The 122,475-nt window shown below is 39.9% G+C and overlaps 7 protein-coding genes and 4 pseudogenes across 15 annotated transcripts; 5 read left to right on the top strand and 6 right to left on the bottom strand.

Annotated features, from left to right (window-relative positions):
* Nucleotides 1-18,761: 18,761 nt before the first annotated feature.
* Nucleotides 18,762-24,421, top strand: LOC115752974 (annotated as a pseudogene).
* A 5,794-nt stretch (nt 24,422-30,215) lies between these two features.
* Nucleotides 30,216-34,116, top strand: LOC125316474 (annotated as a pseudogene).
* An 8,368-nt stretch (nt 34,117-42,484) lies between these two features.
* On the top strand, nt 42,485-46,700 carry LOC115752957 (GDSL esterase/lipase At5g45910-like). Its single transcript, XM_030691390.2, has 5 exons — nt 42,485-42,728; nt 42,862-43,077; nt 43,763-43,911; nt 45,025-45,301; nt 46,486-46,700. Exons 1-5 carry the CDS (start codon nt 42,485-42,487, stop codon nt 46,698-46,700), a joined length of 1,101 nt encoding a protein of 366 aa, XP_030547250.2.
* A 7,263-nt stretch (nt 46,701-53,963) lies between these two features.
* LOC115752973 (GDSL esterase/lipase At5g45910-like) lies at nt 53,964-59,235 on the top strand. Its single transcript, XM_030691414.2, has 5 exons — nt 53,964-54,329; nt 54,761-54,976; nt 55,337-55,485; nt 57,593-57,869; nt 58,856-59,235. Exons 1-5 carry the CDS (start codon nt 54,095-54,097, stop codon nt 59,068-59,070), a joined length of 1,092 nt encoding a protein of 363 aa, XP_030547274.1. The 5' UTR covers nt 53,964-54,094; the 3' UTR covers nt 59,071-59,235.
* A 1,157-nt stretch (nt 59,236-60,392) lies between these two features.
* On the bottom strand, nt 60,393-61,725 carry LOC115752968 (annotated as a pseudogene).
* A 3,435-nt stretch (nt 61,726-65,160) lies between these two features.
* Nucleotides 65,161-68,641, top strand: LOC115752932 (50S ribosomal protein L34, chloroplastic). 6 transcript variants are annotated; one of them, XR_004016823.2, is made up of 4 exons: nt 65,161-65,453; nt 66,530-66,810; nt 67,312-67,382; nt 68,252-68,641. XR_004016823.2 is itself a non-coding variant. In XM_048285574.1 (3 exons), exons 1-2 carry the CDS (start codon nt 65,240-65,242, stop codon nt 66,784-66,786), a joined length of 471 nt encoding a protein of 156 aa, XP_048141531.1. In that variant the 5' UTR covers nt 65,161-65,239; the 3' UTR covers nt 66,787-66,810; nt 68,251-68,641. The 6 variants fall into 6 exon arrangements, 4 of the variants coding, with proteins under 4 accessions (XP_048141531.1, XP_030547224.2, XP_030547223.2 ...); XR_004016822.2 differs by lacking the exon at nt 68,252-68,641 and adding an exon at nt 67,478-67,665; XM_048285574.1 differs by lacking the exon at nt 67,312-67,382 and having other exon boundaries at nt 68,251-68,641.
* Nucleotides 68,642-69,021: 380 nt separating this feature from the next.
* On the bottom strand, nt 69,022-70,395 carry LOC115752956 (annotated as a pseudogene).
* Nucleotides 70,396-75,284: 4,889 nt separating this feature from the next.
* LOC115752931 (senescence-specific cysteine protease SAG39-like) lies at nt 75,285-76,484 on the bottom strand. Its single transcript, XM_030691361.2, has 2 exons — nt 76,004-76,484; nt 75,285-75,895 (listed from the first exon to the last, which is right to left on the bottom strand). The coding sequence occupies exons 1-2, from the start codon at nt 76,440-76,442 to the stop codon at nt 75,294-75,296; spliced, it is 1,041 nt and encodes a 346-aa protein (XP_030547221.2). The 5' UTR covers nt 76,443-76,484; the 3' UTR covers nt 75,285-75,293.
* A 1,210-nt stretch (nt 76,485-77,694) lies between these two features.
* LOC115752930 (uncharacterized protein YNL011C) lies at nt 77,695-87,614 on the bottom strand. Of its 3 annotated transcripts, none has more exons than XM_030691356.2 (13): nt 87,343-87,614; nt 87,119-87,235; nt 86,464-86,596; nt 85,912-86,008; nt 85,470-85,513; nt 84,528-84,684; nt 83,196-83,267; nt 83,005-83,088; nt 82,141-82,242; nt 80,354-80,401; nt 79,795-79,920; nt 78,717-78,809; nt 77,695-78,166 (listed from the first exon to the last, which is right to left on the bottom strand). In XM_030691356.2, exons 1-13 carry the CDS (start codon nt 87,536-87,538, stop codon nt 78,074-78,076), a joined length of 1,362 nt encoding a protein of 453 aa, XP_030547216.2. In that variant the 5' UTR covers nt 87,539-87,614; the 3' UTR covers nt 77,695-78,073. The 3 variants fall into 3 exon arrangements, with proteins under 3 accessions (XP_030547216.2, XP_030547218.2, XP_048141518.1); XM_030691358.2 differs by having other exon boundaries at nt 78,731-78,809; XM_048285561.1 differs by lacking the exon at nt 83,005-83,088.
* A 543-nt stretch (nt 87,615-88,157) lies between these two features.
* LOC115752966 lies at nt 88,158-92,095 on the bottom strand. 2 transcript variants are annotated; one of them, XM_030691399.2, is made up of 3 exons: nt 91,466-92,095; nt 88,354-89,214; nt 88,158-88,284 (listed from the first exon to the last, which is right to left on the bottom strand). In XM_030691399.2, the coding sequence occupies exons 1-2, from the start codon at nt 91,954-91,956 to the stop codon at nt 88,356-88,358; spliced, it is 1,350 nt and encodes a 449-aa protein (XP_030547259.2). In that variant the 5' UTR covers nt 91,957-92,095; the 3' UTR covers nt 88,158-88,284; nt 88,354-88,355. The 2 variants fall into 2 exon arrangements, with proteins under 2 accessions (XP_030547259.2, XP_048141519.1); XM_048285562.1 differs by lacking the exon at nt 88,158-88,284 and having other exon boundaries at nt 88,308-89,214.
* A 12,049-nt stretch (nt 92,096-104,144) lies between these two features.
* Nucleotides 104,145-108,886, bottom strand: LOC115752967 (transcription factor bHLH30-like). The gene is made up of 3 exons (XM_030691401.2): nt 107,952-108,886; nt 104,470-104,978; nt 104,145-104,425 (listed from the first exon to the last, which is right to left on the bottom strand). The coding sequence occupies exons 1-2, from the start codon at nt 108,252-108,254 to the stop codon at nt 104,496-104,498; spliced, it is 786 nt and encodes a 261-aa protein (XP_030547261.2). The 5' UTR covers nt 108,255-108,886; the 3' UTR covers nt 104,145-104,425; nt 104,470-104,495.
* Between the last annotated feature and the right edge of the window lie 13,589 nt (nt 108,887-122,475).

Genomic DNA, 122,475 nt, shown 5'->3' with positions numbered 1-122,475 from the left:
TATATATCGGCAAATGTCCTAACTTATGTAGTCATGACCTAAGTAGTACCGATATCGATACACGATGCAACACGACACGACACGACGACATATTATTTTTTTCCGTTAGGGATTCACAATTAGTGTTTTTTTTTTCTTTTGCTAGCTGTATATATTAATTTTGAGGTGGTTAAGTATATATATTTTTGATAGATTTGTATTATGACTCATAATTTATTGAAAATTCTTAAAATTGATTAGTGTGTGTCAAAATGACATGACGGGATCCTGGACTCGCATGACGCTAGTGTGTCTGTACATTGACCACGTCTCAGTCGCACGTTGGAGAAGGTCAGACACGCGTTCTATGTCATGGCAAAAAAGTCCATTATTCACTTATTGCTGATGTCCCTTCAGACCAGAAGGACTTATCATAAAATCCCCCGAAAGAGAAGAAAATAGTTTCGGGCTTTAGGGTTAAGTTGCAGGGAAAATTTGTGTGTTTGCGCACAAAAATATATATGCTCCAAATTATTGTTATTTTAGCGTGCAAGTTTAGGATATTGAACTACCCCCTCAGAGGGAGTACATGTAACTTTCGAAGATACTATCCTTCACCTAAGTCAAACGTTCGGATTCAAATTAATTTTCAAAATGAGTAGTTGAGGAGTTTATTTTCTATAGACTACCAAGCCCTCCGTTACAAGTAAGCAAAAAATACGTATTTAACTTTTAAAATTGAAGTACGTGAGAGATGAAACAAAATAGTTCGTTTACACATTCTTCCATTAATATATTATTTACGAAATAACCATTTGATGATATTTTGAGAAAGAAAAGAAAATTTGTGATATCTTAAAAGTAGGACGTTCTCTTTATGAAGAAATTGGCCATTGTAAATGAAAACAAGCGTAGTTGTTCATACATATGTAGACAATCACAATCATTGAACAATAACATACTTGTTTTATCCTCCCATAGGTAAAACCTAACTATTTCGACGAATAGGGTTTAAATTTTCAGAGATCATGTATACTGTGTATGGAGGTTAAATGTTATCCCATGAATGCATGTGTAAATTATTACATCAACAATGAACATAATAATGATTTTTTTTTGGCAAGAACCACAATAAAGATTTTTATAAATGAGTGTCTCCGGGATATTTATCAGTAAAAAAAAAAATGCATAGTTTCACTTGTATTATGTGCGACAACCCAAACCCTAGCGGCGGGCGCAAGAAGAGGGATGTCGGGGGAGGCTGGGCCTCTAGCCTAGACAAGTGCAGGGCACGGCCAATCACATGTTTCTTGTCCCACATCGACGAGGGGGGAGTTTTGAGCTAGTTGATAAGGCTTAGGGTTCTCTAATCTGTGTAACGTGTTTTAAAGCCGTGATGGCTAGTGGGTCCAAAGTGAACAATATTACACATTGATATAGATATTAGGGGTGAGCGGTTCCCGGTCCGGTCCGGTTCCCATCAAAAATCGGGAACCGGATCGGTGATCTCGGTTCCCACTTTTCGAACTCGCAGATCGGACCATCCGTCCGGTCCGGTTCTCGGACGGTTCCAAGGGTTTCCGATCTGCGGTTCCGAAAAGTGGATGCACATTTTAATAGAAGACGCGATCGAGCTCAAGGTCGAAGAAACAAGGTCGGTGTACCACGAGCTCGGCAGAGTCAAAGCCTTTTCAATTGGCAGCTTCGGATCGAACTTGTAAACGTATGCGGCGCTACGTTGAAGTGAAACAAAGAAACCTAAAGGACCTAAACCTAAACAACAAGTAAATGTTAGGTTTATTTTTTAAAAAAAATTTAAAAAAAAGGACCGGCCCGGTCCGGTCCTAGGCCCTGGAACCAGGAACCGGACCGCCCGGTCACCGGTTCCAATTTTAGGAACCGAGAATCGGACTGGACCCCCTAAAATCGGGAACCGGACCATCGATCCCGGTCTGGTCCGGGAGGTCTCGATCGGGGTGGTATTTTTTGCTCACCCCTAATAGATATGGCCATAGGCTGGTTTGGGTTTGGAACCAGCCCGTAGAATAACTGGAACCGGTTGTTGATCGGGACCACCGATTCAGAATCGGGACCGCCGGTTTAGAACCGGAACCGGCCCGGCCCCTCACAGGCCGATTACAGTTTAACAAAATTCGGAACACCAAAAAAAAAAAAGGGAAAGAGCCGGCTCTTCCCCCCTTCCAAACGGCCCAAAATTGGGTCATTGCAATGCAACGATCAATTTTTTTTTTCTTCTTAAATTTTCTATAAATGTCATTCCCTCCTTTCATTTTTTCTCACAATTTCTCTCAATTCTCAATTCTTTCAAATTTTCTGAATTCTCTTCATCCCGGCTCAATTTTGTCAATTTTCTGAATCGGCTTTCCGTTCAATTCTCACGACAAAAAGGCAAGTGGAAGTGGAGCTGGTAATAGGGAAAAGAGCCCGATGCTGATGGGGATGGGAGAATCCAACTATCCTCAATCTCATGATCAATGTGATCCTCGTGAGTTTATATATTGGGTAGACACTAATAATAATATCAACTATATTCCTAACGTCGAGTACGTCCTAACTCAAGAAAGTATTCATCCTTCTACCAACATCAAAACTCAAGAAAGTATTCATCCTCCTACTAACGTCGAAGAAATGTCGACAAAAAAGGTGCTAGAACGGCAGGTCCGGGAGAGTACATCCAATTTATGATAACACTTTGACAAGGTACATGTAAGCGGAGATAAGTACAAAATAAACCGTAAATATTGTACGAAATCATACAATTTTAATAAAGGAGATGTCTATGGAACATACCGTTTGCATCCGATGTAAAAATATGCAACGCAAGCGGGGATCGATACCAGGTACTAACAACCTAGTGATCATGTTCCTGATGATCTCGGGCAACGTGTTGTCCTGGTCCTTTTGGGTTAGGACTTGGGCATAGACCGGCCACGCAAGGGACGACACCCCACACCCGTTGTGGATACCACCGAGGCTCTGCATGAGAGATGTTGTGGCGGTCTTGGCGAAGAGCAGGACCCACAAGTGGACGAGTAGCTTCACGGCAAGCCAGAAGGCGACGCGCAAGAAGGCCTCGCTCTGGCACAGAGTGAGCGCGAAGATGTTGGCGATGGAGAAGAGGGCGGCGTGGTTCCTAGCATAAGGGAAGTGACTGGCCGGTGCGAGGACGAGGGCAACGACATTTAGTGTTAAGCAACCGATGAATATCCGTTTTTGTACCGTGAACATCTCTTGTTCGAGGAGCATGACCGACAGCCTCGACGACTCGTGGCCTTGGGTGGGCTTCAACGGTGGCTGGTCGACTTTCGTGACAGCTCCAGCTTGCTTTCGCTTTGTATGTCCTTCGGGCGCGACGTAATGGCCTATCTCGAGTGCTTCCAAAACAATATCATTTCATTCGTCGTTATTATCATCAAGATCAAGTTCGCAAAAATGGCTACTCTGCTTGCTGGTCGACCGCTGAATCAGTGACGACGGAGTGACCGTAGACGAGCTTCCGGGCACGGCAAGTGGATCAGCATAAGGCTTAATCTCAAACGCCTCGCCTCTATAACTCGAACACGTAACATGGGTTTCCATGAGAACTATGCTTGGTTGGGGCACTACGCTTTGTGGTGCATGGTTCGTGCACTATGCTTTGTGTTTTGTTCACGAGGAAATGGGTTGAGTTCACATAGAAGGTTTGTGAGTAAATGCGAAGTGCAGATTTTGTGGATGAAGGATGAGCTTGTGCATGGTGATTAATCGAGAGAGTTGACAGATTTAGCAATTATTTTCACTTTGAATTGGTCAAGCATTATTTGGGAGAACAATCACCTCCGGCCCGTCATCTTATAAGGTCGACGTATGCAGAAGAAGCTATAAGCATATATAATCGAGACCATGTCAAGTGGACTTGCTAGCGTACCGAATTGTCTAAAAAATTTCTCCATGAGTTCTTCCATAATTCCCCTTAAAAATGTTGAGAAATAATCAGTATCAGAATCAGGCTTGATTGAGTTGAAGCGAATTGATGGCGACAGACAAACAAAAAAGAAAATGATTGAGTTGAAGCGAATTGATGGCGACAGACAAACAAAAAAGAAAATGATTGAGATGCACGTGAAAGTCTCGACAAAAAATGTTCTATATCAAATAATTGGTATAGTGTTGTTGATACAAACTTTGACAACCTACTTAGGCATTCATTCTATAAAAAGTTAGAAATCGACCTCGATCCCCTTAAAAAAATAAAATCATTAATCACATTTGATTATTAGTTGCATTTTTTGTGCACTATTAAACCCACATGGTTTGTGTATTTATAGGACGCGGATGGAAGGGCTTAATGAATGGTTCTGAACGTAATTAATAAACTGGACCGGGGCCTATAAGATCATGAAAATTTAGATTATGGCGACGGAGAGTTGCACGTAAAAAGACGTATGGGTAGTATGCAAAATTAGGAAAGTAAAGGGTTCTCGGAAGGAAAAAGAGAGGAAGAGAGAGATATATTCGGCGGCCAAAGATAGGACATGAAAAAATAAGAATAAGACAAGATCACAACTGGCCATATAATAGTGATATTCACGGCCAAATAAAGAAACATAAAAACGGATTCATTGTGAAAAAAAAAAAAAAAAGAGGAGTGGAACACGAGGCTTGATTGCAATAGTCCCCAATCATACGGCCAGAAAGAATCAATCACGCAGCTTAAAAAATTCGGGAGCAAAGTTGAAGAAGAAAGAGTTTTGTTGGGCGTTAAAAAAGGGAAAAAATTTACAGAAAAATCTTAAACCTCTTGGAATTGTGCCAATTCATTCCTAATTTTTTTTCCCGATTCAGTCCTAAACCATTTGCAATTGTGCCAATTCAATTCATCTGCCAAATTTTGGCCGATCAACACTGATGCGGACGCCAACTGCCTGGCGACCTAATATTTTAATAATTTTTTGAATTTTTTATTTACTTTTATCTTTTATTGTCTTTTTATTTTTTTTTTTCCCTTCCTCTTCCTATTCTACCTCCAGTCGGTTGCCGGGCCTCGGCGACTAGCCATAGGACAATCGGCAAGGCTCTCGCCGGCCTCGCCAGATCGGGGCTGGCAAAGCTCGGCCTCACCTCGCCCGTCGTCCTTTGGCCGATAGTCGAGGCTCGACGACCAGCTAGAGGTAGAAAAGGGAAGAGAAAAAAAAAATAAAAATAAATAAATTCTAAAAAATTCTAAAAAAATTCGGAAAAAATTATTAAAATATTAGGTCATCGGTCGAGCGGCGTCCATGTCAACACCGAATGACTAAATTTAGTCAGATGGATTGGATTGACACAATATATAAAAGGTTTAGGACTAAATCGGCAAAAAATGGAGGTTTGGAATTGAATTGGCATAATTGTAATAGATTTAACATTTTTTTGATAATTTTTCTTTAAAAAAGAGGGTGCTCGCAAGAGGACAGAAAGCGAGATCAAGAGACGAGAGAAGGGGCACCCACCAACGGCACGTTTTGCAAAGTCAAGGGAGAGAAAGGAGGTGCAATATGCCCAAGAGGTTGACAATTTGGAAAAACCCTCCAAAAGTTCACAATATGCAATTAAGGAAGAGAAAATGGGAAAAATATATCATAAGTGTCATAATTTAATACGGTGCTCTCTTGAGTGCTATAATTTTTTTTTTTCGATTACTTGAGTGTCATAACTTATATGTAGCACTCACTTTTTTTTTTTTTTTGGGTCGAATGTAACGCTCACTTGAATCCCTAACTGTTTTTTTTTTTTTTTTGCAATCACTTTAATGCATACAACTTGTCAATCAATCACTTAAATGTCTTAATTTCTTAAAAACGTTCACTACAAGTGTCATGCCACGTTAGATTTTCAGCACTTGGATGAATGCTTTTTAAAACGTTAAGTTACTTATGTGATAAGTTGAAAGTTATGACATTCAAGTGAATATTTTTTAGAAGTTGTGGCACTTAAGTGGTTGAAAAAAAAAATTACGACATGAGCTCCATATAAATGTTATGGCACTTACGGTGCTCTTATTCATAAGAAAAGATTATGGTCTTACATATTGTAGAAACGCAAAAGGAAAACAATGAAGAAGGGGAAGCACACCCCCAAAGAAGGTTTAAAAACACCATCACGTTTAAACGAGCAAGCTCCCAACACACAAGACATATATTTTGAGTTGGGTTAAGTTAGGGTTGAGCAGTTCTAGGATGAGTTCAGGTTTTGCTTGGAAACCTATTTATTAGAACTGATTCTTCAATTTTTAAACCCTGAAGTATACCCCGCATACCTTAAAAATTGAAACCTACCCTGTCACAAGGTGTAAAATCGGTTCCAAGGTCAATCCATATTCCACCTGTATTTTTAATTGAACGATTGTAGTAAATCGTCACATCTAATGACTATTATTTGTTACTACAATTCACTATCCGTAACTCATATTTAGATTCACAAAAAATATGAAACTTTAACAACGTAAAAGTCTTAGTGATGTATATCCTAGTAAATGGAAGCTCACACTAGTGGTTTTGGATTACATACTCGTTATCAAACGCTACCGAATACCACAGGATTGCGTGAAAACATAGAACAAGAAAACACATAAAAACTTGTTCTTGATACCTAGAACCTGGAACTTACCTGTTTGAACTAGTTCCCTATTTTAAAACCTGAAACTTACCACGCATATCCTCGAATATGCAACCGGGCCAGTTTTCAACGATCCAATTCTCAATTCTCTTGAAATCATGCTCATCTCTAAGTCAAGTAAGGTTCATGCAAGAAAGAAAATAATTTAAAATAAAAAGGTTTTGCTTTTATGTTTTCTTTCTTGAGACAGCGGCATAGTAGCTTTCACGAAGGAGCCGGCAGCACGGAGAAGACAAAAAGGAAGGTGAATGATACTCTTGGTTCATCTGTACGTAAATCTTTTAATTGGGCTTGAAAACCTTACTGTGAATTTTGCATCCAATTGAGTTGGTTATTTGTGAACACTATATTTTTGGGCTTATTTTAGATGTTGAAAAATACTCAGGCATGTGAACGATTGGAACTCTGATTCTTTGATTATTAGTATATTATTTTCTGCTTGCTCTTCATGTGGAGTAGATATCGAAAATCAAACCAAACGTAAATCTCCAATATCCTTCTTGTTCCCCGCTTATTTCTCTGGTGATTTTGCATTAATTTAATTCCAAGAATCTACCAATTTTTGTGTTAATTTCACAAATAGACACATCAATAGCAAGTGGCCAACAATCATTGACGACACCGTTGTTGACACCCGATTTTTAATCAATTTTCCTTTAGTTTTATTTTCCAAAATTCATTAAAAATTCACAAAAAATCAAAAAATTAAAAAATCAACATTGGAAATCTTGGCCAAGCCTAAGGAACCAATTTGGAACAAAAAATAATTTTTTTTTTTCACATTTTTTTAATATTTTCGGAAAATAGGAAAATACTTGAAAATTCATTAAAAAATACTTTTCGAGGTCAAAAAATACACAAAAATGTTCAATATTTTTCTTTTAATTCCCTTTTAATATTGACCTCACGAAAAATTGAAAATTGAGTTCAATTTTAGGTGTTCCTTCACAACGCCTAGAGTTGAATTTTGCACAAAAAATACTAATTGAGTCTTTTTATTTACAAATTTTGCACATTTAGAGTCTAGACATTCTATTGCAGTCCCTTTGAACTTTAATTTGATTAATTGCACCCTCAATTGCACGAATTGCGCGAATTAGATAAAAATCCCCAAAAGTTTTGCAATTTAGTCCCTAGATTTTTTTAATTTCTCAAATTACTTTCGATCTAGGGACTTTCTCTGCAAAATTAGACCACCCCTAGGGTTTTGACACATTCTAAAGCGATTGGCATAGGTCTCATGGTCCAATTTAATCAAATTGACACTCAATTGAACTTTTCCCCAAATTGGGAATTTAGAAAAATTTGGGGTTTTTGCATAAATTGGTAAGAACTTTTGGGCAAAGTTGCATTTCTAGATAATATCCAGGCCCCTAAGTGCAATTTTGAGGTTTAATTGCAAAAATTCCCAGTCAATTGTGATTAATTTTGAAAATTATCAACATTGTATTGTCTGAACCGGTTCGGACCGGTCTGACCACCGGCCGAACCGGTCGAACCGGTCCAGAAAAGTGCATCTTCTTCCTCGCGCGACGGTCCCATTTTGCAGATTTGGAAATGAATTTTGATCAACAAATTGTGGCTCAATTCAAACTCAATTGGACTAATTATCTTGGGGCTTTTGATCCTCGGGTTTAGGGTCGTCGATTGCCACCGGCGGCGGGGCCAATGGCCGCCGGAGCACGGCGAAATCGCCGGTCAAAGGTTCGGCGCCGGCAGAAAGTCAACATTTTGCAAAACGCCCAAATTGAAGCTCAATTCGCGTGCGCCGGAGTGTCAAATGGACTTGGACGGAACACTGTTCCGTTCCCGTCACCGTTCAACTCACTTCGCACGCGTGGGCACGTGCGAAGTGAGACGGCGAAGCCATCACCGTGCGCGCCAAACTTTGAAAATCGAGTATAAATAACAAGAAGCTTCGCGAATACAAGGGGGAGGGCTCATTCGCTCGCACAAGCAATAGAATAGAGAGAGAAAGAGAGAGATTAAGAGAGAGAGGCTCTTGCGAGCGTCGCGGTCACTTCACCGGAGCTCCGACCGTGAGCCACCCGTCCGACCATCTCGGGCGATCTCGAGCTTCGAAACCAAGTCCAGAAGCTCGCATTCACTCCAAGGAAGCGATCGCACTGCCTGGATCAACCCGCAACATCAAGAACTGGTAAGTTGAACTTCAAACTTTGCTTCTGCACGATCATGGCATCACATTCACACTTGCACGATCATTGAAATTAGCGTGTGTGTTTTTATCCCCGAGCATCCCCGACCACGACCGCATTCCGTTTTTGCATCGATTTCGCCCGAGTCACCCGAATCGAACCTCCAATATCCCGCGGTCCGGTCGGACTTCGGCCAGACAGATCTGGCAACTCCGGGCTCAATCGGGGCCCAAGGTAAGTTTTTCGAACTTGATTTATGCATGCCCGTAGCTTGGATTTGATTGTTATGCTCTGCTTTTGCTCGATTGAACTTGGTGATGTCGCGATCGTGAATGATCCGATTCTCGCGATTTTGTGAATGAAATTGCTTGATCTTTGAATATGTTAATCTGGAGGTCCTCGGGGCTTGATCCGCGTTGGTTTGAGGTCGTTCCGGCGAGATCTCACCGTTGGATCTCACCGGAGCAACCTCAGCCATCCATTGGTAGTCGTCGCGAGGTTGAAGAAGATGCTGGCGTGGCACGGTCAAGCGGTCAAAAGCCGACGTGTCATTCTGTGATAGGTCCACTTGGATTTGAGTCGGCTTGGCCATTGGCGCGAGCGGGCCGACTCAGATCCGATCCAACGGCCGAGATAAATAGGGTAGTTTGATTCTCAGCCGTTGGATCTCTTTTTTTGTATTTTTTAGATATTAGTATATTAGGCAGAAAATAAAAAATGTGTAAAAACGGTGCCGTTCAATGTAGATGCCGCGACGTCGTTTTGGGTATGTAAAGAACGAACGGCTCGATTTCAACCTAGGTTAGATCGTGACCGTCCAAGGTATTAAATGATGCGGTGCCGTTTTGTGTAAGAAGGCCAAAAGCGACGTCATCTCGTGTTTCAGGAGTTTCAACGGCCCGGATCGGTTCTAGTTTGAATCGCGGCCGTCCAATTAGATGTTTAATATGTCGTCGTTTTGTCTATAATAGGAACGAACGGTTTAGATCTTGTTTCAGATTTAATCGTGACCATCCGTTCATTTCGAAGTAATGCGGCGTCGTTTTGCTTAGTAGAGAGCCGACGGCTGAGATTGATTTGCAGATTGATCTCAGCGGTCCATTTATTTTTGTTATATTCAGAATATTAGAAAATAGCTTAGAAAATAGAAAATAAATATAAAAAAAAACAAATACGGTGCCGTTTTGATATGTTGCGAGTAGTCTGCGGGTGGTCTGACCGGGTTGACCGGTCATTGACCGGTTTGACCCGGTCCGGTTTATAATAAAAAATAATAAAAAATAAAAAGAAATTTCCAAAAATCCAAAAAAAATTACAAAAATACTTAGAAAATTCATAAAAATTCCTAGATTTTCACAAAAAAATTTCTAAAAATTTCTAGATCGATTCGAGACTCATAAAGTCTGGATCGAAAATTTTGAGACTCCGAGGGTCGATCCGTGTCGATCCGAAAAATTCCCAAATTTTTTAGAAAATAAATAAAAAATTCAAAAAAATTACTAAAATTAGAAAAATTCCATAAAATCACAAAAAAATGGGAAATGGCCACATTCAACTGGCCCAACCCCAATTTTGTGATTTTCGGATCCCGAACCCCAAAAAATGACCATTCTACCCCTCCGGGCCTTCCGCCCCAAATTTTTACCGAACCATCCCGAAACCCAAATTGGATATTTCTGTGGGTCGATAGGGCCATCTTTAGATATATCGAGCCATGATTGATTGATTTGTTTGATTTTGAATGTCTTGATTGCACTTTTGATTTTTTCTAATTGTGATTGTTAGGATAGAAAATCCCCATCTGCATGAATACTTAGAATTGTTAGGACCTACCTCACCCGATATCGCATCCGCATGAATTCCTAGGTTAGAAAAACACTTGACATCGATAACCGAAAGGGCGTCAATATGAAATTTGGCGTAACCAAGTCCCCGAACCCAAAAATCTCTGGTTTTCGCGGAACCGAACGGTTTCTCCCGATTGCTCGGTGAGGTTTTCCGATCGTACCTTCCAATAAATCGATCGGTGGCGACTCCAAATTGCATGTACACATCGCACATGCCACCCGACCACACAAGGTCAATTTCGATATTTGATAAATTTTACCCGACATCGCGATTCGAGTAATGGGTCTTGGGAGAGACCCGCGATCGTAAAAATACCCCGCCGACAACCGGGGTCTTCCTCATACCAAAAATTTAAAAAGGGGATCGGCTCGTTAACCCTACTCGCCCTGCCGGAACCGACGGGAGGGTCGCGACAACCGTAAATTATTAGGGCTACCAAGACAACCTAACGATGGGTAAACATGCTAAATGATAGCTATGAAGAATATCGCGGAATATAACAAGTTAAAGCAGCAAAAACAAATTAACGATATGAAATTCAATGCTACTAATGAACAAATACTAATAATAATGAACATGTAATGTTGATATATTTTTTTTTTTTTGGGTTGAAATGTAATGTTGATAGTTAAGGGATAGAAGATATGATAAAAGAGATATAGTGGTTTGAGTTTATCCCAACCCTCACTCCCAACACTATCACAACAAAGCTAGAATCCTTTAGTTAGTTATCTTCAAAGCAAGTTATAATGAGCAAGTATGGCTCCGATCAACAGGACATAGCTATTGATTTTACAGTTATACACTAGATTTTACTATGATTACAATACAATAGCATGTTAAAGAGACATTATTAACAAGACAGAGTTACTATCAACAAAAATAAAGCAATGAAAAACACTCAAAAGGGATAGACTAAATTTGTTCATTTCTACCCAAGCCCACTACGTCTATTAGATTGAATATATAGCCATCCAGCTTCATATGACCATTTCTGACTCAAATCCCTCAAGCGATCGTTGGTGCTACCATCATCGCTAGCAAAACAACTCTTTGCCGCTCACTAGCATCAAAATGGCTCTCCGATAGTGGCGGTTTTCCCAAATGAATGAGTCTGTTAGAGTTTGTCTGCTGCTCAAAATTGCTAGAACTACTGTTGATCCACTCCGGTGCTCCTAATACGAATCCTAAGCCGTTATAATGGCTATTTCTGTTCTGATCAACGTTCCAATCAGAAAAACAAGTGACCAGCATCATCCAGGACTTGATATCAGCATGATCCGTTACCCATCGTCAGAAGTGCATCTTGTCATTAGTCTATTGATGATGTCCATTGCCAAATTGTGTGGAATGACATGTAATCAATCTTCCAATAATCTTTTTGGGTTTATTAGCATCTCAAGACTTCCAAGGATATTAGAATACCCGTTGATTCCTCATATTCACCGATTGATTGAGTCAACATTCAAACATTTCCAAGGACATCCGCATCTCCACTAATTTCTCATCTTTGCTAAACTCACCATGTTCATCGGTGTTGTCACAATCCAAATAGACAAATATATGCACTTATACACCTCAATCCCAACATCAAGACGAGATTTTGACCAAATTTTTTCATCAAATTACTGATGTGAAAACATATATTGTAGATGATCGGTGTGTCACATGAATATGACTTAAAAATTCAACATAAACAGATCTTCTAAACAACGTCATTTTGAGGAAGTCAAATCTAAAGAAAAATGAATTGAGATCGAGAAATATGCTAAAATCTACTAATTTGGCCTTTGGAGCTTGCTCACAATTTGAAAATCTGTTAATGTCATGCCCCGAACTCGACGAGTACGTGAACATCCCACCAAGCTGTTCTTCAATGAGTGATCTTCCAAGATTCTTCGGCCCACAACTTAAAAACTTCCAAAGGATATAAGCATACGGAAGCAATAAAACATCTCCAAGCAAGTTTAATACAAGATGACCGAGGACAAGAAGGTACGTTTGTTCACAACACCAATTACAGGTCCAAAGGTTTCAATTCTAACTTCCAGATAAAAAGAAATCCTTAGGGTCACAAAAGTAAATCCATTTTCTACAATTATTTCCTCAAATATTCACCCTTGTCAAGCTCGATTTCCGTCATCCGGGATCTGAAAATGTTAATCCCACGACGGGATGAGATATAAATCTCGATAAGCTAATCCTAAACCTAAACTAGGCCAGTAGTACCTCTAGACATCTTTTAAAACAGTAGATAATAGTTCATCAAACAATTTAACGTATGGCACTCAATGCATCACAACAAGTCATCATAAATGACATACAACAAATACAATTCCAAGGCATCAATTTTATCAAAATCATGTTCCTCGTGCCAGCACCATAAAAAGTTCATGTGCAAGGATTTCTTCTCAATTTCATCACAATTCTCTTTTCAGCGGCTTTGCCCACGTCAATACGCGTCAGGCTCTTCATGCTTTTGATACCAATGGCCAAGCTTAACCTACTAGTACAATATCAAATCCGTATTCCAAGAATCAATTCACATTTCACCTTCATTTCTCCTTTCTCAACTCAATAATTTGGCCCTCATTCCGACGCATCAAGATAATTTTAATTACAACTCCACAAGGCACAAGACCGAGGGAATCACATATCTCTGCATGACACAAGACTCGGGGTATTACAATTCTTAACCCCACATGGCACAAGACCAAGGGAATCACATACCCCCGCATGGCACAAGACTCGGGATATCATGATTTTAATTCACTTATTCCCGCATGATCAAGACCCAGGGTATCACATATCCCCGCATGATTAAGGCCCAGGGTATCACAATTTCAATTCACTTATCCCCGCATAATCAAGACCCAAGGTATCACATATCCCCGCATGATCAAGGCCCAGGGTATCACAATTTCATTCCTTTTATCCCCGCATGATCAAGACCCAGGGTATCACATTTTCATTTCTCTTATCCCCGCATGATCAAGACCCAGGGTATCACATATCTTATTTACCTCAACTTGCCATCTCATGTTATGTTTCTCGTTGCATAAGGCTCACAAGCCAATCTCGTCTTTCAATAGACCTCATGGTCAAGTATATTTCAATCAACCAAATAATAATGCTTTAGACATGAGAAACCGATTCTTCTTTTACCAAGAGGAGTAATCATGGCCGTATACTTTTATTGCATGGCACAAACTCATCTATATATATATATATATAGGGAATCAATCACACAACTCATTTTCTTGCCATTTCAAGCGTACTTCCTCACACAAATGCTATTCAAGGCCAAATGCCACACGGCCATGCAAACACATGAGTACTAAGTACACATATTGCCAATTCAACTATGAAAAGATCACAAGTTCACCTCAAGGAATCACACAAGATTCAGCTATATTAGGCCACATTTGGCCTCTAGCAATTCAAGCATAATTCATCTCATAAACTCATCAATTAAGTCACAAATTCATCTCTTAGTACCCTAACGTCCTAACAAAGGGTTATGGGTCACTTACGAAGCAAATTGGACTAGCTCAATCCACCAAATGAAACATCAAGGTCCAACTTCAATTCTGTCCAAAAATAGGGCAGTATACGGTTTGAGTTCAATTGCACAAATCAGCCATGAAACCACTTCTAAACTCCAATCCAATTTGTGTATTCCACAATAACACATTATACTATATCCAAAGGTGCCTTACCAAGAATTTCAAAGCCAATTGACACCTTAAATAGCCTCCAACAGCTTCAACCCAAATATGGCAGCAGCTAACCAGAAACTGTTCTTGCAACAACCAACTTAAATCAGCAATTAAACTTCCTCTAAACTACAAATTGGCTCATAATATTTTTGCTAACCTCTCAATATATGATTATAGAGGTCTCACCGAAATTTTGAAGTTAAAATGACACCTTTAAGGCTTCCAATCAGTCCGATTCGTTTAGGCGCGCAAATGGTCAGATTCTATCCTCTAGAATTCACCTCAAACTAGCCATTAAAATTCTTCAAATTTCAACAAAACTTGCAATCCTAACTCAGCCAACTCAAGTACAACATGTTTAGAAGGTCTCACCATAAGTTGGAATCCAAAAGAACTCTGTAAACCGATGCAAGAAGGCTCTCTCTCAAACCGGGTCAGATTTTGCCTCGTCCTGACCTTTGTCCATTCAAACAGACCTATGGGAAAAACTACCGGTCCAAATCAAGCTTATAATATGTCCCTGGAAAGATAAGACGATAAGATTTCAAATGCCGGTGGTTTCACCTCAATCAGATGTTGGACGAAGAAGTTATGGCCGGAACAGTGAAGCAGTCGGGGTAGAACAACGAGCTGGCCGACCAGAATAGATTTTGTTCGTGAGGAAATGAAGAGGAAGAAGGGGGCAATGTGGAGAGGGAGAGAGCAAAAGTGTTCAGCTGAAGTGAAGAGAGAGTGTGTGTGTTTAGCACTAATAATTGGGGTTGGTCAAGATGTGAATAGTAGGTCAATAGGGTTAATTATGGATAATTATCCAAAAATTCATATTTGGCCTTATTTTCATAAATATCTTGGAATTCATTGACCATCATTGACTAATATTTCTCTCACATTTTCAGCAGCCCATGGGCGTGTCAATTGACCAAAATGCCCTTCATCTTTCCTTAATACCAAATTATACCTTCCAGAGGCAAAATGGTAATTTTACACCGACAGTCCAAATTTTTTACTTTTTCAATAGAAATTATCCTCGATGAGGTAACGTCCAATTCGTGTCAAATGTTGGCATGCTTCATTATCCATTGTCCAATTTCGAGATCCAATTTCATGGTCGGTTAACTCAAGATCGATAAGGTCCGAGCGAGATAAGACCGAAATACATCGTTAGATAACTTTTCATTCATTAGTCTCGAAATGACAGGAAATTCAGAATGTCACAGTTAACATCCCCAATTTTGCTGCAATTTTGGTAGAGTTTGTAGATTATATTAGTTTGAGATTTTTTGTGGCATAAAATAGGGAAAATTATCAAAAAACTCCTAAACCTTTTATATTTATATTAATTTAGTCCATCCAACCTACTTTGATCGGCCGGCGCAGATGTGAAGCCACCCGGTGTTGACGGGGCAATTTTTAATTTTCTAATTTTTTTTTTGTTCATCTTCTTCCTCCAATCGATTAAGAGGGCTCGGAAGGCCAAGCCTCATCGAACATTGGCACCACCATTACCGGGCGAGGCCAGCACCATCGTCGCTTGGCTTCGCACAGCCATGGGGGTGTCCATCTCGTCGCTAAACCCCGGAGAAGGATACCCATAATATGAAGAAGAGCATTCCATGTCCGACCCACCAACTTCTCAAATTCCTCCATGATCTCACCTTCTCTCTTGCCCAATTTGACGGTGATCTAACCCCTCGCTGGATTCGCTGCATGGCCAATCGGGTCGTCCCTCCCAAAACAACAACATCCTTATCCTATGGTGGGCCAATTCGGCCCCATCTCCCGTCGTAACGACTTCTGACTTCATCCGGTCCATCGCGTTCCGCATTCTTGATCAAGAACACTCATGAGCGACTTAGGCAATGTCAAGCCACTTTATAAGTTGCTCACGAAATCCTTGCTTCAACGAAGAGGCAACCTAGGATTGCCGGTGACTCCCCGAAACACGTGATTCTATAAAGCATCGACACAAGATATGGCGAGATCGAGCTTGTCAAGTGACAGCCACGCTAGCGAGGCCGACCTCGTCCAACCATGGCATTGTCACCCTTGCCAAATCCGGGCGAGGCCGACCTCATCCAGCTCTAGCCTCACCTAGTGGCAGCAGCACTGGTAGCCAACGAGGCTAACACGAGATCCTATAGAGCACCGACACAAGATTTGGCAAGACCGAGCTCGCTTGGCGAAGGCCATGCCGGCAAGGCCGACCTCGTCCAACCATGGTGTTGTCGGCCTCACCAAATCTAGGCGAGGTCGACCTCGTCCAAGAACGGCAGTGTCGGCCTTGCCCAATAGCAACAAGATCGGTGATCGGCAAGGTCAAGTCTCATTGGCCCTCACCTCTAGCTAATCGCCAATACAACAATCGACTAGAGGAAGAAAATGAATAGAAAAAGAAAAGAAAAGAAAAAAATAGGACAATATTATTAAAACATTATTAAAATTGCCCCGTCAAGACAAGCTGGTTCTATGTCAACGCCGGTTGGCCGGATAGACTCAATTGTCATAAATAAAAAATGTTTAGGATTGAATTGGCTAAAAAAATGTTTAGGACTGTATTGGTATAAATCCAAAAGGTTTAGGACCGAATTGTCGAAAGTGCAATAGGTTTATGACTTTTCCGACAATTTTTTCCATAAAATAATTTTGGGATGAATGTCACACTGATATAATAATTTGAGAAAGATTCACACGATAAAAAGACAATTTATTTTCTCCATGAACTTTTCATGTGATGTTTGTGCCCAGACAAATGTAATCTATCATAGTTTAATTTTATAAAAAAACATAACACCTAAGATGTTCAACGTTGCTTACAATGACTTGCAAGGAACTATCAAGGTCCGATTATTCATTTCCAAGTCAACTCCAAGGATAGACGGAGGCTGGAATCTAGAATCAAGTACACGCCATAAGTAGTACCGTGCACTACGTTCTGATCCAACTCCCAAGCCAATCATTATTTTGTACGACTTCGACAGAATTTGTTTTTTAATTTTTCTACTGAAACCCCAGGCATATGACAATTCCTGGACGTAAAATATACCCAGAAAAATATAGTCAGCGGTCGGAAAAATAAGCTGAAAATGTTGGAACTTGTAGTTGTATCTACATAATTGGTAGATTTCGAACTCTAGGACATCGTGACAATCCATTATTGATCAATCAAGCTTTCTCAGGAATATCGACTTCATTATATTATCTCTTCAATTACGCGAAGGAGTTCTTCCTAGAATATTTATTCCCTATCCTCTTGGTCAAAAGGATTTCAAGTTTTTTCTAATCTTGAAACTCAAAGAATTTATGTTAGCTGTAGCGTCACTCTTCAAGAAAGTGTTTTTTGTTTTCCCAGACGTTCGTGTGCCAAATCAACCCGCTTCTTTTTTCTTTATATGTGCATGATTCTTCACAAGTCATAGACTCGACCATAGCTTTGTTTTCAAAGAGGAAAACGCCCTCGTGCATGGTACCAAGATTATGTTTCTTTTCCTTTAGAAAAGCACATAATTTCTCTTGTTCCTATTGTTCTTTTCTTCGTGCTTTCTCTTCTACTGTTGAGCCAGGTAATTTCAACCAAGCAGTACTGTTTCTTGAGCGGCGAGGAGCTATGGAAACAGAACTGCGTGCATTGAAAACGACAATAAAACATAGTTCCTTGTGGCTAGACCTCATAATGAGAAATCCAAAGGCTGTAAATGGGCACAAAAAATTAAGAGGAAATCACAGGGTACAATTGAGCGTCATAAAGCTCAGTTGCTTACTAAAGAATATGAGCAAGTTGAAAGGGTCGATTACCGCGGTAATTTTACTCGTCGCAAAATAGGCAACCATCCGTGTTTTGTTAAATGTTGCTGCGGCCTGACAGTAAGATCATCTCAACTTGATGTGCAGAATGCGTTTATGTTAATAATATAATTATGAGAGGAAATGAGCCACGGTTGATTATGCAGATGGGACGATAATTGTTATTTGCTTTCTGGCTTTTACTTTGTTCAGCAATCATTTGGAATTTGCTAGATTGGAAGATGTAACTCTAAAGTATTATTATGTTATACGAATGGCATCATTCTTTCGACGAAAACAAAATGCACATGACCGGATTTCACCTTCAAGATTGATATTTTGAGCCAATTCATTCATCGACCTCATAAGATTCATTGAGTATTCTTCTTTCATCATCTAGTCCACTGCAAACTCATTACTTACTCCGACTTTAATTGGGCCAGTTCATGTCACAATCGCACTAAGCGTATCGAAATAGATTTCTTATTGTTCCGGAAAAATTACAAGCTGACATTGTACGACCTATCTATTATCAATCAAGTTTCTGATGTGATATGATTCCATTAGGGCTCTTATCCCTTTAATAAAATGTGCCATTCCTCTCTGAAACTGTGTTGGGAAGGTGGGGTTGCTCTATGAGATAACCTAAGGCTCAAGCTCAGCCCTACGCAGACTCCTCCTTCTCTAGTATTGCTCGACATGAAAGACATGAACATGCTTGTCTTCTTCTTGTTCTGCTGCCTCTCTTCGAAGTCCATTTTGGCGAGCCCCGGTCGCTATGATGCGATCTTCAACTTCGGCGACTCTCATAGTGACACCGGGAACTTCCTCCTTTCCGGGGCGCTTGCATTTCCGGTCATCAAAAACCTCCCTTACGGAGAGACTTTCTTCCACCACGCAACCGGTCGATGCTCGAACGGACGCCTCGCTATCGATTTCATAGGTGAATAATGTCCATTGTCTCTCTTCAATTTGTTCTATACATTTTTCGATCCATTATGTTAAGTCCTACACTATGAATGCATTTTGATCCATTTTCTAATAGACCAAGGGTTTTGGGAAAAATGAAATGACAAATAACTCGACATGTTATGTTTTCTAGAAGGAATTTTCCCTGTTTAATGCTGCTAATAAAGAACTTCTAATCTCACGATGAATGCAAAAATATGAGAATGCAGCTGAAGCATTTGGACTGCCATATCTTCCTCCATATCTAGCAGTAACCAAAGGTCCACCTGTCCGTACGGGAGTGAACTTCGCAGTTGCTGGCGCCACAGCAATCGACTCGTCTTTCTTCTCTGCTCAGAACATTGTGTTGTGGACAAATGACTCGTTGAACGTTCAGCTTGGCTGGTTCAAGAATATGAAGTCGTCTCTCTGCACCAGCAAACATGGTAAATCTCTACCTTTTCTTGTCAAAAAGGAGGGTAAAGGAATTGCTGATTCCTTAAATTGTACGATCGATCTTATTTTTCTCGGTGTTTTATGGTAATTTTATTTGACATCATCAAATTTTGACATCACGGACAAAAAGACGAGCGTTAACCGATCAATTCGGATAACAAAAGTCAGAACCTGTTTGAATTTTCGCAAATTCACACACCAATTGTGCCTTTATCCAAAGCCAAATGATTTGATGCATGCAATATGTACTTTTTGACTCATTAGGGAAATAGCCATGAAAAGTGAAACCTGTACATACTCGTCTATTGAATAAAATACTTGTTGGGATCATTTTTATGGGTTAATCCAAAAAATTCTCAAGTTAGTACACATTGATAAATTTATCCAAAATTAATTATTTTTATCAAACTAAATTTTTTACCACCAAAAATCCTAAATTGGTACATATATGATAAATTTATCTGCCGTTATTTTTTGTTAAATTGAGTTATTATCATGAAAAATTTTAAACTGGTACATCTGTGATAAATGGAGGATAAAAAAATCCCAAACTAGTGCATCCATTATCTGTCACATGTTATCAAACTCAGCAATTTGACTGTAAAATTTAATGGTAACTAATGGAAGGTAAATCTGTCGCACATGTTCAAATTTGAGGTTTAATTTAAAGTAAGGGAGAGCCCCAATTAGTAGGAAAAAAACCCGCAAGCCCTTCGGGTTATCCCGCACTTGAAAGAAGAAGTAAAATAAGAAGAAATATAGTGATAATTGAATTCTTCGTCCCCGAGGCGATGGGCTGTTGCATCCTTCTGTTGCTTCATGCTTATTATAACTTTTATTAAATTCCTTTCATCTCGCCTAGTTAGCTGTGACATAATTTTGATTTTTGGGCGGAGAATGTAACCTTTATGGTGGGGGAGATATGTGGCATTGACTTTTATAAGATATGTTGTGGCATTGACTTTTCTTTGTCATTCACTCTTTTGTTATTTGTTATTCTTTTTTGCGCACGCAGAATGTGATGAGTACTTTAAGAAGTCTCTATTTCTGGTGGGGGAGATAGGCGAAAACGACTACAACTTTCCCTTTCTCTTTGGTCGAACCATTGAACAGCTACGTCCTTTGGTACCACAAATTGTTGGAGCCATCACTCGTGCCATCAGTGTATGTTGCAAAATCTTACTTCGTTTCTTCACATATGTTCCACACGAAAGCAATCTGAATTAGGTCTATTATTGGAGCAATGACACTAGTTTTGGCATCTTTTGCTATCGCCATATCAAGCACACATTACGACATAAAGTCCTGTGGAGAAGTTTTCCATTGGGACGAGCTCAAGGCTAAATTCCTGTAATGGAATTAAGGATTGCTTTGGATCACTACGTTTCATCTACAAGCACGTATTGATGAAACGTTTTCTTTAGTCATGAGCTTAATATTCAATTCTCGCAATCAGATGAAGGGTCGCTTATGAGCGTGTCGAATACGAAATTAAGAGAGCAATAGCTGTAATAACCAAGAGGAAGTTAACATGTCGCAAAGAAACATTGACATAGCTAAAATAGTGACTACCAAACATTGACCTCCCTTCATGGTGACTATGATAGAAGTATGATGATGTGCATGGTGCATGAAGCAGATTCCAAAAGTGATTTAAATATGTGACCCCTATGATTTGTCTCGAGATTTGCTTCTTTTTTTTTTTTTTTTTTTTTGTTAATTTCTCAATATCAAGTTTCCTTTTTTTTCTTATATCATCTTACCATAACAGCTACTAATTGAAGAAGGGGCTGTAAATCTGATGGTGCCGGGACAGTTCCCGACGGGCTGCATCTCTGCGTATCTAACTTTGTTTCCAAGCGCGAATGAGTCGGCGTATGACCCAAGAACCGGGTGTCTCGAGACTTACAATGATCTATTCAAGTACCACAATAACTACCTCAAGCAAGAATTGGAAAAGGTGAGAGAGCAATACCCTCAAGCAAGAATCATGTACGCCGACTATTATGGTGCCTCAATGCCTATCTATCGCACTCCTGAACTCTACGGCGAGCCTTCTTTTCACCTACATTTTTTTTCTCTCATATGTCATTGTCAACGTATATTTTTATGCATGACTTTATTTGCTACAGCACATCCATCGCTATCTATACAAGTAACTATAGATTTGTTTTCAAATAACGCTCGAGATTCATAATTATAAAGATGATTCTGTAGAAAAAGAAGAAGAAGAACTCACACAGTCTGTGCATCAAATGGAAGCCAACTTTTTTTTTTTTTTCTATTTTCCCCACAGTTTTCTCCCTTTTGCCTCTACAGTCAAGATTCTGCTTAATCACGTAGAGCAATTGAGTATTTTCATTTTTTATGCTTGAAAAAGATTAATTTAAATTTGTAATCCATGAGATTTCTATAGGTAATATGGTTGCGTTTTCGACCAATTAAATTACCATTTTCCCGATAGTTTAGTAATATATTTTTGTCATTTATCTTATACCAAATGTGGACTTTTCATGGAAAATTTTGGACAAAATTCGAGTGTAAACATTGTTTTCGGGCCTGTTTTCTCGTGAAGAGACAAGTAATAAAGTACAGCACTGGAACCGATCCTTATGAAAGAGGGAGTGGAAGGGAAAAAGAAAATAGTAATGACCCTCATTTTCCATTTGCAGTTCAATTGCATCAATAAAAAATATTTTTTTCTTTTTTTGGTTATTTTTCTCTTCATGTATGGGCATTTGGCAATGTCGGTAAATAAAGTGCCATAGTTACGTTGCAACTTCTCATGGCATGGGGTGATTAAGATTAACTGACCCACATAATTGTGGAAGCAAGGAAATGTAATTTCACATTTTAATTTGGACTTTGTTACCATAACAGTTTTCTGGTGACACTAAGAATATCAGCATGTCATGAGCTACAAATTCTTGAAAGAGTAGACCCCACAATAGTTTTATTTATTTATTATTTATTTTTTATGGATCACAACATGCTGTCAATCTAACAGTAGACAAAAAAAAAAAAAAAACTGTCACATAAGCATATTTCTATTAGTTGAGCTTCTCATCACACAGATGTTAAGAAGTGGGAGACAATTTACCGACGAACTTGCTTTCTGGTTTCAATTGTATATCGACGTCGTTAATGAGTGTCCGAAACACTAGATAAGCAAACAAATGAAAAAAAAATGTTGTAGTTTTCTTTATCCTAAATATTTTTACTCCAGTAAAAGTGTTATTTGTCTCATATTATGTGTACATAACGATTAAATGTTCCTAAATATTTTTACTCCAGTAAAAGCATTATTTGTCTCGTATTATGTGTACATAACGATTAAATGTTCCTAAATATTTTTACTCCAGTAAAAGCGTTATACGTAGTGCCATGGGAGCTCGTTAACAATTTGTTACATAATTTGTTCAAAAGTCTTGGGATGATATAAATGAAGATGTAGTTCATAGTTATGGAGAAAACTAAGAGATTAACCCGTTCATACATAAATGTGTGCATTCGCCCAGGCTTCTATGGAGGGGCATTAAGGGCTTGTTGTGGAGGAGGTGGTCTGTACAACTTCAATGATTCAGTAAGATGTGGTGGCCCCGGCTCGACAGTCTGTAAAGATCCATCGATTTTCGTCGAGTGGGACGGGATTCACTTCACCGAGTCTGCTCATCATTACATTGCCAAAGGGTTGATTTATGGTGGTTTCACATCTCCACCGCTCCTACCTTAATTTAATTATTTACATTATGCATATAACGTGGTCGGACAGTATCAAAGGTTACTTGCGCATTACCTGAATAAGGAAGATTGGTATGTTATATATATAAACATATCAGAAATATTCTCGATTAGAAATTTATCTTCCAAATTTACACCCTATTTGTCTCCATCAAATTTACTAGGTTCCGTGTTTTCTCATATTTTTCCGTATTGGACATGATATAAGGTAATTGCGCCTATTTTTCTCATTGAAAGTGTCGGCCGTTCTTTAGAATTTAGAATACTAAAAATTTACTCATATACATCTTCATCTTTCGCGAACTTGGACAATGATTAGTCATTTAATAAAATGTAATAGTGTTGTTCTATTGGTCACCATATAAGCGCAAGTACTGGCCTCCAATCCAATCCATGATGAAACGGGTCAATTTCAGTTATCGATCCTGTGAGTTCCATGTGAATCCCAAAATTCAATTGTTGTGATTGCACCTAGTCCTAGATCAGTGTCCAAGCAAGAATATCCCATATATAATGATGAAATTTTTTGTATTTTGTAGTTAAAAAATGTAGATATGTAATTATTGAGCAATCACGAGAAATAGCATGGCTTATGTTGAATTGATTGCACACTATTATCAATCTTAGAGCTTGTTTGGTAAAGCTATGTTTGAGGACTCTACGTAAGTGTTCTCCTAATGTTGGCTTATATTAATTGAGATTGTAATACACCGTTTTATGAAATTAATTTGTTGTTTACGGGGTTGGTCTAATAAGGTAAGATATAAGGATTCTTAAACAATCCAACATGGGCCTGGCAAGTACAGGTTGAGTTCGGCCCAGCCCGTGATGAGAGAGTCCAAATGAAAGCTTTATAAATAATGCTTCAGTTTCTCTTCTAACCCTAATGATTTAGAAACCACCTCACATAAGGAAGCAAGAAAAAAGTGAGGGGCAGCTTATTAAGCCAATCATGCGGAGGGTAATAGATGAGAAGAACTTGAGTTCGGATCTTCGTTTTTCAGCCTTAAGAGACATGAATTCGAAATTAGGTGCATAAACTCGTTTCTTTCTCCATTTAGCATTCTATGTTTTAGCTATGGATATCTAGCGATCACTGGGCTAAGGTTTATAGTGGCCCAAGTAGCCCTAACATGAGACACGCGACACAATTTGACACGACATGTTGACAAGTCATTTCTAAAAAAATAGAGAATTTCGATACGTTGGGACACGTTATAGTTATCATGTACTTATAAAAATATCAGCGATAAGTTTCTCCTTATTCTTCTTCCGTTAGAGATTCAAGATTAGGTTTTCTTTAGTATGGCTGGTCTTTTAATATTGGGGTGGCTTAGTATATGACTTAAGGATGTATATTTTTGATAAATTTACATTTTAATCCCTAATTTAATGAAAATGCTTAAAATTGATCCCGTGAATGTCGAAATGGCATGTCGGGATGTTAGACTCGTGTGTTGCTGGCGTGTCTTAAGTGTTGACCACGTGTCAATCGCATGTCGAAGAGTATCGGGAGAATGTCGGAGTGTCAAAGAGTATCGGACACGATACAAAGACCTTTGGAGAGTGTCGATGCTTCTTAGATAGCGGCTTACTCTCTACGTTGAATCGTAGTTTTGTATAGTTTTAGCTGTGCTATGAAGTGATGTAGCTCGGTGTATTTGACGCGGCAGCCTCTGGAAATTATCACAAGTTGCTGCAGTTATGGTTACCCAACTCTACATAAAAGCTGCAGCACTCTTTTTACGATAGAAAGAGTTGAGAAATGCTATATTAAATAGTGTTTTTAGTTGAATCTCACCATCAAAATACCTCGCAAGCAGCTCGAGTGCTCACGCTAATTAGAATGGATATGAAGTCCTTAAATGAATAAGAAAGGACCAAACACACCGTCTCGCATCAGAATAATTTTCTTAACCCTTCACGGGATGCAAAATGTCACCTGCAATAACTTTTAAATAGGAAAACATCGTGTATAGATTGAATCATAAATTAAGAAAGGGAAATGGAAATTGACTTGCTGGTGTTAATACATTTAGGCTCTGTTTGTTTTACGAAAAACGAGTAATTTGGAAAATATTTTCTTGAAAGTAATAACTAGCTAATGAAAGATGTTTTTAAAACTATTCATTTTTCATAGAACAAACGAAGTTGTAATCATTAGATTTATTCAATAACGTAATGAACTGCTTTTGTTTGGGGACAAAATTTTTACAATATATCAACCGTCATCGTCTTCGTGCTCCATCAGCTTCCAAGAACCATCCGCTTGTTGAACCATGCCCTTATTCTTCGACAGCACCCTGAACCTGGTGCAAAATATTAATCTTTCCAAGCATCTAGGGTTTTATTTGTGAGGGAAGTATCGTGATAACCATGAGATCGAAGCCTCCATTAGTCCCTTGAGTTCCTGCTACACAGTGGAGGTCAACTTCAAGATTATGCCAACTTGAGACATTTCCAGGACTCTTTATGTTCTTGGATTTGCGAGAATCGGCCCCTAGCCATTTGACTATATCTGAATAGCTTAGCAATGGATATTTCGGGACGGCGTCTAAGGCATTGCAGGCTCGCAAAGATTGAAGATCAGCAAGCTTGGAAAACACGTTCCTGAAGTTTGAATCTCCAACACTAGTGCTCGTAAACACAATGGCTGTGACTAAACAACCATTAGTTTGGTCACGTGGGCGCGAATGATGGTCATTGTGTTTCTTTGTTTTTTTATTTGTCGATTTCCAGGTTCATGGTTGGAATAGAAATTTGTTTGGTAAAACAATTTCATTTTTCTATTTCTGGCACAAATATTTAGCTCAGAAATAGGTTTGGAATAGAAAGGAGAAGTATAAATTTTCTACTTTTCTAGTTCTGGAACAGAAACATAAGTAAGAATTCTTCTCTCTCTCTCTCTCTCTCTCTCTCTCTCCTAGACTGCTAGTCTCCATTTGACGGTTGAGGCCCAACAAGTGGCAATCATAGAATTTTTATACTGTTATCAAATGAATTTCTATTTCCAGTAACAGAAATTTTGTGTCTTTATAAACGTATTCCTCTACTGATAAACTCGTTTAGGGAATAAAAATAGAAAAAATCTACTTTTGGCCAGAAATTGCTTCCGAGAATAGAATGGTTATCATTCGTGCTACTATAAGATGTTGGAAAATCATTAATCGGGGAAAAAAGGAAATAGACTTTGAGGCATGAATTTACTTTCTTCAAGTAATTATTTGTCCCATAACTTTGCTAATAGTTATTGGCAAAAATCCTTCGGGATATAAGAAAATCTTGAATGACAATACCAAATAACAACACCACAACGTCAAATTTGATTCATAACATTAGTCTATCCACCAAATCGGATACACCATGATTAGATAATTTAACAAATTGTATCTATCCGAGCATTTCAAACGTCTCTACCCTACAAACTTCACTCCGTCTTTTTTAGGTCAAACGCTAGCCGGTACTCTTTTGGAATGTATATTATCCAACATCTTAATGCTAAGAGATTATCGAAAGTTCTTGATTTTGTGGCAATAGATCTCCTATCTTCCGATCGCGACATTTCCTGTACATGTCACGCGACAGTGGTACATGAAGAAGCGAGTCAACCAAAAGCAAGAGATTTCAAAATTCATGAAAAGTTAATAGCCAAATTTGGTCCACGTGCGTGCAAAGTGCAAAGTGCACCAAAACTGCTACTCGCACGTGGGTATTGTAGGGTCCAACCCACTTAGCCCAATGTCTTCGTTTGTAAGAATGGAAGACTTCCACACTTATATAGTTCGGTGACCTATATAGGCGTGATAAATGCATGTATGGCGATGTATTTTTTCTGTACAACTCAACGAATCTCCTTATCTCTTCAAGAACTTATGCAAGGGGAGAGAGATTATGTCTTCATTTGAGATTAATTATCAAGCAAATAGAGAAGGTTCTAGCAAGCTAATTATCCTAGACAACTTTCATTCACCAAATAATGCATCTCTATTGTCCAATTTGAAGTAGAGTATGACACAAAAAGAATTAAAAAGAATTTTCTCAAGACTTGACTCCAATTCGAGTAGTATCAACATTTTTGGAGGCGGATACCACACTTGTAAAAAGGAATAACTAAAAATAAAACGGGGGGATCACTCATGCCTCAGACTCATGTTTAGCCTCTATCGTGATTAACAAATTTTCATGGAACTCCGATGGAGTTGAGAAGTCAAAAAAGCTGACCTGACCTGAAGGACTCTTCTTGCTGAACGGCAAACGCAGATCACTAGGGGCATGTTTGGTAATAATTTTGTTCTCGGAAACAATTTTTGAGCAGAAATGATTATTTTTTTAATTATGTTCCCGAAAATATTTTCTGAGCATAAGAACACGTTCAGTAACTATGAAGACAAATAGTTGTTGGCACTCAAGCTAATGATTTATAATAATAATATGGTACTAAATGATCGAAAAAAAAAAGTTATAGCCTTGAGTGAGCGCCGTAGAAAAGTTATGGCATATAAGATGTAGTTATCCTTAATTTGACGGATTCGTTGATTAAGTATCGGAAGATCCATCTATTTATAGTTGTTTGGTATGAACACTAACTTACCTTACCATCACTCAACTAGACATACCTTCGCTCTCAATATCTTGAGTCAATTCATGCATCAACCTCAGGAGACTCATTTGGATGTTGCATTTCATCTCTTGCAATGTCTTAAGAAGAACCCTTGGACAAGGCATTCTTCTCTCATCATCTAGTCCACTAAAAACTCAATGCCTACTCTGACTTTGATATTATACTATGACTAGTTCTACTACGGGGTGCTGCATTTTTTCTCGGCTCTAGTCCCGTTTCACGGAAAGAGCGAAAAGCAGACCATGGTATCTGTCTCCTCAACGGAAGCCGATTATCGTGGAATGACCATTTGAGACCATGAAATCATTTGGTCGCGCTTTCTATTCAAGGATCTTGCCATTTCACTACTGTCTTTCCACTCTACTGTGATAATCAAGCTCCTCGTAATATTGCCGCTACTCCAGCTTTCACAAGTGCAATAAGCAGAACCGAATTGATTGTTATTAAACCTGCCTAAATTGATTATAAATCCATTTCTCAGCTATATGATGGATTGATGTTATATGAATTAGTTATATTCAATAAACGGGTCGCAAATGGAAACATAATACAAGTATCAAACGGGTCATAAATTTCGACCAAAAAAAAAAACTAGTCATAAATAGGTCAAAAGGGTTTAAACATAAAATGGGTATTAAATGGGTCATAAATAAGTTGTATGGCTCATAAATGTTTTACAAGGTATTTAAACTCAATCCACTTCTATGACAACCATTCAAAATGAGTCCAAAACCTATGTAAACCCATAAGTATTTAAATGGATCACAAATGGATCATAACAAACTTACATGCTAGCATAATGGATCTAAAAATAAAGATGTCAAAATGAGTGGGTTATAAATAGATCCATTGTGAACCCATTTAAGACAATCCATTTAAGAGACCACTACCCTCTCTTTTAATTTTTTTTTTTTTGTTTTTCTTTCTTTTACTTTTTTTCTTTTAAAAAATCTCATTTATTTATGCTTTTCTTTTTTCCTTTTTCTTCTACTAAGATCGGCGAGGGTCACCAGCCTACCCTCACTAGTCATAGGAGAGTGCTACACAACCCTTGCCCGTAGCCGGCGAGGACTTTGAGACCCTTGCCTAGTGTCCGAAGAGGGTCGTTGGCCCCGGCCTATGTTCGACAAGGGTCGAGCGGCCCTTGTTGGTCTTAGCAGAAAAAAAATTAAAAAAATCAAAGAAAAATAAAAAACAAATCAAATTACTCAAAAGAAGTAAAAATAAAGAATTCATATTTTTTAAAATTATAAAAAAATAAAAATAAAAATCATATATTTTTATTTACAAAAATTGTCCGCAATGATTTATTAATATTTTTTTTTCAAGAATCTCTAAGAAATAAGTTTTCTTAGATTGGATTAAATATAGAAGTGTTCTAATAATATTGATCGGGTCTAATATTAGTCGGGAAATTTGCACTACGCATAAATAGGTCACAAACGGGTTAATAGGTCAATTTGGTTCGGATCATTTATGATCCGATCCACCTATTTGACAAGTCTATCTATGCCTCTCTCTTATTTTCTCTTGCCCTTATGCAATCTTGTGCTCACTCGCTTTGCACCCTCAACTATGTTTGGGTATGAGTTTTCCCAAATTGAGTGGAATATGAAAGAATTCTAGAAATATTAGTTGGGTAATGTTTGGGTCGCTATATTGGCATTGCATGAAAATGAGTCTATTTGAGTCGTGGCATTTTCAAAATCTATCAGAACCACCCGTTTGACAAGTCTAATTGTCATATTGTTTAGGAAAAATTACAAGCCGGCATTGTACAAAGTCTCGCGATATCTACTGTCGATTAAAGTTACTCATGTGCTTGCTAAGGCGCTAAGCAAGGATCAATTTTTCTTTACATTCCAGCTGGAGGTGGAGCAAAGCAAGGGATTTATTAATCATTCTGACTATTTATACAAAGTCGGAACACTTTAACTGGTTTCAAGATACTTTAGTCATATGAAATTGTTACGCGGGATTCCACGGATCCAATATGCGAATAGTCCTTATAATTTAAGAAAGGTGACGTAACTAAATGATGCTTTCGACATACTTTGGGAAGCAGAGTTTCTTTACCCATTTTATAAAAGGAGCCTTTCCTCGTTGAAAATGCAGGCCAGCCGTTGAAGCTTTGTCCACCCAAACTGTAGGCCGGCGTTGACCGAACAATTTTTAATATTTTTTTTTTGGATTTTTTATTTTATGTTCTTTTCTTTCTTTCTTTTTTCCTTCTCTCCTTCTTCCTCTGGTTGGCCATTAGGCTGGCTAGGTCAACCTCGCCAGATGTGGCAAGTTCAACCTATCCTAGTGATGGCGAGGCTCGCCCTTGTCAATGGCCGACGAGGGCGAGCTTCGCCCAAGGTCGGTGAGGTCGACCTTGCCGGCCCTCATTTTTGGCTGATTGACGGGGTTCGGCAATTGGCTAGAGGAAGAAGGAGGAGGAAAAAAAAAAAAAAATCAAAATATTACAAAAAATAATCCACTTTAGTCCCGATCATGCCACGTCAGCGCCGATTGACTAAATGAATTGAATTAATACAAATGCAATAGTACAAGACTCAAAATTCGCACAATTGTAATATGTTTATAACTTTTATGATAAATTTCCTGCCCAAACTTCAGTGCTTATATAGGGAAGGTGAGGTTGCTCTATTATATAACGCAATGGCTGAGGCTCAACCACAAGCAGACTCTTCCTTTGACATTTTCGAGTATTGTTCGACACGAAAGCCATGCAGATACTAGCCTTCTTCTTGCTCTGCTGCCTCTCTTGGATGTCCGTTTTGTCGAGCCCCGGGCGCTACGAAGCAATCTTAAACTTCAGCAACTCTCTGAGCGACACCAGAAACTTCCTCCTTACGGGGCCACTCGCATTTCCAGGCGTAAAAAATCTCCCTTACAACGAGACATTCTTCCACAACGCGACTGGCCGATGCTCAGATGGACGCCTCATTATTGATTTCATAGGTGTTGTATACTCTCTTTTTAAGATCTCAGAAAGAACGGTTTGACTAATAACTCAACAACGAATCACTGCAATGCTATCTCAAACGAACATAGTTTCATCTGGATGCTGCTGAAGCACTTGGACTGCCATATCTTCCACCACATCTGGCAGAAGCCGAAGGTCCAACTGTCCGTACGGGAGTGAACTTCGCAGTTGCTGGTGCCACAGCGATCAACTCGTCTTTCTTCTCTGCTCAGGACAATGTGCTGTAGACAAATGACTCGTTGAGTGTTCAGCTTGGCTGGTTCAAGAATTTGAAGTCACCTCTATGCACCACCAAAGATGGTAAGTATCTACCTTTCATTGTCAAAGAAAGAGAGTAAACTCATTACTGATTCCTTAATTTTTATGATCGATTGAAATTTTTCACATGTTTTTGTTGTCTTATTTCACGTTATCATTTTTTGTCCGGTAAATGCCGGGGGAAAATTGTCCAAAAAGTCTGAAACTAGTTGTATGGCGGTCAATTCAATCTTAAACCTTTCGATTATATTAATTTAGTCTTAAATCTTTTGATAACTTGCTAACTTAGTCCTACATCTTTCAATGTCTTATAACTTCTTGTTTTGTGGGTGCAGAATGTGATGAATACTTTAAGAAGTCTCTGTTTCTGGTGGGGAAGATAGGTGGCAATGACCACTTCTTTCCCTTTCTCTTTGGTCGAACCATGGAACCGCTCCGTGCTTTGGTAGCCGAAGTTGTTGGAGCAATCGCCGATGCCATCCGTGTATGTTACACTAACTTACTTCTGCACGAGCATAACGTGAAATTCTTGTTTATAAAGTTAAGGATCACCATGAATCATTACGTTTTAAAGCCCTAACGTATCGGCATATGACAAAAGTATCGGGTGCACATGTGGAGACCGCCTGCGCTGCGAGATCGCCGCGTGTGCTTCAATTGCTCGTGCGAGTTTTTGATGGGACGTTTTTCCTAGGCATGAGCCTAACGTTTCAAGATGAGCACGTTGAATAAGATAATGATAGAGAAATGCCTTCATAACTACACTGTTTGAAAAAACTTCTTATTTCAATAGTTGTACTAAACAGAAATCCTAAAACAACCAAGATAATTTTTTTTTTTCCTTTGTGGCTCTATCCTATCCTATTTTACTATACAAGTCATTTTGTGTGAGTTATGTACTCTGTGTAGGTTGTGAAACCTGCTCCCTCCTCACGTGTGCCCACCCCTTTTGATAGTATGCATAGATTATGTAAATACAAAACTATTAGAGACGTATGATGATCTCCATGGTCCATGAAGCGGCTTCGAAAAGTGATTCACGTCCATTTACAAAATGATTCACATGATTGTCTCGAGATTGCTTTCGTATTATTGTTATAGTTATTATCATTTCTCGCCATTGTCAAGTTTTTGTTTTTTGTTTGTCCTCCTTTATATTCCTTGAATCATCATAACCATGGCAGATGCTGATAGAAGAAGGAGCGGTGGACATGGTGGTGCAAGGACAATTTCTAGTAGGCTGCTCTGCCTTGCTTCTAACTCTGTTTCAAAGCCCTAATTTATCGGCGTACGATCGCAAGTGCTGGGTGTCTCACCGCTTATAATGCTCTCGCTGAGCATCACAATGACTACCTCAAGCAAGAATTGCAAAATTTGAGAGAAGAATACACTCAGACGCAAGAATTATGTCTGCTGATTATTATGGTGCCTCCATACCTATTTATCGCACTCCTAAACAATACGGTGAGCTTTTTCTTCACCTATTTTTTTTTTTTTTAACTCTTGAATTCCATTAACAATGCATGTTTTTTGCTTGAATTAATCCTCTTGTCGCAAATCATAGATGTATGACTTTTATTTTCCCCATATCACACCCATCACCATTCGCATAAGTAATCATAGATTTTATTTTTCAAATAACAATCAAGATCCATATCTGTAAATGTGACTTTGTATTAATAAAAGGACTTACATGGTCTGTACATCAAATGAAAGCCAACTTATTTTATTTTCTTTCCTCCCAGTTTTCTCCCTTTACCTCTGGAGTCAAGATTGTTCTTTATAACAGAGAGCAAGTAAGGATGGGATGACGAACTGGATCGACGAATATAATGAATCCAAATCTTAAAGCATTAATTTGTGATGGAGTGTGGCTCCAAGTGAATTGACCAAATATACAGTGGAGTGTTTCTTCTATTAAAGATATGCATGTTGGAACCTAGGAGTGAGCAAAAACGACGGGTAGTCCAAAAGCTCGGACTGGACCCAACCAGCCTTATCTTTTGTGCCGGGATCGAGTGAGCCTGGAGGTCGAGCTTGAAAATTCCAGACCCGGTCTATTGGGTGCAGGCCGAAAAAGACTTAAGGCCAGGCCTATGCGACCTGTGCTCACTCCAATTGGAATCTATGAACATGCCATAATTTGGTGTGATTTTAGCAAGATACATAACTTGGAAAAATTGCTATTGCCTTGTATCGTGACCAACACGATCTTATAACAAATGTGGACTTTTCATGGAAGTTTAGGAGAAAGTTTGAGGTGGAGTGTTGTTCTTGGTTTGTTTTCTAGTAAAGAAATTTAGGTCGGACCATTTTTTACCCTGACCCGATCTCACCCGTTTAACATGTCTAACTAATACGTAGATATCTCCACAAGTATAATGTTATGACCCCTCATTTCCCATTTGCAATTCAATGGCATCCAATCAAAGGTACAGTATGTCCTTTGTTGGGCGTGTTTCTCTATAAATTACTCCGGAGATAAGCAATTGTCAATCAAATTAATAAGTGTCCGAGACACTAAATAAGCAACCAAATGAAAAAAAAAATGTTGTAGTTACATAAAGTACACCAAATCGCCTAGATAATATTAGAACATTTTGGTTGATGTCATTGACATGACCACACATGTAGTTGCATAGCATGTTTTAATAAGTCTTGACATGATATAAATGAAGATGTACTTCATAATTATTGAAGACCCGGAGATTAAACCGTTCATACATTAACGCGTGCATTCGCTCAGGCTTCCCCGGAGGGGCACTGAGGGCTTGCTGTGGAGGAGGCGGTCCATACAACTTCAATATTTCAGCAAGCTGTGGTGAACCTGGCTCAACTGTCTGCAAAGATCCATCAGCTTTTGTCGATTGGGATGGAATTCACTTGACCGAGTCTGCTTATCGTCACTTTACCAATGAGTTGATTTACGGTGGCTTCACATCTCCCCCGCTCCTAAGTTAATCAAATAATCTACATTATAAGTTAAATGCAGTCGGACATCTGCGTCTATCAAAGGATACTAGCAAGGATTACCTGATTAATGAAGATTGATATGTCATACATATAAACGTATCCAAATTTGCACCCTATTTGTCTAGATCAAGTTTACTAGGTTCCATATTTTCACATAGTTTGCCGTTTTGGACATGATATAAGGTAATTGTGCTTGGTTTTCTCATGGAAAGGGTTGGCGGTTCTTCAAAATATAGAATACGAAAAATTTACTCATGTACAATTAGGCTTCAAGCATTTACGGCTGTTGACTATTTGGCAATCCTAACAGCAACAAATCAAAATGTAGTAGTGTTGTTATACCGGTCACCATATAAGTACAAGTACTTGCCTTCAACCTAATCCACGATAAAACGGGTCAATCTATGTCCCTTGTGATGGATCTAGAAGAGGGGGACACAGTCGTGAGTCTTATGAATCCCATGTGAATCTCACTAAATTCAATTGTTGTGATTGCACCTGATCCTAGATCAGGGTCCAAGCAAGAATACCTCATCTATGGACAAAAAAAATTATATTCAATATGAAATACGAAATAATTCGTCAATCACAAGAAATAAATTCGCTTATGTTGAATTGAGTGCATGTTATTATCAATCTTTGAGCCTGTTTGTTACAGCGATAAGTAAGGAATCTATGGCTGAACTGCAGTTGTGGTCTGTTATAGCTCTGCTATGAAGTGCTATAGTTATGAAATGTTTATCAAGTAGTTTATAAAAGTTGCAGCACCCTTCTTACACTGAAACTATTAGGAAATATCACCATCCAAACACGTCGCAAGCAATAAGTGCTCACACGAATTAGAATGTAGATAAATTCCTTATTGAACGAATAAACAAAGACCAAACGCAATCTTCTCGCATCAAGAATTAATTCCTCTAAATAGTTCTCTCTTTTCTTTTTCCGTCTTTTCGTTTTTGATGTCACTCATCAGGACTCATACAAGGACACAACCCTACAAAATGTGATTGTTAAACTACCTGGCTTCGGATACCACTTCCCCTTTGGATAGCTAGACCACGGACCTGAGAGCCGAATCCCTTGAATTCTCTCAACCTCGTGATCGTAGTTCCCAATTTCCTACCTAGGAAACTGTTTCTGTCAGCCTTACCAACTTTCCAAGGAAAACATCGCTCATGTGCATTACGTTTTAAAGTGAATGCAGATTAATCGGACACCAACCAAAATCCTCATTGGTAAAACACCTTATGCAACAAATATGATCTTTCGGGACTCACAATGTATTCAATCTTTAAACTCGTTCTACGACAGAAATTCATCTCTACCGTTTAGCGTATTGTGCATTGCGCGTAACTCGCACGTGCAAGTTCAGAATTTTAGTTCCGATAAACCCACACTTCGAAATCAAATTTCGTTAAACCCCACGGCTTCATTATGCCCTAAAACTACCATTTCCACGAAAATCACGGCGTAATAACTGTTCAATGAGACCTCGCATTTCAAATCGACATAGTTTTGAATTTTGGGCCATTACTTCGAGATTTACTTTTACTGGACAAATAATTGGCTTGAATAGCCTGGTCTAAAGTGGACCTCCTCCTGAGATTGTCAAAAAGGCGGTGCAAAAAACCCCTGATGCAAGGTTTTCTCTCTACCGCTATGGGTAGCTTCTCTCTACCGTTTGGGTAGCTTGACCTCATCTTCTTCGTTTCTATATCCAAACTCTAATCCTTAACAATGGTTCTATATACGCTGTGTGCCAACCCTGTACACTCTAGCCTACCCCACAAAGTAAATATCGCCCCCTTCTCCACCATGCCCTCCCTCCCGTAGCCCACTTTTCTTCCTTCCTCCGTCTCTTCATCAGAATTCATCTTATTTTCTGTCAATATTCCGGCTGTAATCCTCTCTTCTTGAACCTCCTGTTCTTCGGTCCAGCACTGCTCTGCAGTCTTCTGAAGTTTTAAGGGGCCTTTTCAAAGTTGGGTGACACCTTTCTTGCTGGATCCTACTTCCAATGGACGAGAATAATGGTGCTGGTGCTCGTTTGGAAACACTCTGCAATAAGCTCGGTCGGTTAATGCATAAACAAGACATTACTATCTGTGATGATGACTTTTTGGAGGAAAAACTGACAGAATGTCAACATTCCCTTGTGGGACACCTCTTCCAAACCCCTAGCATCAACTTTCAGGCTTTCCAAACAGCAATGAAAAAGGCCTGGAGAAATGACACCATCGACATCACACCCTGGGAAGATGGTCTTTACAGTTTTACCTTTAGAAGTGCTGCAGAGAAAAAAAGGGTGCTGGATGGGGGGCCGTGGTCTTTCTCCAATCAGTTATTGCTGTTGAAGGATTGGGAACCGGATCTGCCCCCACAATGCTATGAATTCGATACTTGTGCCTTCTGGGTCAGAATATTAGGCCTTCCCCTTGAGTGGAAATCTGCTGGAATTGTGAGAAAAATTGCTAGTACCATGGGGCAAGTGCTGGAAGTGAAGCTAGAGGACACAGGTTCGGCTATCCAACGGGTTGTAAAGGCCAGAGTAGAGCTGGATGTTCATGCTGAGCTGAGTGTGGGCCAGTCAACCACACATCGAGGCAGGAAAATCTGGCTCGATTTTAAATATGAAAGACTCCCTTTCTTTTGCTACTCATGTGGAAAGATAGGACATTATGCAAGCTATTGTAAAGATGTCCCTTACGATGAAGACAAGTTTACAACAAAAATGGGAAGCTGTTTTGGCAATTGGCTGCGTGCAGAAGTTCAAGACCACAGCCCTTTTTGGGATGTGTTTTATGCTAAAAAAACAACAGAAAATGCAGTTGCTGTTGAAGAGATCATACCTGAAACACAAGAGCAGCTAGGGCAGAATCTTGTATTGGGGGAGGCTCCGCTAGTTACTCCTGATCACTCTGGAATTCCACAGCAACAGGCACCTCCCCAGGGACAGAACAACAAGGTTAACAAAAAGAAGAGCTGTAAAGAACCTAAAACACCTTCAATCAAAAGGCAGCGAAGGTACTGCCCTTACCTTTCTGAGACTTCGACACGTGCCTGTTTGGATGAGACCCAACTACTGGATACACCGGTTCGTACAACTGATACTGCTGAATGGGCTTTGGTGGCTAGCCCTAATAAGCCACCAAAGGAAAAATGAATGCCCTATGTTGGAACTGTCAAGGGTTGGGCACACCCTTGACAGTTCGCGAACTAAGAGCCCTTGTGGCTCGCTTCAGGCCCGCTGTGATTTTTTTGATGGAAACAAAGAACCAGGAGGTAGCTCTTCAGAAAATAAGGCGAAGGTTAAATTTTCCATACTGCAGGGTGGTTGACCCGATTGGTACTGCTGGGGGTTTGGCTATCTTATGGGATGATAGAGTTGAGCTTACTTTTGACACAGAATCGGAGAGTTATATGAATCTTAGATGTAAAGACTTGATGAGTGGCAAAAGGATGAGAATCACCTTTATTCATGCTCCTTATAACTTCCAGAGAAGACTTCAACTTTGAGAGAAGCTTCGTGAAATCAGTTTTTCCAATGTGTTGCCTTGGGTTTGCTTGGGCGACTTTAATGAGGTGTTGTTCTGTTGGGAGAAATTGGGCAGGTATATGGCTGAAAATTCTCGAATGACAAATTTCCAAAATATGCTGGAAGCTTGTTCTTTGATGGATTTAGAAAGTAAAGGTTGTGCCTTCACGTGGTCAAACAACAGAAATGGAGATGAGAATATCAAAGAACGCCTTGACAGAGTCTTGTGCAATATCGAATGGAGACTTTTGTTCCCCGAAGCAGAAGTTTTCGCACTTCCTGCTGTAGGGTCTGACCACAGTCCCATAATTTTGTCAACTCAGGCTGATAAGAAGAAAAGAATACGAGAATTTAAATTTGAAGCATTTTGGCTTGAGAACGACAATTGCAGAGAAGTTATTCGAGAGGCTTGGGAGTCACCCGCGCATGCTATGAAGAATTTAGAGGGCAAGTTGTTGGCAACCTCTGATGCTTTATCTAGATGGAGCAAGAAAGCTTTTTGGAATGGGAAAGAAAGAATAAACTGGCTGAAACAGGAAATCCAGCACCATATGAACAGCAGTCACAGGCCTTTTGAGAGAGAGAAAGTGAAGCAGTTGCAAGGGGAAATTGAATTTTTGTGGAGGCAAGAGGAGATGTACTGGGGGTGAGATCACGGATACATTGGCTGCGGTGGGGGGATAAAAATACTAAATTCTTTCATGCTACCACAATCCAGCGAAGACAAAGAAACAGACTATCAATGATTAAAGACTCATCCAACGAATGGATATCTGAACCACAACAGATTAAACAAGCTACTGTGCAGTATTTTAAGGAACTTTACCAATCTGAGGGATGTCGTCCTTTCTCCCCTATTCTGGAGCAATGCCCCAAGGTCGTTACTGAGGAAATGAACAACTCTTTGCTAGCTGAGGTGACTATTGAAGAAGTTCAACAAGCTATTTTTCAGCTTGGGGCCACTAAAGCACCGGGACCAGATGGACTAAATGGCCTCTTTTACCAACAGAATTGGGATGTGTTAAAGCCGGATATTTTCAATGAGATTAAAGCATTTTTCAAATCTGGAAACATGCCGCATGGACTGAACAGAACCCAAATTTCCCTGATACCAAAGGTCCCACACCCTGAGACGCTTGATCAATATCGCCCTATCAGTTTATGCAACTTTAGCTATAAAATCATTGCTAAAGTGTTAGCAAACAGACTCAAGCCATTACTGCCACAAATCATAGCTGAGGAACAAAGTGCTTTTGTTGGGGGAAGACAAATTCAAGATAACATTTTTGTGGTGCAGGAAGTATTACATCAGCTCAGAGTTCGAAAAAGAAGGAAAAAGTTCCAGGCAGTCTTGAAGCTTGATATGAAAAAAGCTTATGATCGTGTGGAATGGGAGTTCTTAGAGGCATGCTTAAGTAAAGTTGGCTTCCACAAGAGATGGATCGGCTGGATTATGCAGTGTGTTAGTACAGTATCATTTAGCCTTAAAATAAATGGCGAGCCTCTTGAATATTTTGTGCCTTCTCGAGGAATTAGGCAAGGGGACCCTTTATCCCCATATCTTTTCATCCTGGTGGCTAATGTCTTAACTTCACTGATGAGAAAGGCTATGGAAGATGGCAGCATAAAGGGTATTAAACTCAACAGGTGGTGCCCTACTCTTTCCCATCTACTGTTTGCAGATGACTCGATCTTTTTTCTAGATGGGAAGGTGCTGGAATGCCAAAACTTAGCATCAATTCTGAACCAATATTGTATGGCTTCGGGACAGCAGATTAATTTAAACAAATCAGGGATTTTCTTTAGTAGAGATTGCCCTCCAAACCTTAAAGAAAATATGGCCGGGGAGTTGAGAGTGCCTATTTTGGAGAAAACTGGAAAATACCCCGGGATTCCTTCGGATTGGGGCGTTACAAAAAGCAAATGTTTTCCTGGATTCTGGGACGAGTTAGCAAAAAGCTGGAAGGTTGGAAGGAGAAATTAATGTCAAGAGCAGGCAAAGAAATCTTGATTAAAACGGTGGTGCAAGCTCTTCCACAATATGCCATGTCAGTTTTCAAAATTCCCGTCTCAGTTTGCAAGGCGATTGAGCAGAAAATAGCACAATTCTGGTGGAAGACAAATGAGACAAAAGCTGGTGTTCACTGGAAAAAGTGGGAACTGCTGAAAACAAGAAAGGACGTAGGTGGCTTGGGATTTCGAGATTTGCTGGACTTCAACAAAGCAATGTTAGCAAAACAAGCTTGGCGCTTAGGCCACAACTCCAACTCCCCATGGAGTCAACTGTTCAAAGGTCTTTACTTTCCAAATAGAGACTTTTGGCACGCAGATAGGGGGCAACGCTCATCTTGGGGCTGGCAAAGCTTATTGGTGGGAAGGGATTCTATTTCTCCTTCAGTTATGTGGGCTGTAGGGAATGGAACTGGAATCAAAGTGAGAGAAGACAAGTGGCTAAAGAAAGGGATCCTAGTTGGCCCTGCGAAGAGAAATGAACCTCAATTCGTGTCAGGACTCATATCTACAGACGCAGAATGTTGGAATGGAGACATTTTACAAGAACACTTTGATGAGAACACGGTGCAAGAAATCCTCACAATTCCAATCAAACCCCAAACAGAGAGTGATCAGATTGTGTGGCCAGACACACAGTCAGGAAAGTACACCGTTAAAAGCGGATATCATTACATTCGTGCATCTATAACAACTCAGATAGAGAATCAAGCATCAAGTTCCTACCTTCCCCCTTGCACCCTCTGGAAAGATATTTGGAAACTGAGGATTCCCCCAAAAATCAGATTCTTCATGTGGAGTTTGTGCCAGAATGCTCTCCCCACCAAGGACAATCTCTACCGCAGGAAAATAGTACCTGACCCCGTTTGCCCCTTGTGTAACCAAGCCCGAGACAACGAGCATTTATGTCTTCTTTGCCGGGACCAAAGAGATTTGGGCAAATCCAAAGCTGAACCTGCGAATCTCAAGCAAAGGGTTATCTCGAATTGAAGAATGGGTATGCAATTTTGCGAAAATTCAAAACGACTCACCAGATCTAGCCACAATTTCTGCGGTCCTTTGGGGAATCTGGAAAGCAAGGAATGAAAACGTCTTCAAGAAGAAGAAGCCTGATCCCGCCGCTATCGTGGAGACAGCGTTAATTACCCTACATTGCTTTCAAAAATGGAACTTTTCAGCTTGCAAATCAGAATCAACGAAGGAACATCCTTGACTACCGGAAGCCCCCTAAAAACCAAGCTTTTAAGGTGAACATTGACGGAGCTTTCTACCCGGTTCGAGGAAGGCTCTATCGCATGGCCGTCTCGATTCCACCGGCCGACCGATAAACGGAGGGGCGAAGACATGGTTGCCTGCCGGCCATCATGGTCGAAGCCCTTGCTTTAGTCGAAGCTTGAGGTGCAATCTTTCTCTCCAATCTAAAGAAGCCGAAGCCCTAGATGCTGGAGGACTATCTCGTTGATGAAGTGCATAGAGACAGAGTCGCCACTTGTGGAAGCCCTCTCATGCCCACTCACAACCGCGTGGGAAATTCACGTGCCAATCAGAAGATGCAAGGATATTTTAGTCCATTTTCCTAAGTGTCGGGTATCCTATGTGTCAAGAGAAGCTAATCGGATTGCAGATTGGATAGCTAAAAATCACAGGAAAAATGTATTACCTCTGGATTGGGTTTCCTCTCCCCCTTTTGCTCTTTGGGATTTACTTTGTACTGAAGCCCACCCGTCGGGCTCATTTGCTTTGAGTTAGGTTTTAATGAAAAGTTTATTATGACCAAAAAAAAAAAAAAATTGGCTTGAATAACTTATCAGGCGTTGCAATTTGTAGTTGATTTGACTTGTTGGGATATCCGGATGGTCTAAACGTGCAAATTTTTTCCATGGACGATCTCTCTCTCTGTTTTTCTTATTTTGATGAAGAAAAAGGGAAATGAGATGGGCTTGTGCTTAGTATACATGGACCGAATTTATTGAGCCACTGTTACACCTTTAGCTATTGAGGCGGCTATTTTTCTTTTCTTGCTTTTCTTCTCAGATCTTTAATGGTTAGGAGTTCCTTGACTCCAAAACTGCGCAAACTTTTCAGCTCTCTTAGTGTCTTTCATCCGTGATTTTCAGCTCTCTTGTCGAATGAAATCTTCGCAATTAACAAGGTGTTGAACGTGCATTACGATTTCAAGCCAATCTTCCGTTAAAGTTTTGGGGCAAATGTATCCTCACTGCAGCATGTCTCATAAATCGGACACCAACCAAAATCCTCAATGGTAAAGTATCTCATTGACTTTTGTTTTTATAATCATTGGCCTAGATTGTAATATTTATGTTTAGGGCGCACTGTCAATGTCAAGCACGAATTTGTAATTGCACTTCGCCGAGAATATTCATCGACTATGCCAACAAATCTCATGCCGGTCACTGCCTTTTGGTCTTTCTTTCTAAGTCATGGCATATCATTCTAACTACTCAGACAAAGTCACATCACTTCCACCTAGAATTATTCCTTCTCCTAATTTAAGAAGGGCGACGTAACTACCCTACTGCTTTTTAAGATTATTTCGTCGGACAAAATTATTATGCAGGATTCAACGCATCGAAGTTGAGAATAATCCTTATGATCGGGCTTCGCAAATAAGCGGGATTTCTTTACCGATGTGACTCATGCGAATGGATTCCATAAGGGCTTTACCCAAATTTATAAAATTTATACAAGGGTGCCTTTCTTCGACGGCAAGGGAGCAGTTGAAGCTTCATCGGAACAAACTCAACCCCAAGCAGACCCTGCCTTCATCGGAATTTTCAAGTATTGTTTGACATGAAATTCATGAAGATAGCAGTCTTCATTTTGCTCTGCTGCCTCTCTTCAAAGTCCGTCTTGTCGAGCCCCGGGCGCTACAATGCAATCTTCAACTTTGGCAACTCTCTGAGTGACACTGGAAACTTCCTCCTTACCGGGGCACTCGCACTTCCAGGGGTAAAAAATCTCCCTTATGGTGAGACATTCTTCCACCACGCGACTGGTCGATGCTCAGACGGACGCCTCATTATTGATTTCATAGGTATTGTACGCTCTCTTACTAATTTCTTCTCTACATTTTTCGGTCACTCCTGCAAAGTCATTTGCCATAAGTGCATTTTTGGTCCCTTCTAAATAGATCATCTGACTTTAATGTAAAATATATGAGGATGCAGCTGAAGCATTCGGACTGCCTTATCTTCCACCATATTTGGCAGTAGCCAAAGGTCCACCTATCCGGACGGGAGTGAACTTCGCAGTTGTTGGTGCCACAGCACTCGACCCGTCTTTCTTCTCTGCTCAGGAGATTGCGTTGTGGACAAATGACTCGTTGAGTGTTCAGCTTGGCTGGTTCCAGAATATGAAGTCGTCTCTCTGCACCACCAAACGAGGTAAATCTCTGCCTTTCCTTGTCAAAAAAGCGAGGGTAAAGGGCCTAAAGGCATGGCTGCGGCGCTCATGGCATTGCTGCGGTGCTCATGATAGTACTTCTACTCTAGAAATCAACTTCTAGTCGAAAGTTGATTTTTCTACTACTGGAGAGAAGTGATTTTTTTTTTTTTTTAACTTCTTCAAGTGGTTTCAAAACTATTTCTAGAACAACAAAAATGTTCCAAAAGTAGAAAAACGAAGTTGTGCAATTAAACGGATTTATGCTCTAGAAGTTGTGTTACCAAACGGATTTCTGCTCTAAATGCACTTTTAGAGCAGAATTCTATTTCAGAAGTATTGTCATGCGTGCCTTTAATTCGTAGTATCGATTTTAATTTTTCTCATGTTTTATTGATTACTGTATTTATCATCATCAAATTTTGTCGGGTTCTTTTCACATTAATAATAGAGATGTAAGTCAATGACGGACGGGCCAAAGGAGGAGCTAGCAACGTCTGTTACCTCCTCCTGGTAATTGGGCGCTTCGTATAACTCTTATGAAACATGTGCTGTAGTTTAGCAAATTCGACATTAACAATTCTTTCTGATTGGGGGAGACATGTGGCATTGACTTCTATAAATTAGGTCCTTAGTATAATCTTTGTGAAGCATTTGCTGTAATTTTTCTTTTTCCTTTTTGTGCAGAATGTGAAGAGTACTTTAAGAAGTCTCTGTTTCTGGTGGGGGAGATTGGTGGCAATGACTACATCTTTCCCTTTCTCTCTGGTCGAACCGTTGAACAGCTACGTCCTTTGGTACCACAAATTGTTGGAGCCATCACTCGAGCCACCAGTGTATGTTGCACAAACTTATTTCAGCACGAGCTTAACGTTAAATACCCAAATTAGGAATCGCTCTGAATCATTATGTCTTTTCTTTTTCCTTTTTTTTAATGATCACAGATTGGTGGGATGTTCTTCTAAGGCATGAGCCTAGCGTTTTAAAGATGAGCATGTCGAATTCGATAACGATAGATAAATGCTTTCGTCACTACACTATTTGGAGAAACTTCTTATTTTAGAAGTTGTACCAAATGCAAACCCTAATAATCCAGATGTTATGCCAATTCAGTCCTCCGGTCAATTTTGGCTGGCGGTGCTAACGTTGATTGTTTTTATTAGTATTTTAATATATATATATTTTTTTTGCTTTCTTTAGATTTTTTTTTTTTTTATACTTGGGGCCCCCGAGGGCCTCGCAGGCAATAGGTGAGGGCCGCAACGCACTTGTCGGCTAGAGTGAGGGCACGGCCCCTTGCCTAGATCTATCGAGGGCCGCGACACCCTAGCTAGATATGGTCGGGTGAGGGCATAGCGCCCTTGCTCGGTGGTGGTGAGGGGTCCCAGCCCTGGCCTATGGCCGGTAAGGGTTGGCTGGCGACCCTCATCGGCCCTAAGTCAAGAAAAAAATAAAGAAAATAAAAAAGAAAAAAAAATTATTTAAAAAGTCAAGGTCGGGATCGACAGTTCCACATCATCATTGGTTGGACAGACTAAATTGGCACGAATGTAAAAAATTTAAGACTAAAGTAACCAAAGAAAACTAGAATTAAATTGAAAAAAATTGAAATAGGTTTTTGGACCTTTTTCGGTAATTTTCCCCGCAAAGAAGCATTGACAATAGCTAAATGGCAACTAATAAATTCGAGCTTTTGTGCTTACCAAAAAAATAAGTACCGCCTTTTAATAGTTTACATGTATAAAACAAAGAATATATGATGATGTCCAGGGCGAATGAAGCGGTTCCCAAAAGTTATTCACTAATATTTACAAATCATTCCACGTGATTTGTCTTGAATTATTATTATTGTTGTTGTTGTTGTTTTATTATCATTATCGTCATTTTTCACTATTATCAAGTTTTTATTTTTGACTTTTCTTTTCCATGAACAATCATAACCATGACAGATGCTGATAGAAGAAGGAGCAGTGGATCTGTTGGTGCCAGGACAATTTCCTGTAGGCTGCTCTGCGTTGTTTCTAACTTTGTTTCAAAGCCCTAACGTTTCGGCGTATGACCCTACAACTGGATGTCTGAAGGCTTATAATGCTCTCTTCCAGTACCACGATAACTACCTCCAGCAAGAATTGCAAAAATTGAGAGAAGAATACCCCCATGCAAGAATTATGTACGCCGATTATTATGGTGCTTCCGTGCCTATTTATCGCACTCCAAAAGAATACGGTGAGCCTTCTTTTCGCATTTACTTTTTTTTTCCTCCTCTCAAATCTCATTGTTAATGCATATTTTTTGTTTGAACTAATATTCTTCTAACAAGTCGTGTACTCACGGCTTTTCTTTTCCGCATATCACATCCATCGCCATTCGTACAAGTAATTACAGATTTATTTTCAAATAACAAACAAGATCCATATTTAGAAAGATGACCGTGTATTTAAAAGGAGAAAAGAACTTACATGGTCTGTTCATCAAGTGAAAGCCAACTTGTTTTCTTTTTCTTTCTCCACAGTTTTCTCCCTTTACCTCAAGAGTCAAGATTTTTCTTGAATCATAGAGAGCGAGGATGGAATGACAAATTGGATGGACCAATATAATGAAGCCAAATCTTAAAGCATGATTTGGTGATGGAGTGTGGCTCTAAGTGAATTGACTTAATACATAGACTTTTTCCTAAAGATTGGCATCTTGAAACCTAGGAGTGAACTCGGACTGAACCAAATCGGGCTGATTTTTTCAGCTAGGATCGAGCTTGTCCAATTCTTTATTATTTAAATGGGCTAGCATGGGCCTTCAGGTTTGAGATGCTTAAACCCGAAATGGCCCAAACCGTTCCTAACTACTTTTTTTTATAATAGAAAACATGAATTAAATATGGAGATTTATAATACACATTTTTATACTCGAACACTTTAATAAAGTCATAAATAAAATTTAAATGAAAAAAATAAGTAAAATCATATGACCGTGAGTAGATATGCCTATATGAGTTGAATTCGAAAAAGTGGCCAAATACTAAATCTTTCATGTCCCTCATTTCCCATTTGCAATTAAATCCCTTCCAAAACAAAGGTAAAAATCCTTCCTTTTTTGGGTGTTTCTCTCCCAAAAACCACACATTAGACATGCAACTCTCAATCAAATTAAATATGGTTGTCTGAGTTTGACATAACGTCAGCACTTATTTTCGGTCGGACGATTTGCTGAATGGCAATTACTACTCAATTGCTAGTTATGATGCTCTAAACCTGGTTGAACGTTAGGTGTTACGTCTCTTCATAACGTCGGTTTGAAACTCTCATGCTATTTTCGGAAAGAAAAACCCTAGCGCTTCGCTGATTTCATGAAATACACCAGATGACATATGTAACATTAGCACCATTTGGGTGATATCATTGGCATTCACGCAGGCTTTTATGGAGGGGCACTAAGGGCATGTTGTGGAGGAGGTGGTCCATACAACCTCAATAATTCAGCAAGGTGTGGTGACCCAGGCTCAACTGTTTGCAAAGATCCATCGGCTTTCGTCGATTGGGATGGGATTCACTTGACTGAGAGTGCTTATCATCTCATCGCCAAAGGGTTGCTCTACGGTGGCTTCACATCTCCACCACTCCTACTTTAATTTCATTTAGACATGACACATAAATCGCATGCGAGCAGGTGGATCTGTCGAAGGTTACCTGCACATTTTCGAAATAAGGGAGTTTGATATGTCACATATATTAAGTACATCATACAGATGTTCGTTGTTATGTTTATCTTCCATGTTTGTCTAGATCAAGTTTTCTATGTACGCTGTTTTCTCATATTTTCCCTGTAGCGGACATAATAAAAGGTAATTGTGCCTAGTTTTTCATTGAAAGTGTTTGGCATTTCTCAAAACTTGGAATACCAAGATTTGCTCATGTACATCTTCATCTTTCTTGCACTTGGACACAAATTACTCATAAAAGCATAAGATCAGGCTAACACAATAAGGTTGGTGAAAGCTGATGCGAACACTAAATCGTGAAACCACTAGCTAGCTCCATAAAATCATCATACAAGTTTCAATAAGTTAACACTGCAATGATAGCTGTAACAATCATGACCATGTCCAAACTAAAGTGAAATGCAAATTTCACTTGCATTTCACCTAATTTTTTTAACATGTGTGGCAAGTCCATAGAACCGAACCAAGGTGTTTGCTTCCTTTCAATTCCACCATTGATTCATAACGGGATCCCACCGGCCATATGACAAACTTAAATGATATTCAAATTATTACTTAAAGAAAGAAGAAACATAGTTTGTGAACGACGCAAATTAGACGAATGATATGTATGATATTTTACTCAAGGATCCCGAATGCGACAGAAAGCGGTGATCCCGTCGATCTTGCACGCATTTGTATCATCCAACTCCGCCATGGCCGCCCGTGCCAAAACAGAGTATTTTGACTTTGTTACTTCCCATCATCGATATTGCAAGACCTATTGGAGATGCAAAAACTGACGAGGCCTTCAGTTGGGAGGAGGTCAAAGACGATTGAAGCTTCTGAATTTCCTCCATTGTTTTCAAACCAATGCACACGAATATAAAATTGTTGATGTCCTCGTTTAGACGCAATGAATAATTAGAAATGATCTTTTGGAAGTTGCGGTGTCATAGTTAGTTTATACTGCCTTGTGTATTATGCTATATTTTTACATTAGACATATCGCCTAATCTGCAAATAGTTTAATTTAATTGCATGTCATCTAGGTTTGTCACGTAGTTAATTTCTTTCATGTCATTGCATTTAGAATAGAATTCCATGCAGTGAATATAGGTTACTCTATTCCTTTAAAACGCGAAAATCCCAAAAGTGAGAATAAATTGATTGACGCATGCTCCCTGCAATTATTTGATGTGTCTTGGGTATTTATTTCATTGATTGCGCACACGCATGATCGCCTATGTTAGTGACTTAGATTAAAATCAATCCATGATGCCCGATAAAAATATTTTTCATGGAACCGAAAGGAAGTTAAAGAAATCTAACGTTATCAAGTCACCGGACTCATTATCTCTAGTTTGTAGGAATAGAATATTTTTCTTACTATTTTATTTAGGTATCTAATCGACCTACCGTAAACTGATTAGTATCTACTCCAAGTAAATCAATTCGCATGTTAATGAGTTAAACCCTAAGTTGCGATTTAATATGAACTTGGGAGAGTCCAAGCTAGATTTAATAACTTAAAAATCCATTAGCTTAGAATTTGACATCCAAATTTTAGGTGGCGACATAAGGGTGTTTTTTTTTTTTTTTTTCTGAGGAAAACTTCATAAAAAACGAAAACGATTTCTCAAAGATTATTTTTCAGGAAAACAATGTTTTTATTTGTTTGGTGATATGTGACCGAAAATGTTTTTTAGGTAGTTGGATCTCATTTGAAAAATGATTTCGTTCTCATGACTTTATCCGAGAAAAAAATCAATTTTAAATGATTTTTTTATTTTTTTTATATAACCTTATTTGTATTTCCTACATTTTACATTTTCTTTTTGTCTTTTTCTTCTTCCTCTGCCATTCATTGGGCCTTGGAGACAGCCGGCACATGAGGCCAAGCTTGCCTAGGCATGCATGATAACAATTTTGTTTCTCTATTTTTTTTTTTTTACTTTTTTGTTTCCAATAATAAGTTTAGAGCAGAAATTTGTTTGGTATTGCAATTTCATTTTTTATTTCCTGATCAAATTTTTAGCGTAGAAATTGGTGTGGAATAGATATGAAAAATAGAATTCTACATCTATTTTTGGAACAAAAATAGAACTAACAAATTGTCTCATCTGCTTACTCCCCCTCTCTTGCATGCATTCTTCTTCTCTCTCAAGTCCATGTCTCTCGCGTGTACGGACTCAGCCGAACTTCTCTATCTCCTCTTCACTCGAGTTCCGTCACCATAAGGATCCTCGTCACCACTATCAAAAGCCTATCGCCGCAGCCATAGCTTTGCCTCTCATTGCAACCCTACCTCCATTGCAACCCTAGCCTCCATCATAATAAGGTGAATCTCTCTCTCCCTCTTTGTTGTTGTGACCTAGCTCCATCTCCCTCTTTGTCATCCGATACACGTTCAATTCGCGATCAATTGGTGTCTTTAACATCTTGTACAATCTAATATGGGATGTTCTCTTTCAACTTTCTTCACTTTTTTTTTCTCTTATTCATAGTCATAGAACGTTATATTAATGTGATCTTGACATCAAAGCTTCTGCGCTTGAATTGGTACTCCATCTCTGGATGTTCGATGCCATGTACACTTTTGCTAATTGATCGATCGTGCTAATTAGTGACAATTCTTCTATTCATTTCAACATGTTGGTCTATCACTTATATGATCAAAGAGTGTGCTATTCATGTAGTGGGGTTTGACCTTTGTTGATCACAGATGAATGTAATATACTTTGGTGAGTCGGCTTATTCGATACTCAACCAGTTAAAAGTAAATGGCATCCCACAAAGAGTCATTTATGGCAAAGTAGATGGAGCCTTTGACCAATCTGTTTGTAAGTTTGTTGGTAGAAGAGGTAAAAAAAGGAAAATCGTACCATCTGTACCTACAATAAAGCATGGTGGAATAACATACATGCCGAATTTGATAAGCTGACATGACTTGACATTAGTCTAGTTCAGTTAAACAATAGGATAAACAAATTGAAGAGATAAGTGTAGTAGTTGTAAGAAGCTTCTTTCACAATCTGGATGGGATAATGTAAACAAAATAGTTTCTGTGGAGGATTCAAGTGTATGGGAGTCTAACATCAAGGTATCACTTGGGTAATTTTGTTCTCATTGTAGATGTAAGTTTTGATTATGTTTCTAACTATGTCATTATTGTGAAAATTGTAGGATAATAGCCAATGGGCTAAATTCGGGAAGGACGAGTTTCCTCGGTATCCCGATTTGTGTATTGTGTTTGATGATTCACATGCTGCTAGGCAATATGCAACATGAAATGAAGAAGACTTGGTTGCGTCGAAAGGAGCTGACAATGCTAGCGATGGTGACAATGATGGTGGTGATGCAGTAGGTGATCTAGAGAAATCTAACCAACACCATATTGATCGGAGAATCTTTACACCTAACGTGGCTGCCACCCCGGTTGGCGAGAAGCACGAGTTGGATAGGACTCTAAACTCCAAGAGGAGAAGAAAGAGTAACACATTTGATATTATGGGCACCTACAAAGCCATTCAAGACATGATCAAATTCAAAATGAGTTAATCAACTAGTAGCTCTGTCACCTCACATGCTCCGTCACTCGTAGACCCCTACTTTGGTAGGAGTAGTGGCTGCCATCCTAAATGGCAAGCTTGATTTGGAGCAGAATCTTTACAATAAAGCCGTGAACTAAGACTACCTTGATGCCACCCGGAGAGAGGCTTGCATCATATCTCTACTTGAAAGAAGATGTGGACTTCTTGAATACCACCAAATTTATGCTAACAATTATTGATGACTATTTGAGGAAGACCTGGATATTTGTGCTTAGGCACAAGTTTGATGGCCGTTGTCAAGATAATGTAGTTGAGAGCTTTAATTGAACATGAAACCGGTAAAACGATCAAGCACGTGTGGATTGACAAAGATATGGAGTTTTGCTCGGAGCTATTAAATGCATATACATGAAGGAAGTTATAGTGAGACATCGTACTATTGCTAATGAACCACAACATGCTGCAGAGTTGATGAACAAAACATTACTAGAGATGGCTCATAAAAAGCTCTCTCGTGCTGGTATGGTTAGGAGATTCCTAGCTAAAGCGCTTAGTATGTCGAGCTACCTAGTGAATAGAACTCCATCGACTGCAATTGGATGTCGGCCTCCCAAAGAAGTGTGGTCGGGTAACATTACTAATTATTCTATTATTTGAGTATTTAGTTGCTTGTATTATGTCCGAGTTAGTGGTTGTAAGCTTGATGGGGGCAAAAAAGTGCATTTTCCTAGGCTATGCATAAGGTAAGCATGGTTATCGATTGTGGTGCCCGAAATTAAATTCACCTGTTATCAACAAAGAAGTTATATTTGACAAGTCTTTAGTTCTTTTGGGATAGAGTGATTTTAGTAGTGTTCATACGAATCCAAATGATGTTCAGCTTGAGGTGGAGTTGCAACTAAAAATTCCTGAGATAGCGGGAGCGAAGTAATCGACGCAGATAGTGCTTGTAGCAAGGGAGCCCGTAGAGCCAACAATGTTGTAATTGCTAATATTGATAAGTTACGTATTCGATCTCCCGATAGATATAAATACAACAATGGTTTTGCTTTATCTGCTATAAAGGAGGTTATATTGAAAAGTACAGCAGTGCAGTTAAAAGTGCATTTGTAGTTGGTGTTCTAAGGAGGTCAACGATTTTAGCGAAGTTCAAGCATGACTTGGACTTGAAAGACGTCTATGGCGGTTGAGCCCACGGGGGCTGTGGGAGAGTACTTGTGAAGTTCGGATTATTAGTGAAGCGATTGTGCCTTGGATTATTACTTGGCTCAAACGTCAAGCCAAGGTGGGTATTGTTGAAACGCGTCTCAAATTTGAGCTTGAAAAGGAAAGTTTCCTAATTAAAGTAGATTTTCTACTTTGAATAGGTTCCCTAATTGATGGTTTCCTAGTTGGAGAATGTTTCCTATTTTGGATCCAAACCCTGCCTATAAGAAGCGGATGTTCTTTGTCAAGAGTACCAAAGAGATATCCCCGGTGTTTCAAGCCAATTAAATTCTGTGAGTAAGATTTGTGACTTCCTTTGTGAGGTTTAAAGATTATTTCATGAGGATTTGCGCGGCTAAACGCTTGTAGGTTATTTGATGCAAATTGGAGACTGAAAAATACTAAGAGTATTTGAGTAACTCAAGTGTGGTTCATAATCTCCGTTATATCACTTGATTTATAGTGAAATTCATTACTACTCTCCCTGTGGACGTGAAATTGATGAAGATACTAGTCTTTTTTTTGCTCTGCTGCCTCTCTTCAAAGTCCGTTTTGTCGAGCCCCGGGGCGGTACAATGGAAATCTTTAACTTTGGCGATTCTCGGTGCGACGCCGGAAATGCCCTCCTTTCCAGGGAACCCGCATTTGCAGGCCAAAAAAATCTGCCTTACGGTGAGACATTCTTCCACCACTAGACCAGTCGAAGCTCAAATGGACACCTCATTATCAATTTCATATATATTGTACACTCTTTTTCTAGTGTCTTTTCTACATTTTTCGATCACTCGCATAAAGTCGTTGACCGTAAATGCGAGGCGTTGGTGAAGGCGGCCATGGCCTCATAGTGACCGTATAGTACTCAACAAAATTATAGTGACCGTAAAAGATTCGGAAGATTCCAAATTGCAGGAAACTTGTTACATTAGAAACTAGAAAATAGGGCTTTCCAATCATATTTTATGGGAACTTATTGGAGCGTGAAATCCTCATCAAATTGAACAGGGTTTCTCTCTCTCTCTCGCTCTCTGTGGCTCCGGCCCTCTGCCTCCTCATCACGTCGCCTGTCGTCGTGCCACATTGCATTGCCTTCATCGCTCATTCTGACTGTCCTTGAACTTAATTTGAATGCTATGATTTCCTGCAGCTAATTTATCATGAGTGGTCGCAACTAAAATCATACCTGAATAAATAATTTCTGTCACAGTAGGTAGAAAAAAAAAATTAACTTCTCCTCTCTCGCGCCCACCATTGTCATTGCTTCACTTTAGCTATCATCAACTTCTTTGACCACCACCATCACTGATGGTGCCTTGAACCAGTCCTTCCATGTCCTTCCCCCTCCCTCGAATTCGCAAGGCTGCTATACGCGAAAGGGAGTACTAGCTTCAAGGCTATGTCCGAACATTCAACCTAAAAATATAAGTTTAGTTGGAGAGAGACCACATGAATATAAAGAGTATAGATGGCCTATTGTCAAGTAATGTAGGGCAATATTTCAAAAGCATTTTAATAAAGCATGTCGTGATGGTTGATAGATGTGACGATGGCGATGACATTGGCTTATGGTTGGCGAGGAGTTGGTACTATAAGTCTACATAAAGAAAAGTACCGAAAGAATCCTATATCTATTGTATTCGTGCTTATTCAGTCCTAAACTTTTTAATTGGATTAATTTAGCCATAAACATTTTGCATATGTGTTAGTTCAGTTCTTCTGGTTAACTTTGGCTGAAAATCATTGAAGTAAACGTCGATCATCCTACGTGGCATGACTATCACTAATGTGGACATTTTTACCAACTCTAAGACATATTCACAATCCATTACTAATCAATCAAGCTTTCTCAAAAACTATCGACTTCCTTCCCTTATCTCTTCAATTATTTGGTAGAGTTCTTCCTAGAGCCAGCTTTTAGGATTTCGTAACTAGTCTACAACAATAGCTTACATAAGGGCATTGATTCCAATCCAAATACGGGCAAATCGCAATGACAATTCCGTATTTTTCTCATGAACATCAAGGACAATCGACTTGCTTGTTAGTGAACTGGCTCTTTTCCGACGCATCAAGTTGGAGTCAAAAGCATTTTTCTTGACAAAACAATATCTTACGACTCTAAAATTCTCCGATTTTATGTTCGTCCCATTATTTAGTATAGAAATTACTGGTTCTAGCGAGAAAACTTCAGAGGCTTGTGAGCACAATCGAACATATTGAGTAATTTCCTATGCGAAGGTCTCCCATAGATTTTGTCAAGGATGACACTGGTGCATTACACATAGATCTACAAAATTTCTTTACAACTAAATTTGCAAAAGTCAGGACAAAATAAGCAGTGTTGCTGTACCGATGTGACTCGTGAACAGGATTACATGATGGCTTTACCCGTTAATCAAAGGATGCTGATTTTGTAAGCCAACCATTAAAGCTTCATCTTGCCAAACTCCCTGTGCCTATATTGGCAAGGTGAGGTTGTCCTATGAGATAATACAAGGGCTCAAGCTCAAGCTCAAGCTGACTCTTCCCCTTCATCGAAATTTTCAAGCATTGTTTGTCGTGAAAGCCATGAAGATACGAGCGTTGTTCTTGGTCTGCTGCCTCTCTTCGCAGTCCGTTGTGTCGACCCCTGGGCGCTACGATGCGATCTTCAACTTCGGCGACTCTCTGAGCGACACCGGAAACTTTGTCCGGACCAGGGCACTCGCTTTTCCAGTCATCAGGACGCTCCCTTATGGGGAGACTTTCTTCCATCATGCGACGGGCCGCTGCTCAGATGGACGCCTCGTCGTCGATTTCATAGGTATTCCATACTCTCTCTCTCTCTCTAGTTTCTTCTCTACATTTTTCGATTACCCATATCAAGCCATATGATGTAAATGCATTTGATCTAGTCATTAGGAATTCAACATCTAAAAAAAAAATGATTTGTCTAAGGAAAATGCTTCTCTGACGATCTGACAGTAATATCAATTATTTTTTATTATAGATCCACACATCATTATCACGTGTTTTATATAAAATACTCATTAATTAGAACATCATGGAGTCAGAAATAATAACAGTGCCGTTAAACTGTCATGCTAGCGGCTTCCTTTGTCCAATAACTCAATAGCGCATCACTACTTTGCTAGAGGGTTTCATCTGGCTTGTGCAATCTGACGTTATTCATTCTTAATGCCACCAATAAAGCATTTTTAATCTCATGACGAAAAGAGAAACATGATAATGCAGCCGAGGCACTTGGACTGCCATATCTTCCACCGTATCTGGCAGTAGCCAAAGGTCCACCTGTCCGTACGGGAGTGAACTTCGCAGTTGCTGGTGCTTCAGCAATCGACTCGTCTTTCTTCAATGCTCAGGGCATTGTGTTGTGGACAAATGACTCGATGAGCGTTCAGCTTGGCTGGTTCAAGAATTTGAAGTCATCTCTATGCACCACCAAACATGGTAAATCTCTACCTTTAAAATTGATAAAAAAAAAAAAACAAGAGGGTAAAGACATTGCTGATTCCTTAATTTGTAAAATCGATCTTAATTTTTCTCTTCTTCTTTTTTGGGTTATTTTATACTACGTCATCAGATTTTGATAATAACGGACCAACTCGAACAAAAAGACTGCCATCAAAAGGATATAATCGGATATAAAAAAAAATCAAAGGATATGATTGAAATTTTGCAAATTTCGCACATCAATGGTGCCTTTATCCAAAACAAAATAATTTGATGCATCCAATATGTATTTTTTTTTTTCAACTCAGATTAGTTAAACTCCATTTATCTCGCCCCGTGATCATATTTTGGGTGCAGAATGTGATGAATACTTTAAGAAGTCACTGTTTCTGGTGGGGGAGGTTGGTGAAAATGACTACAACTTTCCCTCTAGTTTTGGTTGGACCATTAAACAGCTACGTCATTTGGTACCGCAAGTTGTTGGAGCCATTACTCGGGCCGTCGATGTACGTCATCCAAACTTTTACTTCGATTTTTCACACACACACACACACATCAAAGCAATCTGAATTAGGTTTATTTATGGAGCAATGACAATAATTTGGGCTTCTTTTACCATCACCACATCAAGCACACATTACGACATATAGACCTATGTAGAAGTTTTTTTTATGTGCATGAGCTTAAGATTATATTCACGTAATAAAATTAAGGATCACTCTGAATCTTTACGTCTCTTCGATGAACACATATTAGTTTAACGTTTTTCTTAGGCAGGAGTTTAACGTTTTGTTGGAATTCTTGAAGCTGTGGTACTAGTGTTGGAATGCAGAAGCTCATTTTGTTTTCACTATGAGTTTTTGGTATCGATGCGCAAGTATGTACGTGCGCGGGAAATAGGAAAAATTACCAAAAAGTTTTAAACCTCTTGTAATTATGTCAACTCAATTATAAATTGTTTTTTTTTTCAATTCAGTCCTAAACCTTTTACATTTATGTTCATTCAATCTTTTTGACAAATTTTGGCCGAAAATCCCTACCGTCACCATTTTTCAATAATTTTTTATAATTTTTAATTTTTTCCTCCTTTTTTGCTCTGCTTTCTCTTTCTTTCTTTTTTTCTTCCTTCTTCTTGTAGCCACCTCACAAGACGCAACCTCGCCCAGCCAGTGTCTGGTGCGGGCAAGCTTCGACGGCCCTCGCCTTTGGCTGGTCACCGAGCTTAACCGCCAGCTGGAGGAAGAAAGAAGGAAAAAAAAAGAGAGAAAATAAAAACATAAAACATAGTATTAAAAATTAGTCATATCGGCTTCGGTCGCGTTACGTCACGATTTGCAACCAAAATTGCCACATTGGAATTCAAAACCAAATGTGTCACTTTCATCGAATACAGCTTTTTATAGGATTTGATATGTTGTATGGATTCTGTTTACTCAATTCTTGCGCCAAAGATCTTACCATTTTCAAAGAAAGTGGAGTTACATCCCTTTTCTATTTATATTCAAGAGTTGTTATGTATTTCCTCACGCTCTAATCTCTAGTGGACCTTTCCGTAGAATTCAAACCCAGAAGAAGTTCTAACCATTTGTCATAGAAAAAATAAGAATGGGTTTTGTAGGATTTTCAATGAATTCTTCCATTTCTTTCGCAAGCATATGATTCTTAGCATTCAATGTGTATTTCTGAATAATCTCATTCTTCAATTATTCAACCATTTCCTCACTTCTTTCTCTCATTTAAACTCGTGCAAAAAGTCTGCTGAATCAAGAGAAAACAGTAAGCGTCTTTATTACGGCATTTGCGATAAAAGGATCATACCTAAGATGATCATCTCATGGTTATTGAGAATCAATTTGGTTAGAAAGATTAAAATGGCATAAATGTAAGAAGTTTAAAATTGATATAATTATAATTATTTTAGAATTTTTTTTTGTAATTTTTTCGTGATAAATATTTGACGGATTAATGAAAAGGTCAAAAGAGGATGGCTCAGTGTTCAAGGCAAAGGGAGATAGTTTCATCTCATGGTTCTGTAGAAAAGGCTTTTACATGTGGTGTTGGTGGAGGACTCCCAAGATAGGCCCTATAATCGACCTAGACCTGCATAATATCTCTACATTGTCAGAGATTTTCTTTTTGCTTTCGTTCTAGGCCACACGCTCCAACTAGCATTAATAGACTTTGATTTTGTAGGGATTCCTAGAGGAGTCTAGGCTTTTTAGTAAAATTGATCTAAACTTTAACACGTTTTGTACGAGCATGTTGAATTGGAAAATGAAAAGAAAAGCCCTTTATCACTACGCTGCTCGACAAAGCTTCTTACATGAATGTCTGTACAAAATATAAACCCTAGAAGTAATAACCAAGACCAAGTAAAGAGGTCATAAAGAAACATTGACGATAACTAAAATGTGGTGCAAAATGAGGGGACTAATAGACATTGACCTTCGATTACGGTGACTATTGGAGAAGTAGGATGACCTCCATACTGCATGAACTAATCCCCTAATCCGCATGATTTGTCTGGAGATTGCTTTGTTTCATTTCTCACTATTCTTAAGTTTTCATTTTTGTTTTCCTTCTTCTTTCCTCGATTCATCATAACCATAACAGAATTTGATAGAAGAAGGGGCTGTGGATCTAATGGTGTCGGGACAGCTACCGATTGGCTGCTTCTCCTTGTATCTAGTTCTGTTTCAAAGCGCCAATAAATCGGCATATGACCCAAGAACCGGGTGTCTCAAGGCTTATAATGCTTTTGCCAAGTATCACAATAACTACCTCAAGCAAGAACTGCAAGTTTTGAGAGAAAAATACCCTCATGCAAGAATCATGTACGCCGATTATTATGGTGCCTCCATATCTATCTATCGTACTCCAAAACGCTACGGTGAGCCTTCCTTTCATTTCAAATTTCATTGTCAGCACACACACACACATATATATATTTTGCTTGAACTAATAATGTTGTGATGAACCGCAACTATATGACTTTCAATTTTCCACATATCACGTCAAACACCATTCACATAAGTGACTATAGATTTTGTGACTAAATTCGGTATCCCTAATTATAAGAATGACTTTGCAATAAAAAAGAAACAACTTATATGGTCTGTATATCGAATGAAAGCCAACTTTTTCTCTCCCTTTGTGGCCACTGTTTTCTTCCTTTGCATCTAGGGTCAAGATTGTGCTTAATCACAAGAGCAATTGAGGGTGGAATCACAAATTGGATGTGCCAATATAACGAAGCCAAATCTGAAAGCATGATTTGGTGATGGAGTGGGGCTCCAAGTGAATTGACTATGTATGTACATTGTACTGTCTCCTATATTGAAAATGCGCATCTTAAAACCCAGAAGTGAGCAGGGTGCTTATCCTGTTCTTTAACCATTTTAGTTCGGTTTCAGGACCGACCTATTGGGGCAAGGCTAAAAACATGGTTGTGTTTTCGGCCAATTGTAGCTATCATTTTATGTTAACAAGTGTCCGAGATACTTAATAAGCAACCAAAATTGAAAACGCTGTAACTTTCTTTATCCTTTACACTTTTTGCCCATGCAAGTACATTCTCTTTTTCATATTATACATAAACAATAATTATTGAAAAACATTCCCAATTAGCTATGTTTAGTGACATGGGAGCTCGGTAACAAGTACTGTGTCTTTTGGCTCCTAAGCTCAAAGCCAAAAACTACAAAAAGAAATTTCGATTTGAAACTCCCTTGCTCAAGAAAGCCCTAGTATCTCTTTTATTTAATGAAATACACTAAATGAATTACATAACATTGGGACATTTTGGTTGATGTCATTGACAAGAACACACCTAATTACGTAATCTGTTCAAAAGTCTTCATGGGTGCACGCACGCAGGCTTTTATGGAGGGACACTAAGCGCTTGTTGTGGAGGAGGCGGTCCATACAACCTCAATAAGTCAGCAATATGTGGTCAACCCGGCTCAACTGTTTGCAAAGATCCATCGGCTTTCGCCAATTGGGATGGGGTTCACTTCAGCGAGTCTGCTTATCATCACATCGCCAAAGGGTTGATTTACGGTGGCTTCACATATCCACCACTCCTAGCTTAACTTAATTACTTACATTATAAAATAAAATGCATTTGGACGTTTGCGTCTATCGAAGGTCACGTGCACGGTTCTGTAATAACCAAGTTTGATATGTTGCATGTATATCACATATATATTGGCTTAAGCTTCCAAATTTACACCCTATTTCTCTAGATCAAATTTACTGTCTTGGATGTTTTCTCATATTTGCCCGCATTCGTATTCCACGGGATAAAATGTAATTGTGCCTAGTTTTCTAAGTGAGAGTGTCGGTCGTTCCTTAAAACTTTGGAATACCAAAAATTTACTCATGTACATATTCATCTTCAATGAACTTGGACAACAACTAATAATGTAAGATTAAGATAAGGGCAACACAATTAGAGACTTTAAGCATCTACAGGTAGCCGCGATTAGGCAAACCAAATAGCAACATATCACAATGATGACCTAGTGATTCTATGATATTTTGCTTCATAATGTGTTCGTGTTGTTGTATTGATTCCCATATTAATGGCAAGTACTCACCTTCATCCCAATTCATGATGGAACAGGTCAATCTCGGTTGTTGATCCCTGTGAGTCCCATGTGAATCTCATAAAATGCCATTATTGTGATTGCACCTGGTCCTAGATCCGGGTCCAAGCAACAATATCCCATAAATAAGAATAAAAAAAATCATATTTCTATGTAATAATTCGTCAATTACAAGAAATAACTTAGCTTATGTTGATTCGATTGTATACTACTATCAATCTTAGAGCCTAGGGAGTATAGTTATGGCAAAAGAATCTATGACTATTTTGTGGCTGTGCTGTGAATTTTGCAACTTATGCATTTGGTTATGTAGCTTCTTAAAAACAAGCACAAGTAGTTGCAACTTTGAAGACGCTGCAGTTATGAGGCTTTCACCATACTCTTGAAAAGGTTATATAAGACAAATTTTGACAACTGAAACTACTACAGATAGTTATATCAAATTGTTCTTGAGTTGAATCTTACGATTCAAAAACCTACCGAGCAATTCGATGAAGTCCTTGTTGAAAAAAAAAAGGGACCACATGCAATCATCCCGCGTCAAGGATGAATTCCTGTTAAATAGTTCACCTTATGCAAAATGTCATATGTAGTAACTTTTTAAAAGGGAAACACTGATTATTGATTCAATCATAGATTGAGAAAGCGAAATGCAAATTGCCTTGCCGGGGCTACAGATGCAAGGACACATTTATTACATTTATTCATCAACGAAATAGACTGCCTTTGTTTGGCCACACATATTTTACAATAGTTCTTGAATTTTATTTATGTACACAGTTTTCCAGAAATAGAACAGAGACTGTTCAGCTGTCGGGGTCATCGTCTTCGTGCTCCATTAACTTCCAAGAGCCATCCCCATGTTGAACCATGCCCTTATTCTCCGGACACCACCATGAGGCTGGCACAAGATATTCATCTTTTAAAGCATCAAGGGTTTTGTTTATAAGCGTGATATCGCGATTAACCATGAGCTTGAAGCCTCCATTAGTGCCTTGCGTCCCTGCTACACAGTGAAGGTAAACTTCAAGACTATGCCAACTTGAGACATTTCCAGGACTCTTCAAGTACTTGGAATTGCGAGAATCGATCACTAGCTCTTCCCCGACATCTGAATAGCCTAGGAATGGGTATTTAGGGACGATGTCTAACACATTGTGGACTCGCAAAGCTCGAAGATCAGCAAGCTCAGAAAACACCTTCCTGAAGTTCGAATCTCCAACTCTAGGGCTAGCAAACACAATGGCTGTGACCGGACAACCTTTACTTTGGTGACCAATGGGCTTGTTGAATGCATTGGAAACAATATCAACGGCATTCAGCGTCGCAACTGCAGCGCCCAAGCTGTGCCCAGTGACTGTGATGCTGATTTCTTCATCTTTGTACAAGTCGACGAGTCTCCTTATTTCTTCAAGAACCTACATATAAAGAGAATGATGATGTCCTCTCCAGATATTAGGTCCCTTTGAAAAATTTTAATTGAGCTTCAAAGGAATTGGGAAGTAAAAGAAGCTAACCTGATGTCTAGCACTCTTCTTGCTGAACGGCGAACGTGGGTCACTAGAAGTGTAGATTGAGTACCAACCATGGTGCACCTTAGGATCATTAGCCTTGCCAAGTATTTTGGAAGCTGAAACCAAATTGAACTCCAGATCATCAACCCACTCCAAGGTTCGCTCCGTCCCTCGCCATGCCACGACAATGTCCCTCCGGCCCAACGCGGCCTTCCCTTCATCCGTGGCCACTGCAACATACCCAATCCAATTCGACTCCTTCCTCCAAGCCTCTCGTGATAGAGGCTTGATAAGAAAAGTGCTGGGGACATGAATTTCCGAGGTTGCATACAAGAATTTGGTGGCGAAGTACTTAAACGGGTTTCCCTTGTCGAGGCCAACCTTAGAGAAGAAATCTCTCTTTGCGTATCGGCTACTCCCAGCAAATCTCGATGCCTTCTCCGTGTCGAAGTGTGTCGTATGTGGCCTGAGCCATCTCTCCATAGTGAATGATAACACGGCGGAGATCGATGTCGAGAGGATCTAGCAAACCCTCCCAGTTATCTTCTCCACATAGGAGCCTCCATTTTCGGGCAATCTCATCCTTGACGTATCCTTGAGCTGAACTTTTTGCTGTTGCATCCATAGTTTTGCTCATGCAGTAATCTTGCTATACTTTGGACCAGCAATTCCACTCCTTATATAAGGCGATGGGATGCTTGAGGAATCCGGATAACTTTCATCTTGAAGTATTTTCTTATTCTGATTAAAGAAAGGAGATGTAACTATACTAAACTATTTCCCCAAGTACGAATCGCATTTGGAAGATAAATTTCTTCAAATTCCTTAAATTACTACAAACCCGAGCATTCAACCTTTGAGAGTCACGAATAATTATTGAGTCCACCTATTTAGACTTGTACTTGCGTCTTATCCAATCCATAAGATTGGAGACAAGTTGAGAGAACTATTCAAAACTCTTTTCTTTTAAGGTTAATATCATAAAAAAAAAACTTTAAATTGGTATGTATGTGATAAATTTACTCTAAATTAATTTTTCCCATAAAAAATCTCAAAGTTGTATATCCGTGATAAATTTATCCTCTATTAGTTTCCATTAAATTGGGTTATTTATAACAAAAAAACCCAAACCGACATACCTATAACAAATAGAGAGTAAAAATCCCAAACTAATACACCCGTCAATTGCCACGTGCCATCTACTCAATAATTTGACAGTTTAATTTAATGAAAACTAACGGATGATAAATTTATTACAAATGTATTAATTTGTGATTTTTTGTAGTCAAAAGAGCTCATGTGTCAATCACTTCCATTCCTCTGATTAGACCACTTGGAATGCCATAAAAAACACCATTGGATTTCAAGTTTGTGATAAATTTGTCACATGTATGTTTAGGATTTTTCATAGTATTAAACCATTTCTTTTATGATGAGAAAGCTCAATTTAGAGATAAATAATTCTCCAACCTACGAATTGCTCCACTAATCTTATGGCCTAATACCCAAATAGCCCTCAACTTTAGCATTTGTCTCAATTATATTCAAGATATTTTTTTATCTCATAAAAAACTCCCAACTTTTACTTTTGTCCTAATTATACCACTATTAGTATTTTTTTTCATAATCACTATTAGTTAATCATACGTTGCATTTCCACATCGTTAATGAATTGCACCTCAGAAAAGCTGACATGAAAAAACCCTCAACTTCTTTTCGGTTAGCTGCTTCCCTCGCAAATTGCCAGGAGATACGGAGCCACTCAAGACGGTGAGGTTTGGATTCTCCCCGGCACTCAACAGCCCAAAAAACAGCTAGATGTGGAGATCTTATTAGTTGCATGAACAATCTCAAATCTCGTCGTCCTTGAAACTTGTTGTTTTCAAATTTCGAAGATTCATTGATAAGTTCAATGAGAAAATTCGAGCCACATAGGATTAAGTAATAGTGATTATAGACGGAAGGTTGACGGTGGTAGAATTGGGACAAAAGTAAAAGTTGAGGGTTTTTTGGCTATCAAACCGGTAGAAATTTGGGATTTTTTATGAGACAACAAAAAGTTTTGGATATAATTGAGATAGATGCTAAAGTTGAGATTTTTTTTTTTTTTGGGTGTTAGGCCATAAGATTAATGGAGTATTTCGTAGGTCGGAAAATTATTTTTATCTTTAAATTGAGCTTTCTCATTGTAAAAGAAATGGTTTAATATCATAAAAAATCATCAACTGATATACATATAACAAATTTATCACAAATTAGAAATCTGATGGTGATTTTTGTAGCAATCAAGTGGTCTAATTAGAGGAATGGAAGTGATTGACAAAGGAGCTCTTTTGACCGCCAGAAATCACAAATTGATACACTTGTGACAAATTTATCATATGTTAGTTTTTATTAAATTTCACCGTCAAATTACTAAGTTGGATGATATGTGACGGCTAACAAGTATATTAGTTTAAGATTTTTACCCTCCGCTAGTTACAAGTTTACCGGTTTGGGATTTTTTGTTATATTAACTAAATTTAACAAAAACTAATGGAGAGTAAAGTTATCACGGATGTATCGGTTTGGGATTTTCTATGAGTAAAAATTAGTTTACAGCAAATTTGTTACATGTATACCAATTTAGGGTTTTTCGTGATATTAACCCTAAAAGAAAAGAATTTTGAATAGTCCTCTAGACTTGGCTTATGAAATGAGAGTAATCCACTTATTTGATAAGGTGTAATCTAAAGGAAAGATTTAGTCTACGGTCCCTTCAAGGAATTATTTCTTTTTTAGATTCAAACTCGAACACAAATTGCATTTTTGTTGTTTTGATGGGCGTACTTGAAATGGACATTCATTATTATTTTTATTTTTGTTGTGTTCATTTCTTCCCTAAAAGTACACAATCATTCCAAACAATTGTAATTACCACATGGGCAACTGAAGGGCTGTTAAATGCTTACACGACTTGTGCTTGCTATCGTCACATGTCACGTCCTGATCCTCTTAATTATATTTAAGCATTAAGACGAATAGTCATTGCTCAACTCGATCTGTTCATTGCTCTTAATTTGATACATTTGATCTGAATGACGTCCTGTTGGCCACCGTTTGAGACCAATCGGTTTTCCTCCATAGATTTGAGTCCAATTCTTATTCATATCTTGAGTAACATTAAAGACGTGAACCTCGATGGATGTACGTAAGGCATGAGGATATTTTATCATATGACTAATTGAAGGCTGCCCAACTGTTAATCAATCCACAGAAAGCCATCTCTTCCTCCGATCTTCATCTCAACAAAAAGAAATGAAACCCTAGATTGGCTGAGAAGATCGTTGATGAATGTACGTAAGGCATTACCCATACATGACATGTTTGTTTATTAATCGCGTCATGTCTTTGAATCCTAGCACAACGTTTTTCATTGATTAACCTGGTCAAGTGCCACAACACGCCTAACTCGTTTGAGATATGTATTATTATTTTATAAACTTGCAAAAGTTGTTTAGGGCTGGTTTACGTCTAAATTTATTTAAATGTAATGTGATGAAACGAGTCATGTTGGCGGGAGGATATGATATGGTCAAACCTGCACGCGACATATATTATTACTCGTGTATAAACGGGCTTATCCATAGGTAAAACTCATTTAATCTTGACATAAGCTCGCTTAACTATTTGTCGCGTAAATGATCATCCAATTGGGACTTAACAGGACACATCGCTACAGAGGACGAAAACTGGTGTGGATGTCTGAAGAGGCTATCCTAGAGCAGGTTAAGGTCCAGGTTCGTCTGCTCTTGATCTCCTTTAGCTGCTCCACGCTCATCTTCTCCATCTCCATAGCCTCCGCTCCCTTGGCGACCGTCAAAAAACATACATACATACATACATACATACATACATATGAATATCCAATGGGCTGGACAGTTAGAAAAACAGAAAGGGAACCTCTGACCCTAATCTCCAATGGGCTGGACAGATAGAAAAAGCCCAAATCTTCAATTTAAGCCCAGAAACTCAATTGGGTCGGATCTTGTGCTGACCCGATAAGACAGTCTCTCTCTCTCTCTCTCTCCGCAATTCATGGTTCACTTAGGATAGTGTTGTGTCCACCCCCCCACAATCTCTCTCTCTCTCTCTCTCAAATGGCTTCCACAGCGATCCTCTCGTCTTCTTGCTCGCTCTCTCTGGGGAGCAAAGCTCGAGGTCCCTGCGCTTCCCTCACCTTCCTCACGGGCTCGAGAGGGAACAACGCTCCTTCTTCGGTGAACTTCGCGAGGACCACGGCTCGCTCGCCTCTGCTTCGCTGCTCTTTCTTGCCCTCCTCGTCTCCTCTCTCTTCCCCGAACTCCTTCTCTGGTAATCTCGCGTTTCCATGTTCTCGTGTGTCATGTGTTTGAGTTCGTGGTCACGGCTTTCCGTTGGTTTTTAGTTGACATTCTTGCTCTGATATATATAATTCAGTTGAATTTGTCCCTGAATGCTTAGTTTTTTGACAGAATTTGTTATCTCCACGTTAGATTTTGGGGAAATGTGTCTACTTTATATGCATAATTTCCTAGTGTTGCATGATTGAAGTTTCAAATTGGGTGTTCGATACCTATGTAAAACTGTGTGTCCGAGGATCTTGTCGATCAGCTTGGAGTCTAAGAGTGATGTATTACGGCAAGATTCACTTTGAATAGGAGTTTGTACTTGCCAAGAACTCGCTAAAGAGTTTGTTAGGTGCTTTAATGGTCTTTTTGGGTTTAGTCTTATTAAATTAGATTGGCCGCCGTTAGAAGTAGGTCGAACAAGTCCTTCTCTTTGCAATTGCACACTTCACAGTGATGGGGCCTCCAGAGTCTAGAGAATTTCAATATGTAATGCGTGATATGTACTGGGTAAGCATGTTTTCTCAGTAAAACCCTACAGAGTAGACTCACTTGTAGTAAAACTTCTTTAGCCTTTGGAGCCTGCGTTTGCAGCTCTCTAGTTTGCTTGCACATGAACTCCACTGTTTGGGAATCAATAGGAATTCTACTTTGAAGCCTTGTGCACTGTGCTTTTCAGTGTTCCCCTTCCTGCGGTCTGCAGTTGGAAGCATGGTTCATAAGTGTTTTTATATGTTGGAATATATTTCCTTCTTCGTTCAATTTTGGAAAATGATATATCGTCTGATTTAGCTCATTGATGACTGCAAGAAGGAAGAATCATGTGTGCTTGGGAGTCAATAGGAATTCTGCTTTGAAGCCTTGTGCACCATGCTTTTGAGTGTTCCCCTCCCTCCAGTTTGTGGTGGGAAGCATGGTTCATAAGTGTTTTTAGATGTTGGAATATATTTCCTTCTTCATTTGATTTTGGAAAATGATAAATCATCTGATTTAGCTCATTGATGACTGAAAGAAGGGAAGAATCATCTGTGCCTTCCCTTATTTGTGAATTTCAATTTCCAGGTTCGTCTTTGACGTTGAACTTCAACTTTCATCTTGGAACCACTACGGAGAAACGCCGTGGCCTGGTGGTGAGAGCTGGGAAGCCTGCGCTTTGCCTAACAAAAAGGAACAGATCGAGGAAATCTCTGGCTCGAACCCATGGCTTTCGCAGGAGGATGAGGACTACGAGTGGAAGAGCAATTTTGAAGCGCAGACGTGCCAAGGGACGATGGGTCCTTTGCCCCAAGTCGAATTCAAATAGTGGCAAACGTTCTTGATTGTTATTTGATCATTTACAAAAGGTAAATGCGACATGTACCATTGTCTGGCAGACGATACTTTTGGACAATTTTGGAATTCCTTATGATTATTGATGCAAGTTTTCTTCATTGAGATCCCCTTGTTTAATTAAGTAGGTCTGCTATGAAGCAACACTTCACATAGCGGAAGTGGCCCCATTAAACAGCGCTGTTGAAAGGACCTTATTAATGACTAGCGATCAAATATCTAATTACTCCATAATCAGTTACATGAGTCTTCTTTTCCTTTGACAATGTAAAAGGTCACTTGAGCATGTCATCACATTGAATTTGTTTATTGCCTAAGCATTTCAGGTCATTTTTGTTGAGATTCTTAAGGTTTCAAGATCTTTTGGGAACATAGGTCTTCGTATGTCTTGCGAAATTCCATGAACTTCCATCTTTCGCATCTTGTAATTGATAACCATCTGTGAAGTCTTTGTCTGGGTTGAATTTAGTTGGTGAATTGCTTTCCTCTCAGAAACCATTTTGTTTGTTTGACAGGGTAAGGTCTATCAAATATTGTTTTTCTGCATATTTAGATTTCATGCTCTCATCCCATGTCGATGTTAAAGGTAGGATCCACACCATACCTGTGTACTTTCTGTTTTTCCTCTTAATCGATTGATCAAACTATTTTTCCCCTTGCATATATTCTCTCGCAAAGCAGGAAACCTTTGAAAATGGCAGATTGTCTGCGCAACCACGCATTTTCTTATGGTTTATTATCATTATGTTGTGCTGATACAATGAAATGTGGTAGTACTTGTCTCAACTCTCAAGAATGAGTTGACAGATGAGCCTTATCGTATATTTCATTTTCTCATCTAGGACAGTTCATGAAGTCACGTTTTTCTACTTCAAATGTGAGTCTTTTAGCCATAATCCATATGCAGAATGTGTTGTACTTTTACTTTTTGTACTGTCTAATAATGAATTGATTTTATTCCTGCCCAACAAGAAGAAAGACTGTTCAAACTAATAATTTCAAAGATATCTATATACAAACAGTAGATCGTTAATGCTTTGGTGCTTACGTAAAGCATAGACAGTAGTTGTTTAAAAAACTTTGTGTTGGGATTTCGTTCCCTTTGCATTGTATGTAAGAAATTTAGTTTTAATTGACTATAGAGTATGTGCGATTTGAACCTCCTGTTGTTGGATTGCATCAAGTCTATCCTTGTTGACTATGCTCATGATAAGCCGAGAGCTTAGCCCAGATGGTAGTTCAGAATGAGTGTTACTCTTTCCTGCCTCTCATTGTGACTTTACCACAATCGTGATAGTTGTTTTTCTTCACTGGTTATCTTCTAGCTCTTTTATAGATAGAGAGGAAGCTATCTTTGTAATTGAAGTTGTACTTGTTGGTTTGCTGGACGTGCTTCTATGAACCTGCAGACCGTCTTCATTGTATTTCATGACCGATTCCTCTGTGGTTATCTAGGTAACGAGCCTCTTAATGTTCTCCATTTGTGTAATGTTGGCGTGTCCATCACCTCACCTGTCTTATTTCTTCTGTCAAAATGCTAATAATGACGGGAACAATTACGTGATGTGCGGTTGGCGTCGCATTGGCATCGCAACAGATAAGAGATAAGGTGTACTTCTATCTAGCCCTTGGAGCAGCATTACAGGTTAAAGTCCTGTACCGTGCAATGTAATCCATCAGTGACGCTCGAGTGCGCAATGCAGCTTGGTTTGCGAACTTCTTCGCTGCCGGTTGTCTAACCCTCACCAACCAAGCCACGGCATAGGTTGGCTTGTGGTGGTTTGGCTGACCGCTGCTGTAAGACCGACCGACTAGGCCAATCATGGTGGTTGCCGGTTACCTTTTTCCTTGTGTTGCCGGGGCATGATGCTTACTGTCTACTTTGCAATCTAACGAAAGAGATGATATAGTGGATGAAATTTCACATTACACCAATCAATTTGATCTGGTCTCAATATCTAGAATCACTTAGTACAACTAGGGTTAGTTGATGGAACGATCCTAGGCGGGTTCATGAGCGAAATTCGAGTTGAATTGGAAACTGGTCAAAAGTTTGCCAGCTTTCAAACAATCAAATGGCACAAAAGACCTCTGTAATTCTTGAACGTCTCACTCTGCATCCTTGGAATGGGAGACAATAGCATGAACTTCTTCAAGAATCCGACATATTCTATTAACAAAAGTTGTCACCACAGCCTGGAAAAGTTTGGCTTTTTTATTTTAACTTACGCAATAGGATAAGAAGGATACATAGCAAGTCCTCATAGCCCTTCTCGTTAGCCAAACTCTCTTTGAATCCTCATGTAGCCAGCTTCACCCCATGTCTCTCCCCAGGAATTCCTAATCTTCCAATATTTGGTTCCATCCTCCGTCGTTCCGTTCCCCACTATGGCGACGGCATGAGTCATCGCAGTCCTGTAGTTCCCACTGAAGACGCCGCTCGAGTACGACTGGAATTCCCGCCCGCTGGCATCTAGGGCAATCGAGACTGGTTGCATTGCCAACGGCCTTTAACAACCCCCCTCATTGTTTGTGGGGGCGTCCTCGTAACCCGTGATGCTGGCCATGGCCGAGGATGCCGCGACAGCGTCGCACGTTCCATCTGCTGCTCGGTATGGGTAGTTAGCTTCTGAGGTTATGCCTCCATTTTGTCTTATGTACTCAAAGGCAGTGTCCATTGAACCGCCGCCACAACCATTGTTTCCGCTAGTGCAATCGACCAACTGTTGCTCGGATAGTTCCGGCAAGTTACCAGTCTTGACCTGGGTAATCGATTCTACAGCCGCTATCGTTGAGAAAGCCCAGCAAGAACCTGCGCATGCCACCACGATGTCCCTATTTTATGTGAGTTGGAAATTGAATGATTCAAAAATTATGCGCTTTCGAGTTTATTCTATTTCATACCCCTATAGTATGATTCTATTGCTTCCTCACACTGATATTTATCACTCTCACTAGATTCAAGCCGTTCCGAGGATGAGAAAATTGTACACATGAATTCGATGAAAGTCGAGGAAAATAGTGTAATTGCAACTCTTACCACATTGACCTTGGTCTTTTATAGCATTCACAGCTCCTTTCTCCACCCAGTCTATGCTATCCGGGACGTCGGTGACATTAGCATGAACGGACGACGACATCGTCCCAGGGGGATTTCGACTAATCGGCCGTGACGACAATCCGGTACAAGCCGCGAGGAACTCCTCAATGGTTAGGTCCGAGAACGCGTTCAAACCCAACCTGAAAGTGCGACTCCCGGCACGATTGAAGTCCTCGATGAACCAGAAATTGCCTACAAAAGTCTCGAAACGATTCCCCTTCTCTTCACCGTCTGGGTAAGTGCGGCCATGCTCGTGGATCCACTGCTCAAACGCTTGCTCCACGGAAGCTTCACGGAGTGTTCGGGACGTCGCATGCAGGGCCCATAAACCCGACATCAGAGCTAAGCAAAGAGAGAATTTTCCTGCAAATGGTGAAGCCATAGCTCGTAAAGGAGTTTCTCTAGCTTGGGTGGTGATGAAGTAGAGAGTATCGAGCTACGGTATATATACGTGTTTACGGATTAAGCGTTTCCTAGCCTCCACATACTATTAGCGCCGGAAGGAAGGTTGACCCTTATCCTCGGATCGAACCCACAAGGTAAAAATCAGAATGCGGGAATTTTGTGCACATCTCGTAAGGAAAGCAAGAGATTAACTTAGTAATTTCACTTAGTTTGTAAGAATTTGGCGAAGTTTGGACGCTACTTTTGGAGCATCAGCAATATCTAGACAAAGAATTTTCAAGTCTCGTCAGCAATTGGGATTTCAACAAGAACCATCCCCTTTGTGACGGGCATTAGTGGTGCATCTGGATCGATTTAAGAAATCAGTTTTCGGAACGATTGGATGGCCTTGAGCTAAAATTAATGGTACGTTCGAGAATGTCTATATGGGTTTCCTATTTTTTAGTATTTTTCGAGCTTAATTTTATTTCAGTGGCACTTTGTAATTTCCATTTTTGATATTTTGATTCCTAATTGACAAAACCTACTAAAAGGTGTTTATCACTTTTTTTTTAAAGATCAATAATATTCACATAATTTTCGAGATTTCTATCCTTTAGCAAGAGTTTTCTTGCATTATTCGCTGAACGCTGCTGCGTCACTTTGTCTATCGTTTAAGAAGTTTTTGGAAATTGGATGGCCTTGGTCAAATTAATGGCACGTTTTCATATTTTTATTTTTATTTGTTTACTAGTGGCACTTATTGACGTAAAGGGCCTTACTTTGTCTTGTTTCGGTCCTTATTTTTTCTTGTTTGGATTGTCATCGATTGGACTTTCTCTATCTTAATTGATTGACTATTATTTTTATTCTTTTATTATTAAAACTATATGTCGAGTTTTAAAAAAAGCCTTAAATCTACTACAATTGTGTTGATTCAGTCATAAACTCATTTTTGACAATTTAGTCCTAAACCTTTTATATTTGTGCTAATTCGGTCCATTTGGCCATTCAATGTTGACATGGCACCGTGAGCGCCGACGCGGCACCGTCAACGTTGAATGACTTTCTTAATAATATCTTAATGATCTTTTAAATATTTTATGATTTTTTCTTTTTTTTTTTCCTTTTGTTTAGTTTTTCTTTCACCCAACCTTGCCGGCCACAAGCAAGGGCCGCGACACCTTCACCAAATCTAACCAAGCGAGGGAGCCGCGGCCCTTGCCCAAACCAGGCTGGCGAGGGCCACGATGCCTTCCAGTAGTGTCGTCAAAGGTTGTTGCCGGCCCTAAATGTTGGGTTAAAAAAACTAAAAAAAAGAGAAAATAAGATTATTTAAAAATATCCACATCAGCTCCGGTCAGTCAAATTGATTGAATTGGTATAAATGCAAAATGTTTAGGACTGAACCGGCATATATGCAAAAGGTTTATGACTGAATTGACATAATTACAATAGGTTTAGGACTTTTGATAATTCTTCCGGTTTGAATCTATAGAACAAAACCTGAACCGAAATTATACTAAGCGAAGTCTGGGGCGTATAAAGGAAACAATCTTGGATAGGACATCCTTTTAAGGAAAGTCCGAATTTGGATTTTTTTTTTTTTTGGGTCGAGGAATTGGATTAGTTAACCGATCGTATTAAGACGCTGAAGTGACCACAGAAGCTAGTTTATTTGTTGGAGTCAGTTTGCGATGGCGTCATGTATTCTCTTACAAATAGCATTGTTCGGATTTTGTTATTTTGTGAGTCTTACAAGTCACAAGTGTTATATGTGTCATGTGAGGCATTAACATGCAAGACATGCAAAGTTTCCTTTGTCGTGTGATAAAATTTGTTTAATTCTAATGAGATTTAGTGATTAATTTCGCAGAAAAATCGTCACCACGTATGTCTCTCATCAATAATTTTAGGCAATACTTCAATAAGAAAACTAATAACCCGGCGTAATGCAAGTGACAATGTCAGTGCAGTTCTACTGGTAACATTTAAAAGCAACTTGAATGAACTTCCATGATCTTCCAACATCTTTGGATCCTTATGTAGCCATCTTCGACCCCATGTCTCCTCCCACAAATTCTTGATCTTCCAATATCTGGTGCCATTGTCAGCCGTCCCACAGCCTACTATCACGACGGCGGTGTCGTACTCGATCCTGCAGTTCCCATTGAAAATGCCGCTCGTTCCCGTCAAAAATGCCGCTCGAATACCGCAGCTCAACAAATGCGTTGATAATATTCTGTTTATTTGGTATTGTTCTTGATTCATTTTATGTATATAGTTTGCCATTTAATTTCCCTGTAATTCAGTGTTCTCCGCATCAACCTATACAAACATAAGGGGATTTTTATTTCTATGGTGTTGAAGGTTTTGCAATTACTGTTGGCCGTTTAATTATCTCCTTATATCTATTATTTACTATTAACTTTTATATTTTCACGTTTAGTCGGAAAAAGATACTTTCATTGCTAGCTTAAAGTTTGTGATAAAGACACGGAAGACTCAAAACAAAGTAAATTCGAATGAGGTTCGAGGGGTTTGGTAAGCCAATCACGAGGCGAGCACTTGATCCATTGGGCTTTACCACCCGGTTCGCGGGCTATTCGGCTTTCTCCTCCTAACTGCCTCCTCGCTGAGCGGGAGACTCAACCGATTATTCACCATCTAAAGACGATGAAATCGATGCACTATCCCTATCCTTTCCGGAAGCCTTACAAAGTTCAGTTGGTGAGAGATCACCGAGTTAGGAACAGTCAAGGGATTCATTCAAGTAAAGTCATCTTCCCTTCCTGTAACTATTTGGGATTTATATCCACTCAGACCCGGGGATGGGAAAACAAAGGAGGATACCCCTTACTCAAGGTATGGAGACATGGAGCGGGTGGTCTTATCTTCAATCCGTAACTTCACGGCTACTACCGAGGGCTTGAATGCTTGTATTTGATGACTCTTGTCTCACTTTAAGTGGATTAGGTTTGTTGGAATTTTTACTTCCTTTTTTCTTTCTTCTCTTTCCCTTAATATGAGAATCTTCATTTTATTTTTTGTACTTCAATGTTTTGGTATAGTCGTAAACCTTACTTTTCTGACGAGCCGAGGCAATATGTGTGTATAGATATGCACATGCGTATGTACGTGTATGAGTGGGTTTTCTTTACATAATTGATGTGGGAGGTTTCTTGCAATTAGTGTTTGTCACTTAAGATAAATATTTTATTTTACTTAATAATTCTTAATATATAAGTAACTTTATTACATGGATATTTATGTACACAAATTAATTTCTTTTCATAATATCATAGGAGCTTTAAAGGGAATAACAAAAAGATTGGTGACAACTTTGCCAAGAAAAAAAAAAACTATGAAAAACGTATGAAAAAAGAAAGAAAGAAAATGTTCACTTGTTGTAGGGGCACGCATTGGTCCCAGTCCAACCCGAGAATTGGACTGCACCGGCCGGTTTTGGGTGGTATCCAAGGGGATTGGTTCGGTTTTCAGTTAAAAAAAATTTGGAACTTGGAATAACCAATTCGGCTTCTGATTCCACTTAAGGAATCGGACTAAACTGATGGATTGGCCGACCAAGATTTTGTGATCTTTTGAATTTTTTTCATCTTGAAGCAAACTCTAATCAGTAATTTTTTTTTTAAAAATGTCTGGAAACTCTCACTTACAGCAATCAGAAGAAACCAAAGAAGAAGAAGAAGAAGAAGAAGAAGAAATCATTGATTCCAGATTCTACCCTGCATGGAACCAGATTAGGTGGTCCAACTCTTGGTCCACAACTGGGAAGTGATCTTACCGGATCTAGTTTTAGGTTTCAAGGTAAGAACCGACCCATCTTAGAAATCAATCACTCATAACTTCCAGATGAATAGCTAGAGATGTGGAGTTAAGTACCACCTAGGAAGCACGGACACTCTCTAAGGGCCTCTGTGTCATGTCGGACATCGATACACATTTGACACGCAACTAACACGTGGTTCGAGCTTTGGACACGCCAGTGATTTACGAATTCAGCATCCCGACATGCCATTTCGATACGCATGAGGTTAGATTTAAGCATTTTCAAAAAATTAGGGATAAAAATGTAGATCTATAAAATATATATGTGTGTGTACTCTAGTCATATATCCTAGTCACCCCAAAATTAATATATCCAACTAGTCCCAAAAAAATCTAACCATGATTCCCTAACAAAAAAAAAAGAGAGTGTTGAAATTTTCTACTCTTACCCTATATTATGTATATATGTCATATTGGAGACACACACACACACACAACATGTTCACTACGTGTAACATGAAGAACTTACATTCATTCTATTTTTTCATTTAGGAAAAACGTGCCGAAAAAATCCTAAACCTATTGCGATTGTGCCAATTCAACCTTAAATTTTTTTTTTTGTGCTAATTCAGTCTTAAATCTTTTACATTTGAGTTAATTAAATCTTTTCGGTTAACTTTGATTAACCTAGTATTGATGTGGATGCCGGCACTAACGTGGACAATATTTAATGATATTTTAATATTATCTCAATTTTTTTTTTTTCTTTTTCTTCTTTTTGTTATTGACTCATACCATTCAATCCATCTTTGAAAAAAATAAGTTGCGAAAAGTTTGCGACCTCCTTCTGGACTGAGATTCCTATATGTGTCTCTTGTCATTGAAATTTTCCTTTATTGCGCAGAAGAGAAATGGAAGAAATTTTGAAATTAACTGCGTCCGATCTAAAGTGCTAGTCTGGAGTGTATTTATAGCCTAAACAAGATGGTCGTTTCTTGAAATTTTAAGTTATAACCGAAATTCACGTGTACTAACTTAGAAGATCAAAAGTTTTTTAATAAGTATAAGAACATGTTCTACTGATGAAATCCGCAGTCTTCATTTACATACAAGTTAAGGAACACACTTTCGCATCCACAAGGAACAACAAAACACATAAATGCACATTTGGAAAACATCTACGAGCTAAAACGATCTTCTTCTTCATCTTCTTCTTCTTCTTCTTCAAACCATTTGGGCAGTTGGATAAGAAGCTTGCATAGCAATGCCACATAGCCCTTCCTCGGCATCGATATCTCTTTTCATCCTTATATATCCATTCTCGCCCCATCCCGTGCCCCACGAATTTTTCACCAACCAGTATTTGGTTCCATCATCACTAGTCCCGTACCCAACTGCGGTGACACCGTGGTCCAGATCGGTCCCGCAGTCGCCAGCGAAGACTCCCCCCGAGTAGAACTGAAAAGCAGATCCTCCAGCATCGATGGCGACGGAGACCGGTTGGTTAGCGACGGCCTTCAAAAGAGCCGACTCGCTATTAGCTGGCACATCTTCGTGGCCGATGATCTTGGCAGCAGGGGATGCCTCTTTTCTCGCATTGCAAGTACCATCGACGCCTTCGTAGGGATAATTTGCTTCGGTCGTGAGGCCATGGCTATTGACGATGAACTCGAAAGCATCATCCATGAGGCCACCTTCGCAACCCTGATCTTCGCCTTTCGTGTCACAATCCACTAGTTCTTGCTCGGATAGAGAGACGAGTTTTCCCGTGGTGAGCTGGTTGATCCCTTCTGTAGCCGCCACGGCAGAAAATGCCCAACAGCAACCTGAACGTCAAGGAAAATAAGAAGATGGTCACTATTGATATCTAAGGGACCAAATCATATGAATGTTAGATTGGTTAGGGTTTCGAACAGGAAAGTTTCTTGCCATACCGCATTGTCCTTGGTCCTTAATGGGTGTGACGGCTCCTTTCTGTCTCCAATCCATGGTAGACGGAACTGCGGTTGCATTTTCGTACAGAAAGGACTTTGCACCAGATGACCTCGCAGAGGACGACTTCCTGTATCCATTTCGCGAGGCCATGAACTCCTCGTTGGTCATATCCGTGAACCCATTGACGCCTAGCTTGTATGGCTTAGCACCGTCTTCATTGAAAGACTCGATGAATTCGACATTGTTCTTGAATACCGTCAAGCGCCTCGCCTTCTCGGCATCATCTTCGTAGACACGGCCGTGACGAGCCATCCACTGTTCATGTCTCTCCTGCATGGACAGCTCGTGTAGCTCGCGTGACCATGCCTGCGAGGCATAAAGCCCCACAATCAGCGCGGCCACGACGACAAACTTACAATCTAGGAAGAGGGGGGCCATATCCTATAATTTCACTTCCAAGATTGTGCTAATGAATGTCGCTGTAATTGAAGGGTGAATGAGGAGCTCTTGAGAGAGATATGTATTTATAGGAGTAACATGAAATCAACTTTTGAAGATGCAGCTAAATTTGTATTCCGGAAATTAATTTTCTATTTATTTGGACCTTTGCGAACGTTGGAAAAATTCCCTAGTAGAACCGGCAAGTTGTTCAAGACATGGTTGCATTAACGTTCATGCACTGGAGTCGCTCTTGAATTTCAATTATGAAGTGCTAATTATTTGTGTGGTCGAAATAAGCTGTTTGAACCACGAATAAAATATTTATTATAATGTACAAGTAGACAAATTTAAGTCTTAATTAGTGGCCTGCCGGATTGTCCTGTCTACTAAGGTTGTCGGATGCTACAAGTACAACCGACCCAGCACGAAAATGAAGTCAATGATATAGGATCATCCTTCCGTGTTGGTCTAGTGTATATTTCCAGGAAAAGAGAGAATAGAAGAAATTGTTGGACCGTGTTTAGAAATTTTACCGAAACTTTTTTTCTAAGTAAGACGATTCATACTTTAATTGAGTCGTGATTAAGTGAGGGTCGTTGTGCATAAAATGATTAACTTGTTAATACGATATGCAATTGCTACACCATTTCTCAATGCAAAAGTGAAGCCTTCCTATTGCGAAACTCTTATGTGACTATCCTTAATATATAATATACTATGAGAATAACATGTTTTGAACCACACAAAAATAAATAAATAAATAAATAAATATTACTATACGATCCGCTCTGTCATAAAATTTGCAGTTCACAACGTAGTATTACTCTAATGTAGCTTAAAGATTATTACACTAGCAAAACCCCTTTCTTTATTTGAATGACAAATAGGGTACAAAATCACTGTGCTTCAGCAAATGGTAATCGCGGTACGTTGTTTAAATTTCACTCTGAAGTCCAATCTATTGGTCAGTTATGATCATGTTGATGTGCGAATATTTTACAGGACAGCTTACTTCAAGATCGTAGTATACAGTAATGCCGCGGAAACCAACCATATGAGTTTGGTCTCTGCTAGAAATTAGTTTATCATGTCGATCTGCTGATAAAGCAACTGAAGATCAAGAACAGTTAGTTGCTTTAATCACTACCTTCGATATAAGAATGGTCACATTATCAACCTAATGACTCCCATGGCTGGGTGAAGCCCTTGTCCTTTTTTTTTTTCCACTGAGGAGCAAAAAGATAAATGTCCAAAAAAAAAAAAGACTTAGCCACTATTCGAGATTTTCCAACACAAGCAAAAGAACAGATAATTTTCCTCATCTCCATCTGTAATCTCGTCTGGTGATGTTTCTGAAATTCTGACTTGCTGATGTTCTGGTCAGATATTTTCCTTATCCAAGAATGGCATCTGAGTTCAAACCAACAAACAAGCAAAGCAGCCACCTGTGGATACACGGTTTTCCGTCTTTGAAAGCATCGATGAATAACACAGAACATTCAGAGTCCGACTTGAATTAGTTCTCCTACCTAAGTAAAGCAGGACCCAACTCATACTTGGCAATGATAAGGAGTAAACACTATAAAGATTGATGAACTTGAGCTAACCCCTTGCCGCAATTCTGCTCATCATATGCCCATCAAATTGGCAAGAGCCTGAATCAAGGACTTCGGGTCATAGACAACACCAACCTTTGGATCATGTATTGAATCAACAACTACCTGCAAAAGATTATACAACAGATGAACAAGAAGTCCAATGCAGTTACGAGCAATATGTAGCCTATTAGATCCCTGGTTGGGTCTTTGGTTATACTGGCTGTCCTCAACATGACAAACACAAATGAGAAGAGGACATCGCATGGGGATTCGAGGACAGTCTAACAGAGGATGAGGCATGGATGATAAGACTCATGATCAAGGTCCTTCGAGATAGTATCCCAGGCAAGATGGTAAAGTTGGGGGCAAAAGAAGGCAGTCAGCTGGTTCTACCATATTTTTTTCAAATTCGTGATCAGTAGCTTTATGAAACTATACCACCAATAGCCCACCATTATATTCTAAGTCATTGTATAGTCAATAAATGTTAATGAAGCAAATATTAGACAAAAGAAATAGGCAAATTTGCTAGAAATTTCAGGCATGTCATATTAACATAACAGATCTACCATACAGAAAGTACGACCAATATAAGTTCAATTGAGTATTTCTGCCTGATAAACAAATTAGAATGCTAAACATGGAGAAAGACTAGGCAGATCCACATACGTACCACATTTGATATACCTTGAGTAGCCAAGTTTTCAATGTCCACTGGAATTGCACCATCTTTTGGCACAAATAGTGTGTTAATGTACTGATTCGGCTGCAACATATGACAAGTGCAATGAAAAACTGTTAAATTACTCCCCGCATTATCAATGTAATGTGCCTATAGGCCATCTACCTGATTTAAACCTTATCCCATGGGGGCAAATATTTGAAAAGGATACCTATAGTGTGACCACGATGAAATTTACAAATTAAATGTGTGACTCATAAAATATCCTCAGAAAAGCACACGACTTATTCTTCAGCCAGAATAACCGCACTAATCTATTACCATTCGAAATTGATAGTAGTAAGAATTGTCTTTTAAGAGCTACTTTGGAGAAACAACATCAGGGAAAGCATCATACAGAGACACTAATGCCATGTTTGGGAAGGTGAAGAAAGTGGAGGGGACAATATTGTGGGTGGAAAGTTGATATCAAGTTGAAAAATTTGTGAGAGTAAAAGGGAGGAAAACTAAAAGTTTAAAAATTTCCTCTCCTATTTTTCTTTCCCCACCCTTTCCAAACAAAGCCTAAGACAAATGATTTCGGTATCATTTAACAAAAGCAGAAGGCTTCCAGCTCCTTGAACCATGTATTGTATCTAGTCATTACAAGCCAAGCAAGATTAGTTTATTGCCAGTTAAGATAATTCCCGATTGATAAGAGGAGTTACAGTAAGACAAGAAGATGACATCATGTTTTACCAAATGAGCAGATTAAGAAATATACGCTGAAGGTACATTCCTTATAACAAGAAGAAATGATGTAATGGTCTGTCTGTGCAACTAGAGCATCAGATAGACAAGGTGCGAAAAAAAACACTGAATTCAAATTCAGCACAAAAACTACATAAAAGCATGCTGAGGAGATTGTTGTCGTCTTTAACTTCAAAATGTGGAAGTATCTCCACAAAAAATTAAATATGATATCTGTTTCTGCACGCTGCATTAAGATGGCAGAGTCGTATCATCACATCCACAATTTTATGGTACTCTAGACACTGTATTTAAGATGTAATTGGATCATGCAACTTACAAGATTTTCAAGAGAGTTATTGGAATGCCCGTAAGTCCGATTTAGGGCATCAGTAATGGCAGTTACAAAGCTTGAAGCGGAAAAGCCACTTGTCTCTCGATCATGGGAACCATTCAATAGTAGAACCTAGATCAAGATAATATACAAAATGCTAAGATAGCAGTAAATGTTGTTCCCAGGCATGAGAATGTAATTAAGTGTTTTAACAACAAGAGCAATGCTAGATGTGTTTGAAATATTTACTACATCTGGTATATAAAGTATGTTGTAAAACATCTATTGATGAAACTCGCAACTTCTCTCAGGCACCCTGTTTCACTAGACAATCAAGCACCTCCAAGTGTACTGTCACATTGTTTAGTAAGAAATCATTGGCCAAGTAATAATAACATCTAATGTGGGACAAATAGCTTATCGTGGAAATTTGTTAAATTAAACTGCACAATTAAACAAGCATGCCAATATCTAATGCTACGAGTCAACAGCGGGGCTTATGTTCCTCTTGTAACCTCATTCTTTTTAACACAAAGATCACTAAGTTAAACTGACAGAAAGATACCTTGGGACATGTACGGGAAGAAATAATCTCTCCAACCCCTAATAGTACCTGAAAAAGAGAGCAAGTGGTTAAATTTCAACCAAAAAGAGAAAAAAAGACTGCTTCTAAACAATGAACATCTGCCAGGACACTGTAGGAAAACTATTGCTACTAAGTAGACGGTTGAGTTGCAAAAGGGAAACTATTGGCAAAAGCTCACTAATTAAAAGAATATCCATCATACAGAATTATAAAGCTACTACTTTTAGGAGCAAACATATGGACAGTGAACAAAGAATGATTTCCTATCATCACAAGGTGAATTCATTTATCTAGAGAAATAACATAGAGCTGTTCTGAGTACTTAGTACCAACTATGTCAACTCAATCACAAATGATATAGCAAACTAAGAGGCAACATATTGGTTTTCTTCCTCAGATGAAGTAAATAAAATGGAGAGAATATTCAGCATCACAATGAAGCTGTCAAATCAGAGAAAGCACTGAAATAGGAAGAAGAATCAAAAGATGACACTTATCATATAACACTAGAGACACAATCATTGCCATGCATGGGAAAAACCTAATGTTATCTAACTAAAGATCATATATTACTTAAAAGAAAATTGTAATTGGTTAACTATGATTAAAAAAATTCATTTGATCACACTATGTTTTGGATACTCTCCTTGCACTTTCCTTTAGTTATGATACTGATTTATACTTTTAATCTTCTACATTCAACATAATTGTCTTTAGCAAAAGCTGTTAACTCTTAATTTTAATTAATTGCATTTTTTAAAGTATGTCTATTTATTCTTTGATATTTAAAAAAAAACATTATATAGAAAGTATATTTTATTTATTTTCTCTTCCATTGTTTATTTTGGCAATTTGCTATTGATGAAAGCTAACAATTGCCTTGAGGTCTTTCATTTGACATTAAAAAGTTTGAAGGAACTAATTCTCCATTAAGATTTTAGGGGTAATTTTTACTGTAAATCTCTTAACCTTTCTTTTGGAATTACAAAAAAACATGACATATGGGAAGTTGTATTTGAATTTTGTTGATCTCTCTCTCACTCACAAACTAACACGTGGCTTATTGTGGGAAGGGAATTAACACATTAGTATATAGAGATCAGAACCTACTTTATATAGTATAGAGATTATAACCTACTTTGTTAAAGTCAAACTTCCTAACTAGTTCTGGGAGAAGGGAGGTAGGGAGGGACAGAGGAAGGGAAAGGTAAGGAAGCAGAGGGAATAAGACGAAGGGAGATGGATCACAAACAAGGAAGACAACTTCTATGACAGATTTTCAGCAATACATAGCACCCTACATAAGATGGAGACTTATCAGTCTCACTATAGTCGGAGACAGAATGCACTGGAACCACAAAAGCAAACAGTAATGATTAGAAATTGTAAGTTAGGCACTTGAAAATAAATATCTTAAAGTAATTAGATGCTGAGGAGCAGGAGAGGATCAACAAGTACATGAGGGAGAGCGTTAGATCATAGATCGGACCTACATATGCAACCCTACAAGACCCACTCAATGACAGATTCAAGCTACATAATACATATCCATGAAAGACCCAAATGCTGTGGGGTCATACGTTTCCATGAAAATAAGAAGGTTCTAATAGATTGACACTCACGCAGCAACTGAAACTCAGTCCAGGAAGGAAACAACATTGATATCCAGTAAAAGACAATCTCCAAAGTTTTAAAGAGTTGAGTTGAGATTATTACGCATTAACTAGTTCACGAAACCAGAACATTTAAAACCACACTATTCTTACCAGTGAAGGACAAATGGATGTGAAAAGAGATCCCATGGCATAAACAATGCAATCGACAGTTCTCAGCTGGTCCAGAACAGCTGGATTTGCTGAGGGGTAAACCTATCATCACTAAATCTTTGTAAGTTCCATATGAAATAATGAAATGTGTACCAAACCTATCACTTATAATTCATTGTGTTAAAGCATAAAAGGAATGTGGAATTAGCTTTCCTTGTGCAGGGAAAGATGTGCATGAGAAGGAAGAGAAAAAAGCACTTTTACATACATAGGGTGTTTTCCATGCAGGAAGACCAAAATAACTAGCCAGAAAAAGCTGTCCCTGATCTAGGAGCACAAAACTGTAAACTTAAGAGAAATGTAACAATCATGCATATCCTCCAGCAACCTAAACTGAAGCAAGCAGTACACTGAAATTATCATAGTGGACCAGAAATATGTGAAAAGAAGGGAGAAGGCATTATTACGATAAAAGGAGCTCGTATTCATATAACGATGCCTTAAAAGTTACTCATGTCAATTAAATTTCTCTTGATTGCCTTGCTCCACCTTTTCCTTGCTTCAAGAGGATTTTAAAAGCAAAAATTCAAAAGACGCTGAAAAATTAGTGGCAAGTCTAAACTATGGTTTAGATCCCATGGTCATCTTATACTTCCCAACTTCAATTTCCATAACCAAACAATGAGAGGAAGGAAGAAACTTAAAGAAAAGCACTTAAGAAGATGTAGCTTCACAACCTTAGTAAAAACATCTAGTTTGAAGACCAATTTGAGAATGACACCACATGTTTACAAGTAAATATAATCAAATCACCATTTATCTTGTGTCATGTGAAACAACAAATGATGCCGCACATGTCCTTACCTCATGCAAAGAATTTGTGCCTTCACTTGACAGGTAAAATACTCGTTTTATTCTTGAAGGAAGCGCAGGAGATGAAGAGCATTCCTATACACAAGGAAAAGGCAGAATATACATTGATTCGTTGTTACATGAAGCTAGCAGAAATAAATGATTGAATGAGAATAATTCTATAGTTACACTCTTACACATACCTTCTTGACAAGTTCCACTGTCCCTGTGGTTGGATGAGAAATTTCATTCTGACCGCGAATGAGAGTACCATCCTACATGCAACGCACAAAGTAATCAATGTATAAAGTGATACCGCCTAATCAAACTTTGCTTCCTTTAAGGATGGGTGAACCTCACTTATCAGTTGGTGAAAGTAAACCTTCGGGAAAGAAGAATTATATTGGCAAACTTGACTTGTAAAATAAAATAAAGATATGTTCACACTAACCATCCCTATGTTTGTTTGAATTACGGGAAAAACTACCAAGCAAATGTAATCTGTAGTCCATCCCCTCATGTAAAAAATTTTGGCTTCTTTATGGCAAGGTCTCTAGCTACAAAATTCATATGATCAATTAAGTGATTAACTTATTGTGTCACTAGAATAAAGGAAAAAGGGCTGTTACTAAACAAGTACATTGAGAAGATAAGTGAGAACTTTAATGATGCAGCCTGTGTGCCCCTTTTTTTAAATTAGAGAAGCCTATTTGTCCTTGATATGACTGAAAAACAATGCATTTCAAGGTGGGCTATGGTCATATTATTTGAATGAAGATATTTGGATGCTTTATCAAGGAGATGTCATCAGGATATGGAGAGTCCAGTTGAAAGCAGCAAAGAAAGACGTAAAAAGACATGAAAGAAGACAATAAGGAAAGAGAAGGAGCACTTAGAGCTTGTCTAAGGTTTGATAGTTCATATAGAGTTGAGCCTAATGGCATAAAAGGAATCATTTAACTGCTCCACTTAGTGGGATGAGCCTTGGGTTGTTGTTGCACAAATGACACCATGATGTGAGAAGAAAGAAGAAGAGGAAGAAGAAGAAGAAGAAGAAGAAGAAGAAGAAGCCAAAATCAAGCTTTGTTCGCGGAAAATTGTTCGTTTCTTCGCAATTGTGGAGCAAACATCAAAGACAATTTTCGATAGAGCCAGCGGAAGATGGTATAATCTCAAACTTGATATCCCACAAGAAGTTTGCTGGAGTGTGCTATCCAACTAGGATATGAAGCCAACAAACAAAAGTCAGGAGAGATTATCAATTCTAGTTCTTTCCAGAAAATAAGTATCCGCATTCAAGAAGAAGGTCTAAACTTAAGATCTGGCAACAAGTCATGTATCAAGTCTAGAGTCTCAAATGGGAAACAAGAAAATAATGCCAATGTGTCTCAAAGCACATATCTCATAACAGACATTTATAAGGACCATTAGATGGCATTAATGGGACATGTAACCATGTCAAAAGGTAATTAAGAGTAAAGAAATCATTTTCAAGCAAATGTCCACAACATCAGTTGTGAGATGGAAATTGATACCCATAATTCACATCCCAGGGTGAGCCTGTCATTGGTAGAAATTACTGGGAGAACCAAGCTTTCAGATGGAATATCTGAGACACGTGAAAACAAGAAAATTGCAGCGTCTAAAGACTGAAAAAATACGCGAGCTCCTGCAAAGAAAAAATTCCCAATGCTGCAGGAATTAAAGAGTCAGTAAATCTAGAAGAACATAAATTATTGATATTGATGAATGGGGATGCCAAATCTTCCTTTTTTTCAACCAAATAAATAAGAAAGCCAAACTTTTAAGTACCACAATAACATTTATGCAAAGTCACAACATAAAATGGCACACCCGATGCGTTTGCAATAGTTGTTAGTTTCAGACAACTAAAAAAGTAATTCATTGGTTTAAAAGTTATCACATAAGATCAACCTCATATCATGTCAAGTACTTAACATATATTCTCTAGCAGTGAAGACCAACAACAACTCAATAGGGACTATAAAGGACAACCTTAAAACTGCTCTCACAACTTCAAATAAAGTGGAGAGTGATCTTAAAAGTTCAGGAAATGAAAGGGTTAATTCAATGATATGGGTAAATGTAAGCAGTGGGTCAAATACTTCTTCCAAATGCTCATTTTCCCATGGCATTATCTCAAGTTATACTCTTTCATTTTCTATATGCCAACAGTAATTCATCACCAAAGTTTTCCATGACAAAACTCAATGCACATGTATTTCAAGCATGAAAGCCTCTTGAAATGTAAGTGCATTGCTCACCACACAATGCATCACAAAAAAAGAGAGCTTCTGCATGATCTCACCTAGATACCTACTGTCGGCATGGACATCTGTAAAATTTATCAGCAATAATGTATAGAAAGTACTCATCAAAGATATGGTCCACTGTTTTATTCCTAAAAAGAGTCAAACAACAATCACAGTATACAGTGGGACAATATCAACAATTACCTGCCATTGCTAAAACAAAATGATTCATTAGGACGCCGAAGGATCTGTATTAACAAAACATGTACCACTTTTGAGCCATACATCCTCTGAAGAAGATCAAAAGGCACTTAAAATTCAATAGAACAAACGCACTAACAGGGTAGCAGTCGGCGGCATCACAAACATATAGGTAGTGCAGCATTATACAATAAACACAATATCCACGACATCATGACAGTCGATAATCACAGTTGAGTTTGTTGACATAATTTAGACAAAACTATTCGCATAGCTACTATAAAAACATATTGGTTAGATGAATAATTTTTACAGACTAGATGGAAAAAATCATGATCCAGTTGATCTAATTAAAAGTACAGAATTTGAGGGGAAGGTGTCCATAATTGACAGAACAAGGAGCCAAGGGTTGATACATTGTCACAACTACACCAAGTAAACATACCTCATTCTGAAAGTAAACCAGAAAAGCTCTAATCGTTTCCCGATAAGGTCTTGAAACACCATCCCACAAAGAATGATCTCCTTCAACAACCTGATACCTGCCAAATCCCCGACTCATAAATCCCCCCCCAGACAGTAAGACATAACAAGATCCGAAGATTCATTTAAGCAATCTATACTACGCAGTGAAAATACTCAATAGACAATTGAAAAAAAAAAAAAAAAACTCAGCTTTCATATACAAAACTGTGCAAACTGCAGTCTTACAGCAGCTTATATGATGAGCATAATGACCAGGATCCACAGCACAGTGAAGCAAAGCTTGGATATCATTGGCTATAGAAACCACCATTTATGAGGTTTTACATGCCTATCTACCTGATGCAGCATGTGGAAAACTGTGTTGGTTAACTTTGGCAACCGAAACTAATAAATTGGCCTCTTCGCTAAAGCTTTGGCCAGAGTGAGAAAGGGCTTAATCAGTCATCAAAAAGCAAAAAGGATCAACACCAAGCACACTAAACATTAAGCACCACTGAGAAGAGTGCACTACCAGTCTGACTTGGCTAGCTTTGGATCAAGTGGCAAGCGATGACCCAATAATCTTCGGACAGAAAGGGCCTCCGAAGTACTCTGATCCGACAATCTCAAACACCTTGACCTTATGTCTCCAACAGCCGGCCCACCTACATTCATTTTCACATAAACTCTCATTCCATAAATTCACCAACAAAATTTCTGTTAGTATAGGCCGGAATGTTAAAAGCATTTGGAACGATCCCCAACATTGCAAAGATGATAGGAAAATGAAGTCTTTATAAGTGGGTGCACATAAAGAGAATCACTTTAGTGTGTGGACTCTCTAATAGGCCTAAGAGCCCTGAAGGACTTATCCCATTACTCATCTTGACTAGGTACTTGCGCTTGAGTTTTGAACAAGTGTTTTATGAAGTTATGTAATGAAGAACTATGACTGTTGGTTGCATAACTAAAATTAACTTCAGCTATCCATTGGTGCCTGTTCAGAGTGACTTTCAATTGTATCTGGCCGGCAATAGTCTCATAGCCGACACCAATTGTGTTGCTCTGTCTTCTCATTTTTCAATTTTCTCTCTCCCACAACCGAGAACAGATTGAACAGCAGCAAAGCAACTCACAGGCTGACACTACAAACTAAAAGACCGCAACCATTCGAGAAGCAGAGTTACCGAGAACGCGAACGATTTCGGCAGTGCTGCCTCCGTCGTCGGAAACAGGGAGAACATGAGCGACGCGAGTCGTCAACCTCTTGAGCTCCTCAACCACGCCGTTGAACGCAGTGCCACCTGCAACAACAACAGCAGCAACAGCAGAAACAGCAAAAACATAAGCCCCAATCGAGCATAAACCTCGACAATGCGCGGACCAGCGAAAAGCCAAGAGAGAGGGAGACCTGAGAACACGAGCAAGGAAGGCTGGGTAGGGTTGGGCTCGGGGACAGAATTGGAATGCGAGCGGAGAGAGGCCATGGACACCGAGAGAGATCTCGAGGACGAAGAAAAGGAAGAAGAAGAAGAAGAAGCGAAGTGGGTGGGCAAATGAAGAAGCTTCTTGTTACAAAGGGAAGGACCCAAGCAGCAATCCGCCATACTCGGGGAGCTGCGCCGCCCCCACCACCGGAAAAATTTGGAAATTCAGGTCCAAATTAAGTGCCCGTGCAAAAAACACGAGCTCCCTGCTTCAAGGAAATTGGCTTTGCTGACTCGTTATCCGATGCTGGAATTCTGACCACCCCCACGTAGGCATCTGTCGTGCCTATGTGGGGTCCCTCCTAGCTGACGTGGAGGCTGTTCCCGGCTGAGCGGCCTTCACCAGAGAAGTCATAATATGTAAACCCACTTTATCTCAACCATTATATCATACGAATTTTGACATTATACTCACATTAATCAACCATCGAAATATATGAATTTCTCTCCGACAGGCCCGCTCATCTTCAACCCGTGTTGTTCTTCAGCTGGGTCAAGCCAATTCGAGAGCTCTAACGGAACCGTCTTGCCTTGGCCCGCCCGATATCGATCATCAAGCACATTTGGCTCGGCCCGTGATCATGTCCATGCTGCACATTTTTTTATGCTCTAATTTACCTACGAGTGTCCCTCCCAAATTTGAAATTGAAAACCATTATCCACATCTCGAGGTTCATGTAAATGATCTACGCATTGATATTTGAGAGAGATTTTGTATTATGCATGGCAAATGAAAATTCAAGATATTAATTTTCGCGAAAAATCTAGAAAGGAAAATAAAAGTCACCCTACAAAACAAAATCATGAATTTCGAACATATGACATCCATTTCCGTTCACGATGTACATTTTTCGCTGGGCAATGCACAAGATGCAAGAAATATAGTCTCCTTTTTGCCCTTTTCTTTTTTGGGGCTTCTTTGTTTATTCAAGATTCATCAATAGGGCAAGCTTTTAGAGCTTGTGCTGATGACCAAGGTTTTAAGCCCTGAAGAAGAACTAGGAGCAGCACTGGCTCTTCTAGTGATCACCTCCATGTTCTTGTGAAGGCTCTCCCTCACAAGCCTCTGCATCATCTTCTTCCCTTCTTGGGCCTCCCGGTAATGCACCGGCGAGCCCATCGGGACCCTCCCCATCTGTGGCCCTGAGTGCGGGCCCATCTTCGTTTGCCGCTCGTCCTTGAACCACTGGAGCATCTTCAGGGCCCTCTTCTGGGCCAACGTGCTCCCTAGCAGGGCCACCTCGAGAAGAACCTGGACGATCCCCGATTTCGCCATCTTCGATCTCTGAGTGGCGCTCTGATAAGCCAAGATCATCAAGATGTGGGCCGAGATCTCTTGGCACTTGGGTCGATCTTCCCACGTGAGGACCTCGATCAGGTTATCCGGCACCACCGGGCTATCTTCCAGGGCCCTTCTCCCCGGGGAAGTGACCACGAGGTTCGCTAGCGTGGCCAGGGCCTTCTCCGCCAGGCCCTTCGATGCCGACGGCAGCCTCAGGAGCGGTTCCGCCACGCCGTTCGAGGCCAGCTTCGAAGCGTTCTCTAGGACTGTGGATAGGTTGTGCAGGGCCCCCAAGCACGACTCCTTGGTCTCATGCCCTGAACCGGATGATTCGAGAGTGGACAGCGTGAAGGGTAATATCTGGGACGACTCTAGAGGAGGCAAGTGGGTGTTCTTCAGGGAGGATAGCGACAAGAGCAGTTCTGAGAATTCATGTCTTGTCTGTTCATCCACTATGTCTTTGTTGCTTGGCAGTGTCAGAAAGATTCCTGCTTCCACCATGAGAGCCTTGTTCCTGGACAAAGCCGATTGGGGAATCAAAATCGTCAGACAAGGGTAGTTGCCAAAAGAAAGATCATCACAAAGGAAAACAATAGAAAAACTAGAATAATGGCATAAATGATGTCTAAATTTTGATTCAATATGTAACGTTGTTCATGCATTTTCAATTTATTCATTGTGATCTTTGAACTATAGCACAATATGCAATACGATCACTAAATTTTCAAATTATTCAAAAAATTTAAAACGTGTTCAATTTAATCCATGAACTATGAAAATATTCAATATTGTTGTTCCATTAGTTCAAGTTTAAGAACAATATTAAACATTTCCTTATAGTTCAAGGACTAAATTGAACATATTCTAAAAGTGTATGGACCACATTGGATAAATTAAAAAGATTAGGAATCGTATTACACACTGAGTTACGGTTCATGGATCATATTGAATCAATTATAAGTTTTTACATAATACATTGCATATTGTGCCAAAGTCAAGGGGATCATTTATGTCATTTTGCCATCAAGATGAATCTATAACATCGTTCTGTAAATCACTTTCCGTATCTCTTGTATTGCATTTTCGATTCTATATGCAATGCGATTTTTCCTACATGATAGTCATGAATTTTCGAATCTCTCATCTTCGGGGTCTCTGCAAAAATAGTCAGACACATTGGCAACATGCGTTCAAGACAGCTCAGTGCAATGAAACTCGGCCTAGCTTGTCTACAAAATAGATATGATTTGTCTCCCCATCTTAAAAAAAAATGCCTGCAAAGTCAACGAGAATCTCAAATCAAGATCTCTAGACAGGGCGTTAGGTCAACAGATGGGAGTTTTCAATGGTACAAATATCATATCAAAATGAAAAATTTGTGGGATTCGAACAATTTGGCAATGAATCTCAAGGACAAAATGGTTTATAGCTTTCTCCCGCATTATGTCTCTTATCAATGGAGCCTAGATCACCCCGTTAGTGGCGGGTCTCCGGATCTCGCGACCTTTTCCGATCGAAGGGCAACCCTTAACAAAATTTAAAATCGTGACCTATGCGACTCAAACTTACTTTGTTGCATCTTTTATCCTGTAACCTAATATTTTCGATAATGTTCCCTAACTTAAGTGTGAAAATAGGCGATTAGGTGTCGTGTACATTGGCTCAAATGTCAAAATTCGCAGATCCCATCCAGAGAAAGACCAACGACCGCCCCGTGAAATCGACAAAACATAATTCATCCGCGAAAGTCAAAGAGTGACGATTCCGATGTGGCTCCACTAAAACCCAAAATCATTTCAGTGTTTTTCCTTTTGAAAAAAATACACTAAAAGTTTTAAAACTTATCACGAAAATATAATCGAGTTCTAAAACTTTTAAAAAGTGTAATAAGCTCCTAAAACTTATGACGAAAGTGCTATCGAGTCCTATAAATTTAAAAAATTGCAATCAAAGAAACGACTTGACTAGATCAGTTTGATAAGTTTTAAATCTTGATTACACCTTATAAAAATTTTAGGACTCAATTACATTTTTGTGAAAAGTTTTAGGACTTAATTACAATAAAAAGTTATAGGACTTAATTATAATTTCGTGATAAGTTTTAGAATTTTCAATGTCCTTATTCCTATCATAAGGAATTATGGATGTAATTTTTTTATGCTAGAGCCTAATTAGCAGTTAATTTAAATGGGCTCCTCCCAACTAATAATCCGGATTTTGGGTTGGATTAGGAGTTAGCTCATCCACACTCAGCCCCACCACCTACTCACCCAAAGTGCTAAATTAGATTAAGTAAGTCTATAACCCTCCAAAATTAGGACCTAACAATAGTTGTTAAGTGAGATATGAGATCATGCCATGACAAAAATTTCTTTCATTAGTGCCCCACATTGAGTAACTCCTAAGGCAACACCCACAGAAAAAAAAAAATTGATCACCAGCTCGTGTGGCTACTCAGAGTACTCCTTTTGGAAGCTTAGTTCGCATGAAACGGGTCGGGCGGTGCTCCGTACCAACCGCCGGAAACTATACCGGTAGTCAAACCCCGAGTAAATATTTGGTAAACTTAAGTTTGATAGTCCAAGCTAATCAATTGTTTGGAAACTTTACAACCTATTGATTGTTCGTAGAATTTGGCTTATACCGATTTTCGTTAGTACTTGTTTATCCAAATTTTATTGCTCAAGAAAAAGGAAAAATGAATTCATAAAAAAGGAAAAAAAAAAAAAGGAAAAAAATTGAATGTGATGAGCGAAATTACTTACGTGTGATTTCCATTGGCAAGCTCGATCAGAGCTCTAATCGCTCCACGTCGCGCACCATCTCCGTTTACTCCAACCATGGCCACCAGAGCCTGTACGACCCCGAGCTCGGCCATCAGCTTCTTCGCCCTCGCGTCCTCTCTCGCCAACCTCACGATCTCCGCCGCCGCGGCCTGTCGCTCCTCCGCGCTCCCAAAGTGGACTCTCTTCACCGCTCTCTGCAGCGCGACCGAACCGTCTTCCATCGTGGAGTCCCCTCCTCCGCGGTCAACGTCGTCTTGGCTATTGATACCACGACGACTCGCCGAGACGCCGACGAGGCCGGGTTGCTTCCGCGACTTCCCGGCTGTTTTGGCGCGCAAGAACCGCCTCAGGCGAGCGAATAGTCGGAGCTTCATGTACGACCGAAGCCACGAAGAAGAAGCAGGAGAAGGAGGAGGAGGATCCGGAAGAGATTTTGGTGTTTGTGGAGGTAAAGAAACAGAGAAAGACATGGAGAGAGAGAGAGAGAGAGAGAGAGAGAGAAGAGAGATGGAAACTGTTGCTGGGTTTGTCGCTGTAAATGAAACTTCCTTTTAGAGAGAGAGAGAGAGAGAGAGAGAGAATCATGGAGGAGGAGAATTGCAGAGAAAATGAATAAAAGAGAGGAGCACGGAGCACATGCAGTAGAACAGTGATGTCCCCCGTAACCTCACCGGGCTGTCACCAATCATTTCACACAGCACAATAATTTATGATAACTCCTTTTCCATTTGGAGACACACGGGAAATTAAAAGAAGAAACTTTTTCTTTTTTATTTGATCGCGTTAAATGATCGACATGTGTGTACCGATAACCCGATCTTGTTCGTGAAGCGTTTGCATTTCCATCGCTAGTGCATTCGACTATCAACACTAGGGTTTTGTTAAGAAAATATTTCAAAACGACTTGTTCACAGCTCAACTGATCGCTAGTATTTTAGTTTTCAAAACACGAATCAATAAAAAACGGTGGTGGATTTACAACGGCACCCATTTTCTATCTAGGTACTGAATCTACAATTTTCAAGACCCAGATAGGGGAAATCCATCATAATATCACTCAGCTTCTCGATGGTATCTCCATTATTCTCGTATACCTTTAGAAGCTATTCGCTTATGTAATATCGTGGACTCCATTTGACCCAAAAAGGGTAACACAAAAGATGTGCGTCAGCAAGCTCGAGAAGTGCCTGAAATTTAGACGGGTCCTACTTGGTTAGGACTCCACTAGACTTTCGCACCGTAAGGTAGCACCTAACACGAGTGCAAGTTCTCCTTCTCTTTTATCTAGTTTTGGCTATTTCTAATTCGGATTATTTCGATTCCGGGCCTACAAATTCCCGACAAAAGCCCCGTTTTTTTTGGCAACATGGCACTTGTCCTGGCTTAACGAAAGTCGTTGATGGCTTCGACGAGCATTGGTTTTTCCACAAGGCATTTAATAAGCTCTTCAACTCTAGAGCTCCTCGGAATGGACCATGAAAGTCAACTTTTCGATGGTTGAAGTATGTGTTCCAGTTTGCCCAAAAGGGAAAACAAAAAGGAAAATTTCATTTTTTGCTTCTGTGGGAGGTCCGAGGTAAGCAGCACATCCTTCTCATTTCGAACATTGCAAACCCTTAAAGGGCAAAAAAAAACGTAAGTTCCAACGTTGACGCTTGTCACTGGATTCAAAAGAAAATGTAGATCCTGGTCTTATCCTAGGGATTAGGTTTTTTTGTGCCAAACTTCTGATCGTAACGCACGATAGCAGCAGCTTTGGGGTTACCGTGAGCAGCCGACCTATTTGCTGTCTTAAGAAGTCAATGTCTCGAGCCTCCAAGACCTATATTTGCCCTATTTGCAAAAAAAAAAAAAAAGGTAATACCAGAGGAAAAAAAAAAAAAGAAGAGAAAATTACTCATTCAATTTTAAGTTTATTGTACGAATGATAATTCAATCTTAATTTTTTTTTAATTTTGTTAATTTAATTCTAAATCTTTACACAAAATTCTAATATAGTCTTCCCCCTCTAATATTGCACACCGCCGTGTCGGCGATTTTACTGTGAAAATTGACCAGAATGACTACATTAAAATTCCAACCAAAGGTTTAGGCAATTAGGTTAAATTGGCGAAATTGAAAAGTTTATGATTGCATTTTTTTTTTTTTTGTCGTATCTCTAACCCTCATCTCTTTGACTTTTGTTCTTTTTCTTTGCAGAGCGCGGGAGTCAAATGCCACACGTATGGTACTAGCGTCCTCACCCCTCCAATCCCTTTATGAGTAGGGCCAGATACTTACTGACGTCAAGACATCACGTAGTTTGACTTAGGATTGATAGAGAGTCGAAGAAGGTTTCACCATTGATACTCAAGGCACAAATCGCCTTCAGATATATAAAATGAGTTTTGCTCGTCAAAATAAGTCTTTTGCCATCCCCATTGCCACCCAAATCGATAGTCAATTTTTGACACGTAAAGGCTAATCACTCGTTTTTTGCAATGTTTGGAAGTTTGAGTTGCTGACGTTCGGCTTATAAAGCTGAGTATTAGACCCTGATTTGGGCCAAGACCTCGGGTAATTGATTTTAACAGTAGTATAATGTAGGATACATAAAACAATGTGCATTTTGATCAAGTTTTCTCAAGAGATTTTGGGCCTTCAAGCCACTTGGAAAAATGCTAGGGTGTTTAGCAAGCCTTTTTTAGGGGCATGTGACCAAATATCAGCCTTGGAAAGGCTGAAAGCCCAATCTTGATAGGGATCAGCATTGGGCTTTCAACATTTTTCGAAATGCTGAAAGCACCATTAATGCATTTTCGAATGCTGAAGGCCCAGGCCCTGACAAGTCGTCTATCACCGGGGCTCACCCTACCCCAGGCAACGAGGCCGACGGCGGCCCGAGCCCTTCCCCGGTTGGCAAAGAGATTTTGGTTTTTTGCAATAAAAAAACTAAATAAAAAAGATATGTGGCCAAAAACCCTTTGCAATTTTTTTTTTTTTGGGCCAAGCACTACTTAATCAAAAGTTGTATTTCAAAGGACATTTGCATTTTCCTAAAGCCACTTAGGCTAAGGACATTTGATTTTCTCAAAGCCCATTTCCAAAACCGAACCGAACGCACCCCGAATAACCTCGTGGCGGAGACTTTGGAAAGAATGAACTCATGTGTAGAGTCGAACAAGCTTAAACTTCATAAAATAGTGGATGCGGGACGCTGCGAAGATGGAATACATGGGAAATAATTGCCCCACATTGCTTATATGGAGAACTTTGAATAAGCTTGCATCACCCATAAAAGCAAGGCTTGCAAGAAGACGAGGTTGTTCTTAAAGGTTTTTCACGTCTTTATTATTTTGTCACTTCAAATCCATAAATACATAAGGAGAATAAATAAAAATAAATTTTCAAATTGTAAAAATAGGGTCTCGCGCTCATTAGGACCAAAATACGTAAATCCTTATGTCTTGTTTCTGTTTCTCAATTGCATCTCCGTTCATCTCGCCGTTGGGATAGATCGCACGTTTCTTTTGCGGCGACATGGTCAATGTGGACAAAGTAAGTTCTAGCCGGAAAGGATTGTGACCGTGATACGTACGCAGTTTTGTACCAAGGTACGACCTATAAGCATGCCCATCCGGGCAAAGTCGGTGCAATCGTCACACTTGATCATCGGTTACGGCCGCTGCTCTATCCCAAGTTCTTTGAAGTTTTCAAACACGCTCGAGGATTCACCATACTTATCTATCGATGCAACGGCCGATTGGACAGTATATGATCAAGGGTGCGCACCTAATTCGGCACAGACTGGTGCACCTCCTGAGAGCGAATTAATCCACCCCGAATTGACCAATGTCCTCACAAAACCTCTCGTTCCGACACGTGGAACTATTGGTGGGCTCGCTTTTGGTTGCGGTCATTTGACGGCCGCTAGGGAAAGCCATGTCGGATTCCACTTACCCATTTTTGCCCATCCTTCGAACCCCACTTGGCGACATTTCCTCCACGTGCAAATAGATTGCTAAAATGGGCAACTGTTTTGGATTGGCCTCCTGGTATTTGGTGGATGAAACGGAGAAGGGAAGTGTTGAATCCGGAAACGCAATTGAGCACGACGTGTCTTTGGTGCTCTCGTGAGGTGTACCACAAGAGAATTTTAGTCACGGACCTTCCGAAACGTTGAATGTGCTTTGCTCAATTGTTTTGACCATACGTTACTTTCGTTGGGGGTTCTAGAATTGCACAATTGAAAATTTTTCTAGCCACGTGCCGTGTTTGACGAGGAACTTTATCAATTCAAGTGAAACGTCGACAAGGCCCGTGGATCGCTAAAGCTATCACATCCCTCCGTGCTTCGTCATTAGAGTGCAATTGTTTGAATATTACGATTCCACCATCTTGGAAACCTTTTTAACCTTTTTTTAGGTCCCGTACGGAACAAGAACATCACAAGTACAATAGCTTTTGTTTGGTGCTTACTCTACTTCTCAATCGATCATTTGAGTGACACAACTTTTTAAAATAAGTACCACAACTTTTCAAAAGATCTATTGAGGGTCATTATTATTACAAAATTTTACCACAAGTGCCATATCATGTTGGATTTTCGGCACTTTTTTTTTTTATTTTAGTTATGGCATTTGAATGATCAATGGAAAAGTTATAATACTAAAGTGAACGTTGTATGAAAGTTATGAATTTTGTGTTATCGTTTATGGCTTGTCCTTTTAGCTTCACAGCCATGACCCCAGTCAGTCTTCATACCCAACAAAATAGATAAAGATAAAGCCGAGTTACTCCGGTTAGCATAGACTATTTCACATCGAAGTCCCAATACCTTAAACGACGAAATGACCGGTTTTTCTCCTCACCCTTTGTGTTCGTACCAATATAAGGGAAAGGAAAAATCGATCTTAGCGGGATCCAATCGTCTAATTAGGGCCATATAACCTCAAGTTCGTGCAAGACTTAGGAGAAAATGTCATCCACAGACTACCACAGCCCGCCCACAATGATGATTTTCGAGACTACTACTACCTGCCGAACCAAATTGTAAGTTCCCGTGATGCACCCAAAGAGGCCTCGTGATGTTTTGTCAAGAGCACTTTGCCTTAATGTGATTGGCGAAGAAATGAATGAAAAGGCGTCTAGGGATGTCAACTGGGGTGTGCTAGGCGATCACTTGCTTGCCTTGGTGGGCTTTAAATAAGATAGCGCAAAGTGTCATCATCCTACTTTGGAAGAAGGTGGCCAGAAGATTTAAGTGGTAGACTTGACTTCTAAAAGCAACTCCCAACCCCCAACCCAAAAAAAAAAAAAAAACAGCCATTGATAAGTTTGATTTGGTATATAATGTGATAGATCGTGCCCAACATGATCCACTCGTTTAAATGTCTCTTTGATATTTGCTACGTCGGTGTATAAATTGATTTTAATATATGAACCCCATGTTGCTAGAAGTTTTATACTTGTTATTGAAATTATGTCTTGATTTTGAGTCCGTTTAACAAAAGTCGGCTCGGATTGAATTCGGAAGAATTATAAAAAAAAAAATCCTAAACCTATTGTAATTGTATCAATTTAATCCTAAACTTTTTTTTTCTTATTTGAGTCTCAACCTTTTGCATTTATATCAATTCAGTCTGTCCGACTAATTTTAGATGGAAATTACTAACATGGATGTTGATCGTCTTGCATGACATGGTCGGAGCTGATGTAAACATTGTTAAATGATAGCATGATATGTTTTCAAATTATTTATTTAGTAATCTATCTTTTTTTATTTCTTTCATTTTTTTTTCCCCTTTCCTTCTTCTTTTAGCCGGTCGCCGGACCTCGGTGATCGGCTAGAGCCAAAGGCCTACGAGATTGACCTCGGTGGCCACTAGCGAGGCCAACCTCGTTTGCCCTTGGCAAGGCTCAACCTCATCGTTGCTGGCGAGTTTGGTGGCGAAGTCGAGCCTCGCCGGGGGCGGGTGAGCTTCGCCAAAGGCCGATGAAGTCAACCTTGCCAGCCTCGCCGGGAAGAAGGAAGGGAAGAAAAAAGAAAGAAAGAAAGAACATGTTATTAAAAATTATCCACATCGGTGCTAACCATACTACGTAGGATAGTCAACATCCATAATAGCTATTTTTAGCTAGAAATGGACCAAATTGGCACAAATACAAAATATTTATGACTCAATTGCCAAAAATAAAGTTTAGGACTTAATTGACACAATTGCAATGGATTTTGAACTATTTTGGCAATTTTCCTAATGGAATTGTGTGGAAGTCCGATTATACGAAAGTGAAGGTTTTTGGTGTCCCACGTTGGAAAGCAAAAGGCCAAAATCTCTTACTTGGAGGAGGAATCAAATATTTGTGCCGGTCAAGGAATTTCACACTTCCTTTTTTTTTTTTTCTAAATTTATGTATTATGTCTTCATGGGACTGGTCTTTAATGCCTTGATTTGAGGTTTGACTTAAAGTTCTTACGAGCAGATGCTATTGGTGCGCATCCGCGGTCAGCTTACTCGTAAATTAGATCCAAAGAAGAATCAGTGTTGTAGCAGTGAAACTCGTGACAAGAGTGGTACACTTTCTTTGGTGAGATAGTGACATTGTTTCGCGACAGATTGTGATGGCTGGACAGATGGCTGAGAAATTTTGAGTGTTTGAGTGACTCGAATATAGTTGTAATGTCCTAACTCAAGTAATAATGTGATCATTGCTCTTTCCATGGAGTAGGTCATATCGACCGAATCACGTTAATTCATTATCAGACTTATCTTTTAGTTTTGTTTATTTGACTATTCAATCGCTTTTCGCAAACGATTATCATCTCTTGATATCTCAAGGAAGTAATCTTAGCCATCACCATGGATGCTGGATGAACATTCCCATCATGTTGGATCCAACATAAGAGACCCTAGTTGAAGGTTGGTGTTGCTGTGTATTTTCGAGCGTCCTAGGTTTGATGTGCCATCACGGGCTAGTTCAACTATGACTGTAGTCGTGGGCAATCGACAACAATGGATGTTGTGGTACAAAATAATAAGATTTTGTGATATGAATCTACTTTTACTAGGGAGTGCATGACAAAATTCTGTTCCAGAAATAGATTTTTCTATTTCTATTTCTAGATAAGTTTTTTAGCAAAAAAATGCGCTTGATAACGACATAAAATTTCTGATCATGGGACAGAAGTTTGATTGACAACAGTTGAAAATTTCTACTTTAAAAAATTATTATTTATTTTTTAGTCCGGCAACGGTAGCAGTTGTGACGGCCGGCGGAGGTCGGTAGTGGTCGGCGGTGGCCGGCGATGGTTGTGGTGACCGACGACAGAGGTTGGCGGCAAGTGGTGGTCACGATGGCGGGGTCGGCGGCGGCCGGCAGTGGGTGACCGCGGCGGATAGTGGGTGGCGATAGATGCGGCGACCGGTGGCAAAGGTTGGCGATGGTTGGCGGTAGGTGGTGGTCGGCGGCGGCAAGGTTAGCGGTGGCCGGCGGTAGGTGGTGGCGGTAGACCGTGGTCGGTGGTGGCAAGTTGTAGGCGGTGGCAACAAGCGGTGGGTGGCGATGAAGCCGGGGCTACGACGGGTGCTAGTCGGCGGCGAAAGTCGGCGGTGGGCGGCGGTGGGCGGCGATGGTGGTCATGGTTGATGGCCGGCGGTGAGGCGGGAGGCGACAATGGGCGACAACAGGCGGTGGTTGGCGAGAGGCAACAGGGGGAGGCGGCAGGCGGTGGTTGGCGGCAACTCGCGGTGGGAGACAGAGGCGAGTAGTTGGCGGTGGTTGGCGACGACTACCCTTGGTTGAGGCACCGGGCGTTGGTCGGCGGTGGTTGGCAATGGTTGAGGTAGTCGAAGGAGGGTGGCGGTGGGCGGCGGCAGCTAACGGTGGGTGGCGGCAACCGGCGGTGAGGCGGGGGGTGATGGCGGGCGGCGGCGAGTGGTGGTTAGAGATGGCGCGTACTTGAGAAAAAGTGAGAGGTTATTATTTTTTATTTCTATTTCTCCGAGAAGCTAAAATTTTTTGTTTCTGATTGCCTTTCCAAATCTATTTACGGAATAAATTTTTTTTTAAAAAATAAAAGAAAATAAAATTAGGTTACCAAAAGAATTTCTATTCCAAACCTATTCTGAAATTGGTTTGAAATAGACCAGAGAAGTAGATTGGTTGTTATGTACCCCCAGGAGTCAACAACAAGGACAAAAAGGGATTGTGCAAACACATGAGCTGAAAATTCAGGTGGATAACCTTCACATGATGTTGAATGCCCTCGATGGCTTACACTAAATTGAATGCCTATTGTGCGCCTAAGGGAGAATCATAAAAAAAACCCTAAACCTATTATAATAATGCCAATTCAGTAGTAAATATTTTTTTTTTCAATTGTGTCCCAAACTTTTTTCATTTGTACTAATTCGGTTCATTTCCAAAATTTTGGCTGAAAATCGCTCATAAGTATATCGATTGTCCTGTGTAGCTATGGTCTAGCGATAGGTTAGAGGAAGACGGAAGAAAAGGAGAAAAAAAGAAGAAAGAAAGAAAAGGCAAAATAGAAAACAATCGAAAAAGTAAAAGTTTATTAAATATTGTCGACGTTAGCACCAGTTGCACCACATAAGCCGAATGAACTGGATTGGTACATATGCAAAAAATTTAGGACTCACTTGGCAAAAAAAAAAAAAAGATATAGGATTGAATTAGCATAATTACAATAAATTTAGGACTTTTTTAGTAATTTTCCCATCGCCTAAAACACAAAAAGCATTTTCCTCAAATATCTATGCGTCTTTCTAATGAATTTGTTTTGTTATCACATTATTGGTGGATTCTCTTTATGCCGTACGTTATTCTTTTTTTTTTTTTGTTAAGGTAAGAGATATATTAATCAACCAAAACGCAGAAAATTGTACCTTACTTTTTTTTTGTGGTAAGGTAAGTGTGTATTGAACTTTTCAAGAGAGTAGGTACAAGTAGAAAAACCGGACACAAAAAAATCATGAACCATCGATGGCACCATGAGTGTCAGAGATGGTTCAACGGTGAACCGGTTGCAAAATACAAAGGAGCATCAAGGACGCATCGGCCCATAGCCACAGCAGCCAAAAGGAGTAAACAAGTGGCTAAACATGTAGCCCTAAGTAAGGGAAAAAAGAGTACGGAACAATGAAAACTAGGAGCATAGAAATGCTGAAATACAATAGGACTCCAAAGACAAAGGAACCCAAAAACACAGCACCGGTACCAGCAGCATCGAAGGCCAGCATCATGCGTTGGTGTAGGATGTATCGTGCAACAGCAAAAGAGAAGCCTCCAATCAGCATTAGGGGTAGAGGAGGGCAGTAGCGAGAGGGCCTCCTAGGGTGCAGCACCAGTAGAACCAGCACGCCAAGTCCAGGAGTAGCAAAAGAACCAGTTGGTAACAACACCAAAGTAAGAGTCAAAGGGATCAAAAGCAATAGCAAGTCAGTAGTAGTTGGCCCGATTGAGTTATGTAGCACCGGTTAGCAACCCAAGAGCAGCAAAGAAGAACTCAATAGAAGCAACGCAGCAACAGAGCAACCCGGAGGGCAAGAAGACAGGGTTATCAAGCACACGATAACCAATCAGCCCAGAAGCCCCAACAAATATGGAACAGAGAGGTAGAAGAGAGCAAGGGAAGGGCACCAATAATGCAAGCAATAGCAGAAAATAAACCAGGAGCAACAGAGCATTGGAAGGAGTGGAGCAGCAGCCAACGTGATGTAGCGGGACCATCCATTAGTGAGCAGACACCCGAGCAACAAGGAGGTGACTAGTTGAAATCAGCCTTATAGGACCAATGGGATGATTACAACTTAAAGGGTCCGTACCAACACCAACCGAGAACCCACCGAGAACAACAACTCCAACCGCTTGTAATTGGAGAGAGTAATAAAGTAAGTTGGTGAGAGGGCTAAGTAACAAAGTGTGCATCGCAGCTAGTAAGCTAGCAAAACAGAACTAAGACAACAACAACTTCCAATGATTGGCTGAAATAATAATTGTCTCCTAGCAGAGATGAGAGACAACAACAGGGCAACGTAGCATGTACCTGACTCTTTCATCTCTACAAAAGCCAATTGTCCCGCCATTCATCCATTTCTATTTCCTTGTGAAAGAGGGTTAAAGTACATGAATAAACATTAAATGTACTAAGATTTTACCTATCTACCATTGCAATCTCATGAATTGACGGAGTCATGAGAGAGCCATCATTTAAGTCAAAATTGTTAGAGCTAGCGTTATCACCTAGAAGGGGTGAATAAGTGATTTCTAAGGAATTAATGAAATCAATGCTGAATATAAATACGCTCAGAGCTTTGTTCGGACGATGCTATTTAGTAAGATCCGGCATACCCTTAGATGTAGTGGTCGTGCACAATTCTACTATCACTAAATATAAACAGAGAGATTATGGGAAAGAGAATGTGCACGGAGGATTTATAGTGGTTTGGTTCGGCTTTGTTCAAACTTACATTCACTTATTCACACCGGCAACCAATTGGCTGGATTCCATTAATAAATTGCTCAGAAGTTATAACTAAGTGATAACTCTTGAGTAAAAAAACTTCCCATCTAACACTCATACACTCTAATGTTCTCCTCTAAGATTTAAAGCGTTTGGATCAAAGGTATATAAAGAATATGAAACTCTTTTGATCTTGGAATTTAGAATTTTGCTTTCTTGCACGTCATCTCTCTCTCTCTCTCTCTCTCTCTCTCTCAGCTTTGAGAAATCCTTTTATACTCCTCCACCTTCAACTATTAGTTGCAAGGCGTCAAAGGATTGCTCTCCAAACTTTCCCATTTGAACGAGACCGTATCTAAAAGATTTTGTAGCCGTTGAGTTCAACAAAGGAAAGAATCCTTTGTTGGATCAAATCGCCCATACAATCGTGGTCCTAGGTTCCCATAGATAAAGTTCTTCATTAAGTAAGTCATCCTTGTTTCCCTTAATCCACGTCGTTGATTGATTTTCATAATTGAGAATCTCCAAGTACGAATATAGCTTGATTTGCTAGCTGTTATGATGATGTAATATGTCAATTAAATCATCTTGAATATATATCTTGATAATCTGATTATTGCACATGAAATACTTTCTTAGAGCTTGTGCTTCGCTACAACGTTTGAGTTCCCTACTCAACGTACAACGTTCAATCATATGTATCTTGATTCATACACCTTTGGATAATCCGTAAAATAGTATTTCATTGCATTAACTTTAATATTAGAGATTATGGATTGTTTTATCAACTTTAAAATCAATTAGGGTTTTTCTCAACAATTTATTTTTTATTTTTTTCCATTAAATCTACACAATAAAGTCTAATAGTAAACATGAGTGTTAATGGTTTGGTTCGGATTTCCATGATACCAAAATCAAACTGAACTGTTTGGGACCCCCCATGTTTCAACTCGAACCATGGACCCGCCCGCCCGACCCGACGACTAGTGCCGCCGCCTCGTCATTTGCCATGGACGTTGGTTGCTCCACCTCCTCAGTTGCCGACAAGGTAACCCTCATCCCCTTGCGCCGGCACATCACCGTCCTTTGCTAGTGTGTCCTCTATCTCTCTCTGGCACTAAGTTCTCAGGAATCCCGACATTGCCGTCGGAGATCTCCAGCTGTTGCTGCTGCTACTCTTCTTCTTCATCGCAAATCTGGCTCTCCACAAGAAGCTCCTACATTTCCTCTTGCTGTACTCGCTCAACCCCTCATTGAAGCTCCCAATCCCGACCAACCCAACCATTCCTCTCCTCCAACTTACATGGTTTGACAAGAGAAAAGAGACTGCATAGAAGTGGGGAAGAAAAAGGAGGGGCCTTTGTCTATTTTATGAACATAAAAGGGAACTGCCACTAGGCTGGTATCAGGGTTTCTGCAGAGAAAGAATGTATGATTCATTAAAAAAATCCCGAACCGACGTTAATTACCCGAATTCCTTCCTGAAATCGAATGAGATCCAAACCGAAATGGCATGAAATTTTTTATTCAGTTCAGTTCGAATCGAGTCGATTCCATTCAGGTGTTTTTGGCACCCCTCAAGTGCCATGAAGATGTTTCCTCGTTATGTACAGATCAGCCTTCATCGTCCTTCGACCTTGATTATGCGGCAGAACTGTCCCTTTAAAATGTATCAATTGCTAAGGAAACTAGGTAGGGTGGGAATATTTACTTTCCGGTGTGGAGTTCAACTTTCACGTTCTATAAAATGCAGAGTAAAAATATGAAAAAAGAGTGGAGGATTAGACTAGGGCATATTAAAGCAAAAAATATTATAAACTACAAATACTGAATTTGGAAGTGGAAAACAATGAGTATCAACATACCCGAATTTCACGGGTCCCACTTAATTCCGTTTGGACACGAGGGTCCGATACCTTTACCAGGAAGATCACCAAGAGAGAACCCAAATTTGAGCCCATGAATACATTCGGTTGAACTCACTTTCAATCAAAAGCTTAAGCCAACGAATTATAAGCCAACTATGATATATTAACTGGTTCACACCATATCAATTCTCAAACATGTGATTTCTTTAACACAATTCATGTGTGCATCCTAACAACATGTAGGTTTAACCTTTTGGATTAGATTGTTAGATGAAGACAAAATTGAATATTTAAATGTTTTTGATATATTTCTTTAAACATAATAAGTACTAAATAAATACTTTCCATAGAATAATGATTTCTCAAAATTCTTTGCCCTGTATGAAATTAACCTTGCATGACAAATTCACAGTAGAACTTAGTTCCCTCCCTTTTATTCAAGCACGAACCGAATCTAGAATAGGTTATACAACACACTTAATGTTACACATCACGGCAGACACCAAACCCCAGCACAAGTCTCGTACAATTTCTTCTTCTGCTTTTACATGTCGAACGTTCAATATCTCTGAAAGGACTAATCTTAACTACGTACACAGACACCTGTTAGGTCGTACATAAGTCTGTGGTGACACAATATGTACAATAATCTCCATCACCGGATTCGCTATCCGATCACTCACAACGAAGGGCTCGAGGAATCGAGGAAAGAGACTCTTCGCCGTTTACTCGGGAGTGTCGTTCTTGGCGAGTACTCGGTCGAGATAGAAGTCTTAGCCAGGACATTACAGAGAGCCTGGCGAATCGAGCTCGCGAGGAGCTGCCGTTCCACACTTGAGCGGTAGCTAAACTCGTCTTTGCCGCTTGAGAAGATGAAGTCATTCCTCAAGCGACTTTCGAGGGTCGATATCTCGGCCTTCACAATCTTCAGGCGGAGGGCATCGATAGCCTGCCTGAGATCAGAAAGCAGCTCGGGTCGATATTCGCAACAGATGGATGCCTTGAAAGAAAACGTACCATTTCCCACGGCGTCATCGAGCGGCTCAACTTTGACCTCGTCGGCGTCCATAGGCACAAGAAGGCCTTCACTTGCCGCTGCTGCTTTCTTCTTCAGCTCTTTTACCTCCTCGATGACATGAGCAAGCAATGTGGCTTTGTCCATCTAGCAATATAAACATGTCTAAAGTTAAACATAGATCTCATTTTGATTACAATCTCCTAAAACCGGATGAAAGATTATGAGGAATATGAGTTAGCATGAAGAAAGATGATTTTGATGCAACATTCTTTCCGATGATTACTACGAGTGAACCACCAAACGGGAAAGTGTTAATGCTTCTTGAACATTGTCAAAGTTCAATTCTACTGCACTGTACCCAGCTCTCCTTTGTGCTGTCATCTCCCCGCTGTCACCATCGGCCCTGGCTCGAGCCACCCGGCATCACTGCTCGCATTGTCTGCTCTCTCCGGCTCCCTTGCTGCCTCAAATTCAAGGTTTTAGCCTCGGACGACCCCGATCCAGGGTCACCCGAGGCCACTCGGCCGTTTGTGCGGTGGTGACAACCTCTATGGTCACAATGTCATCTTTCAACACACACGTACACAGAGATCTTATGCTTAGGTTCTTAGGTAAACTGCCGCAATTTAAAAAATAATTGGACTCCGTCCTGTCACACTTAAGGGTGTGCATGGTCCGGACCGATCCGGACCTAGTATGAAACTAGGGATTGAACTAGTAGTCTCGGTCCTCAAATTTCGGGACCATGGACCGGACCAAGATCGGACGGGACCAGGACTAGGACTGACCAGGACCGGCGGTCCAGTCCCAATAGGACCACTAATACCAACTGCTTATAGAAATTAATCCTTGGAATACATGCATGGCTAATGAGGATCAAGCGGAGAGGCAAAGGCAAAAGGAGCGAGTGCCGAGCGTAGCCGCATTGCGAAGGCGACACATGAGCGTCAAGTGAGAGGAGTGAGTGTCGACCGTCAAGCGAATGATGAAGATAGGTAAACTTGCGTCTAGTGAGAGGAGTAAGTGTCGACTGTCGAGTAGAAAATAAAGATGGGGATCAGGTTTAGGTTAACTATTTCTTCAAAAATTTATAATTTTTTTTCTCTCTCTCTCCATATATATTTATATATACTGGATGGTTGGGTTCGGGCGGTTCGGTCCTATCCTATCCACCATGGAACCGGGGACCGGACCGCTCGGCCACCGGTCCATTTATTGGAATTGAGGATCGGACCGGCCCCCTCAAGGACCGGACCAACCCGTGCGGTCCGGTCCGGTCCCCGACCAGCCCCAGGCGGTCCGGTCCAATTTGCATACCCCTAATCACACCCTAACTTCAGAGAATCTCCATCCTTGTGAAAATCACATAAATGATATATGGGCCCCACACTTCTATAAATGAAAATCCTATCACATATGATTTGCACGTTGACCAATTTTTAGATCGATTTTAATTTCTCTAACATTATCAATAACCTTATATTCACATCCCTTCCGTCTACTTATGGAAAACTATTTATAAAAGGGTGGTGACAAGATTTAGTTTTTTTCTCTTCCATGACAAAAAAAAAAAAACCAAAACATTATAATAAAAAAAATTCAAACTAGAAATAAGATATTATTTAGAAAATATTTAAGTCAACGCCAGCCGTGCCATATAGGACGACCAACATCCATGCAAGCAATTTAAAGCCGAAATTGACCTAATGGACTCAATTAGTACATATACAAAAAGTTTAGGATTGAATTGATTCAATCAAAAAGTTTAGAACTAAATTGGTACCAAAATAATAAATTTAGAAGTTTTTTGGTACTTTTTCCCTCTATATCGCCGAATCCAAATTTGACTTTTCAACGTCTAAATAATAACTATGCTTCCATGGCATGGATCCCTGGCCAGTTTCTCTTGCTTCTAGGGTTCCTTGGTTTAGGCCGCCCCCGACCCTTGCCGTCCCGGGTACCGTACCAATGACATCTTTGTCTTGAAGAACTTGGCCTCCATGAGAGACTATTTTATTCCACATACTCACTTTATTCGAGCGAATCAATGTGGATTCCAATCACCATGTGACAGTTTATGCAGGAAAACGTGCTTGGATAGCCTAGATCAGAAGTAGACGCACCTAATTCTAGGATGTTCCGAGTCCGCCTGCCCCTAGATACGAACGGAATCAGGAGACTTGCAATCTTTACCAACTTTAGAAGGAAAGGGAATTCGAGATTCGAATGAAGTAACGTCTGACTATTTCGAGCTCTACGATGCCGTCGAGAGGGTAGACTTTCGTGGACGTGACGTGCAAATTCTTTTAAGAAATGAATTATCAAGTTTGAAAAGACGGATCAACTGTTTAAGATAGAGTAGAAAAGCTCTTTCGCTTTGGTCAGCTGGTGTAATCATGCGCCATGGCATGAACTATATTATTTCGTTCGATCAGCTTAAGAAAGTCAAACCTCAGCATAGGTTGGAAAACTACGCATATGGCAAGGAAAGCACCAAAGACTTGGCTTTCTTGCCTGGGTTTTCCCCGTGTCACCTGTAATGAATGATAATCTAACGTTGTGCTCGTGAGTGAAGCTAGCATCGGGATGTATGGATGGAGAGACCATCATGGCCTTTGCATACACAGAGAGATCGACCCGATTGAGACATATTATGAGATGAATTAAAATTTTCACGCTATTGTCAATCTATGTCATGATAAACAGAGTTTGTATGATGTATAACTATAGTCGTATATAGTCGTACTGTGGTTGTGTCGCGTTGTAATTTCTGTGTGTGGCGATGTGTATTTCAAACACCTTCAAATTAGACAAGACAACTTCCTAAAATCCAACCGATGTGAAGCGTCGTAACTATGGAGTGCTCGTCAACAGCCTTGTAAGAGTGAGGACCCTTTTTCAATAGCCGATACTATTGTAAGGTCTACTAAACGACTTTAGACGTTAAATTACCTACTTCGACTATGTCATAATGTTTGAGATTGTAACTTTGGCCCTCCTAAATTTAGGAAAGAAATCCAACGAAAGGAGCCACCCACTACCAAACTCCAGCATACAACGAATACTTGGATTGTAACACCAACGAACGAAAGCGAAAAGGAGTGGAGTCAATCATACCTTGTCATCGCAGGGAACTAAGCCGCGGAGAGTGGCTAGATGTGAATTGATCCTCTCTCTCCGCCGCCTCTCGGCCTCACTATGATTCCTCAACGCCGCCAACGCCTTCTCCTCCGAAACATTCTTCTTCGCCACTCTATTCGGAGCCTTGATCACGAGCTCGCTCTTCTCACCATCCAACACCAACGACTGCGGTGTGGCCACCTCCGGCACCGACCCATTAGCCCGCGAGAAGGGGTCGAACATTTGATGCGGGTCCGATCCATACAAACCCGGTTCACAACGATCAGTGTAAAGAGCCATGTAGAAACTTTTCAGTCTCCTAAATAAAACTAAGTGACAGCAGAAGAAAGCGGAACTTTTTCAGGGGTCGAACTTGGAAGCGCCGGGCGGGCGGCTGGTGGGGGCGAACCAGAAGGAGAGCTTTTGGAGGGGGAAGTTGTGCTGGTTGCTGGCTTTCCGGATGGTGCTGGTAAGTGATATTGCAATAATGGTCATAACTTCCATCACGAGACAAGACAAGGATCAAGAAATGGTTTCGAGATCGAGATCGAGAGAGGGTGAGATTTTCAGAGAGAGAAGATCCACATCTTCTTCTTTATTGTCTTGAATGCCATCGTTCCGATCGAGGAGAGGTTCAAAGTTTTGGTTCTTGGGAAGTGGGTATGGCGTTTAGAAAGGTGCGAAGTCGTCTTCTTGATTCCTTTTGAAACTCTCGGCTGTTTCTTTGGGATTCCGACTAGGGTTTCGAAGCACAGAGTGGACGACCGAGTTTGGGAGCTTTTGCGAGATGAGAGGACCTGATGAAGTGCGTATAAATAGGGAGAGAGCAAGGGTTGAATCTGGCGTTTATCATGGAAGCCTTTTGTGAGGGAAGGTATCCATTGGGACCAAAAGAATCCAAAGCCAAACTTGGAAAAGGTCTTTAATTAGCAGCTTTTGGCCCTTTCTGGGGTAGGATCTTCTTATGTTGTTTGTAACCTTTTCCAATATCCCTTGCTTTCTTTGCCTTGTAGGAGATGAGATGCGTGAGATGTAAAGAATCATAATGTTGGGTAAGTTCATTTTGTTGATGATACGGTGGAGGAGTGGATGAGCGAATCACAGACCATCAATTATATGACAAATTGTTTATTTGGGTGGCGCGGGTACCCGGTATTTTTGAATTCTGTCGTCGACGTGAATTTTTGTGACACGAAGGATATGCCAAAATAAAAAAATGCAACAAAAGGAATATGCACATCAAGCTTCTTTCTTAGGCTTGGTATGTTTCATGAAAAATATTTTCTTGGAAAGCATTTTGCCCAATTTCTGGTATTTGGGAGATAAAAAATATTTGGTCAAATCTAAATGATTTCCGTTTTTGAGAAAGAAAATCATTTTCCCCTCTACCTCAGGCATTCTCACGTGTAACTTTTTGAAATGGAGAATAGCTTCATTTCTCTATCCCTCTTCCTCCATCTTGGTTCTCTCTCCTCATAGTCTTTCTCTCCTCCATCTCGGTTCTCTCTCCTCACAGTCTTCTCTTCCACGCTTGCCATTCTGATTCTAAACGACGAAGCTGCGATCTGGTAGATCTTCGCCACGATGGTGAGCTTGAGGCTGCGAGGCGAGCCATGATCTCGCGAGACTCATGTGGCTTGCCTTGCCGCCTTGAGCTCACTGGCCGATTGCGAGGCTCGGTGGCCGGTCGCCTTGGCGACTCACCACCTGAAGAAGAAAGGAAAAAGAAAAAAAAAAGAAAAAAGAAAAACAAAAGAGAAAAAAGATAAAAGAAAAAAATGAAAATAAAAGAGGAAAAAGATAAAAGAGAATAATTAAAAAGTCAATTTAAAAAATAATATTAAAAAAGTATACGGTGAAAATTGATTTTCCTTACCAAACGATGGAAAATATTTTCCGATTCGTTTTCAAATTTCAGCTAATCACCGGAAGATATCGTCATTTTTCTTTTCGGAAAATGGCTTTCTGAAAAATATTTTCCAGATATGCCATATTTTCCGTGAAACAAATGGAGAATCCTCCGATTTAAAGAAAATGCACGACATGAAATTATAATACTCCTGGAATCACAACATAAATACATGTAGTGCATTGACTACGCAAAATAATACGAATCGACAGAAACATTCAATATCATCTTTCAATTCCACATGTCGTAGTTTTCTCTTTCACGGAAATATCTCCTCATTGATTACGATGTTTCAGCACTTGAACTTGACAGTCCAACTTGTAGGAGCAATAAATGGATCACAAAGACAATTTTTCAATGCCTTGCGGAAAAACGCAATGTTCAATTTATACTTTACAAAGAAATCCATCCGCAATATATGTCGCGACCTAAAAAAATAAACGAGTTATTTTTCGGGCTAATGGATTATCAGGTTAATTAATTAACTAACCTAACTCGGACTCTCCCAAGTCCATACCAAATCGCAACTTAAGGTTCAAATAATTAACATGCAATGTGTTTTGAATTTGGAGTCGCCACTAATCATTTTCGGTAGGTTGATTAGAAACCTAAATAAAATAGCGGGAGAAAACTATCTTATTTCTGCGAACCGGAGATTTTGAATTCGGGGATTTGGTTACGTCAGATTTCTCTAACGCCCTTTCGGTACCATTTTCATGAAAAATATTTGATTTGGCAATTTTGATGGATTTTACTTGAAATTCAAAGATGCAATTTTTTTGGTTTTTTCTTCTTTTTTTATGGGAATGTAAAACATTGAACTTTGTACGATATACACCATGGGTGATTTAGAAAGAAAGAAAACGCAGCCGATCACGAGTATTTATAAAAATAAATTAATATGTAATAATGCTAAAATTTGGAACACGTGGCATGTCTAAAATGAACAAACAAATGTTCAAACCAAACAATTACATTTTTGTAGATCGAGATGGAAATGATTACCTTCTATTACACAAAATCTTACTCACATACACGTTATAGTTCCCTTCAAGATCTCGGAGCTGGAAGAACGCGGCTGTCGTCGAAAATGGCAAGCAATGGCGTTGTTGGGTGGCGAGAGGCGAAATATATGTCGGGACTCGTCGAAGATGATGCTCGACTAAAACTCTTTTCTTCACTCTCGAATTTTCTCTTCTAATTTTTCTCAAGAACTCTCTTTTTCCTCTCTAAAAATTCCTCTCAAAAACTCTCTCAAAACTCTCTCAATTCTCTTCCACTCTTCCCCATCAAAAGCTCTCTACATTCTCTATCACCAAAATTCTCCTCCTCAATTCTCAAGAACTCTCCCTCTTTTATAGCCAAATTTCTCAACCCTTCATTCTTCATCTTCATTTCTTCACCTTCCATTTTCATCTTCCCTTCTTCATCTTCATTTCTTCACCTTCCATTTTCATCTTCCCTTCATCACCTTCCCTTCATCATCTTCCCTTCTTCATCTTCCCTTCTTCATCTTCTTTTGGTATTTGCAATACAGTCCTTGAAGTTCCAAGTATTTGCAATGCAGTCCCTGAAATTTTAAGTATTTGCAATACAGTCCCCGAAGTTTCAAATCTTCTCGGTGTATTTTTCCATCCCGTGCCTAGTCTAGACGCATGCTAAATTAAGTGTTCTGCTTGCCCAATTATATGCCAATGCAATGTACGCTAAAAATAAATATGTGAGATGATTTTTATTTAGAACTAAAATTAGTTCTAATTTTTATGCAAAAAATAGATTAGTCAAAATTTAGACGTCAACAGCTGCCCCTCTTTGAGTGGAGGCTCGTAGAGGTTCCGCTCAAAGACAAAATTGAATCCTAAATTTTGACAGTGCAAATTATGGATGAACTTTTTGGCGGGAGTTTTAATCCCATTTTTTATGTAATGAAATGATGCATGATATGCAAGACTGTAAATAACATGTGTCATAATTTCCCTTTTTCATGTTAGAGAAACCTGCACATGGATCGCATACAAGAATACCTGTTTTACCAAATTTCTCGTAAGCTAATGGTTCTCTTAATTTCCAAGCTTCTTTTTGCGGATGCAAGGATTTTAAGGTATTTGGCCTATCTGTTATCAGAGACTTCTCCCTAATGCAAAATAGCGCAAGATATGTGTGTCGTTTGAGATCACAAGAGCTACGTCGTTGTGAGTCGAAAGGAAAGAGATCAAGTTCACAAGAGCTACGTCGTTGTGAGTTGATTAAATGTCGAAATCGCCGATGAATATGTCTTCACGATTCGATAAAGGGGAACCAAAATCATAAGAGCTACGTCGTTATGATTTGGTTTGGATCAAAATCATGGGTGCTTATGTCTTCATGATTTGATAAAGGAGTCGAAAATCATAAGAGCTATGTCATTATGAGTTGACTAAAGGTCAAGATCACCAGTGCATACGTCTTCGTGATCTGATACCGAAATCATAAGAGCTACGTCGTTATGATTTGATAAGATGTCAAGATCGCCAGTGCATATGTCTTCACGTCCCGATAAAAGAGGCATATTGCCCGAATTGAACAATATTTGATAGGAGTACCACCGAACGGAATCGATAAGTACAAAAGGGGCATATTGCCTGAATTGAATCATAACAACTATCATTAGAAGAGTTGTTAATTTGAAAAGGGGTTCAGAAAACTTACCCGGGTTCTCCAAACGATTAATCAAGGAACGAAACCGATGGCTCGTATCGTACCTGGTAGGCATTTGCCAGCAAAACTTGCTCATTCAATAATCATTGGATGAATTTCGAGACCTTGGGAGAGAACTCGAACATCGGGAATGTATTACCTATCATAGAATGTCGGAGGTAACACACACAAACATATTCAACAATGAGTATAATGCAATCACTCATACTATGGTTCATGCATAACCATTCTGTCAAGTTTGCATTACCAATTTTGTCCAGGGAGGTTCTCACATTACGAATACCTCGAATGTGAGCTGAATGGGGGGACTTCAATCCGAAAGGGCTTTCTCTCACTCTCGAGAAAAGCTATTTATCCTGTCTGCAGGATTCAAGAGAAATCACTCAATCTTTCCATCATCGCATTTGATAAGGATCCAAGTAATCTCGCAATTAATACAACCGAGCCGATCCGGAGGTCTTGATTAGGATCGTAATGAGGGCTAAGTCAAAGGTTTACAAAGGGGACTCTAATTGAGTCAAGGCTGCTGAAATGAATTTCTTCATCATCTGCTCCAGATTTACAAGTCAAGAATCCTGCAAAAATGAGAGAGAAATAATCTTGCTCGAACTTCTTCGAGTGATGCTTAAAATCATTTAACTCTACGTTAACTCAAGTGTCCTAATCGGAAGAGACTTTGGAGGGTTATAACGTAGGCTAGGATTGGGGACCGAGGAACGAAAAGGCTCGTTTTGGCTCAGAAATTAAATGAGAAGGGGCTTGACGTTGGTGATCATCGCCGACTAGTCACCGATCTTGGTCTTCTAGAAATGTCTTCAGAAAGAATACCATCATTGAATGAGGAATGGTAGTTTTCTACTGAAAATTGCACTTTGCAAACCGATTTCTTGGGGAGTCTTCTTCACAACAAGTGTCTGTCAAGGATTTACAAGAGACACAATGCAAACATGTACATTGAATTTACAACTTAACATGCAAAAATGTACATTCAAAATTCAGAAGTACTTTATAAATGAATGTGCATTGGCCTTACTTTTGGTAGGCACTTTGCTTTTCCTATGCTTGAAATTTTCATATGAGATCGGCCTTTGCTTTTCTTACTCCCGACTCTCATTTTTTCTTTTTTTTCTTCTTTTTTTCGAGAAGAGATTTTTTTTCTTTTTCTTTGAGAGCTCTTCGACATCTCTTTATTTTGCTTTTTTTTTTTTTTTTTTTTCGAGAGCAGGCCCTTTTCCTTCAAGCTGAGTTTGTCTCTCCTTTTTTTTTTACAATCCCATGATTTTGAACTAGGAATTACAGCAAGCATAAACATTTACAAAGAAAAATTATGTAAACATAAAAAAATGTAGCATACAAGAAATGAGTCCATTCGGGAATTCTCTGTTGACCCGACCATCTCCAATTCTAATCCTTGGGAAAATGCTATCTTCGTCTTTGGAATGAGCAAATGATCACCAACAGGGGTTTAAGAAATGAATTTGCAGGCTCAAGTGGGCTATGCAAAGAATGAAGTGTATAGGATAGAGAAATGAATGTTCTTCATCATCCTAAGGTACTTGAATTAAAATTCGAGTATAAATGCAAAGAAACACCCGAAGATTAATGTTAGTCCGAGCAAGAAAATTTCTAACCATTTACCTCGTGTTGCTGCTGGAATTAACTCGTCTGGACCCCGATGTGGGGTGGTTCTTGACAGGGGTAAAGAAATGAAATCACCGCTCAAAAGGGGTAATCAATGGATCACCCGTAGTGTTTGGGATAAAGAACTGAATGCCTCTGTCATTTCGGCTATCGTACCTTTTTAGAAAACCTTTTACCTTGTGAAATGCGGAACTTAGCCACCGTTCAACTCTCCCGAAAAAATGGGACGTGTTTGGGAAAGGATTGCCTTTCATCATCCTGCCCTGCCCCACTCCATACATTCGATGTATCTTATGTAGTTCATGTTCCTTATTCAAAGTTGGTAAATTAAACATGAGGAACAGTCATGCACAAACTATGCAATGTATGAGTGTTTTTGAGCATATAAAATGCAGCAACTTTTTATCTTGGTGGACAGAATTCGCAAGCACATAAGAAACTTCTTAGGGGCGTGGATTGAGAGTTGCCCCTGCTCATGCAAATGAGTTGCAAAACTTCATTATCCGGTTCGAGACATGAGATTGTCAAAGGCTCCAGGAATTTCTTATTTCATTAATTTTTTCGGGGAGAAGGGATACTTCCCTATCCGGAAAGGCAGTGACCCCCGTAAAAATCAAAAGGGAAAGTGTCAATGTACGTTCTCATGTTCTAAACGAGTTGAAACGATACCGCTTTACCCTTGTACGAATTTCTTGTGAACTTTGAATTGAAAGGATCAACTCATCCGGATCGGATTGTATGTCCGGGATGTTATTTCTCCGGGTTACGTAACCATCCGGGCCAAAGCTTCAACCGATCTTGGATCGCCAAGCAAAAAAAGGTTTTTTTATTAGTCTTTGTACATTGATGCCAAATCCCGGGATCGAACCCGGAACGCCTCGGACCACTGTCATTCCCCCAACCACCAGGTTGTGGTGATGTTGGTGTCCACGGTTGGTTCGCTTTTTGCTATATTGTTCTCAAAACAGTTGGCAATCCCCCGTCGAGAATAAAATAAGCATAATTTAGAGTTTGAAATGACCGAGAGCCAATTGGGACGATACGGAGTTACCCATCTTTGACCCCGCTTGGCCTTTTACTCGTATTCTCCCAAGTAAGGCTATTCGGAATCTCTCTTTACGGGCGTTCAGGGGCGTCGTCCACAAATTGATTTGCTACAGGCCTAGCTTAACAAGGAACTCACGCATTTGATAATAGAAGAGAAAATTCGCCCTTTAACTCTAGGCAAATTCTAGACAGATAGAAAGTAAAAAAAATATCCCACGCAGGGGAACTATACATGGAATTAAAGGAGTATTCATGCGAGATTGGTTCCACCTCTCTTGCTTGGCCATTCCAATGATCGATCGATTTTGTCTTGGATCATACACCAACGATCGTTGTTCGAGGATCCATAATCACTTGCTTCGGATCACAACTCCGGAGGTCCTTCGACTCCGAACCGGGCGATCAAGGTGGCAAGCTCATCATCAAAGTAATCTTCTGATTTTTCGAGCAATTGATACTCGAATTGGGCATTGTTACTTGCTAACACCGGCGATAGATTTCCCACTTTGTTTTCGCCGTGAGCGATCTGACTCCTTGAGCTTGAGTCTCCGCCGTTGCCTGGGAACTTGTAGGGATGATCAACTGGTCTGCTGCTAGAACCACCAGCGGAAGGTTGGTATGACATGTATTCTTGATTGGGAAGTGGCCGGGTACCTTTTGCTCGGTAGGTTTTCCCGGTATTGATCTTCCAGTCAACTTTGGTTCGGTCGCCTTGATTCCAAGCCGCATCGTGCTTCCTCGCCTTACCTCTAAACCTTTGAAGGTGATTCGTGACACTTTGCATGGTGAGTCCGTCTATATTCATTATTTTGAGTACAGCCATTGGCCGTCTTTGAATTGATTCCCAACCTGTCGAACCGCCTCAATGAATATAGAATGAAGCTCGGTGGACCAAAGGGGCCTTTTCTTTTCGACAAAATCGTCGTCGTCGACTTGGCCATAGTTTTTTTGTTCGAGTAATTGCTTCCTTACAGCATGCTGCCAAATGTTTTGGAGCACTCGAACGCAGACCGGCTTTTCTAGGATGTATCGAGCACCATGCGATATGGCCCTCATTATGAACTGGCGATCATCACTTGCTGATGCTACGATGACCTGTATATTCAACTCGGAATCAATGATCTTTAAAAGATCGAGACCGTCCATGTCGATCCCTACCATGGCTGTGACGACGATGTCAAAATCATATTTGTACTGCCTCAGCACTTGTAAGGCTTCTGTTGCTTTCGCATAAGCTGAAACCTTGTACATGCACTTTTTCAGCATAGCAACAAGGATTGAGAGGGAAACGGGGTTGCCATCAATGGCCATGACTTGCAGATCCTCGGGATAGGAAGCTTCCCATATTTCCGCCTGGAATGAACGTGTACTTCTTCTAAAACCTTCCATATGTAGACCGAAATGGGTATTTCGACCAGAGGTTGGGCTTTAGATGTTTTTGGACTTGCAAAAACAAATTGCCCGAAAATCACAAAAGCGACGATGGCCTTTCGTGACGAGTTCGGGAGGTCATTAGGTGCATGGAGACTTCAAGTTCTTTATAAACTTTTTTCTGATCTGTTAGTCTCGCATACGGGTTCTCGCTTTCCCTACGAAAGAGGACAGCTTTTTCTCTCCTTTCCGGTCTTGGTGCCTTGGATCCATTTCGTAATAACTCTTATCTCTCACTCAATCTGTCATCTTTTTTCTTTTACGATATGGAGGAGCCCTCAAATCTTTTCGCTTTCTCTACGAACGAGGCAGTTATTTCCCTCCTCAAATCTTTTCGCTTCCTCCTACGAGCGAGGCGATTATTTCCCTCTTCAAATCTTTCCGCTTTCTCCTACGAACGAGGCGGTTATTTCCCTCCTCAAATCTTTTCGCATCTACCCGTGTGAAGGCTTTTAATGCTTTTCCTTTCGGCGTTCAGTCAAATCTGACAAGGAATTCACGCATTTAAGCATGATAACATTCGCGAATAGTACTGTTCTTTGCCCCTTGATTAACTCTAGGCGTAAAAAGAAGAATATCTCACATGGGGACTTTGTAACAAACAGTACATTCATTCACGCATGTCTCTACTCTTCTTGAGGATTCGTAAGGGCTGGCTAGTAATGCTCAAAAGAGCGACATTTTGAGAGCCCATAATAAAAAACTCAAGCTTCATGTAGGCTACTGATTCAGAGTTTCATCATCGTTGAATTGGCCGACCGTGATAAGCTCGTCATCAAGTAAACTCCCATCATAGCGATGCATGTCCCCCCCGTCGAAGGGGTTTGCCTCCGTAAGATCGATTTTCCGGGATGAATCCCCAACAAAATCTGATTGTGCCGAAAATTGCTCCGAGGAGTGAGGTGATAAATGAGCATTTTCAACGCTCAAATGTGGCTCATCGAGGAACATTTCACCAAGGGCGATGGGACCACTACGGTCAAGGCAAGCGGCGGTGTTAAGAGCATCTCTATACCTCTTGTTCTCTGCTCGAAGTTTTTCATTTTCCTCCTTTAGAAACGCGAGTTCATGACTTTTATGTTGATCATTCAATTGGGTTTTCAATTGGGCCCGCTTGTTTTGAAACCAAAACTTGACCTTCAAGGGTTCCATTCCTAGCTTCCGGCTCAATTCATTTCTTTGTTTCTTGTCAAGGTAAGGGCACTCCTCGAAGGAAGCTTCGAGCTCTCTTATTTGCCTCCAAGCATGGTGCTGTTTTCTTTTTTGGGGTTGACTACGGCTGCTGTTGCTGTTGTTGTTGTTGTAGAGATCTTGAACTTCATCGCCAAGGGGATTGGGTTTTACGGCTTCAAGACTGGATTCGGCCTCGAAATCTTTAATGCCTCTCAGCAGTTCACTCTCGGGGATGTCTAAGTCGGTCGCCTCCAATAAGTGCTGGTAGCCTCTAAACATGTTGGATTGAAATACCTCTTACTGCCTTTTGTTCACTCTACTCTCCGCTGTATGCTTACTCTCTCCAAATTCTTTTGAGTAAACATGTATGTTCCAGAGCCTCCCTTTTAACGTGGATGAAAACCACCAAGCCAGTGCTTCTCCCAAGATTTCGTGTTTCCCACTCTGTCTTCTTCATTTCCTTCCGACATGGTGGGACCCTCAAATCTTTTCTGGAGTATGCTTGTCCCTCTTTTAATATGGCGGAACCTTTAAGTCATTTCACAACTTTTCGAATTTCGTGAGCCTCGAGATGGTAGATCCGTGATTCACGGACGAAACGTCCGTAGTTTTACCTAGATAATCAACTCGGCCCCCACAATAATTATTGCTATGACTTTTTCTGCCCTTTAAATTAGGATTTAACGCCGAGACGATTATCGCTTTCATATCTTCATCTCCAATCTTCTAAGCACTCTTTCGCATCCACTCTTTTTAGCGGCTTCAAGAACAATGGCCTCCCTCCCCGCACACGTCTTCTCGGCTGAGGTTTTGGCCAAATGGGAGAAACTTTATAATCTCCTAGGCTAGGGCTACTCTTATATAGCCAACCATCCGGAGGTCGAAACCGAAATCCGTCTCATGTTTACGGATATGGACACCGTTTCTATTCAAGGTACCAAGTTAGAAGAGGAATATAGGATCTTCCCTACCCTCTTCACTAACTTCCTGGAGGCTTACAATCATGCTCATCAAGATGTTACTTTGGCCCATCTTGTGAGGGCACGCTATCGGGATCGGTCGGACAACTTGATGTTGGCCAGCCTTGTAGCCGACAATTATAAGAAGGCCCTTGACTACGGTAATGATCAAGTCTCACTGCTGATTCGTGAGAGGGGAAACTTGGTGGAACGTTTGGCCATGTTCCGGACCATCTTTGAGCGCGATTCGCTCAATATTGTTTTGAAATTCCAATGCACATGGCTGGAAGAAAGGCTGGACGATCCGACCCTGGATATAGCCCGCGGGAGAATGCTGATCCATGACTTGAAATTTGTTATCGAGTATCACGAGGACAAGGTAGCCAAGCTTAAAGAGAAATGTGAGCTCCTCCTCTTTAAGCTGGCGGATCTCGATTCTCGGAGCGATCGGTGTAGGCGGAGTATCAACCGTATGGAGAGTCGGTTGAACTCCTTTGTGATGCTCATTAGGGCTCGGTTTGGCTTTACGTTCCCACCCCGATGATCTGTTTGTAAGGTTTCCCGCTGAATGAAATAAATGCAAGTTTTTGCTCATTTGCGTTTTGCTTTCGCATTCTTCCTTCTTCCATATCTTGACAGATTTTATCTTGGTCGTCATATTTTTTTGCAAGATAACCCCTTTACTTTGTGGATATGTAAACTCACGCTCCCGATGGTCAATTCAATTAGGCCGGAGAAACCCTCATTTGAAACAATCTCTCAACAAACGAATGCCCGAATGTGAACAACTCGTGAATCTGTCTTAATATTATAACTCGATTATGAAAACATGAGAGTAAATCAAGTATAATATTTTTTTACAGCATCAGAACCGATTGGGTTGGTAAGGACACGACCATCCATCTCGGCCATAATCAAAGCACCACCAGGGAGCACCTTCTTTACTATATATGGACCATCATAGTTTGGAGCGAATTTCCCTTACGGGAGTGGGACTATTGGCAATAATTTTCTCAAGACCAGGTCATTGATCCGAAAATATCGAGGCCGAACTTTTTTGTTGAATGAATTAGCAACCCTCTGCTGATAACACCGGCCATGACATATAACCTTAAGTCTCTTTTCATCGATCAGATTCAATTGGCTCGCCCTCTCTCGGATCCATTCAGCTTCCGTCAAGATAGCTTAAGACAAGATACGTAAGGAAGGAATTTCCACTTCAACCGGTAGAACATCCTCCATTCCATATACAAGAGAATACGGGGTTGCCCCCGTAGATGTCTGGATCGAGGTCCGATACGCCATAAGTGCAAATGGCAACCTCTCATGCCAATCGCGATAATTTTCAGCCGTCTTTGCTAAGATTTTCTTAATGTTCTTATTGGCGGCTTCTACTGCTTCATTCATCCGAGGACGATATGGGGAAGAGTTCGGATGCTTGATCTTGAATTCCTTGAACAATTCGTCCATTAGTTTGTTGTTCAAGTTTGAGCCATTGTCGGTGATTATGGCTTCAGGTGAACCATATCGAGCGATGATATCTCGACGGATAAATTTCACGATATTTCGTGCTGTGACCGCTAAATAAGATGCGGCTTCGATCCATTTAGAGAAATAGTCAATTGCTACCATGATGAATCGATGCCCATTGGATGCTTTAGGATTGATAGGGCCGATAACATCAATGCCCCACATAGAAAACGGTCATGGTTCAAATAACCGATGCAACTCGTTCGGAGGGACATTAATCTTGTCATCATGAATCTAACATTTGTGACAACTCCGGACATGCTGAACCGGGTTGGAAGTCCCATCATACTTCTCGGCATCTTGAACTTCTCCGGCACTGTGACCTTTGAAAAGATAGATAGGTCAATCTGGGGTATGTTGTGAGTCCCCTCAACCTCTCGGATCCTCTGTTCCATTTGGGCCAACAGCTTAGCCGCATCACCATTCAATCCGGGGGTCACGGGGCTGGCTTGAGGGATTGGGACTACGGGTGGCGTGCTCGAGTTTATGCCTGTGATGATCACATCTTCTAGCGGCATTATCCGATAGGGAGCAGCTTCCGGGGCTTTACCGGAGTTATCCGCAGGAGGAATTTGAGCATGAATGATTAGCGGCGGGCTGGAGGTGGATGATTGCAGTTTGGTGGTGAAGGCGGCCATCATTTCCTCCATCTTTCGGGACATCATCCCTTTAAAGCGTTCGGTCAATGAGTTAAGTTTCTCGTCCAGGGCAGCACCGATAGTGGCGTTAATGTCGGCCATCCTCTTTGCGACCGATCGAGTAATATGTGGAGGATCCGTCATAAATTACCTGTACACAGTAACAAACCCAAAATTAGTACAGGGAGCAAGAATAGCGAGCCGGCCCATGGCATCCCTCTAGACTCAAATGAACAAAGTGATTATGACCAAAGGATTGAAACATGTAATTTTCAGTTTGTCCGCTTTTACGAAAAAATTCGTATTAATTCGTACGTTGATCAAAACATGTCCAAATTTTACGAGCTTGTAGTTGAGAAGATGATGAACAACTTTTATGTTGGCCAATCGGACTAGAAATGCGCGGATCAAATCAGTTTAATGTGTCTTTCCAAAAAAATCATGTTCAGAAAACTGTTATAACCGCATGTTGTTGAAAAAACGAAGGGCCATCTTAAATTATGAATTTAATTCTGAAATTTTGCAAGATATTAGTTGAAACATAGGTCTACAACTTTCGTGTTTGGCACTTACTCAAAGCTCGATCGTAGAATTTAGTAAAAATCGCACAACAGGAATAAGCCAAATCAGAATTGAGGACAACCGATGAAATTATAAAAGCTACGGAAGCAAAGTGCAAAATTGGAAATAAGACAACGATACTCCTAAACAATCAACCTAAACCATGGACCGGCTCAAAATAAAAATGAGATAACAGGGTACAAGAGACAAGAAATTACCTCTCATACGAAGAAAATGCCAATCACAAAGACATGCGCATGAATTGTGAGTTTAAATCTTATTCTATCTATCCAAAAGGCTTTTACAAAGTGAAATGATGAACGAAATGACATGTCGCAGCCTCGCGCGTAATCATCATGACTAGTCGCAACCTCGCGTACAATAGTCATGACTAGTCGGGTCCAATCACTTCGGCTTGGGTCCAATCACTTCGGCTTGGTTCGGTCGACAAGGGCAATTCTCATGCATCGTAGCCTCACGTGTATGAGAACGACCCTTGAGCCATTTTTTGGAAAAATTTTCGGGATCCAGATGGGATAACCTTTAGCGAAACCTTACCGCCAAGGTTAAAGAACCATCTAAATACCATCTTAAAACTATTAGTGTGACCCGGGTCCAGTCACGGGTTGTGTGCAGTGTAGTGCAAATACGATAAATCATGCACAACAATTAAAAGCAAACACAGCTTCAATGATTCAAAAGTTAAATCACAATTCCAATTCACCAAGCCTGCAAAACAAAGGGTTAGCCAATCACTCCTCCTCTTATAACTCCCAATCTGCAAAAATATTTAACACCTAAGAATGAGAATTCAACCAAAGTTTGCCAAATCAAGTGATTCCTTTTTCATGAAATTATCTGGCCTAAGTCCTCTTAAATTCCCCGATGGAGTCGCCAAGCTATCGCGACCTAAAAAAATAAACGAGTTATTTTTC

The sequence above is a fragment of the Rhodamnia argentea genome, chromosome 9 (assembly GCF_020921035.1).
Source record: "Rhodamnia argentea isolate NSW1041297 chromosome 9, ASM2092103v1, whole genome shotgun sequence".
In the NCBI taxonomy this organism is placed as follows: domain Eukaryota; kingdom Viridiplantae; phylum Streptophyta; class Magnoliopsida; order Myrtales; family Myrtaceae; genus Rhodamnia; species Rhodamnia argentea.
This window is presented reverse-complemented; position numbering and strand designations above follow the sequence as displayed.

Excerpts from the sequence above, each read along its gene's own strand:
- LOC115752957 (XM_030691390.2), top strand. The coding sequence starts at position 42,485 with ATGAAATTCATGAAGATAGCAGTCTTCATTTTGCTCTGCTGCCTCTCT. Across the intron at positions 42,729-42,861 it reads CCTCATTATTGATTTCATAG|CTGAAGCATTCGGACTGCCT; the intron begins GTATTGTACGCT and ends ATGAGGATGCAG. Across the intron at positions 45,302-46,485 it reads TCGCACTCCAAAAGAATACG|GCTTTTATGGAGGGGCACTA; the intron begins GTGAGCCTTCTT and ends GCATTCACGCAG.
- LOC115752973 (XM_030691414.2), top strand. The coding sequence starts at position 54,095 with ATGAAGATACGAGCGTTGTTCTTGGTCTGCTGCCTCTCTTCGCAGTCC. Across the intron at positions 54,330-54,760 it reads CCTCGTCGTCGATTTCATAG|CCGAGGCACTTGGACTGCCA; the intron begins GTATTCCATACT and ends ATGATAATGCAG. Across the intron at positions 57,870-58,855 it reads TCGTACTCCAAAACGCTACG|GCTTTTATGGAGGGACACTA; the intron begins GTGAGCCTTCCT and ends GCACGCACGCAG.
- LOC115752932 (XM_048285574.1), top strand. The coding sequence starts at position 65,240 with ATGGCTTCCACAGCGATCCTCTCGTCTTCTTGCTCGCTCTCTCTGGGG. Across the intron at positions 65,454-66,529 it reads TTCCCCGAACTCCTTCTCTG|GTTCGTCTTTGACGTTGAAC; the intron begins GTAATCTCGCGT and ends TTCAATTTCCAG.
- LOC115752931 (XM_030691361.2), bottom strand. The coding sequence starts at position 76,442 with ATGGCCCCCCTCTTCCTAGATTGTAAGTTTGTCGTCGTGGCCGCGCTG. Across the intron at positions 75,896-76,003 it reads TAAGGACCAAGGACAATGCG|GTTGCTGTTGGGCATTTTCT; the intron begins GTATGGCAAGAA and ends CTTGACGTTCAG.
- LOC115752930 (XM_030691356.2), bottom strand. The coding sequence starts at position 87,538 with ATGGCGGATTGCTGCTTGGGTCCTTCCCTTTGTAACAAGAAGCTTCTT. Across the intron at positions 85,514-85,911 it reads TGGTTTACTTTCAGAATGAG|ATCCTTCGGCGTCCTAATGA; the intron begins GTATGTTTACTT and ends TTGTTAATACAG. Across the intron at positions 78,167-78,716 it reads CTCAAGGTATATCAAATGTG|GTAGTTGTTGATTCAATACA; the intron begins GTACGTATGTGG and ends AATCTTTTGCAG.
- LOC115752966 (XM_030691399.2), bottom strand. The coding sequence starts at position 91,956 with ATGTCTTTCTCTGTTTCTTTACCTCCACAAACACCAAAATCTCTTCCG. Across the intron at positions 89,215-91,465 it reads CTTGCCAATGGAAATCACAC|GAACAAGGCTCTCATGGTGG; the intron begins GTAAGTAATTTC and ends GGCTTTGTCCAG.
- LOC115752967 (XM_030691401.2), bottom strand. The coding sequence starts at position 108,254 with ATGGCTCTTTACACTGATCGTTGTGAACCGGGTTTGTATGGATCGGAC. Across the intron at positions 104,979-107,951 it reads TAGTTCCCTGCGATGACAAG|ATGGACAAAGCCACATTGCT; the intron begins GTATGATTGACT and ends TTATATTGCTAG.